The sequence below is a fragment of the Ursus arctos genome, unplaced genomic scaffold (assembly GCF_023065955.2).
Source record: "Ursus arctos isolate Adak ecotype North America unplaced genomic scaffold, UrsArc2.0 scaffold_26, whole genome shotgun sequence".
Classification (NCBI taxonomy): Eukaryota; Metazoa; Chordata; class Mammalia; order Carnivora; family Ursidae; genus Ursus; species Ursus arctos.
This window is the reverse complement of record NW_026622941.1, coordinates 21565841-21710019: the sequence shown is the minus strand read 5'-3', so window position 1 is coordinate 21710019 and position 144179 is coordinate 21565841.

Here is a 144179-nt window from a genome sequence, read left to right as displayed (position 1 = left end):
TAATGTCATAGAATTTATATGATGAATGTTTACAGACTGGCTATTACATGGCCCTCTTGTAGATACTGCAGGCTCACAGGGGAAGAAGACACGCACAAGTCCTGTTGTCAAGGAGTTTACAAGATATTGAGGGAAGAAGCTGTGGGCAAATATTAACACTATGAGTTCTGAAATAAAGCACAATTTGTTCAAATACTGTACCTTGCCCTTATATTTATTGTGGCACCTATCAGACTTTATCTCACTTGGGAAGTCACATATTTATCAACTTCCAACTACACATAGTAGATAGCAGTAAATCCTCAATACGAGTTTGTGGAAACATCTCGTTCATTTTTTGTTCACTTCACTTGTTGAATGATTAAATGGAGGCGACAACTGCACTGGCCGTCCAACTGACAACTGGCTGAATCACCTTTATGACACCGAAGACACCCATGGTCAAGTAAAACACGTACAGCTGGCTTTGATTCTATCCCATGCGCCCAGTACTTTTTGGCACAATTCCGACTTCACTTTGTCTCATTCCGACTTCACTTTGTCTCAGTGGCTCCTTAGCAAAAGCTATGGTGACCAATCACCCCAGTTTCCTGGGGATTCTCCTTCTAGCACTGAATGCCCCACCTCCTTGAAAAGCCCTGGTCCTGGAACAACCTGGATGGTGGGTCACTCCAGAAAATTATGGAACATATTTATTTCTCTCTCTCATTAAAACAAAACAAAACAAAAACAAAAACAAAAAAACCTGGAAGAATCAAGCGATTTGGCGGCTGTTAAAGACTCAGCATTGACCACATGCATCTTATTGTGGACTTCACCGTAGTGGCCCCCACAGAAGCGCTATGCCGTAAAGTACCATGATCATGTCCACTTGGTACATGATGACGGTAAGCACAGAATATGAAGATGTGCAACTGGATTTCAAACCCAGGTTTGTAAAAAGCTGGGATTAAGTTCTTGGCCACAATGTTTAAATGCAGTGAAATAGCAAGTCATGTTGTTGCTGAGTTTTTCCCCAACTCTCAGTAACTGCCGGGTCTACCCCAAGTCAACTACACTTTTTAGCCACCCCCCCACCCGTGAAAAAAAAAGTTAGCCCAGGTCAATGCTACAGATCTACAGACCTGCCTTGAGAAATCCATTTTCTCAGAATAAATATGTGTGACTTTTCTTCAGTCTAGCTATACTGAAAGCTAATCAATTTGGAGAAAAACTGGCCATTGCACTCCTGAGACAAAAATTTTTTTTGTTTATTTATTTGTGTAGCTTACAATTAGCTTGCCTCTGTGAATGATTCTGGCTGAAGTAGCTTTCTCCAAGTGTCTAATTTAAACATTTATAGTCTTTCAGATTCCATGGGTTTGGGTGAGCTTTTCCAGACAGGTTAGCGATTTCAAGTTTGGCAAGCACTTTGGCTTTTCAGTCTGTTTTGAGTGAAAACCAATTTACACTCTTTGCAAACATGTGACAGCATAAATCAGGCAATTGAGTTCACTCTTAAAACACAATAGGGGCTTGTTTCATTTTGCTGAGGAGATGGACAAAACCCTCCACTAGTTTCAAATGTATCCCTTTCATACAATGGCGATTTGACAAGCCTACTGTTCCACCACCCTTCATTCAATAGATGATAAAAGCAGAAGAGAGGTTAGATTATCTATTGAGGGCAGCATACAGGAAGGCAGGCATAGAGTCAGGTTCAGAATTCATGGGTTCTGTATATACCCAGCATTCTGGGGGGCGGAGGTAATGCCTCTCTGTAGCCCCCCTATTATTCCATGCTGAGGTTTGGCAACATCATGGTCCTCACTAACTGTTCAGAAAGTCTTCCCATTCAGATATGTTTTCATTAAAGATGGTCTGAAAAACTGGAGCTCTCAGTCAAACCTCTAAAACATTTGGGTGCTATAAAACTAATTTAAAATGGCATAAAGTGGAAAATAAAAGAGCTGGTTACAATTACACCATGTCTGCTTTAAGTGGCAAGTAATTCTAGTGATTGGTCACCTACTGACTTCGTAGTTTAAAAAAACAAAGCAATATAGGGGCGCCTGGGTGGCTCAGTCTGTTAAGCAACCGACTCTTGATTTTGGCTGAGGTCTTGATCTCAGGGCTGTGAGACGGAGTCCCACAGGGGCGGGGGGCAGGGCTCACACTCAGAGGGGTGTCTGCTTGAGGATTCTCTCTCTCCCTCTTCCTGCCCCCCCCGCCCCGTGTGCACACACTCTCTCTCTAAAAACAAACAAAATATACACACACACACACAGAGCAAAATGGAGTTGGAATTGAAAGTAGATCGTTTTTCACATTTGTCCTGGGAACACTGATAGTAAACTCAAGAGAATATCCTGCTGTAGAAAACTAATAATCACTAAAAAATATGATTTTTTGTACTCTCCAAATTTACTTGCAAATTCTAGCTTTGCTTATGTCATCTCTTTGCTAAATATATACATTCTGAAACCTTCAGCTATCAGCTTCTCAGTACTTCGAAAGGAAATTATTCTGACTTTCCTTCTGCAGTTTCTTAGCTAGATTTTATCAAAGTAGGCTTTGTTTTTCACTACAGTAGACTAAATTCTGGTAGTTTTTCATGATTTACCCCACCTCCAAACATCTGGATAATCCTGTAAGTTTTGTGTGCACTGGTTTTTTTTTTTTTTTTTTCCTTTCAGTTTTGTTTGTGTTTTAATCTGTCAGCATCCTCAGTATGGAGGATTGTGAGGTGAGCTTTTCTTTTGGGAAAACTGTTTGAGCAAAACTAGACGGCAATTTTCCCTGGAAACAGGGTCTTTAGCTGAATGAGGACCTACATAGTTTTGCTCCATACTGAATCACCGTGACCAGTTTTTCCAAAATGCCAGAGGGTTATTCTAATGCCCAGGCTACCCCAGTGACCGACTCGTGCTGACTCTCCTACCTGTCCAAATCTTTCTGAGAAACCGTGACCAAGCTTATGTTACATAAGAGTCGGTCAGTTCTGTGGCAGACATGTTGGGGCAACCCCTCGTAATTTAGTCAAAATCAAAAGCATTTTAAATTGATATTGGGAGCCTGATGACAGATGACACTTAAGAAACTGCAATGGCATTTAATTGAGAACAGTGTTTCGTTTACCAACTCTCTCCCATTCAGACCTGAGCTATTTGCATATTCATCTCCATCACCACTTCCTGATTATAAAGGGCAGAGTTACACAGACACAGTGGGATAAACTCAAAAGCATGCAAGTGCCTTTGTAATTTAATCCAAGGGTAAACCTTGACTGAGCTGATTGGGAACAGTAGAAAATATCTGCACATGTTTTCTAAACCTGAGGTCCTGTAGAATATTTCCCAGACATAGGAGACCTGTGCAAAGTTGATGTCAGCCCAGAGACTTTTGAAAACGATTTTTGTATTTTAAGATAGCTTCCTGCCCTATAATTTCCTTTTCTTCAAGTTTTATGTCACGATCTCACCTTTCTGTCTCTGTGGGTGAGGCACAGCCACGTGACAGCGATCAGCTGGAACCCAGAAAATGACTCCCCTGCAGCTGAGAGCAACATGAGGAGTTGGTCATGTCCGGCATCCACTGTGCTGACCTGTGTGGAGGAATGTGGCTCCGGGACATTGAACTATTACATGTAGCAGGGATAGAGATCCCAGCAGGGACTTCCCGAGGTTCTACGCTCACCCTCCCAGTGAAGGGCTGTGTTGTGCCTGTGGAAGTGGTATCATTCCTGCAAGCAGCCCAGAGGCATATTGGGGTTTTTTCCTGGTAGCGTAGCTTCTGAGTCTAATTTGGGGCCCTCATGGAGACTATGTGAACTGCAGAGTATGACTTCATAAATGCATTTACCGCTACAACTCACTGGAGCAGACTCGGATTCTGTTGTTGGCAATTAAGAACCTTTACAAATGCAGAATCCAGATCAGAAATGCTTGCAAGCAACACACCTTTTAGGAGATACCAATCTGTGGATTGATGGTCAGGTCCAGATTTTACACACAAAACCCCCAAATAATCCACTCATTATGATTTGGCAGCCCAGGGCAAAAAGTGCCAGAACACTTAGCAAAATGATCACTGTGGTCACCTGTCATTAACTGTTCAGGGAGGGAAAATTAACCATGTCCTAAAACATTATCAAGGCTATGAGGACCACTAAGGCTACAGAGTGAGAAGAATATTTCAAACTGCATTAGTGAATAAATGGATAGAGCATGACTATCCCAGACCACTAAATTCCAGGCTCAAGATATAATCAGATCTAGTGAAACTACAAGAAATCTTTTGACTAATCACTTAGGAAATGGCTATCTTCTTCTGACATCGGGTTTCTCTTATATGCCAGAAGACATTGATCACTAATAATATCGTAAGTAAACTAACTGATGTCCATGATACCTTTTACCCTAAGCTACATCTTTGTAGCAAGAACTATTTTTAAGGTATTTTTCTATCTCAGTCTAACAATAAAAATTGAATAAGTTCACAACGGTAGACTTCAAGGCTTGTGGTCTTCTACTTTCCTTTTTCCCTAAAACCTACTTTCACATCATCCCAATAGTCAGAATGTAGATATGCAAAGTTATTTCTTCAAGAACTCAAAACTCAATAATGTGACAAGAGAAGAAATGTCTCAATTAAATAAATGTCTGCTTTGGTAAGTGCCAAATGGTCAAGCTGACTTCTACTTAAGAAAATACGGAAATGGCCCGTTAGTCTAAATTGACAATACGGACCAAACACTGACTTTTCTTCCAAACATCAAGTTATTTTTCAACTCTTCAAATGAGTGCTTTTTTCAAGCACTAAGTATGTTTTTTTATTTTGTGTCTCTGCTCTGTGTCTGTCTATGCTTTTAAGGGGGAATACTTTCACCCCCAATAAAATAGCATAGTCATTTATTAGAGTTCAAAGGGAAAAATGCCAACAAGTGGCCATGATCTATTAATCGAAACCTGAAGCCTTGTAGAGCTCTCAAGTTTCTATACTATTTATAAAAGAAATTAATCTACATGATGTAGTTTTACATTCTATTTATATCATTATTCTTTATACAACATAAACATAGAACTCTGTGATGTTATTACATGTCATAAATGTCATCATAATTTGTCTTTACACATCATAAATATCTTAGTTTGTGACATTATTACACCTTTGGGTGTCTCTTTCCATATTTATGGTAATTACATCAAAGTATTTACTATAATTATGTCATTTGATGAAATTACAGTAATTACTTCGAAAAATGATAGCCCATGACTAATGAATTAAAATAGCATGGAAATTCACATTAAAAAATGACATTAAAATAATGTTAAGGATCTGAGATAACCCACAAGAACAAGAACATTCATTACCGAGTTTTTAACCTCCAAACTTGACTCTACAGGTTTTCCCTTGTTGAAAATTTTATCTTAATTGAGGACTGGGAAATGCTTTGTGATAGTGCAGTGAAACATCAAGATATTTTTTTAAAAAATGAAACTTGGTTGCTAGTATTATTTTTGGCAAATTGGCAAAACCAAAGTAAATCTTCAAAATATGACTTATTAACCATTATGGAAGATAATTCAAATCCTCCTCAAACTGTATTCCCACTCATCTCTATTACCTACATCCTGTCAAAAGTAGGCTTATATGATCTACATTATCTATATTAGGTAACAGGCTGGGTACATACTGAATTCATGAGTGATTGTTTTTCAAGCTGAATTTCATATTCATATATCACAAGACATGGAACTGGAAAGGACCAAGAAGTCATTTCATTCAGCCTTTACCTCCAAATAGATTAAACTTAACAATGGCTGAGAAATAGCTTTCCCTGTTTTTAGCAGTCTGCATGGGAGAAAATGCCATAGCATCCCATGAAAGCCTATTTTAAGGTTACCTTTCGTTATTCTCAAGAACACCCTTCCATCTACTGCTCTGCAGCACGAACACTCTTCCCGTTAAGCTTGGCTTACATTTATCACGTTTGCCTCCCCCACATATATCCCATGTTGCCTTGTTACCCACACCATGGGCATTTTCTGCTGCTTCTGGGTGCCATGACTGTCAGATTTTGATATAAATATTTACACATTAAACAAACATTTGACTGCCTACTGGGTGCCATTCTAGAACCTAAGAATACATACATTAGCTAACATAGCAAAAATGTCTGTCCTCATGGAGCTTACGTAGAAAGAAAATAAATAAAATTGGCACCCAGGGGAAGGAAACAACGCAAATGAAAATTATATAGTCTTTCAGTATGTGATATGTGTTCTAATATAATAATATAGACAATAAGTAGAATAGAGAATACCAGGAAACAGGGAGGAGCATAGAGTTGAAAATTTTAATAAGTTTGCAGTTTTTAAACAGGCTTGACTGAGAAAATGACATCAGAGCAAAGATTAAATAGGAAAGACCACTGGTGTATTTAGAGAGAGAGAGCACCGTAGGTGAAGAGAAGAGCTGTAAAAAGGAGTCTGTGTGGTGTGCTGGAAGGTCGAGGAATCCTGGAAGTCAGAACAGGAAGGGAGCAAGGACAATTGACTCGACCAACATGGTGGTTGGGGTGCTGACCCTCCTCCCCCACACAGTTGAAATTCCAAGTGTAATTTTGACTCCCCCAAAACTTAACTACTAATAGCCTACTGTGGACTGGAAGCCTTACTGATAACATAATAGTCGGTTATTATGTATTTTCTATGTTCTATGTATTACATAGAATACATGCTGTATTCTTACAATGAAGTAAGCTACAGAAAAGAAAATATTACTAAGAAAATCATAAGGAAGAGCAAACGCATTTACAATACTGTACTGTACTTATTGACAAAAATCCATGTATAAGCAGATCTAGCAGTTCTAACTGGTGCTGGTCAAGGGTCAACAGTAATAGAAGATTGATCAGAAGGCAGAAGTGGGGTTTGCTTCTAGACATAAAGTATGAAATTCTTATGGGCCATTCAGGTAGATGTGTAAAATAGGCAGCTGGTTATTCCAGTTTAGGGGTGTAAATTTGGGATTCATTAGCATATGAATTCTTTTTAAGGACTTGAGGTGGGATGAGTTTGCTTAGGGAGTAGTGGAGATGGAGTAGTGAGTGGGACGAGGCCTGGGTCCTGGGGGAACTCCAATGATAATTGCTCGGAGAGGAGAAGAGGAACCAGCAAAGATGACCAGAGAGTGGCTAGATAAGAAGACAGAGAGCAATGTCCTGATGATGAAGAAAGTATTTAAAGGAAAAGAGACTGATAACCAGTGTGAAACATTTCAGTAGGGCAAGTGCAAGGAAGACTAAAGTGAATCATTGGATATTAGCACTAAATTGGAACATTTTCATTCTCTCTGATCTAGACATCCACATGCTAATTATCCACCCTTTGAATCTCAATTCAGGGTCCTACTAAACAAAAATAATAGCAGGTATAAAAAGCTTTATATTTTACAGTCTTTATAGATATATATATCGGTCCATTACATTCTCATAGCAACCTTGGACAGTGCAGACAATGAAATTGAAATACAGAAAGGTTTAAGTGACTCATGAAGTCTCAAATCCAAGTCTTTAAACTTTCACTTTTTCCCAGGATAGATACTTCAAGAAATGTCTCATTAAAGTTTCTCCTACTCTTCCAGGCTTATCACTCTTTTTCCTGCCTCAGACTCCCTAGGTGAGAGATTCCTAAGGGGTCGATCAGTGACCTTGGGGTCTCAATGAATTTATTATTATTTTTAAAATGAATTAATGGGGCTCCTGGATAGCTCAGTCGGTTAAGCATCTGCCTTTGGCTCAGGTCATGATCCCCGAGCCCCAGGATTGAGCCCCACATAGGGCTCCCTGCTCCGCGGGGACTCTGCTTCTCCCTCTGCCTCTACTCCTCCCCCGACTTATGCTTTCTCTCTTGCTCATTCTCTCAAATAAATAAAATCTTAAAATAAAATGAATTAATGAATTCTTTAAATTTTTTAACTTTTAATATGGCAAATATCAATAGGCATACTTAAATTTAAAAAAAAAAAAAGCTCTTTGGCAGTCATTGCAATAAATGTTGCAGGGAAAACTGGACAGCTACATGCAAACCAATGAAACTGGACCACTTTCTTACACCATACACAAAAAAATAAACTCAAAATGGATTAAAGACCTAAATGTCAGACCTCAAACCATAAAATTCCTAATAGAAAACATAGGCAGTTTTCTTGGACATCAGCCTTAGCAACATATTTATGGATAAGTCTCTTTAGACAAAGGAAACAAAAGCAAAATAAACTATTGGACTATGCCAGAATAGAAAGCTTTTGCACAGACAAGAAAACCATCAATAAAATGAAAACGCAACCTACTGAATGGGAGAAGATATTTGCAAATGATATATCTGATAAGAGGTTAATATCTAAAATATGTAAAGAATTTATACAACTCAACACCAAAAAACCAAACAATCTGATTAAAAAATGGTCAGATAACCTGAATAGACATTTTCAAATTTAAAAAAAGTTTTTATTATTATGTTCAATTATCCAGTTTATAGTACATTTTTCTAAAGAAGATATTTGGATAGCCAACAGACATGTAAAAGGATGATCAACATCACTAATGAGGGAAGTGCAAATCAAAAGCACAATGAGATATTGCCTCACACTGGTCAGAATGACTAGTTTCCCAAACTGAGGGCTACAGAGGGGAGGGGGGTGGGGGAATGGGATAGACCGGTGATGGGTAGTAAGGAGGGCACATATTGCATGGTGCACTGGGTGTTATACACAACTAATGAATCATCGAGCCTTACATCGAAAACCGGGGATGTACTGTATGGTGACTAACATAATATAATAAAAAATCATTATTAATAAAAAAAAAAAAAAAAAAAAAAAAAAAAAAAAAAAGAATGACTAGTTTCCAAAAGATGAGAAGGAACAAAGATTGGCAAGGATCTAGAGAAAAGGGTATGCTCATGTTGGTGGGAATATAAACTGGTGCAACCACTGTGGAAAACAGTATGGGGGTTCCTCAAAAAATTAAAAATAGAAATACTATACAATCCAGTAATTCCACTACCAAGCATTTACCCAAAGAAAATGAAAATATTAATTCAAAAAGATTCATGCACCCCTATGTTTATTGCAGCATTATTTACAATAGTCAAGATATGGAAGCAACCCAAGTGTCCTTCAATAGATGAATGGATAAAGATGTGCTGAACACACACACACACACACACACACACAGGAATATTACTCAGCCATGAAAAAGAAATGATGCCATTTCTGACAACATAGTTGGACCTAGAGAGCATTACACTAAGTAAAATAAGTCAGACAAAGACAAATACCATATGATTCCTCTTGTATGTGGAACCTAAAAAACAAAACAAATGAACAAACAAACAAAAACAAGCAAACGGGGTGCCTGGGTGGCTCAGTCATTAAGTGTCTGCCTTCGGCACAGGGCATGATCCCGGCGTTCTGGGATCGAGCCCCACATCAGGCTCCTCTGCTGGGAGCCCGCTTCTTCCTCTCCCACTTCCCCTGCTTGTGTTCCCTCTCTCGCTGGCTGTCTCTATCTCTGTCGAATAAATAAATAAAATCTTTAAAAAAAAAAAAAAAAAGAAATACAAACTTCCAGTTATAAAACAAATAATGGAGATGAAAAGTGGAGATGAAAAGTGCCGCATGGGAATGTAGTCAATATTATATTGTCTGATAACAGATGGTAACCACACTTATCTTGATGAGCATTGAATAATGCATAGAATTATTAAATTAATAGGTTGTACACCTGAAATTAATATGACATTGTATGTCAATTATATTTCCAATAAATTTGTAAAATACAAAAAAGAAAGATTTGTGGGCCCCCAATAATTTTGATAAGCACTTCTATAGCGATCTTGAGTCCATGACCCTCCACCTCGCATTCTCTTGAATAATGGTTTGTATTTATTTTAGTTTCTTTTATACAATCCTTATTTATCCTCCCAGATTATTAGCTCTTCAGGTTTTAGGGACTATCCTTCTCCCCCACCCCCAGGATTAATATGATTTATTTCACTGTCAGTCTTGTAAGTTGCTGAAATTGGGCAAAGCCTGGATAGTAACTTAAATCCCAAGCACTTTTATTGAGTGACAACCTGATTAGCAAGGCCCTGTTACTGAGCAGAAGGCAGGGTAGGACACCTCTAGGGACTCTCCTTTTAATTTTTTGGGGGGTGGTTTCCCCAAGAATATTCCAACTTGTGAGTAGTTAAGCAATTTCCAATTAATACTTAATGATTTTTCATAGATTGGTTGATTTCCTACATCTCTTTCCTACTTAGTTAAAAAAAAATAAGCTTCTGGTTATAAGTTTACTGTTTTTGAAGATAACTTGCATAGGGATTTATTTACTTAACAAATATTTATTGAACATATGTTGCATAGAAGACCCATGGAAAATACAAAGATAGACGAGACACAGTTCTTTCCTTCTAGGCCTTTATAATTCAGTAGGAAAGGTAAGATGGGGTATCTCATCATAAGACATATTATATCCTTGATTCAAAGAATGTATCCAGGTAATTGTGCAACTATGTTTTCTAAGCTATTTTTCCCCAGATTTCCATGTATTTTAGACTTGATTATCATTTTGTTTATCTTCCTTCTTTTTATTACTTCTAAAAATATGGAGGCTCCAAAAAATGTTTCAGGCTGAGCCTTCATTAAAATTTCTGATGGCTGAACACTGAGAAAGGAGTGCTTACCATAGGCCCTCCATAATTTATCAGGAAAGAGATTTTCCTTTATGCCCTAATTCAATGTGTGGAAGAAGGGATATAGGGTCCTTATATTTGTACAGTATGTTAAAGAGAGTGCCTAGAAAGTGGGTCTTTTTATACTTTGCCTACCATATCTTTTCTGCACAGTTCCTACTAAGAGCCTGTGTAATTTGCCATATGGATTTATATACAGAATATGTGTTCAGAGATCAAAAAGTTACCATTACAGTAACATTCAACTCACCAACTAATTAGCTAAAACTAATTAGTTGGACACCAGCTAATCATGACCATAAGTGAGTTAGTATTTTTCTCTTCTCATTTTTGGGAGAAAGAGCAAAAAATACAGAAATTCGATCACGTACTAGAATGAAAAAATAAGCCCAAGTATAAACCCTGTCTAATCTCTTCTACCATCCTAATTAAGATTCATTATTATGATCATAAGACCCTGTAAAAAATTCAATAGTCATTTCCATTTACTATATTATTGAGGTAATTGCTTATACACATGAGAAAGTTAGTAAGACTTGAAACTAAAGCAAAAATTAAAACAAAAACAAAACAAATATAAAATGCCCTGTTTGTTAGAAAATTAAATTTGTCAGCAAAAACACTATACTTTGGCTATAATCTTGGTTTAAAAAAAGTGTCTTTTTATTATACATTATTCTGTGAACGTTGTGAGTGAGACAATAATTCTAATAACCTTTTCTATTTGGGGGTTAACAAAACAGGAAAACAAATGTGGCAAATTTTCATTATTGACCCTTTCAGATGAAGGAAAGAAGAATAAACCCTGCAAAAAAAAAAAAAATCACTATTTGGCTCAGTATCTGTCTGAAAGTGTTTAATTTTTGCCATGTTATCCAAATTATTTACATTATTGCTACTCCATGGCTTTAAGTTTATTTCTGCATTAATGTTGCATTTGTAATCGTATCTTGGAAGGAGTGGTTAGCTTGGAAGGACTGGAAGTGAGATATGGAATCTGGTCCCCTTAGGTCATTTGTTTGCATCCAGCTGAAGTCAGCAGTGGCTAAAATTCATTACCATCTGGCAGTTTTTCCATGGCCTCTGTGATAGAACTTGTGGTCCTAGTCTAGTACATACTAGACAGATGTCCAGGTCGTAAAAATCACAACGATACTTGGCATTGTGTCACCCCCTTGTTGACAGTACCATCACACAGGCCAGAGACCGAAGTGGAATAAAGAATGAGCTGTCTTCATCCCATCCAGTGGTCCATTGGCAAACAGATACTCAGTCCTTATGTATTCTGTTTGTGGGAATAAAGCTCTTGGCTATACTCAAAGGAAATGGAAATAACGCTAATGAATACAGCATCTCACCACACAACACAATCAGGTGTTTTGATTTATCTCCTTGCACGAACACGAAATTAGATGCAATGGTTAAACTTTCAGATTGTTGCTTTTGATGATGGCAGATCATGTTTTATGTACTCATGTTGTTTTAAGGTTTCAAACTATTGGATGAAATGTGGAAGGCCAGCCACATCTGTGATCCTAAACACAGTTTGTAAACTTGTGCTAGCTATGCAAATTGCACTTCTTTACAAGCTCTGCATATGCTATTCAGACCTCAGCTCCTACTTCTCCCTCATCCCAAACATTCCCCACTACAAGTTTATGCTCTGCCCTACATTAAAAAACAAAAACAAACAAACAACAAAACCTTATATCCTCAGCCTTTTTGTTGAATATTTCCAACACCTTATCGCTCTAAATGAATCTTCTGGTTCTAACAATGATGCTTCCCCTTTCATTTTCTAAAGTGGTGGGTAGTTTTTCTTCCACTGACTATTTTGAAATCATTTTTCTTTCTGCCTTTGTGATTTCCATGTGTCAATGGATGATCCATTTAAAACAAGTTCTAATTATTGACTTACGCACCTTCTCTAATCCTGTTCTCCACGATCCCAGCCACCCACTCCCTTGGTCTCACTTTGTCCACGTCAACACTGGTAGCTTCAGTTTCTAAGCTCTCAGTTTTAAGCATGATACTCTCTGCTACCAACCGTAATTCCATTTTACATTCTCTAATTCCTTAATTCTGTACTAAACAAGCACCTCTAATCCACTGACCCTATTAACTTTTCACTCTCACTTCTCTTTGGTCATCATATCCCTCACAACTAAGTGCAGATTGCAGGGTCCATCACTATCCATCAACCTTTTCTTCCTTGTTTTTTCCTCACCTTCCCTCCTTCTTCTCTCCCCTCCCCCTTCAGTTGGGTTTTTACAACTGGTAAAAATCCAACTTCGTAAAACTCTAATGCTCTTCCTGCTATGGACTTACTTTCAAAGAGTGGAATGTGGCAATCACCATCACACAAGAATGTCCAGCCTCCAATTGAATTTATGACCCGGAAAATGGGCCTTTGGCAGTGACTGTCAATTTTATCAAGTTTTCTTAGTCATTTTCCTGTTCAGTTCACTCTTTTATTGTCCAGGAGACTATTTCACACCTAAAACTTTCAATATGACTTCCTCCTCCTTGCTCACAGCTCAGAAGAAGCAGCCTGTTTCATATTCCATTGATAAAAACAGTGTACATTCACTAACTGTAACAAATGTACCAGTCTGATGGAGGGGGTTCATAATGTGGGAGGCCATGCAAGTGTGAGAATAGGGGGTGTATCTCTGTACCTTCCTCTTGATTTTTCTGTGAATCTAAAACTGTGCCAGAAAAATAGTCTTAAAAAATCATACAAGATGGAAAACAACAACAACAACAAAAAATAGCAGCAACCAGAAGAGAACTTCTATACCCTCTCACCACCTTATACAACAATTTATCTAGCTCTCTTTGGTACCATCCCGTCTCCAATGCAATTAGATTTTTTCCATTAGTGTTTTACACACCAGAATTTCATCTGTCTTTTAAAAAAAGACAGCCTTGACCATATATTCTGCAGCATTTCTCTGCCACTCCTTATGGTAAAAGATTGGGCAGTGCTTATTATCTCAAATTTCTCTCCACACCCATCTTCTCTCTTTAATTCAGCCCGGCTATTTCACTCAAAGAATTCTGTTAAGGTCAATTTATTAAAAGATCCAATAGTCAACTTTCAATCCTAATCTTATTCAACCTCTCACCATCATTTAACAGAGTTGGTCACTCTTCATCCTCAAAATACTTTCTCCACTGGCTTCCAGTGCTCTGAATTTTCTTTATTAGCTTCTTAGTCGACTGGCTGCTCCTTCTTGAACTCCAAAGAATATTATTCAGCAATAACAAGAAATAGAATATTGATATTTACTGTAACATGGATGAACACCAAAAACAATATGTTGAATGAAAGAAGCCACTATCAGTTAATGGACATTTGGATTGTCTCTAATTTGTGACTATAATGAATATGTTGCTATGAACATTCATAAAGTTTCATGTATATATATAATTTCATTTCTTTGGAAGTAAAATGACTGGATCATATGGGTAACTCTATGTTTAAACTTTTGAGGAACTGCTGGTTTATTTTCTAAAGTGGCTGTGACATTTTACATTTTCACCAACAGCGTATGAGGGTTTGATTTCTCTACATTCTCACCAATACCTTTCATTACCTGTTGTTGTTGTTTTTTAATTATAGTCACCCTACTGAGTGTGAAGTGGTCTATCATTGTGGTTTTGACTTGCATTTCCCTGAAGGCTAATGATGTTCCTTATATATTCTGGATATGAGTCCTCTATCAGAGATATAATTGGCAAATATTTTCTCCCTTTCTGTGGATTATCTCTTTACTTTGGTGATGATATCCTTTGAAGCTCAAAATTTTTAATTTTGAAGATGATCAGATTACCCATATATTTTGTTCCTGTGCTTCTGGTGTCATATCTAAGAAGTCATTGTCTAACCCAAGGTCATGAAGATTTACCCCAGTATTTTCTTCTAAGAGTTTGATAGTTGTAGCTCTTCCATTCAGATTTTAGATCCATTCTGAGTTAATAATTGTATATGGTGAAGGTAGGGGATCCAACTTTATTCTTTTGCATGTGGATTGTCCTAGCACCTGTTGTTGATAAGACTATTCTTTTCCATTTAATTGTCTTGGCACCCTTGTCAAAAGTCAATTGACAGTAAATATGAAGGTTTGTATCTGGACTATCAATTCTGTTCCATTGATCCACATTTACCCTTATGCCAATATCACACTGTCATGATTCCTGTAGCTTTCAAGTAAATTTTAAAATTGGGAAGTTTGAGTCCTCTGACTCTTTTCTTTTTATTTCAAGATTGTTTTGACTACTTTGGGCCCTTAAGTAGCAACATAAATTTTAAGATCAGCTTGTTATTTTTTGCAAAGAATTGAGACTGAAAAGCCAGAAGAACGACAGCTGAGAGGAGTGAAGAAAAAATTGAGACAAATAAGAGGATCTGTCCTTTTAATTCATGTTATTTCCACTACCTGTAGAGCAATGAGGACCCCATCAATGTACACAAACAAAAGAAGCACAAATTGTTTATTACCTTTCTCCTGACACTTTTCAATAAGATGGGAACACCCCAATTGATATAAATTAATTAAGTTGTCAAAATCTCAAGATTTTCAATTTTATCACGAGATAATTTGTATAAAGTATGCAAAACTACAAGTAGTGCAAGAAATAAATTAATTTAAAATGGGAATACATGAGGTAATGCGGATTAAAGAGTGCACTTGTCATGATGAGCTCCGGGTGATGTATGGAATTGCTGAATCACTATATTGCATACCTGAAACTAATATAACACTGTAAAAATATAAAAATAAAGTTACACTTACAAAAAAATAAAATGGGACTACACATAGCAGGAAGAGAGATTTATTGTGCATTTTAACAATATTCTAATAGGATGAATAATAAGATAGACATGGGAATCAGACCCGTCCACCACATTTAATATCAACTATTTAGCACATCCTTATGTAATCTTGTATTTCCTTGTATTCAGTGATATAATTTTAGAAGGCAAACAACTTGTTTGACAAGTTTTTAAAATATCACGAGTAGATGAATTTTTTATCTACAAGTTTTGACAGCTATTGCTGCAGCTGGCCTATGATTTTTCTCTTCAACCTCTCATTTGCTATACAATCTCCATCCTTAATTAAGATGCTTTGCAGACAGGAGATTTGTCTTTCATCTTGGATCTACCCTGTGTCATGTGATAGCAAGTGATCGATAAATGCTTATTGAATAGGTAAATGAAACATTCCTTTGGTAAGATAAACAGAAGTGTGACTGGTTGAGCTCCATTAATTTTATTTTGAACTAGGCAAGATGAAATGAACAGCAAAATATAATCTGGGTAGCCGAGGAAGAGGATCCCAGTTTTATTTCATTCTCAGCTATCCTGCTATACATTTCAGAGTCAGAGGGTGAAATGGCAAGGAATGAGTGGCAAGGGTGACATGGAACAGTTACACTGCATTTAGTCAAATGTTTTCTATTGCAGATCTTAGCAGTTGTCACTCCTTTCACATTTCAATTTCCCAACTGTAATAAGGCTACAAATGTGCTTTCTTCCCATTCAGATGAGGCTGAGTTTCTATTCATATAATCACCACCCAAGTTATCATGAATTAAGTCATGTGCCATTCAAGAATGTGATGTTCACATTTATGAAAGAATTAATATGTGCAGCTACATTGCCTTTAACAAATTATTATTAGGCAGGGTATGAAATGCATTGGTAAGAAATACTTAACAGATGATACTGTGACAATGTGCTATTAAGCATGTTACTGTAATGTCAATATTATTAAACCTATGTACCCAGCTAATCCATGAATATAAATTACTTTTGTATCAACCACACTTTATTATTTATTAGAATCAGTGTAATAGCTGTAACTATTCCACTGAGGCAATCTAAGGGCATGTCGCCATCGAAACTGGAGCCTGGAGAACCGTTGAATTCAGAACTTATCTAACAGTGAGTCCCTCAGGCACTGTTTCTTCAGACCATTTTGTTGAATCAGATGTGACTAAAAGATGTGATTGTTTTCCAGTGCAAATCAAGATAGCCACAATAACGACTGCCATTATTTGTTGAGGCCAATGAGCTACCTGGCACTGTAGCCAAGTACTTTCCATGTACCGTTACAAATTATCTCTCAATTTCTGTAACGTTTTGTTCCCAAATACAGGAGAAACAAGCTATGACTGAAAGAGATTAGAAAGTAACCTGTCTAAAGGGTCAAAACCTCAGTGCAAATACTTGGGTCCAAATTCAATTGTCTTTGTTACCAATTGAAGATTTTTACATAGGACTGAATTATGTGGTAAGCCATTGTAATTTGGAAGAATTGGACAAATTGGAAAATTTGGAATAACTCTTATTTGAGTTCACTCCCAGCTGATGACACTGCGTTTTTGTCTCAGCTTCTCTCTGCAAAACAGAGATGGCACCTTATTATAAAAATAGTTGTGTACCATAAGTGTAAGATTATTTTAAAAGGTTTCCCACAAAATTACTGCTATTTCCAAAGCACAATGGGACATTTGGTTTTATTATCCCCACTAGAAAGAGTCCAGTAAAATGCACAAGATTATTTCCTAATTTTCAGCCCTTCTTATGCTCAGTCTAATGTTTAGTTTGTTTTGAGATTTCAGGATAATTCTTTATTTGGGCTGTCTTCCATTTCCTGAAACTACTGTTGTCTGCCATTTTTGCCCACTTTTAGGTATTTTGGTTAATTAAATAAATATGTATGTGTGTACACATAGAATGTCCCTGGTATCTGCAGCACTGTCACAGACTGAGGGAAGGTAAAATCATCCTAGGATGTAGAAGGGTTTGAGGCTGGGGAGAGAGTGCATTGGCGGGTATGCAGAAGTGGCCCCCCGAGTCTGCAGATCTCTGTACCTTTCCTATTGTACTAAATACAAGCAATAGACGTTGCAGCTCAAACTCGGACCCTTGGCTCAAAAATTTGTCATCTTCTCAAAAACAAACACTGTACCTAAGATCCGTTAGCAGTTACACATATCCCAAATACCATCACAGGCCTTTATTATTTGAATTCATTTTTATAGCTATCGAGAACAAGATGCAAACTGCAAGCTTCTCGGAAAGGATGCTAAGTCAACAGCTGGCCATTTCTTTCTTTCTCTCCCCACTTCTTTCTCATAAAAATCAGTACATTGTGTGCATTCTTCTGCTCTAAAATGAAATCTGCGGATAAACTGTGACGCTATTCCACAGATGACTGAAATCTTCTCAATGTTGTTGCCCTGCCTCATTCCATTTTAATTTTATTTTTATTTTGTAAGTCCAGCTATTTATTTATTTAAGAGTATCAACCAAGTTCTGTGGGAGCATAGAGGATAGAACCTATGTGTTGGTCTGTGCAGGTCAGTGAGGGCTCCATGGAGGAGGTGACAATTGGAGCTGAAGTTTGAATTTGATTATGTGTGTTCACTTCATCTATGGAATGGGCAGACAGCCAACTGCCTCATGCTATGCTTCTGGAAAGGAGCAAAGGACAACCTCCATTACAATCGCTTAATAGCACTTGCTAAAAACCACTGTGTTTGAGTTTCACAGTTCTCATTCATTTAGATCAGGTCCTCATTGTTAGGTTGCCTTATGTTTTTTAGACACGTAAGAGAAAAAAAATCTTGAATGTTAATACTCCTCTCACAGGGTTAAAAATTCAATCAGATTTTAATAGATCCCAAATTAACCTCAATTAGGGCATCATCATTGTCAAGATTTTAATATCCTTAATTGCTGAGCTGAATGTTTGTCACTTTCAGCAGCGAATAAATAGTGCTAAAATGAATGGAATGAAACATATCGATTTATATTTACTTGAGACATGCATAATGTTAAGAATTTGAATTCCATTTTATATTGTATAACTTCTATTACAAAGATAGAAAAAATACTCTTATAGACTTTCATTCAACATTTATTCAACATTAATTAATTTAACAAATACCTATTGAGTATCAACTCCATAAAGTTACTTCAGGTCCTGTGTGAGGTGCTAGAAAAGGAAACCTTCATAAAACCCAGTCTCACTGAAATCTGTTGGCTGTAAAATGATCTTCTGTAGCTGTGATCTATGTTTTTTCTTTTACTTAGAACTGATGGTATTTTAAAGGACACATTAGAAGTTAGAACAATATTATTTCGTGTCTCCTAGGATAGCTGAAATTTTAAGGGATGTCACATGCAAAGCACCTCACACTTTGTTTTGTATCACTAAGTACTTAACATTTAAAAAATTATTATTATTATTATTTCTGCTTCCACTACTATTACTACTGCAGCTGCTACTATTTCTAATTGCATGTCCAATACTTGAATTTTCTGTATTCTGGATGCAAAAGAATTAAAATTATCCCAGAGTATTGGCATACAAGAAAATGCAAAAGTGGAGCGTTTGCAGCAATAATAATGATAAAGTGCTACAAGTTTTGTTATAAATTTAAATGGAATTTTGAAATTCCTTCAGTAATTTGGTGGAAAATTCTCAAACTAAACAAATTTTTCATCTCGTATATGGTTTTGACCAATAAGTTAGTAGAAACTGGTCTGCTTAATTAAAATGGTTATATCTGTGGCTTGAGCAGACATAGTCTTTCTTACTCAAGCCAAATTGTAAATTTGAGGTCTTCTCTGATCACACATATTCTTCCTTGAGTTAAAGTGTTGGCTGATGTAAAATTGAATCAACTGGATTAAGTAGAGACCAGTTAAAAATCAACTTTATTCTTTCATATCACTGCATTTCCCCCATGCTCTGTTGGATCTTTTTTCTTACTCCTTGAGTATCTTGGGTTGATCCCAAATCCTTCCTCATCATTTTCAAGTGTGAACTAATTATTTCATTTTCTAGTTATAGTAAAAAGCGCAGTCCAATCTTCTACTTAAATGTTAAGTCTCTTATCCAAACCAAACTTTTTTCCTCCCACAGCTCAGAAATCTTATTCCCTCCATCTTGCTCCTTCATGTTCCCTCCTCCACTCACTATGTGGTCTTAGGACTCCTTCAGGAATGGAATGGGAAGAAGGAATAGAAGTAATGGGTACAAAGGTATAACTAGACTGGTAAATGTGGATTCTGGCACAGCATCAGCCGTCCAGATGTTGATCCTTTTTCTGATGCGCTCCTTATAGCTTCTAGCTTCCCAAGTCACTTACACCTCCCACCCAATCCTAGGTTCCCCAAGCTCACTTGTTTAAGATTTGCATAGAGTTTCAGGGCAATTCAAGGCCATGTTCCTTCAAAAGAATACACAAAGAAATAGAAAACAAACATTTACTCCACTGGGGAGAATGTTGTACATTCTTTTTAATATTCTAACAAAGATTCAGCCAAACTTTTACAATTAGACTGCTTTTCAGACATGAGGGAGGTACTGGTTTCTGAATCTGTCAAATTTGAGAAGACACAGGAATAAGTCTCATTAAGGTTCTCTAGACATCTCCTCCTCTCTTACCCCTTCGTGCTTCCAAGGTGAATGATGACTAAATGTCACCTGATATATTTTAGGTCGCCTCTTAGAAAGTTCTGAAAGAATGATCTAACACATCTTTATTATTGTGAAAGAGTACTAATATCCTTTGTTCTCAGATGTTGGGAACTTAGCCAAAATGGAGATCACAGGAATTGCTTCTTTTAACATCATGATATGCAGAATAATTTATATTATTTTCCCCTTTGCTTAAATGTTCCCTTGAGTGAAGTAAATGTCTTATGTAACATTATAGCTATTATAGAAAAGAACATGGTCCCTAGCATCTATTGTATTTTCGGTAAATACTTACTGACTGACTATATGGTTACGGGTAGTTTTGCCACTTCCCTATTCTACCAAAACGTAGCCAGAGGACATTTGATTATTAGATTCAGTCTGGTTCCTGGCACGAAAGAGGTGACATATTTAAGGTTTTAACTAAAGAGAAGTAATTGAAGGAACCAATTATAGTAGTGAGGCAGGGTTAAGGGAGCCAGAAAGGTAAAGCCCTTTGGGATCAGCAACAGTAGGGAGCCATTGCCACCCTTAAGCCTGAGGGAGTAAGAGGAGAGGATGATGTTCCTGAGGCATGAAGGAAAGTGGAGTTGTGGAAAAAAGGTGGTCTGATGGGATCCAAGGTCATAGTGGAAAGTGGTCATTGTCAGACCAGTGGTAGGAAAGGACCATAGGTATGGACCCAAGGTGAGGAATACCTGAGCTTTACCTCCTCCTATCCTCCAGCTCGACTGGGTGCCTGCCATGGGCTGAGTCTAAGGAGAAGCCACATAACAAGAGGACCAGAATGATGCTATCCTGGAGGTCAGCCTTGTGGGACGGAGAACAGGGTAGAAATGTACAGATAATGACCAGAGAAGGAGGCAGCTGGCAGAGAACAAAATCGTGCTATTGGAGTTGGAAATATCAAAGTAGTGTATATGAATAAAGCTCCATAATGAACCTGAGGTATACCACAAAACCAATATTTTAATAATATACTATATTATATTACATATAGTTAAATACTTGTTTTGTGGTGTACTTCAGGTTTATTACAGAGTAAACTCATTTGGGGGGAATAACCTGATATCTAAACCTCCCTGGATTTTTCTTTGTTTGTTTATTTATATGCTCCTTGACTCCCCCAAAAATGTTTAAAACAATTCACATTGATACACATATATATAATTTAATGAGATGAACTCAGATAATAACAAAGGAAAATAAGGGTATAAGTGTTGGAAGAACTGAAGTTAATTCACAAAATATAGGCCATATTATTAGCCATAAATTTGGTTCAAAGATTTCTTTCAGTCAGTTCCAAAAATGTGTCTCTCATATAATATTGATCGAGTCCCCATGATGGTTTTAGGTGCTGGGCATACTATAGTGAGCATGAAAACAAGGTCAAATGGAATTTATATTTTATTGGAAGGTACAAAAAGAAAAAGAGAAAACAAACATTTAAGATAATTTTAGATTGAGATAAATGCTATGAAGAAAATAAAATAGGGTAATGGAATAGAGCGCCTGGGTGACTTTAGATATTGAAATGAGAGGGAAAAAAACCTCTTTGAGGAATAGTATTTATACTGAAATTTCAATGATAAAATAGTCATGGTCAAAGGAGGTGGGAGCAGAGAATGGACTCTGAAAAGATCTGACCCAGCTGCATTTAACTAGCAAGTATCACATTATTCCTCAAGGGAAATATCTTCAAGGCTATGAACAATTAGTACATACAGAATATTTCTAGTTGAAAACTTTCTGTCTGCATGTAGCTGCAAAAGCCTGTTTTATTCATCATTGTATATGCTGCTGCTTTTTCATAACTATCCTAGATGCCTTAATCTTCTTTTTTCAACTCTCATTAGTTTGATAAAACTTTATTTAACAAGTCAAATTTGTGCAATGTACCACTGGATCAGTCTTCTAGGGCTGCCATAACCAAATACCACAGACTGGAGGGCTTAGACATCAGAAATTCATTAACTCAAGTTCTGGAGACTGGAAGTCCAAGCCCAAGGTGCCAGCAGGGTTGGTTGGTTTGGGGTGAAACCTCTCTTCTTGGCTCACAAACAGCTGCTTTCTTGTGGCCTCATGGCCTTTTCACTGTGTGTGCAGAGATGGGGTGAGAGGGGGAGAGATAGAAAGAGATTTCTGGTGTCCCCTTTTTATAAGGACACCAATCCTATTGGATAAGGACCCCATCCTTATGACCTCTTATAACCATAATTTCTTTAAAAGCCCCATCTCCAAATAGTTACATAGATGTTGAGGCTACTGTGTTACACAGAGACAATATTCCAAAGGAAAGATTTAAAAAGTTTAGGTTGTTAAAGAGACTTTTATAGAAAAAAATGCAGTATGACCTGAAATGTCTTGCATGTCTTATTCCAGAGATTTTGAATCTGAAGATCTGAATCTTCTGATTGAATGAATGAAAGTATAAAAATTATTTTCTTCATTTGGATTCTATATTTTTATTATGATGGAACAAATGTATTGGAAAATCGCAAAGAAAACATACATATACAATCCACCTTCACAAAATGTTTAAGTCACTAATGAATGAATGTAAATTAAAAGAAGGAGCAATGCTTTACTATACTGGCTTTACTATCAAAATATAACCCAAATCCAATCTCTCATCACTGTCTACACTGCATCTGACCTGGCTCACGGTCCCATCATATCTTGCTTAGACTATTGCGTTAAGTCACCAAACTGCTCTGCCCCCACCCACCTTCAGTCAGAGTGGTTCTGTTACAACATGAATCAGATCATACCACTTTTTTGTTCAAAACTCCCTAATTATATCCCATTTCACTCAAAGAAAAAGCCCATCTACTTACCAGGACTCCCAAATCCCTTTACTATCCAGCCCTCATTATTTGTTTGGCCTCATATTGAAAAAAGTGTCCCATCCCATGAGGTGTCACTCCCTCACTGACGCCATAGCTGCACTTTTCACAGGCTAGCAGTTTATCGTGGTGTGGTTTATGGCAGGACCAGTGGATTCTATGGTTGTGTGCCCATTGACACACCTCCTTCAATGTAAAATGGTTCTCTTGGTCAAAACATATGTTACGAAGGATTCCGTGATGATAAGTCAAGTATTTTGTGAGCCTTTGGATGGTGGCACTGGTGGTGGTGGTGTTAATAGTGGGCAGGAAGAGCAGGTCCATAAACAGAACTTGTGCCAATCTCAGTGGGGAGATATCACTGCCTCTTACGGGGTAGAAGCTCTAATATAATCAAGTTGCCCGCAAGTAGCTGCTTCCCTCAAGGAAAGTCAGTCTGACAGGTCAGCCATTCAGAAGCAACAATAGCTAGATCAGCCTCCTGAGGAAAGCTCATACTGTAGGACCTATGCATATCCTCCGTCGTTATCACCAAAAACCATGGCAGAAGCACTGGGGCAGCCAAGGGCAGACTCTGGATGAGTCGTCCTACCTACCTCATTGTTAAATGGCTTCTATACAGGTATGCTCTCTGGGAGGTCTTGAATGAGACACAAAAATTTATAAACATTGGATGCAGGCCAAAAAATCCACCTTCGTGTTTTGTTTTGTTTCATGTTTTGTTCCTCTTTTCTCCAGTTCTCCAATCCTGTCTTCTCTATATCCTGAATAACCAGCCAAACCATTTGACTGCCTGGAGCTGTATTATATTCTGACCTTAGACCACTTTTACCTCTGCCCCAGTTGGTGACTAGGTGTACGGTTTAAATTTCTGCCCATTGGGAGAATTTCACCTCATCACTGTTTTTTTTAAAAAATTAATTAACATATTTATTTTCAGAGAGAGAGAGAGCAGGGGAGGGGCAGAAGGACAGAGAAAGAGAGAATCTTAAGCAGAAACCAAGCATAGTATGGAGCCCAATGCGGACCCAGATCCCACGACCCTGAGATCATGACTTGAGCCAAAATCAAGAGCCGAAATCAAGACTGAGCCACCCTGAGCCCCCATCCTCATCACTCTTTATGAGGGCTACCCTTCACTGGGGCCCTTGCGGCTCGGCAGTCTAGCTTCAGCTTGCAACAATATAGTGAGCTGACTTATCAATGACCGGTGAACCGAGACTGGATGTCTTTCCTCCGCTGGCAGCTGATCACAAAGACTACCCCATGAAGCAACAGATGGGAGCTGCGGAAGAGGAATAAGTGCAACAGAGAAAAGTGACATGAGGCCTAGGTCATATAACTTTACTGTGTCCAATATTAATGTACCCTATTCTTGTGCCAAATCCAAAATTATGACTCTGTGAGTTTGACCATGCCCAGCTCGTGATGAACATCTTTAGTTGCATAATTGTTTGATGTCTGACACTCATGTTCTTAGTGTCTACTAGTGCCCAGTGGTGTCCAGAAGATGCCTTGTGAATGGTAAATAGTTCTTTGCTGCAGATCACGTGACTTTACTAGAGGATGAGTTCAGGAATCTACTAGGTATACTGTGAAATAGCCAAAAACTCCATTTATCACTTGACTTCCATAATTCCCCAGTCTGAAGGGCTAGTGGACCACAGTGGGATTTGGGAGGGTTTAACATCAATTCAGATCCAGTGGCAGAAATCCTTGAAAAATTTAGGTACTTCCTCCTTTTGTTCCAGTGCATGATTGTCCTAGTAAATGACCATAGCACCCTTTGGTGGTATGGCTTGGTGGAAGCAATGTTTACATATCAACCTTTTGCCATGTAGTAGGCTCCTTTCTCAGGGGAATGTGGCCTCCCCTTCATCCAGTCTGTGGACTAACTCTAGCTGGGACTAGAGTTAAGGGCTGTGACTCACTTACTTGCTTTTACAGATCAAGTAAGACTTCAGTAGAATGTCCATTTATACTACATATGGTGGGCCCAGCCCCAGGGCCACTATGATCAATTAATCACTGACAAAGATCTCTGCAGGTCAAACCATTCTGATTATTACTTTGGGTCTTCTGCACATTACAATAATTACCCAAACCTTGTCACCGGCAATTAACTATTCCACTCCATCTCTGCTATTCCAGTATCCCAACGTTCTAGTTGAAATCAGGGAACCCTTTTCAGTGGTACCATTACCCACTGTTATTCGGGACTTTCAGGGTTTATCAAGCATCCTGATGACACCTTCACTTATGTATTTCTGAAGGTCTTGGTGAAGAAGGAGTTCTCTACATCTTCCAGAGGAAATAGACAGGGAGGTGAGTAAGCAGATTGCACAACAAATTTCACTCCAGCCTCTCCCTAACCCTTTGGATTTTTCTTCTTAGAGCAGGGGTCAGCAAATGTTTTCACTAAAGGGTCAGATAGTTATATTTTAGGTTTTGTGGGTAATATCATCTCTGTCACAATTACTCAACTCTGTTCTGGTGTGAAAGTAGCCCTCGGGAATGTAGACAATAACAAGCACGGCGGTGTTCCAGTAAAAAAAAGCAGCCAGTCCATCCCTGGTCCTGATACTCCATTTTACTTCATCGTAATGTTTTACTGCAGGAGCTACTGGGTCTCCCAAACCCTTGAGCTCCTTAGCTTCTTGACGCTAGTGACAATGAATGACTTAAGTAACTTGGCTGGGCATGGAGCAATGTTTCATCATCCACCATCAGTGGGGCCCTTCCTGCCTTAAAATCTAATCCGGTCAATCAAATCTAATCTAATTCCAAATTCCTATCTATTAAGTTTCCTTTCCCTGGAATTACTTCTGGTACCAAAAATTGTATCTTCATGAATTTAATAAAACAAGAGGTACTTCAAATATTACAGGGAAAAAATATAAGAATATTATAGGAATTAGATGGTGGCCTTTGGAAGTTCCCTGGGAACCTACAGCAATCTTTGCATCTTTAGAAATGTTCTGTCTGCAGCTGAGCAGCTGAAACTACCGAGAAGCCAGAGAAGCAGATAAGTACTTTGCAGCTGCCCTTATGTCTGGCTACTCAAACTTCCCCAAAGTAACACTTAACCACAATTTTGCCTTCCAGACCTTGATGGTTTCTCTCATAGAGAATTCTAATCCAAAATACGGCTTCTTCTCTGCAAAGAAGACAGGTCCTTAGGAGTAGGTGTTAGTGATCCAAAGTTGGCAATAGACACTCCAGCACATGTCTGGAGGTTAGTGGTCAGCAAACATTTACAGAGCACTTTACATCTATTAACTCATTTAATCCTCATGACAACACTATGATGTAAGTGTTATTATTGTTGACATTTTATAGATAAAGAAATGGGGTGCAGAAGAGTTAAGTAACATGGTCAAGGTCACTGTGAAGTGGGGAGAGAACATGAAAACCAAGGCAGCAAAAGTCCAGACTACCTGGTTTTACCCGCTACACCATGCAGAGAGGAGGAGTGACAGCTGGTTGATACTGGTTATCAACAAGGTAATTTCTATTCTCTTGTGTGTCATTATTTACACCTTAGTACATTTTCCCATTGAACATGAATTGCTGTTGTATAAATGACTACGAAGATTATTTTTAAAAGATGTTTTCATATTGTGGAATGACGAGATTTGGCTCATGGTCCTGACTCCTGTACTATGTGGGTCTGTGATCTTTGCACCTTAACCAAGCACCATACCCACAGGGGAACACTACAAATGCTTTACAGCACATTATTTTTACATATTAACACTCTCTACCAAAAGGTATGCCCCCTGACAGCAGACACTCTGTCATGGCCATCTTTGTACCTCAGTACTCCTGATAGCACTCACATGGTGGGTATTTAGTAAATAATTACAAAATGAGTTAATTATCTTGGGGGGTCTTAGCCTTTACAGGAATCATCCTTATCATCTGTAGTGTGACAATGTAGATTCAGATACTATCTAAGACATAGATCTACAACCTCTTATCTGAAGTCCTGAAATCTGTAAAGCTGGGGAAACAGAACATTTTGTTTATAAGTCACTTGGCAGTAATATCAGACCTGGCCTAAATTCATTCGGCCACAAACCTCATCTGAAGAGACACAAGTCTACTTGTAATCTTTGTTTATCATACTTAAAGTAAATATTAATATATTTCACTTGAGAAATATTTATGTATTTTGGGTTGCTGCCCCAAACTCCATCAGGAATGTTACCAAAATGTTTCTGATTTCCATTATACATCCGGTCTGTTTTGGATAAGGGAGCATGACCTGTGCTTTCTATTGGAGACCTGTGCTTTTGTGTCTCTTTCCAGGCTTGGACTCCCTCAACTGAATCCTTCCTAATCTTTCTTCCTAAGGATGGAGGAAATAAGAATTGGACCAGGCAGAGCTTTAGATATCTATGGAGCCACATTTTAATAGTAGGGAGGATTTTTTTTTTTTTTTCCAGCTAGGTATTACTTTGGTGGTGGTAGGGTATATCATAAGTTTTTGCCTTTTTTTTTTTTTTTTCAGTGTTATCTTGATCCAGGTTTGGGCCCGGGCTAGAGGCTGATCAGATCCCCCTTTTTAGCAGCTGTGTAAGTCCACACCCCAACCAATTCTCTTATCCCTTATTGGCCCTCACACTATGGCCACTATGCACTTGCCCTAATTGTCCTAGAGCCGGTACCTGGTTGACTGGCCTTGGGGGCAGTCCTTCATGTGGCCCTGCCTGGCAGCCCCCTCCCATGTGGACCTGTAACAACACAGCACTGCCTTTTGTCAACCCAAGGCTCGGTCTGCTGTGTCCCACCATCAAGGAGTCTTCAAATCTTATAAAATCTAGGGGTAGAGCTGCCATCCTTGCTTCCTACCCTAGGCACGGTGCCATTGGAGACTGAGTCTCTCCTCCCCTCGCTTCTCTTCCTCTCCTCACAGCCATCTTCCACTGAGCAAACGTACCATGGGATTCCAGGATTCAGCCCTGAGAGGGGTATGTAGGGGAGTGAGAGGTGAGATGGAAAAGGCTTTTCAGGCTAGTGGTGCCCAGTGCCGACAGCACACAAACGTCAGCTGGTCCACTTTTAAGAAGTTATTAAATTGGAGACCCTAATCTAGACCAATTAAATTAGAATCTGTGGGGTGAGACCACGGTGGCAGAGTTTTTTTTTTTGAAGTTCCATCAGGTGATTCTAATATGCAGCCAGATGTGAGAGGTGTGACTTTAGGCCTTGATTGCACAGCCTCTTCATGTAGTCAAACGTTGGATCTGGCTCCCTCAGCCCAAACCCTGAAAGGGAAGGGGGGTAATTGATGGGACAGAGTTCACACAGACCTTGTTCTCTGGCTTTGTCCCATCGCAATACCATGAAAACCTCACCCTGACACTCAGCACCAACCAACTGCAATGATTGTATCAATGTAACATTCAATAGTAGATAATCACCTTATTGCTTTTTCTTAATCGAAACTTGATACATTGACTTTTTAAATATATAAAACATGAAAGCATGAAGCATAGTTTCAACATTGCATTCTTTTCTTCTTTGAGTGATAAAGAAAACAGGAAAATACATAGATTTTTAAAAATGTACTGATAGTACAGTCCCTTTTCCAAATTCAGTTATCACTCTTGCTTTTTAATTATTGAGATTTCTGGTAGATATTAACTGCATCATTCTTCAGTTATTTTAGTTGAGACTTTACCTTATCTTTCTCCCCACCAACATACTACAATAGATTTCTTAAACTTGATCTTCCTCCAGTCAGATAACTTGTAGTCAGTTACTTACTTGGGAACTTTTATAGATCTGTAAATGTCTTTTGTAATCTTTCCCGTTGTTAAGTATGATACTGTTTCAGGTGAAGATGGTAGTGATGATAGGTTGTATTTTTCAGGGTGAAAATCTTGGCTACAGTTGTTTACAGTAATTTAACCTGTAGATTAAATTATATCAATATTCACTTAGTATTGCAAGGTTTCAAATTAAAGGTATAGCCTTGTTTTAAAAGTTCTTTTTTTTTCTTTATTTAGCTCATTTTTTTTTTACATTTTTGACATTTTCAAATATATTGGGCCAAATAACCATTGGATCGTTTTGAAAGAATTCTTATTGTTTTTACTGTTTCACTTACTATGAAGTGATGAAAACTTCTACTTTAGGGCCCACTAGTACCCATGTCCATCATTTAAAAAATATTCTTTTCTTTGTTCTCTGATTTGTTCAATGAATAAAAGGATGATCATTTCACACAACAAAGGCATCTTGGATGAAATGTAGTTGGTAGTGGTAGTTTGTCTGATTTTATAAGGAAGTTGTTTTGCCAACATTGTACTAGAATCCAGGAGTGTGAAATTGTGGTTTCTACAGAGTATAAACAAGTCTCATAGCTTCAAAGTCAAGTAAATTAATTTTAGTTCTTGACTTAAACTACTGCTGAGAAGTACTTCATTTCCTGATTCTTCCTTCTCTGAATAGATTAAGGGTTACATGAAAGTCAAGTTGTGCTCATTTCTCCTCCCTCTAGAGAGATTTCACCTGACTGCTTATTTATTGGTTCTTCTCAACACAACTGGTTTCTGAAATTCCTCTCTCTTCTGCTCCTCTCTCTCTCTCCTTCCCTTTATTTTACCTCCTTCCCTGCCTTCTGTCATTGCCATCTTTCCTTCCTCTTTCTTTCTTTCTTTCTTTCCTTCTTTCTTTCTTTCTTTCTTTCTCCTTTCTTTCTTTCTTTCTTTCTTTCTTTCTTTCTTTCTTTCTTTCTTTCTTTCTTTCCTTCCTTCCCTCCTTTCTTACCTTTCTTCCTTTCTTTTCTTTCTTCTTTCTTTTTCTTTATCTCTGTCTCTTTCACTCTTCTTCCCTCCCTCTCTCCTTCCTTCTCTCCTTCCCTCCTTCCTTCCCTCCCTACTTCTTTCCCTCCTTCCTTCTCTTTCTTTCTTTCTTTCTTTTTTTTTCTCTTTCTTTCTTTCCTCCTATCTTCACTCTTATAATTGACCAAAATCCAAGACAAAGAGTCTTAACACATTGATCCTTTAAGAGGAAAAACAAAACAAAATCCCACAACCCTTTGGAATTAAACAATGTAATAACTCTATCTCACGGGATTAATATAAAACTTAGGACATGAGCCTTTCTTGTACTTTCTCTGATTCAATTTATGGTGCCTATGTTGCACTAAACACTCAATTTATTTGGTGCTCCAAAAGTCCTTTTGATCAATAAATTGTGTTTTGGAATGAAGCTTTGCTTTATAGTGAGAAGAAAAATCAAAAATAGAGAGCAAATACTATATTGGATGATTTTTATAGAAGATGTTTATAATCATGACCTTCACACTGGCTTTCCTAAATACCAAAAAAAAAAAAAAAAAAAAATTATCTTCAACAAGAATGCCTCAGCCGTATTGATTACCCTTGTTGTACCAGTCACTGTACATATATACAAGGATTGTTACTTACTTTTATTTAATCAAAGCAGAACCTAAGGAACAGAAACTTTAGGCATCTTTCTAAGTCACAGAGTAAGGAAGTGGTAGAGATAGTCTTCAATCGTCGGTTTTCATGATTCTAGAGTCTGCATCTTCAGTTTCCTTCCAAACTCTTCAGACCTACACAATTGAAAATAACAAAAATAGAGGTTCACTTCAAATCAAAGGAATCTCTAGTAAAATCATCCAACCACCAGTGCAGATGCGTGCATGAAGCAACTTAGCATTTTTAGCAGACACAGGAAAGATGAAAAAGGCTTATCAGAAGAACTGGTATTTCTCATGTTCCACCCAGAATTTTGAAAAAAAAATTTTTTTATCCTCAAATCTTTTGTAGGTAGCTTTAAACATTTTGACAGTGGTAACAGATATTTAGAAGGAATCTATTTGCACTGCCGTCCCTTCCAGTGGAAATAAATGTGTTATGTTCCTCCATTTCGTGGTTTTGAGAAGTAAATGTAAGACAGATATTCCAAGAATTATACAAAGGTAGAGGGCCTCAAATCCCAACCTTGCGTCAGTTCATCTCAGAAGGGAGAAAGTATGGACAAGCAATGGCTTTTCCACCTCCAACGAATCAAACACATTTGGTGAGCACTTAAAATATACCAGGCATTAGGTTAGGAAAAGTAGTTGACATAGAAGGCTGTTAAGACACCAGAACATATATTCTACTTAGAGGAGAAGATAATTACACAGTAGAAAAGTTGTCAAGGGATGGTATATAGTGTTAACCTAGTATACAGTGTTGCAAAAATGTTACAGAAAATATATGGTATAATAATTGAGAAATAAAGAGCCCTTCATGTAGAAGTGATGTGGAAAACAAAGGTATCACGGAAAAAACGAGCAAAAAACAAAAACTGGGTCTGGCACAAATAAGTCAGGCAAAGTAACTGCTCTTGAAGACCCTATCTGTAACAGAATGTGTACAATGCAAGACAACCAAATAGGCATGTGATACATTAAGCCATTGCACTCCAAAGTATGCTGCATGATAATAACAATATAGAACACTTATTCAAACCTTACTACCTGCCAGTCACTTTTATGGATCATTGCTACTCTGTGGTTCAGCATTATCTTGTTAGAAATGCAGAACTTCTGTCCCAGCCCCAGACTTACTGAAACAGAATTTCCATTTTAACAGGATTCCTAGGTGATTCACATGCACATGAAATGAGAAACACTGTGTCAGAATGCTTTACTTGGCTAATCCTCTCAGCACCGATATGAGATGACACCATAACTATCCCCATTTTATAGGTGAGAGAACTGAGGCACAGAGAGAGTCAATAAATTGAATTAACTACGTCTCTGCAGTTAGCACTGGCAGAGCAGTATTCAAGTCCATAGATTCCAGAGGCTGTGCCCTTACCAACTACATTATTCCGTTCCTTTGATCAGCTCACTGTGAGCACAAGAAACTCAGGAGCAATTGCCAGGCAGATTTGCCCAAATATTATCCTTCAATAGCATTTAAATTTCTTCTTTGGATCCAGAGCAAAGGTAAAATTTCAGTCTCTGCTGAGAACAGAAGTAGCCAGAGTTCAAAATGAGAACTAAGTTCTAGCTACTATCCAGGACATTTAAAAGGAAGTAAATATGCAGCTGATTATAACTAACAAATAGTTTTGTTCTATTTAGTTTCTTCTTCCTGGGAAGTGTGAGTGTGACTAAAGCACGTGTCTTCTGTGGCATATACAGGTTCAAGTCGCCATTGTCCTCTGGACCTCCTTTGGGTTTCCATGCCAGCTTGTGCAGCAATGATCACTTTTTTCTTACAGGAGTTAGAATTCCAATGGCAGAGAACTCTCAGTCTCTCCATCTGTAATTGCTCACAATTCAAACCCTGTTGAGATTTTATATATTTAATTACACCTGAATTTCAGTGGTGCACGTTTATTTTAAATATGCTCTGCAAAATCCCCAATCCTTCCTTAGATATTAGGTCTCCTCTTTGTGTAGGGCCAGAGTTCCTTTCCATCTCTCTAGGGGCTCACTAATTTGCTTGCTGCAGTCACGATGTTATTTACTCTAATTCTGGATCTTTGTGTAATAAAAAATGTCCGTGTTGAAATGTAACTGAAAAGACTCCCTAAGAGGGTCGAGAATCTTGGAGCAAACAATAATTTCTGAATATCTCAATTTATTGTACATCTTCTTGAAGCTTTCTAAAACTTTAAAGTTAACTATTTGCTTGCTGTCATGCAGGCTGTATATGTTAGAAATTATTCTAGCAGGGGCGCCTGGGTAGCGCAGTCGTTAGGCGTCTGCCTTCGGCTCAGGGCGTGATCCCGGCGTTGCGAGATCGAGTCCCACATCGGGCTCCTTGGCTGGGAGCCTGCTTCTTCCTCTCCCTCTCCCGGGCTGTGTTCCCTCTCTCGCTGGCTGTCTGTCTGTCACATAAATAAATAAAATCTTTAAAAAAAAAGAAAAAGAAAAGAAAAGAAATGATTCTAGCAAACAATAAGACAAGCATCTTTTAAGCAACGGACATAGATACTACTAAGATTGTCAGTCTATCAAAGCCTATTTTACTATTGATCCTGAAAATAATCTTTTGAGACCAAGATGTCAAAGGATGAGAATCTACCAAATTCACCACCAAATATTTGAAAATGGGACAATTCTAGTATGTATCCTAAAAATAAAGATTTAAATACATAACCTAAAGACAATGAGCTAAATTTTTTTGTAAGCACATTCCTTTCAACATTGGGAAATAAGGTATTGGCAAATTAACAGAAATATCTTCACTTTACTGTGGCTATAGGCATGACTATTTTGGTTCTTCACAGAAATAAGGTATCTTTTATATTGAGTACTACAGAGTGAGGTTAATTCAAGAGTTATATTCTGAGAGCCCAAGAAACATTACATATGTAAACAAAAGAAGAAAAGATAAGAAGCAAACTCTGCTTATGCTGTATTACACTGGAAATGCACAGAATTTGGGGGAAACAAACCTGGATTCTAATTATGACAATGTTCTTATTACTTGCATCTGTCACTTCTTGTGTGCTCTGAGATCATTTCCCTGCTCGGCTCTATACCTTAAGATACTGAAAATCTGCAAACTATAGCCAGGTAAGATCCATGGATGTGGTGGGAGGTTGGAGGGAAGGAGATTTCTTTCCCCTTTCTTCTGTAGACTCACCCGTTTGGTGACTTCTCTTTCCAGACCTCTCTGGACAACCCTTTCCAACAAGGTCCCTGATGGACAGAACCTGGGTTCTGTTTATGCCGTCACTTTCTTTTTGATGGTAGCAACTTTCTTCTGTTGCTACTGTTGGGGTTGTACTCTGTCTGGCTTTTTAGCATGTTGCACACTCTGTTAACTAGTTCCTTATAACAAATTTCTTCTGCTAAATTACCAGAGGTCAGTTTTCCCAATGAGATCTTAGGTATACTAAGTCTGTGTGAATCCCAGTTTCTTCATCTATAGAATAAATTAAACAATACCTTTCCTTGATGTTTGTTCTAATGACTATAGACAATGTATATAGCAGGTGTCAGCAAACTGTGGCTTGCCAGCCAAATGCATTTGTAAGGAAAATGTTACTGGAACACAGCCATGCTTATTCATTTATTTCTTTTCTAATGCTGCTTTCATGTTACAATGGCCACATTGAGTAGTTGCTACGAGACCACGGAGCTTGCAATGCCTAAAATATTTACTATTTGGCCTTTTTCAGAAAAACTTTGCTGGACCCTGGTGTATAGCATAATGCCTGTCTTGTAGTAGATGCTTCATAATTGGTAGCTTTTATTTTCCTCTTATATTGAACAGTCATATTTCTGGTTACATAGTCCTAGTTATGATACTGCCTCGGGAATTATCCTTGAGATGACATTAAATAATCACTGTAAATTAAAACTGATAGGGGACATTAGAGACTCTCTGTGTCTTTCCTCCCATTTTCAATCCATTCCTGTGACATAGATCAAACCCAATAAACAGGAGAGTAGCCTAAAACGGGTGACTGATGCAATAGGTAAAGAAACTTACATTATCAAGATTATACCTCAACTGCATATTGAAGAGAAGTTACATAAAGAAGTACTTTTCAAGTCCTTGCTTGTGTATGTGATTCAGGACTCACAGATTATATGACATGGTAATAACTACAGTCAACAAAAAATCAGTGGAAGAAAGATTGCTTAATCTACTCTCATTTATAAAGCAAAAGTGAACTCTATTTTTGAAAGAATTGGCAGGTTAATTAAGAAGTCTGTTAGTGATTATGCTGAGAACACTGATACATTTTTAATTTAGCTTGATGTTACTTGACATATAGATGTAACTGATGTTTGTGTGAGAAGTTTAAAATCAGCTGTATGGCAAATTCATTATAGACTTTGTAAGAGACTTTTACCCAATGATTGAGTGTGATGAACACATGAATTCAAGGAATTCAATAAGGAAGCATTGAAAAGGGGGGGGGGTGCCTGGCTGGCTCATTAGGTCAAGTTTCTGCCTTGGGTTCAGGTCATGATCCCAGCGCCCTCTGATCAAGCCCCAGGTCAGGTTCTCTGCTCAGCAGAGAGCCTGCTTCTCCCTCCTCCTGCCACTCCCCCTGCTTGCACACTCTCTCTCTCTTTCTGTCAAATAAATAAATAAAATCAAAAAAAAAAAAAAGAAAGAAAAGAAAGAAAAGACATAGAAAAGTTGCTCACTCTAATGTTTATTTTCTTTCATTATAAAAGGAGAATGTGATTTTTTTTAAAAAATAGGAATTATAGGGTCTTTCATAAGGAGTAAAAAGTAAAAAGATGTAAGATACTTAGCTTAATCCATAGACAATAGTAATCACTCAAAAAAAATTATCATTGCCTTCTCCATTTATTCAGGACACAAATTAGAGCCAGTTGATTCTCATTTAAACCATACTTATCATGTTCTAATTGATTTATATCACACATTGTGTTCCAAATATGAAAGAATCACTCTACCTATTTCTCAGAATATTTCATTGGTGGAGATCCAAACATCAAAGTATAGGACAATGGGTTGGCATTATGACAGAATAGCAATCTAATCAAGGTTTTTGTATATTTATACATTATAACATCTTTTGAATGAAGAAGTAGTCACATTATAAAAGATGTGACCTTCATAAAATTTTTGTAAGTTTTAATTTTTAAAAGAAATAAAATCAAGAGCACATCTTTTGCATTCATATTATCCTTACCTTTATCAGAGAAACATCATTGTTCTGATATATAAAAGAGGTTATAAGAAAGTTATTTGAAAAGACTTAATTCATTTCTATTATAATTAATGCCAGTTAAATATGTTTTCTACAAAGAAGTTTGATAGTCCTAGACAAGGTTATTATTAGCACACACGTACTCGATAAAGACTATAAGATTGTTGAAATATTTTCTTAAGTTTCAGGACATGAAAACCACTTAAAAATGATGGCAAAGAAATGATATGGTCTTATTACCAACTCAGTGGATGATTTCAGATCATTCAAAATATTGCATACTGAATCAAGTGGTTTTAAAGCTACTCTTGTGTGTGAAAAAGAAATCCTTACTGTATTGACAAGTTAAGAAATCAATACTATGAACACCTAAAACTCAGGGGAAAAAAATGCTTGAAGTGTTTCAATTCACATTTATCAAAAAATACTGTGGCTGATCAACAACCTCACAGACCTGTTAAAAAGATATTCACATCTTGCTACTTATGGCACATCTTGATCTAAGGACCCCCCCAGGTTCAGTCAAAATGAGCAACCAGCCAGATGAAGAACAGCTGAAAAAATATTTTTTGTTTCAGTAACTGAAGAGTCAGTATGATGATTAAGACAATGAAATCCAACCTGTATTATTTTGGCAATATTTCAGGCTACTGGGAAAACTACTACGCTACTTAAAAATATAATATTCTGAATGTTGTGAATCTAGATCTTATTTCAGAAAATAAATTGAAACATGCCTGAATTTGTAAAACCTGATAACCTAACAACCAGAACTTTTCAGCTGGAAGATCACATTTCAGAGTTTCTCAGTTCTGATCACAATGAATCTCAAATGAATGAAGTGGAAAGAAAGGCAGCAGACAGTATATTCAAAACCTTCAGTGCTGAAAAAAAATTAAGGCTATTTAATACAAATATTTAGTACCGTCAATTTAAACACCATGGATACTCCGTAACAATGTTTCTGAGTTCATTTGTTCCTACGTTGAACTTCTGTACTCCAATCTCTTAATATTTCATTTTTCTCTTACAAACAGATTTTATGTGAAAGATATTTTACTATTTTAGTTATCCCGAGCTAGTCTGAAGATGCGACTCATCGAAGAGCAATGCTCCGGAATTTTCATTCCAATAAGCTTGAAAAATTGGCATGACAATAAGTTAATTTTGTACTTCTACTTCTCCGAAGAAAAGGAATTCCACTTCTCAGAGAGAGGTATAGAAATGCTGTTCATCATAATTAGGCCTGTGTAACTAGAAATGTGAGGCATAAACATATTTAGTGCAAAATGTAAATATTGCAACAAAGTGGGTTGGGCACCTGGGTCTCATCTGGATTTCCCTAGAACCAGTTCTAGTACACAGGTAAACACAGGTGTAGATCTTTTCAAACTTGCAGTATGCTATTCTAAAATCATATGCTAAATCGTCTCGTAATGGCCACTTTAATTAACAGCTGCACACGCCTCAAAAATTAGCTAGCATGCAACAACTTTTGGCAGTAGATGAGGAAGTTTGTATATACACACACGCACGCATATACGTAAAATAAAAATATATACCTGGAGAGAAAATCTATTAAAAAAACTATGGTAGTAGAGATATGGAAGCAGATAAACCTAAAGGGAATGAAGGATAGGGGAGGGTATCTGTGGAGAGAAGTCACCTCTAGATAATGACTAAAAAAAAAAAAAAAAAAGTAGTGAAAAAGAGAAATGCAAAGTAGCCCTCAAATTTTGTTTGCTTACTCAGAGATGATGCCTGTCTGAAATTAAGATGCCTCTTTATAGATAAGAGGAGCGTGAGGACTTTATGTTCTCAGGGACCCACTTCTTTCATGACCCTCTTCCCATGATTCTCTGCGGTACACTGAAGCATTGAGCTGTAAGTCACGGCCTTCCAGGGGAGGCTGAGTTCTGAGTTTCTTAGCACATACATACTTTTCATTACTGCTTTTCATGGAGCCGGCTGCATATAAGAAGGCTTAAAGATTAGAAAAACCATGGTGCGGTAGGACTGGTGCTTTTCTGAGTGAGGCTTCATGATTACCTAATTTACCTCTCAGGACATGACCTAGCAAAATCAGGGGTAGGCTAACATTTCAGTAGAGACCACTGCAAATCTGTGGCTGATCAATGTTGAAATTCCACAGGAAACACTGAAAGATGGAAACAAAACTTAGTACAACTGTTTGCATAGTAGATCTAACTCCCCTTATGCAAACAATGGGAAGGCCTTGGAGGAGAGAGGCTGAGGAGAGTCGCAGGTGAAAATTCCAACAGTGTGTTCTGTGTGAATTAGTACTGTTTAATGATGCTGCAGCCCCAGGCCAGCCTCCTATCATGTCCTGCTGCAGTGGTCATACATCCTTTATGCTAAGTAGCAAGAGTCGGCAATTTTAATGGGCTGGCCCTTCCTTGTGACCATTGACAGGATGCAGGGTGTGGGAAGATGACAGCCCTAAGAAGGTTGCATGTATAAAACAAGTATCCTCTGGCATTTCCAGACCATGAGTTTTATATAAAGTAAACCCCAAACTTCTGTTTTTAGTATGAACTGATAACCAAGCTCTTTTTCCAACCATTGAAATGCTCCGTTGTAGCTGACAGAACTTTAGGGTGTCTCAGATATACTCAGGAATAATGTTCTAAAGTTTTGAGATGCCCTCTTGATACCTGCAGTGTAGAAGCCAACTTGGGAGTGGTACCTAAGCACTTTCTACTTGTTGCTAAGGTGAGGAATAAGGCTTCCAATACCCTCAATACCTATGGGGCCAAATAGCATTTCTGACATCATCGTTGAGCCCAAGTCACACTATCTTCCACCCAGAAGTGGGAAGAACTTTGTTCCCTAAATCCCACAGAAGTACTACTTGTGATCCAAGTATTTATAAATAGCTTCTTTGGCCTCAGCCAGCAGCCTCTTTTTCATAGGGCCCAGCAATAGCCCTAGGGAAAGACCAGGAATTGGACACCTGGCAGCCTTCTCCAGGTGTTGCTCACATACCAAGCTCTACCTTAGGGATCCTTTGGTCCCATTAATCTGCTGAAAACCATCCAACAAACAAAAAACACATCAATGAGTCCACCGTCCTATCACTTCATAAAATAGACCCAGCTATGTTAGAATTCTCTGAGCTCACTGGGATCCTGGCTTCCTGTGTTTTACTAGAGTAAATTGTTGATTGGTGGCGTAGCCCTTTTGGATTCTCACTTATACTACAGTCAGATGCCTTTCCTCCAGCCTCTACTGTTAATTGTAGGTAAACTACTAAAATGAGTTGTTCTTGTGGTTTAAAGTCTTCCTTTCCCTAACCCCATTCCTTTTCCCTACCCCCATTCCAACGCTAAGTATAATGTCCTACATTTTGCACCCCCTCATCTTACTGGAAATGTAGCAGTCTGTTTCCTAGTGAAATAAATGGTAGCAACTTTTGACTTCACAAAATGGACAGTGTCTCATAAAATAATTTCAAATGAGAAATAGAAATCTGTATCCTGGTCACTCCTCCATCAATGAGGAGTCCTATGGCCTTTGAAATGTTACTCAGTTTTCCCCTGATTTTATTTTATAAAATGCAAATATAATAGGCATTATTTCATGATATCTTAGGAAATTGTGAGAGAGGTACTACAGAAAAATCTTAATATATATGTATATTGTATATATACATATATAATATATATCTCAAATCTGTGATACTTTAAACAATTTAAATAATTTTCAAATTTAATAATTTAATTACCTTTCAAATTGAAGACTTCTCAATCTACCAAATGATTTCATCTTTTAAAAAAATGATTTTATTTTATATGAAAACATAGATTTTATTTTGTTCATCCTAAGTATGTCAAAGTTAGTTTGTGAACGGATAAGTCTTATGAGCCCCATGGACTATAATCAAAAAACAAAACATTTGCAGTAGGTTGGTATTGAAACCTGCTGTTCTCTTTCCCAGTTTTTCCTATTTAGTTCAAATGTTCAACTGTTTAGCAGGCTCAGATAACTTAATCAATGAAGCTCTTATTTTTGGCATTCTCACATTCCAAATTAAAATTACATTATATTTTTTTGGGAAAACCCCCCACCAGTACCATCTGTGAATTGAATGGTGTCATTACATCAAAGTACTGCAATTAGAACAATAGGGTAAAATTAATGCCAATGTTAAGTACAGATGTGCCAAATATGATGGGTAGTTGATACACAATTCAAATTGACAACCACGTGCAATGTGGAAAGTATCCAGGCATAACCCCAGATCCAGTTGGCCAATGGATGTCATGATTGCCACACAGAGAACATATTTAAAAGAGATTTATTTGGCAGTGAGAAAAAGTTAGTTTCAAAAGACCATAGTCTATCTCAGGTTACTCACGCACAGCTTTCGTTATCTCGGGGTTAAAATGGGCCCCAAGAAGATAATTCAAAGGGGACATAACATTCTATAGCTGCGGAACAAAAGTCCCGTTTTTTTTTTTCTTGTCAGAAATACAACATTTGGTATTTTCATTATATGGCAGATCATATGGCATTATTAGTCTAATGGTGCTGCTTTTTCATTTTCGTAGCTGTGACAAGCTATTAGCTTTAGCGTGCAATGAGGGTTTCTTAGTATAGGTTAATAGGATAATATATTTTATTATTTAGGTTCACCATCTGTAAAATCAAATGTTTAGAATGGATGATCATGGGTTAGAGTTTCTTTCAGTTTCGAATCTTCTAATGTTTGGTATGAATGTTAATGCTCAAATGATGGTTTTACTCAGACAATCATACGATATTTAATCTCTGTCATCTCATGTTGATGTGTTTGACAAAACATGGTATTAAAAGAAGAAACACAAGTGGTTCGAGGCGTAAGAGTATTGATGAGTCAGTGGCGGCTATCTCTATCAGCCCTTAAGTACAAACGGTAAATAGCGTTTTTTTATGTTGAAATCATTTTGCTACTAAACCCAGGAAATTTTAGCAACAAATTTAAAACAATCATTTTTGGTGAATAGGCATAATTAACCTATAAGCCTCATAGCAGTAGCTTTCATTCAAGCAAATAAGTTTTAAAAAACTAGGTAATATTTTTAGAGCAAGGACAGCAGTTTTTAGGTCAACAATTATTTGGAGCTATCACCTGATGTGTTCCTGTTCACAAAGGCTATCTTGAACTGATGTCACAAAGATATTTTTCCATAGAACAACAACAGCAACAACAAGAATGCAATCTAAGAATAATGGCAAATCTATGTTTTCTGAAATGTCACATTTCCACAAGGTTTAAAGTGGAAAAGAGAAGATGAAATTTTGTGAACAATGGATGCCGAGAGGTATCAGTTCTCATCTCTTTTCACCACTCATCATTATAAATCTCAAAATTTACCAAAAGTCACTTTATAAGTAGTGGTAGAGTATAGCATAACCTATATTTCTCAATATTCCCCCAGTCAAGTGTTCTTGTCTAAATAAAAAAAGATTAGGTCAATTTTTAAGAACTTAGCATAAAATGTAATTGCTAAGATCATAGTATATACAAAATGCTGCAGATAAAAAAAGCTGTTGACTAAAACTTTGATTATCATCTTATAAGAGGTCCCAAATAATTGGGGGCAAAGCAAAAATGAAACAAATGATGTAAGAGAGGTCTAAAGGTTTTAATGAGGGAGAAGTCACTTCAGGTTGAATAAATCAGGCACCCTGCATGATAGAGGGGACTTTATTGGCTGAGTAGATGGAGAACTCCAGTTGGAGTAAATAGAATGAGCAAACCTAGAAAAAAAGTTAGGAATCAAGAATCACTGGTTCATTCAACAAGGTGAGAAATGAGGGTGGCTTTGACCAGAATGGCACAGGCAAGGTCTGATTCAGGAAATACTTTGTGGAGGTTAAAGATGATTATTAAGATGAGAGGTATGAGAAATGAGGAAGAATTAAGGTTGATTACAATTACAAATAATTTAGCATGGATGAAACACAGGGAACCAATACTGTGATGGAAAAAAAACCCATAAGTATAACTTGTTTCAGTTCTGTAGGTCTTGGAATAGCTTGACTAACAAAATTCATAGTTTAGGTTACTTGGAATGACTCTGTAGAAATGATCTGAAGGACACCCGGAATCATGGACATGAATAATGTTAGGAATATATTATTCCCTGTCTCCTTTCTTTCTTTGACTTTTTATGGGTTTCATTTTCTAGAACAGCTTATCCATATGGCAGGAAGTTTCAAGTTTATAGCCTTGCAATACTGTGATCAAGGAAGAAAGAAGTACCATTCCTCAGCTCCTATTTGAAAAATTCATGGAAGGACACCGAGTAGTCACATGACTATGCCCGGACCATTTACTATAAACCACTTTGAATCATTATCTTCATCCCCTTGGTCAATGGGCAACCCACATCCCTCTCCAAAAGCACCCACCTCATATGAACAGGCATTTTCCAGAAGAATAGAATGGGAAAGGAGCAGGCAAAGCACTAACTATTCATTAAGTGAGACTAAAGCCTGAAATATTTTATATACATGTAAATAAATATATGATATATGTAAATACATTGTATATACATTATGTAATGTATAGATATGCCTATAATTGTCTTTGCTCCTTCCTATCTAAATATAATCTCTCTAGCAAATTGCATTTTCCACTCATTCACTTGAAGGAGTTTGCTCTACCAATTTCCTGTTCTCTTTCCTACATCACCAGTTTTCTCTTTATGGGGTTTTTCCCATCAGCATACATACATGTTATTATTCTTCCATCTTAAAAATAAAACTTTCTCTTGACCCCCATATTCCCCATCAGGTATTGTCCTTCTTTTCTGCTCCCCTTTAAGACAAAATTTCTTGAAACAATTATCTTTACTCTGACTTCAATTTTTCTGATTCTATTCTCTCTTAAGCCCACTCTAATCAGGCTTCTGTCCTCTGCCATTTCACCTGTTATATCAGTTAACAATGTTGCCAAAGACCTTCGCATTGACAAATTCGGTCACCAATTCTTAGACCTCATTTTATTTGACCTGTAAGCAACATTTACTGTATATAGTCTTTCTCTCCTTCTTGCTTCTTATTTTTATGTCTTATTCAATTTTCCTCTTATAGTCTTTCGTCAGTTTTCTTTGATAGTTCTTGTTTATTGCTGATTACTTACTGTTGGGAGGGCTGGTGGTCCAACCTCTGTCCTCTTTTTCTTTTCTACTTAACCTTACTCCCTTCACAATCTCATCAAGTCTCATGGCTTTAAACTCCCCTGCTGACAATGCTAAAATTTGTATCTTTAATTATTGTCTCGTCCCTGAATCCTAGACTCATATTTCATACTGCCTACTCAACATCTATATGTAGATGTCCAAAATATCCTCAATTAACAAGTACTTAATTAAACTCCTAACCTTCCATCCACAAACCTACTTATTTGTAATGGGCTCATTTATGTCCCCTCCTCACCCTTCAATTCGTGTACGGAAGTCCTAAACTCCAGTACCTCAGAATGTGACTGTATTTGGAGATAGGGACTTTAAGGAGGTACATAAGGTAAATGAGGCCATATGGGTGGGCCTCAATCCAATCCAACTGGTGTCCTTATAAGACAAGAAGAATATGACACACAGAGAGATACCAGGCATGCGTGCACAAAAAGGAAAGACCATGGGAACACACAGAAAGAACGTGGCCTTCTGTAAGCCAAGGAGAGATGCCCCAGAAGGAACCAAACCTGCTGACAGCAAGATCTCAGACTTCTAGCCACTAGAACTGTAAGAAAATAAATTTCTGTTGTTTAAGCCACTCATCGTGTGGTGTTCTGTTACGGCAGCCGTAGCAGGTGAATGCACCCATAGGCCTCCCTTAATCAGTTCATAACAGCTCCATTCTTTTAGCACATGCCAAGAACTTCGGAGTTTTCCTGAACTCTCTTCTTTTTTTTTTTTTCTTCTCACATTCTATCTCCTGTCCATCAAGAATTCCTGTTAGCTCTAAATTTGGAATAGAATCTGACTTCTTCTCATCAGCTCTTACACTACCACCAGGGGCTAGATTACCATCGTCTTTTGCCTTGATTACTACAGTGGCCTTTTAACTAGTTATCCCACCCACACAGTCTTTTCTTCACGCCTCAGCTGCACTGTGTGCTCTAGCTTGCATTATGCAGAGCAAATGCTCTTTCTACCACCTGTACTACCAAACCTTCCTATACCATTTTCACCTTTCCATCTAACTTACTATATATATTGTTTCACTTATAGTATTTTCAAATTAATATTTTGTATTCCTCCTCTAGAATTCGAGCTCCACAAAGGCAATAATTTTTCATGTTTCTTCACTGATGTACCAATTGCCTTGAATGATGCCTGCCTCATAGTAGGTCATTGACACATCTTTGCAGAGTAAGGAAATAAATTGAACATAAGATAAAAACAGATGTAATAAAACAACTCCCAGCTTGACAAATAAAACATTACTAAAATTTGAAGCCCTCCACGAATTCCTCAGACTCATCTTTCCTCTCCACTCTCATAGTTAAACACAAGCAGAGTTTTGTATTTATCATTTCTTTGAACATCTTCATAGTAAATATATTTTTGGGTTTCTGTGTATTTTAAATTGAAAACATGTATCTGTACTTGCTCTTTTGCTCAACATTATGTTTGTGAAATTTATCTGTGTTGATAATGCTACTGTAATTAATTTATTTCTAATACCATAGTTTTCTACGAAATGAGTTCATCACAATTAAAAAAATATCCTAGACATTGCTTGTACTTCTCCTGGAACATGTATGCAATACAAGCATTTTTCTAGGTTATATGGTAAGGAGTGGGATTGGCTGGCCCCAAGTTTCCTTATGAGTCCATTTTGTCACAAGATAGATTTTTTAAAATTCTACGCTTTTGTTGAGGGGATAGCATTGAGAGATCTGCTTCTTTCTGTGGTCAAAGTTATGTTTCCTGCCTTCAATGGGCCAAAGAGCCTGGCATTTTGTTCTCTGATATGGACAAATGACCCAATTTCTGTTTTCCATTGTGTTTCAATGAGTTTCAGTTTTCTCTTCATTTTGGCCTGGGTAGATTTAGCTTATTTTCTTTTAAGCCCAGCAATGCATTATCAGTGCTTTTTGTTGAATCTTATCCAGAATTTCTACATGTTTTAAATAGAGTGTTATTTCAGAATACCTTGTCTGCCATATTGCAAGAAGCAGCAGGAAACTTAAACTTTTATACTTAATTTTAAACCTGTCACATATTGGTGGTTTTAGTGTTGTTATTTAGGATAGGGTAAATGTTATATAATAACAACTGTGTTTGGGAATATTAATATGACAATAGCAGCTGGCATCAAGGAGCTCCTGATAATGAAAGATGACTTTATTTTATGTATCTAGCACTATATTAAAAATTTTCAGATCATCTGGGACAAAGTTGGATGTTTTAATAAATGGTGTTGTGACAAATGGACAGCCATTTGCCCAAAGATAAAATTTGGCTCATGCCTCACACCATACACAAAAATAAACTCTGAATGTATAGGAGATCTAATTATAAAAAATAAAACCATACAAGTAGAAAAAGTAGACAAGCTCTTGTAGAACCTGATTAGAGAGAAAAGCTTTCTAATTATGACTCAAAATCCAATTATTCTATAATTAAATATTGATAAATTTAAATTTCTAAAAATAATTTTCTTAATGGCAAAAGTCACTATAGGCAAATAAAAGACAAACGCCAAACTGGGAGAAAACATTTGCAGTGTATGCCACAAATGAAAGGCTAATATTCCTAATATATAAAGAGCTCTTTAAAAATTAAGAAAGGAAAGCAGAATATTAACAAAAAAATGATGTAAAAATAGCCTCTAAACATATGGAAAGATTTTCAACTTTAACTCACAAAAAGAGAACTGCAAATTAAAAAAATAGTAAGATGCCATTTTACCTATCACTTGTAGAAAACTTCTGAAGTTTACCATACACTTTGTTGTCAAGATTGTAGAGAAACAAGGGTGCGTGGATGGCTTAAGTGTTCAACTCTTGATTTTGGCTCAGGTCATGCTCTCAGGGTCATGAGATTGAGCCCTATGACTAGCTCCACATTGGGCATGGAGCCTGCTTGGGATTATGTCTCTCTCCCTCTCTCTAAAAAAAAAAAAAAAAAAAAAAAGATTGCAGAGAAACAGACACCCATGTATTACTTGTAGAAATGGAAAGTGATATAATGCCTACAGAATGGCCCTTGGTAATATCTAATAAAACTACAACTGCACTTACTGTTGTCCAGCCAACCCTAGGTAGTCACCACAAGGATGCATTGCCATTAATATGAAAAAATTGTGGAAGCTATTTATTATAGCATTATATCAACATTGCCTTATATATATTGCAAAATTTCAGAAACAACTTTGTGTAGGAAAAAGTAACTTGTCCTTTGTTTGCCCTTTACTCTCACATTACTACAATGCTCACACTACTTCCAACACCAGATATAAGTTTGTTGGTTTGTTTGTTTTCCCACACCAAGCAATTCTGGGACACCAGGTTGGATGTCCCACAATTTAACTCAATTCTGACACTACCTACATGCAGATAGCATCAGTTCCCACGGGTTAAGGGCTCAGTCCCACAAGACTGCCCTCAACCTCTTCAAATGCCAACACAAGTCCAGGTTCTCACCTTTTGACTAATCAGCTATGTAGCAGAGGTTCCCACAACCCTCTAGGCAGGTTCCATGAATTTGCTAGAGTGGCTCACAGAATTTAGGAAAACAGTTTACTTAATGTTTACCAGTTTATTAAAAAAAGAATATGGTAAAAGATCCAGATGAATATTCAGTTGGAAGAGCTGCATAGAGGAAGGTTTTTGGGAAGGGGCATGGAGTTTCTATTCCCTCTGCAGGCATGTCCCTCTCTCAGGACCTCCGGTGTTCACCAGCCTGGAAACTCTTCATCCAATATTTTTGGGATTTTTATGGAGACTTCATCACAGCAGGTATGATACATCATTAGCTCAGTTTCCAGCCCCTCTCTCCTCTCTGGAGAGTTGGAGGTGGAGCTGAAAATTCTAGCCTTCTGATTATGGCTTTGTCTTTCTGGTGACCAGCCCCCACCCAGGAGCCATCAAGAGTCACCTCATTAGAACATAAGACGCTGCTATCACACAGGAAATTCCAAGGGATTTAGGAACTCTGTGTCAGGAACTGGAGTCAAAAAACCAAATATTAGAACAAAAATGTTCCTAGTACTCTTACCTCTTGGGAACTACAGGGGTTTTAGGAACTCTGTGGCCAGGAACCAGGGATAGAGACTAGTATATACATGTTTTCTATTATCTCACAAACCCAGATGCTCATACATAAGAGATTGGTTGAATAAATTGTGGTACATCTACCTAATGGTATAGAATGAAAAGATTTGAAAATTGATATGGAGTGATCTCCAGAATATATTTTTAAATTAGAAATTACACATGCAAAAGAGTATTATTTATGGTATGCTACTTATAATGTAAAAGAAGGAGAAATAAGATTGTGTGCATGCAATGCTTCTCATTATAAAAAGAAACACAAGAATACAGTAAAGATAAACCAAAAACTAATGATACTGATTATCTATAAGGGTTAGATGGGGATGAGATAGAGGGGATAAAGGCAGGAACTATTCTTCTCTGGGTATACCCTCTTTTACACTTTCCACATTTGAAACCACATTTATGTTCTACAGATACAAAACATTTAAATTAACCAAGATAGATCAAACATCCTAAAAATGAATACCAACAGAAACAAATGAAACTAACTCTATATAAAGTGGATAAAGATAACCAGGATGAAGAAAAAAGCATTTATCCAAGTAACTTTGGAAGGTAGTACTTTGTCCGTCTACCTTCAGCATAAAGACACAAAGAAATACTAAAAAATAAAACCCTTTGACTTTACTTAGTAGGTTAGGTATTATTAGTGGTGATGGTATAGCAATTCTGAAATTATTTTTTGTGACTAGTGGAATTCAGGAAATGAATAAATATACTAATATTATTAAGAGCCAGGGTTCTCACTGTGGTGAATGAAGATACCAGTGAAGAACTGGGGAATGCATGGAAGAATCCTGTGGTGCTGGACTGGAATTACTGTTAGTAATAGAAACCCATGATATATATTCATGATGCATATCTTCATATTTCATGGTCTATATGTAACTCATGATATATATGCATATAGTTATGCAACTCACTATATATATTTTAGTTCTGGCCATTGAAAGTTTCTGGTAACAATTACATCCCAATAGTAATGAACTCATTTAGCACCCAAATCTTGGTTCTAATTACCCTTACTCACTAAAAGGAACAAGGGTACCTTGTAGAAATAGCTAATCACAGAGCGAAGTAAAAGAAAGGACAAATTGAGCCTGGGAGACTTTATTGGACCACTAAGCAAGAAAATACTCAAACATGAAGAGGGAGCATGTTAAAAAAGAACATAGGGGCAGCTTGATGGGACTCCCACTGGCCAAAACTGGGTTAGGTTGAATAGCAAACAAAATGAATAAAGTCAGTAATGAATAAAGTCAGTAGTGATTTTTTAAAAAAATCTACTAGAGGTAGGAAGGAGGGAGAAAGATGACTGGGAAAGCTTTTGTGATAGAAGGCCAACCAATACTTGATGAAGGAATAACAGGAAATCACTATTTAAAACCACAGAATAATCGATTCATTGGATGATTTTTGGGGGAACAGAATATTTTTAGGCAGTCTCAACTATTGGTCAACTAATATTTTAATTACAAAAGAGAAATAAATGTACCCTTATGGTGGGGAAATCTGATGGATGCGACCTTAAGGCAAGTGACAAAAGTTAACATAACAGTAATGAGGACAAAGTGACAAGCTGTGCCTCCTGAGGTGACGTCTTGAGAAGGCACAACATCAATCGCTCATGTAGCATTTCTTCCCCAAATACTTGGCCTAAATCTAATCACGAACAAATAGTCAGATGAACCCAAACTGTGTGATATTTTATGTCACTGTCATAAAAGAAAAGGAGAGGAGGAGGAGGAATTACTGTCGTACACAGAAATGCGGACATATCTTAGGGCATGTGATTAATTTGGCCTCAGGTAAAGTTTACTTCAAATGGACTCAGCTCTTCAGAAACTGCAGCAAGGAAAAGTAACATACAGTTATATCAACCAAAGCAGAAAGTTGAAACAGAAATTCTTCTTCTTTCTCATCTCCCTTCGTTTCTTCCCTTTCCTTTATTTTGGTCTGTTTGAGTGATTACAGTGCTAATGTCATCCAAATACATAAATAGTTAATAAAATTATAGGCAGTTCATGGCAAGGTTTGCATTCAAATCCCCAGGTTGTTGCAGTTCTATGTGTCTGAGTTTTCTTATCTATCAAATGGGGATAATAATAGTACCTATCTTGCAAGGGTGACAAGGATTAAATGAGTTAAACATGTCTAAGAAAATACTAATGACATAACACAAGTATTCAATAAGTTGTGGCTACCATTAAAGAATAGAATAATTTATTGTCCAAACCAGGACACTTTTGAGGGTGAAAGGGAGCAACATGAATAATTGTGCTGGGAAAACAAGTATGAATAAAGAGTCTTCTACGACAACCAGGATGTATGGTGTACTAGCCAGAGTTCTCTGAGAAACAAAACATATATATATACAAAAATCTACATATAAAAATATAACTATATATTTATAAAATACATAGAAATCTATAAATCTATTATATATATATATATGAAGATTTATTATGGGAATTGGCTCACACAATTATGGAGACCAAGGACGTCCCATGATGTCCTGTCTGCAAGTTAGAGAACCAGGAAAACTGGTGGTATAATTCAGCAAGTCCAAAGGCCTGAGAATAAGGGGAGCCAATGGGATAAGTCCCAGTCCTGGTCCAGAGGCCCAGGAATTAGGGGGCCAATGACATAAGTCCCCATCTGAATTCAAAGGCCTGAGAACCAGGAGCCCTGATGTCTTTGGGCAGGAAAAGATGGATGTCTCAACTCAAGCAGAGAGCAAATTTGCCCTTCCTCTGCCTTTTGTTCTGTTCGGGCCCTCAAGAGATTGGATGATGTCTACCCACATTGGGGAGGGTGATCTTTGCTCAGTATACAGATTCGAAATTCTAATCTCTTCTGTAAATATCCTCACAAATGCACCCATGATAATGTTTTACCAGCTCTCTGGGCATCCCTTAGCCTAGTCAAATTGATGTGTAAAATTAACAACCACATGTGGCCACCTCAGCTATTATTATTATGCTCTTCAAGGTAATCATTACTATATTTCTGGCACTGATTAAGAATATTATGATTTTATTTAATCCTATTAAAGTATATTTAGGGAACTGTTTATTATTTATATACTTTGGATAGAGAAGCCAAGGGACAGAAATTTTAATTGAGTTCCTGTGGTCATACATCTAGAAAAGGCTACACCGAGATTAAAAGAGGCCGTGTCTGAGGCCGTGTCTGATTTCAAGATCCATGCTCTTAGTGAATATTCTATATACTTGCCCCATTCACATGAGTCCATAATCTCTCATCACACCGATGCATGAAGTAGATGAAGGCCTCCAGACTCCAGACCGTCTAGCCTTAATACTTACTCTTGGTGTACAGAAACATGTGGTGTTTTCCATAAATGTTTGATCTCTGCTTCCATCTGTCCGTAGTACCCTCTCCTAAGTAATGGTATCTGATTTAGCCTGGAGTTACATGCTGTAGTCTTTTAAAAACTCTGTGATAAGTAGGCAGTGTAACATGGTGGTTCTGGGTCAGACAGCCTGGATGAGAATACTCATTCCACACTTACCGTCCAGCTGATCTCAGGCTTGGCACCATCTCAGTTCTGAAGTGCATGTGTTCAGATCTAAGGAGATAAAGGGAAGAGGGTAGGCTTCAGGCGGGTCAAGTTCAGAATATAGAGCTCTCAAACCACCATCTGAACATGTCTGCTTCCTGGAGCAAACCTGCAACTCACTACAGCAATTCTAGAAGCTGCCCTTTGCTTGCTCATCAGGTTTAGATCTTTCATAACCAAATGCCCTGTGTCCGTTATCGCTCCCTCTCACTCTTCTTCCTTCACCGTCTATTTTAAAAAACCTATTTTAAAAGTCCATTTTTACTTCTGCACCCTATTTGTTCCCACTGGATCTCTCATACTATGCTGTGCATGCTTCCAGTATGAGTAACACATCAAATACTGAAATAATGGGTGATTTAACTAATATCCTATAATGCAATACCCATTAGTGCAATACAAAATAATATTATGAGATTTTATTAGCTCATATTAGTAAACACAGATTGCATTAAAAGCTGTTCTTGTTTTATTTTTGAAATGCTTGGATATGATAGACTAATATAAAATACCCAAATTATGCTGTTCTGAAACTGTAAAGTTGAGTTTCCTGCTGAGCAGGTTATGTTAAATCTTTCCTTTTTTCTTTATTCTTATGAAAGATAAGGAAATGGTGGCTACAGGGTTTCTCTTTGTTCACCTTCCCTGCTGCATAGGAAACAGTTTAAGAGCACTTCCCAGGAAACTGTTTCTGACCTCCTGTCCCTTGCTTTCCACCAGATACTAGTAACAACATCAAATGCCACTTCTTAGCATTAAAAATTAGATATTATCTAACATTAGAGTCTACATAGCACAAGGTAAAGGGGCTTTTTGGCAGATAGCCAGGTAATTAGCTCAACGCAGACCAAACAAGACCATTCGAAGCCTCATTGGAGAGTCCTGGCTCTGCTTCTAAAGTCTCTCGCTCTCATCCTTGCTATAGGAAAACCTGTCAAAGGATGAATTTAATATTTCCACTTTAAGTATTCCTCTTTTGAATTTTTACCACCCCCTACAAGTATGCCAGCTCTTTCATTTAACAAAGCCATTATCACACCAAGGTGAAGGCTACATAGGGGGAAAAAAAAGGAAAAGTCTCACTCAAAATAATAATGCCACATCTATGTTTTCCTGTGCTAATAATTTTGAGGATAAGAATAGAGTGACACCAAATGACCATTTCTGAAGTCCATTAGTCATATGCTTTTCTTCTATTAGGCAAGGGAAAGGATTGTGTGTTGGTAATAGAATCAAATTTGGTAAATCTAACTGGAATATTACAATTTTTACTTTATGAGTAATGGATTCTTAATGTCTATAAATAGGGTATGGAGTGTTTTAAAGGTTTGTTTGCTTAAATGATCATGAGTACTTCAGTGATACTCCTAGATTATAGACCATAGAAAAAACATTTTAAAACAATGGTAGGCTACATCTTGAGCATAACCAGAGTTATTTTTATCAGAAACATTAATTAATCAATAAAGTACAAAAAAAATCCACTGAAAACACACCAGCCACATATAAAATTCTCTGGTGAGCATCTCATTATCGTGTCTGTTTGCTAAGTCCTTTGATTTGCTGCCTTACCTCTCTTTTTGACAGTACATTTCTCAGAAAAAGTCTTACAGTTACTGCCTCGATTTACTCACCTTCTAATTTCTTCTGGTTCATTGAAATCTACATTTTACCCATGGCCTTTCCAAAACTGTTCTTAAGTTTATTTATGACAGCCCAATATAGGTAAATACTGTTTGGGTTCTGGTAAGAGAGAGGGGAGGGAGGATTACAGTATTTTCCCTGGTCCATGGTTCATCCTGACGGATGTCCTTGGTGCTATGGCCTGGAATTCACCTCTGGCCTCTTTTGGGAATTCCTAGCCAAGTAGAGGAAATGCTAGTTAGACACATTCAACTAGGTGAGAGAAATGGACAAGGAAGGGGAAACAGTGGGAGATGTGTTCCCAACACAGAGACTCTCAGGAGAACAAGAAAAGTTTTCATATAGTTTTCAGTAGTTACAATTACCAAGGAAGAAAGCATAACTGACCACATTGTTGATTTCTGATTTTTTTTTAGGTTCTATCATTTTTCCAATAGATAGTTTTCCTTCCAAAAAATTGGAGGCTTGACCTCCTTCCCCTCCCCCATTATGTCTTTTCCCATTGAAATGCCATACTTTCTCTTGGCCTCTATGTTCATTAGCCACCCTTCATTTTTAAACATTGTTGACTCTCTTTTCTCTTTGGATTACTTTGTATCTTTTGCTTTGCTTTTTTCTGGCATAGTGAATCAGAATAGTTTCTTTGCGTATCTTCCTCTTCTCCACACTGTGATTTTACAATTCCTTCTGACTCCGTTATTGGAAAAACATAACTTTCAGTGTGAGTACAAGAAAACCAATCTTCATTAACTCTTGACCTTTCATATCATGCAATTGAATATCTCTCTGACAAGAGCAGCTATACATTTACTATTAACATTTCGTGTCCATATTGTTTAAGCTAAACAGAGTAAAGGCAATCCAAGAGAGGGGACAAGGCTATTAAGCAATTCAGTCCACTAAGCCTCTTTATATTCAAATAGAACAAATTGCATCATATGTCTATAATAAGCATGAGGATAGATGAACACAGCCTGATTTTCCTAAAATAGGAGTTAATGGCCCAAAGTAGGAGAACTGCATATTTTGAAAGAGAACAAAACGGTGTGCAAATAAATAATTATTGATATGCATATTGTTGATTTAATTATGTGAAATGAAAGTCCTGATTTTTAAGGATGACATCCTTGGTGGCAACCATTAGGTAGCTTTTGGTATGATAATATTAGACTAGAGCTAGAGCTGGGGCTAGAGCAGGGGTTTGATCTAAAGTGGTTTTCTTGTGCTCTATGAACTTCAATTTCCTATTTAAAGTGAATTGTAACTCTTCTTCCCTGAAGTTCTATCTGTGCATGAATAATTGAGGGAGGAATTTTTAGATTTTAAAACAATTTTCACTTATCTACATATTTCACCATAATTGAAAAAAAAAAATTCTCGCGCCAGTGTCTTACTGGAAGGCAGTGGGGGCGGGGGAGGGGGGGACCTGAGAAAGAAGATATGTGTTAACAACTGACTGAGGATTTACATGCTCCTAAAAGACATCTCAATTGAAATGTGCCGATCTCACTGCTCAGTGATCATGCCTTCCCACAGAACCATATTTCAATAGCTCATAACTGGCTCCTCTTGGCATGCTATTTTACTGGTGGTGTAAATGACAAGCCTTCCTTTTGTTGCAGTTGATCAGGCTGCCTCAAACTGTGTTTCATTTTATGGAAACATACCTGTGTGAGAGGAATGCTTTTGATTCTACAGCCTGTGGAATGGGACAGCTAGCATCCAGTCATGCAATTTATTAAAACACAGTCATTCCTAATTCTGAAGTCGTACATTTATGGGACTTAACAACATACAAGGTAATTTTTTTTCTTTGCTGGAACTTTGCTCACAAATGGATCACTTTTTTCTTTCTTTTCTTTCTTTCTCTCTTTTTTCTTTCTTTCTTTCTTTCTTTCTTTCTTTCTTTCTTTCTTTCTTTCTTCTTTTTTCTTTTTTGAAAAGGCAGAGCACTGTACTTGATAAAGCCCCTTGAGTCTTTAACAGCAAAAGTGGAAGCCAAAAGTTACATCTCTAGGGAAAAATCTACAGTGTTGAACAATGAGGCATAGACAACAGCATTATGCCTTCTTTCCTTAGGTTTTTGTGATTTTTTTTTTTTTTTGGTAATATTTTCCTTAAACTGTTCACTTGTTATTATTTTAATTGAAAGCATTATTCCTTCTCAGAGCTGAGATTGTTGCAAATGAATCAGAGCAGCTTAACCTGTCAAAACATTTAGGGATCTGGATAAAATAATTTAAAAAATTGTAAGAAAGACTACTACATAAGCAAATGCCAAACAATGTCACATAGAGATACTGTGATCAAAAAAGCAGGCAAATAAATAAAGGCTTGACATGTCAATAAAATACTGTAACTGATATTTTGATACCAGAAGAGGAAAAATGCTATATGGACAAAAAAACAAAAACAAAAACAAAACCAGACAATATTACCATGGGAATTTACAAGTAAAACAAAAGACTGTTAATGTAGTCCATAGAAACTTGTAAACAGAACATTTTCCAACTGAAGGGATGGCAAGTCTGGGAATTTAACAGAGTAGGGATTTCATGACTGACCTGAACTTAATCTTCTCCCTGATGAGCATGACTTGTCTTTTTCTCTAACCCTAAGCTCTGTCAGTTAAGGTGCAAAATAAAGACTGAAAGTATTTGACATGTAAGCTGGCCCTTTATGTAGGCCATGACATGAACAATTCCATCTCGGTGTTCTTAAAGGAATCACATGTCATCTCCCCAAAGTATCTAGGGTCATGAGCAAAAGCAAAATTAACTCTAATTTTGCTTTATTTTTAATTTGCTCTATAAACTTATTTCCAGTGGATGACTCTTTAGATTGGCTCTCATTTCATCTCATTCTACCCAATAACAGAAATAACACTTGTCCTTCCTTAACATTTTAAATACCTTCACTAGCATACAACAGAACAAAACAAAGACAAGAAAGTTCGTGAAGATAATCCTGCAGGATCATGGGAACCTGCATCTCATTGTAGGCAGATAAACCAGGTACAACTAGTCAGAAGTAGCTTGGCAAACATGAATCTTGAATCCTAACAAAGCAAAAGATGCATCATTTTGCCCCTGAGGTTGTTTTCAGTGATATTTTTCAATTACTATCACAGCTGCAGAGTTGAGAATCAAAGCAAGGATCCTGATCTTTTCACCTTCCTGCACTGCCTTAATCTTACCTATCTATGAGAGATCATTGAAAATTAATTCCCCCTTATTCAAGATGCAGACATTTTTCATTCCTACAATCTGGAAAGGACACTTTTGAAGTAGAAGCATAGGCTAACAGGTCTGCTTTCAGTTAAGATTAGAATGTCAACCTCTGAACTCTCTCTAAAACCCAGAGCATATTCCTTGAAATTATGATCCAACTTATTCATAAAACCAACATTCATACTTGAGAATGCATATCCTACACCCGGTATAATGACCTCACATATATGAGGGATTGTAAATTTTTCAGGTTGCCAACCTCTGACCTAAAAACTTAAAAATATTTATGGACTCAGACAAAGTAAAGAAATAATGAATAATATATTAAACAACTTTGCAGACATGAAGCTTGACAGCAGGTCCAGAGTGGTAGCACTTTTATGCCCTTCACCAATGTCATTCAATGCCATGCCCCAAGAAGACCACAATCCTGAATTTTGTGTTATCAATCACATAGGTTTTATTTCTTTTGTATCTATTCCTCAATAAAGTCTAAAATTATTTTGCCTGATTTAAAAATTTATATAAATGCCTCCTGTTGCATACAGTCTATCATATATCCAGTTCTTTCACTTTTCTATTTGTATGTATTTTCCAATATTTGATTTCCACAATATATTTAACCACTCTACCCTTGGTGGATCTGAGTTGTTTCCAGATTTTTCTTATTTCATGCAGTGCTATTCTTGCACATGTTTCCTGGTGTCTATTTGTAGGCGTTTCTTTAGAATACAAAAAGTGCATCTTAATTTGACTTGTTAATATTGAATTGTTGTCCAAAATTGTGCTAATTTGTATTCCTACCAACAATATATAGGTATTCCAGTAGATTCATATCTTCCCCAAAACTTGATTTTACTGGGATTTTTATTTTTTGGCCAATCTGGTAGTTGAGAAGTATTTTCTAGTGTGATTTTAAATTGTATTTCCAAGATTAGTCTTAAGTCATTTTTTGCATATTTTAATTTTGGTTTGTTTATTGAGTTATAATTTACATGCAGTAAAATATACTCTTTGTAGGTTTCTTTAATTTTAACTGTGACTTGGGTTACTTCTTTTCTGATGTGAATGATCATAAATTGGCCCTTTTATTTTCTTATTGGGTTAATCTGTTTTTCTTGACGTTTCATAGGAGTTCTTAATAAAATTGGAAATTTTTAGTAGACTGTCATGAGAGGATCTCCTATAAGTTCTTGTAAATGTTTTTAGCTTTATCTTTCACAATTAAGTCTACTCTATTTGGAATTGATGATTGTATGTGGTGTGAGGAATGGGTTCACTTTTATTTATTTTCCATTATGAAAAGCTAATTGACCAGCAACGTATATTGAAAATGCTCATCTTTCTCAACCAATTTGCAGTGTGATCAACATCATATCAAATTTTTTCATATTTGTGTGGTTCTGTTTCCTGGCTTTTTATTGTTTCTTTTGGTCAATCTGTTAATCTCTGCTCCAATACCACACAGACTTAGCTATTATAACTTGAAAATAATTAGTGATATAGGAGGAGGAAAGCTTCCGCCTTGTTCTTAATGAGTGCCACCAAAAAGATTGTTAGGATTTTTATGGAATTGCATTGAACCTATATCTTCATTCATCTTTTTAAATGTTTTTTGGGGAAAATTTAGAAATTTCTCCATGGAGATTATTTTAGTTATCTATTGTTCACGTACTACATTATCCCATAGTGCCTTAAGGACAACAAAAATCATCTTACTACCTCTTATGGTTTCTGTGATCAGGGTTTTGAGAAGGAAAGAGCTCATCTGGGCAGATCTAGTTCAAAATCTTTCCTGTGGTTGCAGAGAGTTGGTAACTGAAGCTGGAACCAGGTAGAGGCCATGAGAAGGGGGCACCTGAGCAGGTAGGAGATAAAGATAGCTCTGCATCTTCATATAGTCTCAGAGCCTCTGCATACGGTGTCTCCAAAAGGACTAGTTGATAGAGCATCTCTCAGCAAGGTGACCAAGTTCTGACAGCCAGCATTCTCAGAGACAAGAAACGGAAGTGCCAATTTCTTCAAGACTTGTGTCTGGAAACTGGCAGAGTGTCACTTCTACTAGATTCTATTGATCAAGCAGTTACAAAACCACATTCAAGGGATGGGGCATAAATCCCAATTTGTGATGGTAGAGTTGTCAAAGAATTTTGGGGTCATGTTTTAAAACTGTACAACTTTTGTTAGAGCGATTGTGAAGAATGCTCTATTTTTTAATACTATTGCAAATGGTGTCTTTTTAAAAAAGATTATATTTTCTAATGGTTGCTTGCTGATGTACAGAAATAGGTTTTAAATTTTATATTCAGCAACATTGGTAAGCTCTAAGTTCTCCTAATGTATCTTTTGATTCTTTAGGATTTCTATGTTAAAACTCTTATCATCTCTATATAATGACAATTTTAGTCCTTTTTTTTCCATCTGGTTTCTTTTATTTACTGTTCTTGCTTTACTGCAGTGCCTAGACCTCTAACAGAATTGAAGAAAGCAAGAACTCTTGTCCCTAAGTTCAAAAGAAATTTCATTCTTTTGCAATGAAATGTGATGATTGCTATATATTATTTGCAGATATTCTTTTTCAGGTTAAATAATTCCTTTCTATTTCTAGTTTGCTAAGATTAAAAACAAATAATGAATAGATGTATCTACTGAGATTTTCTTTTTTTCTGCATCTATTGAGTTGATCAAATGACTTTCCTCTTTTAGTCTGGTGAATTTCTAATGTTAAATCAATGTTGCGTTCCCAGGATATGACCGATCCGGCTATGAGATATTGTCTTTTTATATGTTGCTATATTTTATTTGCTAATTTTTTTTTTAGCACTTTGTCTTTTCATCTATAATTATTTGCCAGTTGGGGCCATACTTTTTCTTTTTCATATTGTCTTTATCTGAATTTGCTGTTAAGGTTATGTTAGGCTCCTCAAATGAAATGGGGATTGTGCACCTTTTCTATACTCTAGTATAGTTTACAGAATGGGTCAGAATAATTCATTCCTTGACTGTGTAATAGAATTCATGCTTGCAAAATATCTAACCTGACATTTTGCCTTTTCTTTTGTGGGAAAATATTTTATTTTTAATTTATTGTATTTAACATTTATAAGTCTATTCAGGTTTTTCTATCTCTTTTTGAAATAGTTTTGGTAAGCTATTTTTTTTCCCTCCTCTCCCTTTCTTTCTACTGATGTAAAAAAAAAAATGAAGGGATATAATGAAATTTCTTGATTCCTCTTAAACAATTACTAGTTTTTTTTAAGTCTTTCAGATCACATCAAACTTTCTTTTGAATAATATTTTAGTTCTAAAAAGAAAGTAATTTCAGAAGAAATTCTTCTATTCATTATCACTTTTAGTTCCTTTTTTTGAGAGAGAGAGAGAGAGAAAGAGAGAGAGTGCATGCATGTGCAGGTGCAGGGTGGGGAGGTGGAGGGACAGAGGGAGAGGGAGAGAGAGAATTCCAAGCAGGATCCAAGCTCAGTGAAAGCCTGACTCAGCCAATCTCACAATCTTGAGATGACAAGCTGAGCCAAAATAATGAATCGGGACACTTAACTGACTGAGCCACCCAGGTGCCCCACTATTAGTTTCTTTTTAATCTTATCTCCTCCTTCCCATCCACTCTCCCTTCCCTCTCTCCTTCCCTTCCTTTCTTCCTTCCTTTCCTCCCTCTCACAAGTAATTATGTCCTAGGCATTGTTCTAGAACAGGGATACAGTGCAAAAAGTTCTTGTCATTATGGTGCTTACATTCTAGTAGCAAGAGATTGACAACCACAAACAAATAATTACAGATTATGGCAGATAATAAATGCTATGCTCTTAAAACAAACCAAGGTGAAGGGAATAGGTATTTGATACGTGTATCCATTTCATATTGCTGCTGTAACAAATTACATAAATTTGGGTTCTCAAAACAACAGAAATGTACCTTCTTAGAGTTCTGGAGGCTGCAAGTTCAGAGTCAAGGTGTCAGCAGGGCAGCACTCACACCAGAAGCTTTAGGGGAAAGTCTGTTCCTTGTCTCTTCCAGCTTCTGGTAACTATTGGCATCCCTTGGCTTGAGGCCCGATGGTCCCATCTTTGCCTCCATCTTCACATTATCTTCTCCTCTATGTATGTTTTAATCTAACTCTGCCTCTCTCTTATAAGAACACCTGTGACAGTGTTTAAGGCCCACTGAGACCATCCAGGTTAATCTCCTCAAAATCAGAGGCTTAACTTAATCATACCTGCGAAGACCTCTTTACAAATAAGAGAACAAGCACAAATTCCAGGGATTGGGATGTGCTCATATCTTTGGAGGTCTATATCAGTCTACCACAGTATGCATATTTTATCCATGTTGTATCAGCATTACCAATAAAGGTGGGTTTTAAGAGAGAATGAAGAGAGGAGTTGGTTCATGAAAGCGTTTTTGGGTAGAGCAGCCTAGGCAGAAGAAACTCAATGCAAAGGCCCTGAAGTGAAGACCTGTTTACTGGGCTTGTTAGAGAAACCACAGAAAGGCTGGAAGGACTGAAGCAAAGGGAGAGCAGCGTATCAGGTGATGAATAAGACAGCGAGGTCCTCTCGCTGGCCATCGGGAGAACCTCGGCTGTTACTCTGAGTGAGAGGAAAGACACTGGAGGCTTCTAACCAGCAGAATGGAAGGTATGACTGTGCTTTAAAGAACCATTCTGGGTCTTATTTTGGGAACAGGCTGAAAGAGGCAATAGTAGAAGTGGCAAAGAAGTCCCGAGACTATTGTTATAATTTATGCGATAGGTGATGATGGCTTGAACCATCTCTGACAAGCCTTCTACTTAGAAGGTAAATGTTTCTCTTCCCTTATCACTTCTCTGCCAAACCATATTGCACACCTCTTTACCTATCTTTCTTCCCATTGAGCAAGAAGTATGACTAACTCATCTTTTAATACTTTCTTCAGTAAGAAATCGATTCATTTCACTTCAATCGAAGTGATATTTCTAAAATATAAATCTGTTTAGATCACTCCTCTCCTTATAACCCTCTGCTTCCTCACTGTACTAAAAATAAGACCTAAACTCCCAACCATGGCCTGTAAGACTGACAAATACATGGCTTTCACTTAGCTCTTCAAAATCATCTTCACTGGTGACTCTCCTGGTTCACTACACTTCCATCAGACTGACCCTCTTTCTATTCCTTTTAACATGCCCAGCTGCTTCCCCCAGCAAAACAATTGCACTAACTGCTCCTTCTGCCTGGAATGTTCACCCCAGGTCTCCGTACTACTGCCTTACTCTTGTCACTCAGATCTCAACTGAAAAGTTACCTTCCCAGACAGAGTTCTTTCTTGGCCATCTTGCATAGCCTCCCACTTATCACATCACACCACATCACCCAGTTTTATTTTTATTTTAGTCTTTATCACCACCTGATAATTTCTGGTTTAATTATTTACTGTTTATCTGTCTTCCCACATTCACTTACCAGAATGTAAACTCCTTAAATGCAGGTCCTCATATCCATAAAAATGCCCAATACATATGTATTTTTAATATATAACCGAATAATTATATATGAAGATATGCATTAATCTGCATGTAAAACTGATTAAAAGTGAAAAAATAAATTCTTAAAGATAAAAGAACATTTTTATTGAATGCTTAATATGTGCCAGATATTTTGAGAACCACTTTTCATAGATCATCTTTACTAATAACTTGAGACTCTCCTGGATCTAGCCTCTAACTCCTGCCCTTCTTCATCTTCAACTTTTGTAACTCTTCCCTCTTATAGGCTCCTCCCCTCCCCTCAGCTCACCCCCATCTGCCATTTTCAGTCATACTAGGCAAACCTTAGTTCCTAAATCTGCTGTGATTTTTCTCACCTTAGTGCCTTTGGACTGTCTGTTGGAAATGAATCCCTTTCTATCTTTACTGAACACACTTCTACTTGACCTTGGAGTTTAAATTTAGACATCATTTCCTTCAGTCTGTCAGATATTAAACACACTAGGTGCCAAGGAATAGGACCTGTATACCGTCGTATAGGGAATAGGCATGGTCCTGCTCTTATGGAGCCTCATATCACAATTGAGGAGGCTGAACAGAGAAACCTCCCAAATTTCAAATGTGAGATCTGGTCTCAAGGAAAGATAAAGAGTGCCAGGATCTGATGTACATCGGGTGGTCTGGAAAAGCTTCTCAGGGGAAGTGATCTCGTCACCAAAAATCCTTCCCTGACCCCTCAAAAGCTAATCGGGTGCCCTTCCTTATGTTCTTGTAACACGCAGTGCTTAACACCATCATAACCTTATGGCTTATGATTTACCATTGTGTTTTTTAAATTGTGTATTTGGGAACTAGAGACAATGCTTATTCAATATTATATTGCAGGAATCATCATGGGTCCTATTTCATTGCAGATGGGTATTCAATAAATGTTTCTTGAGAAATATTGAATAAGTGGCAACCCATAACTTTTCAAAAATAAAATGACTATTTCTAGGATGAATAGCCGAGCACAATACTCCACATACGGGCTCGAAGATCACGCAGAGTGGGATTCACTTACATACAGTGGACCCTCTGGCACTAATGTAACCCGAGAATATACTACCTTTTCTTAGAAGCCATGTCACACTAGAGTGGTAAAGTCATAAACAGGAAAAAAATCATGTTACCATATTGCAACACTTACATCAAAATTTATAGTAACATGGATTTATGTCATATAGGTATGAATAATCTTGTCTGCCAGTTTCAAAGCATAATTTTGATTATAGGACATGCTGAACTTCCCTTAAAATTTCTTAGATTTTTCTATTTTGTATATCAACTTTTACATTGTTTAAATTTTTTTTCATGCTTAATTTGCTTCTTCATTTGGATAATGCTAATGGACTGTTGTTGACTAGTGTCTCCAGTTCAGTTCATCGCACACTGGGCAGTATTCATAAAATGCTCCTTATATGCCAGCTGAAATTGGTAGTGGTTTGAAGGCAGAGAGCCAAATTCATCAAAAGGATAATGGCTAAATATATTTTGTTTTGTTTTCTGAATTTTAATGACTGAATGGAAGACTTATTCATTATTTATCTATTTTTGAATTTTATCAAATAGTTCTAGTGGTAATTACCCTATCTCTGTATTTATAGAAAAGTGGCACATTATCAAGATAATAGCCTGATTCCATATTTATGAAGTATCTGTTAAAATTATAAATATAGATACATGGAACTATGTGATTAATGCCAAGGAAAGCCACTTGTAGGTTAAAAATGGGGGGAAAACTACAACTAGCTAGCACCTTTGGTGAAATTAGTATTCTGTATTTGAGTTCCGTGTGGAAAAAAATCATTATTCTCCTTTTAAATGCAATTTATTTTAAAGGGGAATGTTCACTATCCTTATTAATCAACAATATAAAAGAAAAAAATAAAATAGATATTTCATTATAATCTACATTGAGATTAAATTGCGTTGGACCTCATATTTTTTTTCTTTTTGTATAAAAAACACTAAATTAAACTGTGAGTGTGGATATCAGTGACTTTATACATCTCCACTTTTAGCTATCCTTTTTCTGAATACTCATATCAATGTTTATCCCTGTAAAGAGAAACATCAAGAGTACTCCAATTTTATAGAGAAGGAATTTGAAAATGAAAAAAAAAAGGCAAATGAACTTTTAAAGAACAATTTATTATTAATACATTTCTAAGATATCTGGATATTCTGCATTAGAAATAAAATTGTATAAAATTATTATTACTTTAAATTTGTGAAATATTTGTAAATTGTAAATGAGAAATTTGCAAAATTGTCTATTTAGATTTTTTGACCAAATTTGACAGATTTGGGTAACTCAGGAGTCTCTCAACTCTTTTTCTTCTGATTATATATAGAAGTAGATATATATAGAAGTGTATATATGAGTGTGTGTATTGTGCTTTCTCCACTGCTTAAAAGGAGACTAAATTAGAAGTGAATTGCCTTTTCTCCCCAAAATGAATGGAATTGCACTTCACTTAAACTCCTAGCTAGAGTTTGCACCATAGGCTTTGTGAATAAGGCAGAAAGGGATTCCATAAAATTAATGGCCTGAGCCCCTGACAATAACTTTCCCTACTCAGAGATCATTCTGTTAAGGCATGCTACCAGTTGCTCACTAGAAAAACAAAGGCCACTAAATCCCTACCATCCGACATCTTCTAAATATAGGATTTAAAAAATTCAGCAAAAGGAATAAATTGAGAAGAATGAACCTTCACTATTAAATAAAATTTGAACAGTTTATTTAACTTACTCTTCTAGGACAAATACCAGTAAGTATAAATCCCTGTCCATTAGAGTATCAGTAGAAAAATGCTTAGTTCCGAGCACTGACTTGTGTCTGTTAGGATCCTGATTTAGGCCCTTCTCCTTTCTTTGCTATGTTTACCTTATGCACTGATCGGCTTCTGTGTTCTATGATATGCACGTCCTGAACTGGTGCTAACCCTGTGTCATAACCAACATACTAATTACAGAGGGGATTGTAATAAAAGCTTCACTTTAAAATATTTCAAAAATAAAATAAAATAATAAAATATTTCACTGAATTTTGAAAGGCTCACAAACTTACAAAAAGTTACAAATATAGTGCAAGGATTATGTCTTTTTCCAAAACCCTTTAAGAGTGCGTTGTTGATCTGAGCTCCATTATCTTTGAATATTTTAGTGTGTGCTTCGTACAAAGGCCATTCTACTATATAACTACAGTATAACCATCAAAGTCAGGAAATTAACACTGATGCCTTGATGCCATCTAATCCTCAGACCCCATTCAAGATTTGACAATCATCCAAGTAATGTCCTTTATAACAATAGGATTTAACCCAGAATCTCGTGTTGCACTTATTTGTCACGTCTCTGTACTTCCTTCATTCTGAAACAGTTCCTCAGCCTTAACTTTCATGCCCTTGATACTTTTGGATATGAAAGGCCAGACACTGTCTCTTGAATTGAGTTTGTCTGATGTTCCTCATGATTAGAAACGGATTATGTATTTTGGACAAGTGACGAAAGTAATGCTATGCTTTTCTTGTATCCTGTGGCACGTAATTTTGATGGGTCCACTATTGATGTTGCTCATTGAGTCAGTTGTTTAAGGTGGTGTCTGCCAGATTTCCCCACTTTAAAGTTACTTTTTTCCTTTTCACTTAGTAAGTATTTTTGTGGCTGGGTCCTTTGAAGCTATGATAGCTCATTCCCCATTGAATTTTAAATGTGTTCATTTATAACTGTTTGGATTCACGGTTTGCAGTTTTATTCAATGAGTTAATAATTAGTTACAACCATTACTTATTTTGATGTCAAATCGTCCAAGATTTGATCCGTAGTGGCCCCTTCAAGCTGCCCTCCATGTCTTTTGACGTGTCTCCATCATTCTTTGCATACTTACTTGATTTCTGGCACAAAATGCTCCAAACTTATCTTGTATTTCCTTTGTTAAAGCTCTGGAATAAACCATTTCTTCAAAGATCTTTGGTCACTTAGTGGATGGTATTTAGAAGCCAATATGTGGGATATAAGTGTATTCATTGCTATTGAGATATGCTGCTCCCAGATCCTCTCAGCCTACAGAGCTAGAGAATATACATGTGTATATATGTATTTGTGGGTATGTGTCTGTCTCTCCATCTATCTGTGTAGGTATCTATCATTAATTATCTGTCCATCTATCTATTCATCCCATGTATTCACACAGATCCTTCCAATTGTAATCTTAAATCACAGGGTTCATTCTATTATCTTACTTTCAATATTTATAGCACTCTTTTCCAACATTGAGAAACCAGACCCCATTATCGTTCACATATTTACTTACTTGGTCAACCCCCCATCTGTAACCAATCTCCTCTCTCTGTTGCTAGTCCTTCCTCTGCACGCATGTCCTCTTTAACATGTGCTAGGCTAGCATGTGTGGTGTGGACACCTTCCTCCCCTTACTTGATTTCTGAAACACCATGAAGGCCAGTCCCATGATACTATTTTCTTCATCCTGCTTGGTGTCCAGCATGCATTAGACCACTCCCCATTGCAAGGAAGCCCTCTTCGCTTTATCTGCGCTCAAACATCCCATTCTGGGCTACCAAGGCTCCCTTATCTTTATCGCTCCAGGACATCTACTGTGTTCTGACACGGCGAATATCTTGAGGGATGACCTGATCAGGAAGGGAAGGAAACAGGAAGGGTTAAAATAAAAAACTTTAAGGTGTAGAGATCTTCTGCCTTGTACTTTATAAACTTCTTCAACAGTATTCCAATTTTCATTATTCCAAATTGAACTAGGTCTTATTTGAGCGTGAACAAAGCAGTGTGGATAAGGTCATTGCAGAAAAATGCATTTTCTCCAATGTGAACATGGTCACAAACTGGCCTTTGTAAACTATTGGACTATCAAACATTTGCATATTCCTTCCAAGAATAGAGTAGGAGTCCTGTTGTTAAACCTTTCTTACTATATACGAGAAAGGCACAACTTATGGCCTGAAGGCTCCTTAGTAAATTGCCCTCGGTCATTCAAAGGTACTCTCTTTTACTCTGTTTCTTATCTTTGTTTGTAGAAAGGCACCCTGGTTTAGCAGCTACACTTAAAAAAAAAAGTTGCTGATTTCACTGGAGTTTAACTACTTACCTATTTGAGTAGAGGTTTGTGTTAAAGGAGTCAGCTCTGTCAGGCAGACACTTGTTTTTTGTTTTTTTTTAAGATTTTACTTTTTTATTTGACAGAGAGACAGCCAGCGAGGGAGGGAACAGAAGCAGGGGGAGTGGGAGAGGAAGAAGCAGGCTCATAGCAGGGCAGGCAGCCCGATGCGGGGCTCGATCATCAGGCCCTGAGCCTAAGGCAGATACCCAATGACTGAGCCACCCAGGCGCCCTCAGACGGACACTTGTATCCATTTCTTGTCTCCACTTCTTATTAGCTCTGTGAGCTAGCATACTTCAATCTTTCCATGGCTCAGTTTACCTATCTAGAAAATGGGGGTGCTCATCATATCCTCCTCATAGGATTAAATGAGATAATGCATGAAAACTATTTAATGCCTTAAAAATAAGTAACCAATAATGTTATTTATTAACATTAATATTATCATTGTCGCCATTCCAGTATTAATTAATCAATTTTTACCCTCAAACTAAGCAGGAACAAAAATATCAAAATGATTTCTCCTTATTTGAACAAGGCGGTTTGTATTTTAATGAACAACTAACTTCTCTTGCTCATTCTGTCACTGAGCGGGAGCTGCTCAGGGAGTTTCAAGAAGATAGTTATTTGATGTGCATTACACACAAAAGTATGGAAATAGGTAATAAAGAATGCCGCTCATAGTTAGAATAGAAATTCAGAAAAGCATTTAGATACCTTCTGGATTCCCATTGGCCTATGCTCAAGAGATTTCATCTAGATTGACCCAAACAGATACCCAAGGGGAATATCACCCTCAGCTCACTTTCGTCCACATCAGATGGTGTTACCTCAGCATTTCTTGGAAGGGAGTCCGCATTAGGCAGGACAGATATTCAGTCCTTAGGTAAAGTAAGTGACTCAAGAAAGTTAATACACATATGAGCTCATCAGTGTGGCATATTTCATTTCACATAGGCTTAAAACAACTTAAAAATTGCTCAAGTTCTCACTACTTTCTTTCACAACATACCCACTCAGTGGGCAAGCTGTAATAGTTGTATCCTAGAGAAACTTTAAAAATTTTTATTTACATAAAGCATGGAACAATTCATTACAAGAAAAGAAATCCACTTTTAACACAAAGTCCATCTTATGCCCATATGGTTTTCCTTTTCTTTAAGTTTGAGGATTCCACCCACCAGTAAGTGTATATATCATTTGTTACTTACTTTCTCTGACGCATGTAAAAGTTACAGGGTAAATTTAGAGAGCCATTTTGCCCACCTGGCAATCTGTAAGCAACTCTGATTGTGAGCAATTCCATTCAAAGCCTAGCATGCTCCTTGAGAAGACTTAGGATTGTCTTTGGCTTCCAAACATCCTGAGCACTACCTCTATGCCAAGAACAAAACTGGGAAAATAATATAGATTGCAATTTCCCTGATGACCACTCTCTCTTCAAATTCTTGACCATGGTGGACAAGGATAATATATTGGAGAATTGAAATAAATATCAGTAATTCCAGTATTATTATTTAGGTAGCATTATCAAGAAACTTTTTTCATGATTAAAAGTCAAATACCATCTCTAAGACATTAACAAAGACAAGTAAGAAAAACAGAAACTGTACTCAACAAAATAAAGAAGTATGCAGTAATAATTGCATTTATCGATCATACTTTAAGAAATAATACAACAGTAACTCATATGGCAAGGTGATAGAGCATACTTCCCCAGTATGCCTGGGAAGGAGGGATTTTCCAGGATATGTGACTTTAATAAAACTGGACTGTACTAATATGCTAGGCCAACTAGGTTGGTAAGAGAGATAACATAGGAATTTGGCTGAGCATAGGGGATGGGTGGGCAAGCTGCTGTCACATACATCACACATCCTTTACCCCAACCATGCAATCTATAAATATAGCCTATTGGACATGCCACGGTCCCTAATACACACTTGTTTGCTAGAATGAGTAGGCAAGAAGTGCAGTTAACAAACACCTACAACAGGCATTGTATTGACTATAATACTACAGCTTCTTGATATACAACTAAGAGTATTAATTAATCGTCTTTAGTCACCTGAGAGAATTGTTCCATCTTGGAATCCTGAGAGCCTGAGGCATCATCTTCAGACCATCCCAGGGTTATCTCTGCAATGGTTGCTTTGTCTTGGAGACATTTTGTTTCCTCAGACAGTCTCTGATTTCTACTGACAAGCTGGAAAACATATCTTCCTTTCCAAGTCATCCTTTGGCACTCCTGACTTTAGTAGAGCAAATCTCAGAAAGTTGTTTCTTTTAATTTACTCATTCATTCATTTTACTTAACAAATATTTATTAAGTAAGCATTTATTATTTATTATGTGCCAGACTGCACGAGGTGCTATGGATACAACCATGTACTGTCTAACATAGTCTCCACCACCACTGACTTTTCAGTCTAAAGAAGAATATAAACAATGAAAGTGCTTCACTTAAACGACCCTAGCTAGTGTTAGCCTGTGTGTATGAATGCGATCGCGTTAACACTAAATGATCAGATTTTCCATTGCCTCTGCAGACCCACTCTTCCTCCTTGTCCACCCTGCTCTCCACCCTGGAGACTGAACCCTATGGAGTAAGTCAACAGTTTCCAAGCCCCCTGCCTCTGCTTCTCCTATGCCCACACCTTTGTAAATACTACGTTTGTAAATAAACCCTCCGTGAACTCTTCTATTTGAGTGTGACATCTGTTTCTCATTGCGACATTGAGAATTCCACAAAGTAACACTTTTCTATTTCTGGGGTCCATAAGAGATCACGTCACATGCCTTCAAGAATATATTCATGCCCCTTGGGCTACTGTTCTCCTACCAGGCTCCCTTTGGCATCTCTAGTGTCCACCAGGTATTTGGAGAATCTGCTTTCTCTCATTGACATCCCAGCACTTCTGTATCCACTACTTCATCCAGGGCATCTAAGACTTGTAAAACACTGTAGTTGCCAAACTGGGATCATGTGACCTTCAGCAGGGCAGACTCCTCCAGAAGGCAGAGCACTTAGACCCACATAATTTCAGAGCCTCATGAAAATCCTTTACTTTCTTTCAAAATTAGAAGAAAAAAATGAAATTTTAGGTTGAAGAAAATACTTATATAATATTAATATATTTGTCTTTATGCCAACTCATTCCAACATATTTCTGTGTGTGTGTGTGTGTGTGTGTGTGTGTGTGTGTGTGTATGTGTGTGGGAAGGGGCCCATGGAGACAAAAGTGCCTAGAGCCCACAAGACTCATAATATGACCCTGCTTTCAGTCATCAAAACTCATACATAAACCCTGTAGGGAACAGGATGTTATAATACCCCCCCTCTTAATTTCCTACTCTTATTCAAGAATTTATACACCCTTCTATTCTCATTCTTCAGCAGAAAATCAGTTGTGCTCAACTCATACATAAATATGTCTCTCAGAACTACCAATGATACTAATTCATCTGATTTACCCGGCCAAATCAAGCCAAGACCACCTCCATTACACAGCAACTGAATATCATATGAAAGGAGCTGTATTATTGAGGACATTGACAGGTATTCTGACATAAACTAACTCGACATCTGAGGGATCAAAGTCTGGCAGAGGTGGCTTCCAAGTTAAGATTTGCAATATGGATAGGAAATAGATCAGGGAAGAGAAGGAGGAGGAGGGGCGTGTTCAAAGGCCCAATAAGTGACAGACAGCAAGGTGGGTTGGGGATCTCTGGTGGACGGAGTGGAGAGATGGGGTGGAATGAATAGGGCCAACTCATAAAAGGCCTCCTAAGTAGTTTGAACTTCAACCCGAGTATAAATTGGGGATCCAGTGAGTTTGGCATTTTACATAAGAGTAACTCTAGACACATTAGAGGAACTAGAGAATAATGAGAATAGGGCCGAGCCTGGCCATGGGGAAAGCAGATTGCAGATCGTGGCAAGAGAAGCTAAGCTGGTTGCCTAAACTCAGTAGTGACAGAAGGATTACCTGATGCTTAGTAGAGGAAATCAGTATAAGTTGTTAATGGATTAAAAGGAAAATTGAGGGAGAGGGGAGTTTTAATATCTCACAGACTTACAAGAGTTCTTAGACACTGGAGCAGAAACAGTTTTAGAGGGTGGTGAAGCTGAGAGTGGGGAAGAGGATGACTTCAGTTCATCCAGACAACAATGTTACACCCTGGAGCATGAACTTCCTCATTCAGTAGGCATTTTTGAGTACCTACTACATACTAGGTATTCAGAATATAATAAAGAATTAAGGCAGTGGAGCAGGAGAGAGAAACCTTAATCAGATGTAAATTGGGAGGGCTACAGAAGATGGGTACATGGCTCTATGATGTTGGATTTTTGATAGTGCCAAGTGGAGGATTGCATATAAAGGTCTGCTGGAAAGACAGAGCATGATGCCCGCACAAAGCTGAAAGGCATCCGGTATAGCAGCCTCATGGAGAGTAGGGCAAACAACACAGGATTAAGCATAGGCAGAATCTAGACCAGTTCGTTAGGGGATCCAAAGTCACAGTAAGGAGTTTTGTCCTTCCAAGTTTGCCTTAAACACTGTCAGTGAGGGGGAGACACCAATTTGTATTTTCAAAGCTCTCTCTGGCTGCTGGCTAAAGAATAAACTGAAAGGCTGAATAATTGACAGGGAATACCCATTAGTAGGCTGTTACAGAGGTCCGGCTAAGAGACGGTAATAACTTGAACTGTGTGGTGATAGTGGAGATGGAGGAATTTTGACAGATTTAAGAGATGGTTAGGAAGTAAAATAAGCAGGACTTGGTGATGAACTGGTTTTGGTTGGTAAGGGACAAGAAAGTGTCAGTGCTGATATCTGGGATTGATGGAGGTGTCAGGCATTGAGATAAGGAAGGCTGGGAGGGGCCGGATGGACGCAGGGGGTGATGGGAGGGGTGGGAAACTGGGACGGGTAGCTTGGGTATTAGGCAGACTGAATTTGACATGACTTTCAGAATCCAAGCGAAGGTGTCTAGTGTGCTGCTAGTTATGCACTCGTTATGAAGCACTTGTGCTCTGGTCCTTAATCGGTGCATCACTCCTTTGAGGGCACATTCCATGTTTTTCTCAGTCATAAGGGGGTGATCTCATAACTTTTCAAACAGTTGAAACTATAGCTCTTGGCGACAAATAGAGTTGGCTTGCCCTGAAGGGAACTGTCAATAATTCTACTCCGCAAGGATGAGAGACAAACTTTTCCCTCCTCGTGCTCTCCACTAGCATTAACTCAATTAATCTCTCATCCAGGATCCCTGAAGAAGAAAGCTTCTTGTTACTCCAAAGGTAATGTGCCCTATGTTCCTGGAATTTTCTTTCAGCATTCATTAACCCTTCGATGACTTTCCAATGGGCTTCCAATAAACTCTGTGATCTGGTTTTGCCTGTCTCTCAGGCCTTTCCACATTTAACTCCCCTGGCTCATTCTGTTTTGAGCTGTGCTGACCTATTTACAATTCCTTTCATGAGTTTGTTCCCGCTATGAGACCTTCATACATGCTCTTTCTCACTTTTCTTGACTACCTTCTACCCACCCTGCATATCCTGATTTCAATGCCACACTCTGGGAGATTTTTCCCCGCCCCTCCCCCATCTAAACTAGCTCTTTCAACCATTCCTTCTATTTTTTCTTGTGCTCTGTTCTTTTCTATCTATAGTGAATAGTAATTGTATATTCATCTGTGTGTTTGTCTAGTGTCTCTCTACCTTAGTAAATTATTATCTGTGATAGCAGGAACCATGTTTAATATGTTTTTCCATACTAAACCAGCAATAACAGCATGTTTACTGAATGAATGAATGAATGAATGAATGAATGAAGTGCTGTCTCTGTGCCAGGCACCAATCTAGACAGAAAGACATATGAGATACAACTTCCATGCTGGGTGCTCAGTAGGGAGGGATAAATGCAGGTTGGTGTGTGCTCTAGTTGCTATCGGTACAAGGCAGTATTGAAGCATACAGTAGCTACACACTAACTCTCCTTGTGAGTATTGGAAAAGGCTTCACGTAAAGGTAACCTTTAATTTAGGTCTTTAAAGATAAGTAGGAGTTCACTGGGAGGAGAAGATTACAGTTTGTGCAGAGCTCAAGAGGTGTGAAAGAACATGACCCTTACTGGGAGACAGTGAGACATCTGACCTGTCTGAACACAAAACAGAGTGGGAGGGATAGAGATGAGACTGGTGAGGGCTGTTGGAACAGACTGGAAAGCTCATGCTGTTTTATCTAGACTTCGTCCAATAGGGATGGCAAATAACTGGAGATTTCTAAACCAGGGCATAACTTGGTCAGGCTATGTCTCAGTAAGATTAGTCTGGCAACAGAGTTGTGTGTGTGTGTGTGTGTGTATGGGAGATGGAGTGGGCAGGCGGTGATGCCTGGAGTTAGGGAAGTGGGTCAAGAATCAGTAACCCACATGGGAGATGCTGCCACAGACAGAGGCAGTGGGTGGCAGTGGAGAGAGACAGTGCAGGATGGATCTTGAGGAATCTCTAAGAGGAAAAATTATTAGAACTTGGACTTAAAACCCTCTGAGGTTATTTTCAGCCCTAAGTTCTATGATCAATATATTAACTCCTATTTGGGCCTCAGAATTTGGGTGAAATATGTTCCTAAAGTGTGTTTTTCCAAAAATAAACTCAAGAAACTTATACCTCTTAGATGAAAACACAGCCTAACTGTGCATTCTACAGAAGTAAGATGGGTATGGTTTCCCCGTGACGAGGCCAGAGGTGTCATGAGAAAAATGCTCCGACTGGGTCACTTGGGATAGGGTAGCAGAGTGGACAATTTGTGCTGGACCTCAAACCAGAACATGGTAATAACCTTTTCCTGCTCTCCACTCATGGCATAGCCTTAGATGACTATATTGCAAGGGGGAAAAAATGCTCTGCACTTAATTAGGGGTAGTGGGAGGAGTTGATATTTCCATATCCCTCCCTTTTCATTGTTATGAACATGTATGTTGATATATACATTTATAGGAGTTTAATAGCAATCAGTAGATGAATTTAGATGTAGTAGACTTATGAATTGCCAGAAGGCTAGGACGGAGAAGGAGGTAATAGAAACCAAATGGTAGTTATATTAAGCCTGGTTGGAACTGGGAAGCACAGAAAGAAGGCAAATCTGAGGAATGTTTACTAATCAAATGAACCAGTCTTTGAGTACAATGGGCACACGTGACTCTGTGGAGACCTTTTAGATCAGCGTTCATAAGGTCTGCATGAAGTCCCTTCCTAATTGTCCCTAATGTATGTTGTCAGGAAACAACAAAGATGGAAGAAATTCCTTCCCAGTCTCAAGGGATGGTCCCTTTAGGGTCCTGTCAAACAGCATCCAGAAGACAAGAAAGGGGAGAGAGGGACCAGCGAAACTGTAACTATTCAGTGGCTTCAAAGAAAATTTCCGTATCCTTGCCAATGTGGTATTTTTCTTTTTGCAGTGAAAATTAGTGGAAAAAATATCCAAAGCCATAACAAGAAATTTGAAAGAGTTGGGGGAAGGGGATTATTCACATGCTTTAAATAGCAATTTGTTGATTTATTTCACTCTCAGGAGAAAAAACATTTCCATGAATAGTTTCCCTTATTTCCAGAAAAGCCTTTATATATACTTCAAGTATCTCAAGGACCTTATCTTGTACCCCCAATACAAACATTGTATTAAAAATAGTTTCAAAACTATGTAGTTAGTTAAAGTTTGTAGCACATGATCCTCGCCTACCATTTCTCATTTCTCTGCAGAGGTTTCAACTAAAATAGATACAAAGTAACAGATTAATCCTGTTATTGAGAGTCTGACCTCAGAATCATGGCCTTCTGAATAATTTTAACCTGTGCCATATGTCCAGTTCCTTCAGCTAATTAATTATTAGCTACTCATTGCTAGTAGTTTCTATGCTTGATTCTAGCACCAGCTCCCCTGGGCTGTCAGTCAACATGAACGTCTTAGTCGTCCTCACCCATAAAACAGAATTTATGTTACCGCTCTCCATATAATTTATGTTGTAAGTGTTCCCTAAATATAACAATGTGTTTTTCAGTGTGTGTTATATATGTGTGTGATGACAGGGCTGCGAATTATTGTTAAGGTGCCAGCTTACTCTTGCCCTAAAGCCATCCTCCTCGAGCTACCCTATTACCAAAAATTTACAAATGATCTATCACACAAACAATTCGAGGGTTTATAATTGTACTCTCAAAAAACCTCCAAGTCTTTGTAAGCATTCAGTCTAAGTTCAGATCTTTTGATACTTTTTGGAGCCAGGAATCATTGCTCCTAGTAGCATCATGATTAAGGACATTACTAGTTCTGTGATACTGGGCAGGTGATAACCTCTCTGTGTCTTATTTTTTTTCAGCTGAAAAATTATGATCTGGAGATAATAATAGTACTTTTCTCATAGTATTGTTATGACTTACTGATTAGTGGGTGTTATCGACAAGAGGGGTCAAGAATAATTTTCCAGATTTTTGCCAAGAAAAACTGGTAATATAGAATGTCATCAATGGAAATATAGAGTACAGGGATAAGAGAAGGTAAAAAGGAAGTTCATAATTAATATACTAAGTTTGAGCTGCCTGTCAATTCTATTTGACGTGAGGAATGTTCTGTACGGATTTGGAAATAAGCCTAAGATTGAGTGGGTTTTGGAGTTCTTTGTCCTGCAATATCATACTATATTGAATGGCTCTGGGAACTTTGGACTATTAAAGGTAGATTTTAATCTAGTACAACCTCTTACTTTGACAGTTGAGGAAATGATTCTTTAGATAACACTACCTGTGTTATATTAGTGACCGTCACTGAACCCACACCCTCTAGTCATACACTTTTGTGGTCCCTGACTTTGAATCGATGATTCACTGTAATGAATAGAATTCAGCAAAAGTGACACTGTCCTACTTTCAGTTCTAAGCTTTGAGATGACTTGGCAGCTTCTGCTTTGTGCTCTTAGAATCCCTAACCCCCACTAAGAAGCCTGGCTGTTCTGTAGGAGAGACTACATGAAGAGGCTACACGGAGAGGGAGACGCAATGAGAACACCATGAAGAGAGAGAGAGAGAGTCCAGCTGACTCAGGGTGCCCATCTCAGGTGACTGTTCCACCCCCACTTCCCAATGACTATAGCACATGGGTATCACCTTGAAGACTGGGCTGAGCGGAGTCCAGCCAACCTACAGAATTAAAAGAGATATATAATTTTTTAAGCCGCTAAGCTTTAGTACTAAGTTTTAGGATGCTTATGTTACACAACAATAGCTAATGAAAACAATGTCAGCATCAGGACAAAAATCTAGGTCTTCTGAGCTCTAAAACTCAGGTCTTCTAAGGCAAGGAACTCATACTGTTAGATTTTACTCTTAGCTTTCAAATGCGTAATAAAAAATGAAGAGTGAATAACTGTACTTCTTTGTTCCCACTTTGTCCAACTGCAAAATTTATATAATAATTAACTTATGGACTAAAACATACTGTATATCCTAAAATTAATGACAGTTATCTGTTATTTAGTCATGAGCTGGATCCATCCATCCATCCGTCCATCCACCCGTCCATCAGCCATCCGTCCATCTGCTATCTACCCACCTATAGCTGGTTACCAAAGAAGTACCCTGCAATCCCATGTCACACATCCATTTTACTCTGTGGCTTTTGGGCCATCAAGAAGTACAGGGGAGGTAGAACGAAAAAGCCAAAGTTTTGTCTTTTTTATCATCACAATTTTAAGTCTTTATAATTCTCATTAGGGGAATATCAATGGCAGCAGTGTTGATTTTCACTGCTAAATGCCAAAATGTTTTTTGAATTTTAACTGTGTATAAGATATAGTTGCTTGAGAAAAATCACCAGAACTTCAAGACAATAGTCACAATCTTCGGCAAATAAACTACTCGAGGAGTAAGCAGAGTTTAGGCAATGGCAACATGCCAGGAGGCAACATTCATCTGACATGTATCTTTAAGGTAAAGCATCTTTTCCATTTTATTTATTTATTTACTTTGGTGGCAGTCCTATATGTTTGTGAGTTCGATATTAGATATCACTGTAGAACAGCAGGATTCTTATTCATTTCTATATTAGAATTATATTTGTTTGGGAACTGCTCAGAAGTCTGTCTCGTGGCATCTGACAGCTTGACAAGGCTTGTTGCCATGGAAAACGTTTGTGATGTTATATAAATATATTCCTAGGTCATGAGTTGCCATGTATTTTTTGGACATTGATGCTAAGATGGAAATGACTAAACACCTTTTTTAGAAAGGAAGAATAACATAGTAAACAAACAATAATAACAAATAATAAATATATGTGTATCCAGTAAACTGGTGATCTATTTTCTTAAGAATTAGACTTATGTTCTAACAACCATTTTTTGCTATAAAAGTTCATTTATTGCAAAGGCTTTTCCCCCCTTAAAATATTCTTATTGCCAGTCATTTTGCAATATGAATGGTTCCACTATTAATAGACTGAGAGACAAGGGAGCTATTATTCTTGCTCTCTATCTGTTATTCCATTAAGTAAGACTGCCAACCTCTGACTGCTAGCAGCTCTATAATGAACCATGCGCTCAAGCCACTGGGTATATCCTCAGTCAAAATTGTCCTCACATGTTGTTTTTGGTGCACATTATGACTAGACAGGAAAAAAGTACAACAACAAGATGCGAGGGGGAAGCACTCAATTTAGGTTAGGATCTAAAATAGTCGTTTTCTTTGGAATTGATGGCAGGTGAAGAAGTGTTGGGGAAATGATGTGGAAAGTCATGGGTGAATGTCTCTGTAATTTGTCCCTTTCTTATGACTGATGCCCTTTGTGAGAGCTCCAATGGTACCTACAATCTGACATCCACAAGCCTGTTATCCATCCTGCTTTCTCTAACACACTATCATTTATTCAGCCAGTAACGAGACCTGCCAGATTCTCATGCCTGGGCAAACACTGACTACCAGAGTTGTCAGTGCTAGCCACCTTCACGATTGCCACCGTGGCCTCCCCTGCTGTTCACTCCTCGAGTCAATAATGGATTTACAAATACCACCTCCATGTGCCACAACGCAGAGGGTATGTGACCCCCTGAACCGCAGGCATGGCATCTTTTTCTAAGTGAATGCAAATGTGGCTTTCTTCCAGAATCTGGATCCCTTGATGGATTGTAACCTATTGTGAGATACGCCACAAATGTTACCACACACAGGACCACACATTTGAAAATGATTTTCTTTCGAAATTAATTTACAAGAATCTGGTTTGTTCTCTAACGATATCACTCCTGTTCACTTGAATTATGCTGGGCTTTCTTGAGGGGGAAGACAAGAATGAAATTCAGCTATCTCTCACCCTGAGTGTTGGATCTCATACTTAACATTGTGCCACACAAAGCAACAGGATCTCATGTGTCTAGAATGAAAACAAAACCAAGGTTGAGGGCTGAATGGTAGAGAAAATATAATCAGACACTTAATTTCATGTTTACCATCGCAGATTACTTTTACAAACATTATCTCCTTTGATTCTCCTCCTAAACCCGGCAAGGGATGTAGGCAAGTGATATTTTTAACCATCTTACAGATGAGGAAATGGAGATGTAGAGAGATTTGAGAATTTTCTTAAGTTGCACATCAGGTAACTGACAGAGGTAGGCTTCATGCTAAATAGCAGCACCTTGCTAGCTGTGTGTGTACAGGACTTAATATGCACAGAATTTTCTTTGGCATGCTTTCTCCATACTCGACTGAGGACATATTTTCATTAAGAAGTCCTCAACCCAGGATGGAGCCAGGAAAGGAATGACTGGGTGAAGACTAACTTCCTGGCTTCTCTGGCTTCCTTCGCCTACTGCCGAGGTTGGTCTCTGTGGGTGAGATGCCCTGCTGTTTTTCTCTCCCCATGCTTGGAACTTTCTTTGCACTGGAAACTGAAGGGACAGAAATAGGAGGAATCTGATGTCTTCCAAACTGAGGAAAGCAACTCATTTTCTTTTTAAACACTGCACCTCTGACGAATGTTTGCTGTAATTTTTCCAGGTAATTTTGTCTGCAGGAAGATGAAGCAAAAGTAACATTTGCTAGAATGATCTCCAATCTCTAATTCACTTCACAGATACTAGCACAACTCACAAGGAGATTAAAACAAAACAAAACAAATAGGTCCACATATACAAGCAAACTTGAGAAAGAAGTTTCTCAAATTTTCCCCTTCGGTTAACATTGATGTTCTGGTTTGCATTAACTGGTTTTTAATTTTGTGAATTAAAAAGGGTATCTTACTTTTAGAAATGGAAGCTGTTTTGTGCTTTTAGATAGCCTCAAGCATCCCCATAGTGTTCGTGAAGAACAACATTGTAAAATTGTAATAAAATCTGAATTTACCACGTGATTAAGCATATTAAAGTATTCTACTTCATATGATACTATCTTTACAGTATTCAGTTTCTTTCATTTAAAAATACATGAAAACAAAATATAGTCATTGATTGAACATAACGTATTTTCAAATAAACATTTTGTTTTCAAAATGTAATTCCATTTATTCCAGAGAGTAATAAAACTATTTATAAATAGTCTAGTTTTTCTCCTTTCAGGCATATAGTAAAATTGTACTCCTTTGAATTTAGATACAGTCACATGACTTGCCTTAACTGACAAAATCTGGGCAGAAGTGACATATATCACTTCCAGGCAGAAACATTTAATTGCTGGAAGCGACTTCTCTCCCAGCAATCACGAAAGCATGAAAGGAAAGCCTCCATAAACATGAGTCCTTGAGTGATTACAGTAAGAATCACTACGTTTTGGTGATTATTTGTTACTGTAGCATAGCCTAGCCTAGCCTGATCCATATAGTATTTTATAGATGAGTAAAGGAAGATGAAGAGAAAGGAAGTAACTCATTCAAAATTGACATAACCACGTTGCAAACCAACTCTCCTGCTTCCTTTATTCAAGATTTGCAACTTCAATATAAGCCCAAATAATAAGTCATCCAAAGAACCTCAAAATGTAGCAACACTTGATTTAATGCACATGCATTCTATGTCCATGTACAAAATCACTGGTTCTTCTGATTTAATTGGAAAATTAAATTAGTTAATGTACTAGTGGTGTTGGATGTTAAAATGAACAAAGACTGAATCAAATAACACAAGTCATTTTATGAATAAGCAAAACTACCAGTTGTGACTTTCTAACTATCTACAATTATGAGGTCTCTGGATTAATTAAGCCTTCTAGCTTTTTTGTTCAGACAATCAGGTGACCCCAAATACATACTTCTGCCCAAATACTTATGAGAGACTGAGGAGGAACTATCAGCCAAGAAGACAGTTCCTAGAATATTCTGTGACTTGATGAGACTCCTAACATAGTTGTAAGAAGCTTAGAAATTTTACTTGCCATTTACATTAATACCCATGAATCCCTGTCATCTGGACATGCTGATCTATGTTCAAGTGAAAATGTGCTTTGCAAACAGGCTTTCGGTTGAAATATATTTTTTGCAAGATTTCATGACTTGGCAGCCCCATCTTTTCTTTATACTAAAGACATTTCAAAAAATGAATTTAATATCTTGGCCACTTCAAAGTCACACAAATTTCACACTCAGTTTTCACTTTGTGTTCGCTCTTACTGGTGATATTTTAATATCCCTTGTTTAACTACTTTTTATGTCGTTTATTTTCTGTATTTTTGGCAGCCTGTGTCCCATTTCCTTTAAGCTTTAACCAATGCCAATTACTTTATTTCTTTACCTGATGTTTTGCTCATTTCCTCCATAAGCTAATCTTTCAGGATTTATGGGAGATATATGATTTCTTATTCAAAATAGTCTTAGGAGCAATACTACTCAAACTCCACAGGAAACAGGAAACATTTTTTATAATATTCATTCTACTTGTAAGTGGCAGAGTGGTCTTACACAACTCGCTTAAACCTTCAATTCCTTAGTTTCTTCATCCACTGAATATGAATAACTACCATCTTCCTCATTTAAAACTCAAAGAATATTTTGAGAGAAATGAAATTGTTTTTCTAAAACTCTCTCTGTCTTATAAAAAGAACTAGATATATTTAAGACATATGAATCAGACCCATATACGTTTGAGACAATGGTATTTTGAAACAATTATGCTATAACCTTTGGAATGAGCTATTCTGTTCAAAGTTCAACAGAGTTTCTAGGTATCAAAATAAATCACAAGTTGCCTTCATAAACGACTTTATCAGACCTGCGTCATTTTAGACATCTGTCCGAAAGACACAGATATTCTAGTTTTTCAGATAATCAGAGCAAAAAAAAAAAAAAAAAAAAGAACTTGATAAACTGAATTAGGTATTAGGTATCATGGTATTCACCATTTCTGGAAGTATTCTTGATATTAAAAAGAGCTGACAATTCTTACAGTGATTACTGTACTTCAGTTACTATATAGATGTTTATTACCTTATCTCATTTATAGCAATTTTCTTACAACAACCAAATGAGCAAGGTATTTTTCTTCTTATCCCCATTTAACATATTCAGAAAGAGGCTTCAGAAGTTAATCAATTAGTTCCAGGCTACAGAGCTAGTAATCGCCAGAACTCAGGTTTGAAGACAGAAGTCTAATTCCAGAGCCTGTACTTGAACCACATTTGTGATTATTGATCAAATTATTTTACAAAATGTATGGAAAGACTCCAGATTAATAGACAAAATAGAAAGCAACATGGAAGATCCTCTACCCCCGAAATTTCTCCCAGCAGCGTAGAGGAATGTGGAGGCACCCGAGTTGGATCAGGGGAAGTGAGCGACTAGACTTTCGGGAAATCTTGGAACCACATCAAAGGATGTGTGTTTTCTTAAGACTCAGTGGATTTGGTTTCATAGAGTGAAGATTAGTAGGAACCTTACAATTTAGTTAGAACATTTAAAAAGCTGTCATATGATAAAGGAAGGAGGGTGACTCTAAGCTGATCCAAAGATGTAACTAAGTTCCCTTCAATTACAGTTACAGTGTGGTGGTAGATTTGGAATTAATTTGTTAATCAACCATGATTCTATGGACATTCTATCATGCATAGCAACTCTGGTAGTTTACGAAAGAGCGCCAGAAGATAACCTCTGTCAGAAGGCTCTCTGATTTATTTTCAATGAACAATGGTGCATCTGTGGTGGTTATGTGTGGGGGGGTAAGCTTTTAAAGGGGTAAGAGCAACACTGGCAGTGGAAAGAAGCCACAACTGAAATCCATTAGAGAGACCTCCATCGAACTTTACACGCCTAGCACCCTTGGTGTGCATATGCAGATAAAACATGCAGTGAAGTGTCACTCCCTCTAATTCAAGGAACACTGAAGTGCCCTCAATTACAAATGCACAAGGAATGTTGATCAATTGTTTAAAATAAGAATGCTGATGTCTGGCTTCTATCAGACTAAAAACAAGCATACATAATTGATATAAAAATACACGTTTTAGTTGAAAGTGTATATACTGAAAATCCTATGCAGTCAGGAGGGATTCTATTCATTGTTAAATTTTCAACACCTAGCACAGAATCTCCCACCTAGCAAGTCCACAATAAATAAATAGCTGTTGATGAAACACAGTAAATGTGATAGACAGTCATGCCCAGGAATTGTATAAAAAATGATGACTAAGAATGAATGTAATTATTTCAGTTACAAGATTTCTGGAAATATTTGTTGATCATTCCTGTTGCATTATGCTTTGACTCTGAAGACTTGAGTTCAGAATTTAAGAAAATTAGAGCTAAGTGGTCGAGACAGTTTCGGTTAAGACAGTGGAGCAACTCATCTCTTCTAAGGAAAGAGTCTTTCTTTTGCAGTTAGACCTGACCTTAGTTGTGTTTCCAAAAAGCCCTATTTCCATAAAAAAGAGGTTTGTATGCACTGCAACTTCAACAGAGTATGGCAATGCCAGTGAGCAGACTTCTGGATTTAACAGCTTTCTTAAAAATTAAGAACACAGAACCAGACAGCCTGGAGAATACCACTGGGAAATTTTTCATTATATTTAAACAATTGAATGTCAATGCTAATAACTGATTCCTGCTGGGTTCTATTCTTTCCCAACAAAAAGGAAACCATTTATTCACACTATAATGTGTCCTTCATGTGAAACCTTCTATGTTGTATTAATGTCTTGCAGATGATGTTGTCAAGAAAGGGGTCTGACCCTGGAACCACTACTGGTTCTATTCCTTTCCTGGAATGCTTGATGCGTTCCTAGCCACTGAATAAAGTATGTACACAATAGAGTGAAACCAAGTGCAATAGAGCGAGGTGAAGGGCTGTAGCTGGTGGCGTAACTGCTGATGGTATGAGTGGCCTACAGTGAGAAAGTTCTCCTTATTTTCTCTCTTCCATCTGATTTTTGGACACTTTATGTTTTAGAAAATGAAACATTATACGTCTTGTTCATATGAAAGCAGGATAATTATAAATGAAAAAAATTCTTTAACTTACACTGTTTCTGCTTTGAACTTTCTAAATAAGAAAATGCTGAAAAAATCCCCAGAGCATTAAATACTGCCATGTACATAGTTATGTTGATTGCAAACTTTTTCATAGTTAATATATTTAACTGCTAAATGGTAAAAAGCAAAAGGAAAAGCTTTGAGTGAAGCAACTAGATCAGTTTAGACCCCCACAGCTTACCCCCATATTGTGAAAGGGATAGAATATCCTCATGAAACCCCAAGACTTCTCACTTCATTTCTTTGAGAATAAATAAATTAATCAGTCAACAACTAATTATTGAATTATCTACCAGACCCATAGATGCATAGTTCTATACCCAATCTGGGCAAGCCATGCCAAGATAAACACCTTCATCTGTTTTAAAATTAACCGCGCTGCTCTAATAATGTAATTTTACAGAATACATAAACCCAAATTAGTGATTGATTTTCAAGCATGGGAATTTGAAAGCTTTGATTGAAAATATTCTAAACATTTTTAATCTCTTTTTCTTTCTGCCTATAACAGTAAAAGTGAAAATAAGCACTTATACAACCTGGCCAAATATTTAGATAAAGAATGAGTTCGTAACCAGCAATATCTTAAAATGTGTTTGAGTTATTCTATATGCTACTTAAATAGTTAAACTGTCAGCCTGGGATTTTGTATATATTCCTCATTAGGTTGCCTCAAAGACCCCAGGGTAGGTATATCTGCATTTTAAAATTTTGTATTTTTCCATGGTTTATATACCCCATAAAATGCCTTGAGAACTTTATGAGGGATGTTACATTAATATGTGTTATTATAAATATGATTTAAATATCTAAAGCATTACAGAGTGATTACTGTTCAATAAGGCAGCGTGCATAAAAGGGTTATCTCCACACTGTGCTTAGGTTTCTACAATATAATATAATGAATTGTTCAATATAGTTTGCATGCTATTTGTCTCTGTTTCTTCCTAGGCTCAAGGGAAGCTGATGTGCAATCCTCTAACAAGGCGATCATAAATTGCAGAACAATAAACAGCCCTTGAGATTCTTAGATAGTATGTGGTTAGCATGCAATCCATCTTGGGAAACTTGATTTAATACCTCAAAGGAACATCTCTGACAATGCTCAACATTGTTTTAAACTGCTGCTAAATCAATTAGTGCATCTGAGAATCCTAATGTCTCTGCCTCTTTCATAGCCCATCCCAAGAACTCTGGCTGGTTATTTTGTAAAGCAAAAGATTTAGGGAGCCACTGCATGGATGCACTTGGGTCCCCTGGAAAACATTAAAGATAATCCTGCATATGAAAGGAGGGATGAGCCAGCCTCCCTAAATCATCATGATCAATGAGGGTGTCACCTGCAAAATCCATTTCAATTTTTCTGAATTACCTGTAGCCAAGAAGGATAAATTTAGATAAAAGGTAACTATTATTCTAAAGTCAAAACTATGAAGTTAGTACCCCCCACATACAAAAAAGATTTTCTTTTGCTTTAATTTACACATTTCCTTTGATGTATACAATGTCTTTTCTAACTATATTTGTATTATATTGGAAGATCTGAAGATATTCACAGATATTATCTAATCCTCACACATTTATTAACTTGTAAAGTAGAAACAAAGTTAAAAATCAACAGTAAACAAAACCCTCCCAGTGGAAAAAGAGATAATGTTGATGATTTTATAGTTCCTGATAGACTACTCAATCCCCCCCCCTTTTTTTTTAACTGCGCTGAATGTAATAATTAATATATCACCTGCTAGGCAAGGAGGAAGATCAAGACCTCCCCTTAAATTTTATGGTACTTTCTCCTTTTCTTAAATGGTGTCTTTTTATTTTTTCACATTAATTTATTGAAGACAATTTGCAGGCAATTCCTTCCTTGTCTTTCTTTCCGTCTCTTGTTATGGTGCAATAGTCTTGCTTTTTCAGTTTCTCACAGACCCAGCGCGCTCGTGTTCCCCACAGGGTGAAATCGGACCGCTGAAGGGAGGCCTTCGCCATTCCCCCGCAGCCACGCTAGCTCGTTCTTTCTTTCTAAAGCAAGTTCACTCAACTTGTGCAACGAGACACAAAGCAAAGTGAAACAAAGCAGTAAATCAGTCCAACTAAAAGAAACCTCTTTTGTTTTTCCTTAAATAATGCTAAATAACTATTTTACCTGATTTTTAAAAAAAATAAATCAGCAACCTGTTGCGGTGATGTGTAAATGCAATCAATGTTTTCCTCAGCCAAGGTTCGTTTCCTCCAGCAAAGTGAAAATTTCAACATTTTATGTGCCCTAGTATTTCCCTCGAAGATGCATAGGGTGTGATTTTCTGGAAGTCATCTAAACTTAATATTGACTCCCATATATAATGGGAATTTTTTAGCACATTAGCTCCCATATGCAATGGGAACCCAAGGGTGAAGTTTTTTTCCTTCCCTCTCCCAATAACTGAATGAGTATTTAACTAGCCTGATTCATAATTTACAGCTAGGATGAAGCTCATTTTCCTAACCCATAAGAGCTATGGACATTGTTACATTTCACTGTGTTATAATGTTATTTCTAGAGAAAGTGAGAAATGATTAAATAATTTCTAAATTACTTACATCTCTTGCTTTGCTCTATTGCTCCTTTTTGGGGTCATTAGTATCTTTGAATAATAGATGACAATATAACTGACAATAATTGTTTATGCGTTTTTAAAATTTATTACTCTCATAAGTCTATTTGCTTGGTCTCACTACAATGCTATAATGCAGTTTGGCAGATTCTATCCTCATTTTATGTAAGTAAAAATGGAGGCATAAAGTGAAAAGGCAGCCAAAGGAATGGGGAAAAGCCAATGCCAAAACCAAGCAATTTAAATATTTTAATAACTTTTGTAGTGTTTTGATTGGAAAAGAGACTTATAGTAAAAATTAAGAGACTGCTTTGGTATTAGGTGTCATTAAAAAATTATCCAAGAGTTCATTCTCACACTTTCTCTCTTTGTCCTCTTAGGTATCAATGAAACTTTACTTTATTACATATTGGAGCTTGCCAAACACAGCTGTATTTAGTTTAGTAGTCCTTAATATAAGAAGTGATTCTGATCACACAGCACCGGTTTCAGTAAGCCCTACTCTTATGCTATCTTTCATGGAACCTAAATAATATCTTCCTTGCAGTCAAACTTTTCACTGATTTCAAAATCTGACAGGATTCGCCGCACAGCAGGGGCTCGGTAGTTAGTAGCTGTTCCATTGATTATGACAGAAACCACTCCTGTTCAAAATGTGAACTCCCAAGATATAAAGGGGAATAGGACATGGTAGAGCTTTCTTCTTGTCATTTCCCTTCTGTAGTGATTCTATTCAAGTATCTTTTCTACCATTTTCTTCTTTCACCTCATTCAGATATACCTCTGTACCACAGTCGGACCACATTTTTAGGTAATCAGAGGCTTATGGCTCAGTTTGCAGGTTATTCTAGTCCACTATTATTATAATTTCCTGAAGGTTTGGGATACCACATCACCATGTTTTTTTCTTGTTAGTGTCTTTATCATAAAGTGAAGACAAAAAGGTACTGAAGTGAAATCAGATTGTGAATTCTAAAGAGCTTTCCCAAAAAGAATGTTTGAAAGATATACTCCAAGCTCCATGCACCATTAGCACTGACAGTCAATAGTTAGATTTTTATGTACCTATATTTTAAAAAATGCTTGATATCTACTCATTTCCAAGTTGCTGTAATCAACAAACATTTCTTGGCCATTTTGTATGTTAGCTGCTGCACATAGAAATAAAAAGTGGAGACAACACAGAATGCTCTAATACAAGGTAGCATACTATATTAAGTATTGTAAAAGACATATTACTTCAATAGAAGCAGTTATGCTAAGGAAGGCAGAGAAAATTAATTCTCTGGGAGAATCTAGGAAGGCTTTATAAGAGAGGGAGTTTCTGAGTTTGGTGTTGAATGATGGTATTAGATTATAGAGAGATGTAAATACTAAGCTAGACATTGATTTTGTTCTATAATAAAGTCATCAGACATTTTTTTAAAGAATTTGTTACTATCAGAGAGAGAGATAAAGAGCGTGCACAAGCATGGAAAGTGGCAGGCAGAGGGAGAAGAAGGCTCCCCACTGAGCAAGGAGCCCGAAGCAGGACTCAATCCCAGGACCCTGGGATCATGACCTGATCTGAAGGCAGGCACTTAACCTACTGAGCCACCCAGACGTCCTGACATTTTGAAAGCTAGACAACAATAGGATCCAAAAACTTGATTCATAATTTTTAGGTTATTTTTAATTGCTTTCTATTCTTTTTTTTTTTTAAGATTTTATTTATTTATTTGACAGCGACAGAGACAGCCAGCGAGAGGGGGAACACAAGTAGGGGGAGTGGGAGAGGAAGAAGCAGGCTCATAGCGGAGGAGCCTGATGTGGGGCTCGATCCCATAACGCCGGGATCACGCCCTGAGCCGAAGGCAGACGCTCAACCGCTGTGCCACCCAGGCGCCCCAATTGCTTTCTATTCTTAAACCTCCTCCTACCATTTGATATTTGGATTATGATCTTTTATTATCTTATAACAGAACTTTTCCGATTCCTTGACTTACGTCTCAAGTATATACTGGAACTTGAAAATCAAAGTAACCTCATGATGCTTTAAAAAACAATACCATCAAAAGCATTTGAAATTAGTTCCATCTATTTTAAGTAGATGGTTTTAAAAAATGGACCTTAATAAAAAATTTGAAAATAATAGATACGTTGATCCTGAAAGTCCTCGTCATCTTCATTGACCTCCATACAGAGACCTTTCACCAATTCAAACATTTTCTCAGGTACTTGACATTCTTCTCAAGGTGTTGCTATATTAATTACTTTATTCTTACCCCAAATATTTTCTGAACATATATTAAGTTCCAAGTGATGTGCCTGGTATGGAGGAGAGAAAACATAAAGTGCATGACTGGTGTTCAGTGATCACAATTTTTAAGTGGGATTTTCCTAAAATGAAGATTCTTGAAGGTAAGAAACATTTCTTTTACAACTGTATACCCCCATGAGTTCTGTGGTAGGTTACCTAAATTTTCTGGGTCTCATGTTGATTTTTCATAAGATTATTTTGGGGATTAAATGAGTTAGTATATCCAGAACTCATCATAAACAATAAAATGCTATATTTATTGCACAAAATAGGTATTCTAATGAAATTTAGTGAATGAATAACTAATTTAATTGGGGTCTTTCTCCTTCGCATCTTCCACATTGAAAATTAACTTCTTACTTATCAAACTCATTTTATAGTATAAGACAACTTGATGATCTCATATTTCATTGACCTAAAATGCAATCATGCAATCATTGCAACTGTTGCAATCATTGCAGAAGTTGACTTGGGTTAAAAACAGTTATATTGTCTTTGTGAAATTGTACTTTATGGTTTTGTCTCCCTATGTCACTTCTAAGCTCCAGCAAGAAAATAATGATGCGTAATATCACAGTAAAAGTGACTGTCTCTTCTATTCCTTATCTTATTTTCTAGAATTGCACTTGCAGCAGGATTCAATGCCATATGGAGATGTGCTTCCTTGCTGTCAGATTATGGACCTGTGGTGTTATACAAAACTCTCTTTTCCTCATTAAAGGCATACAAAAGTCTAAAAATAAATCTTCTTCTCTTTCATCCTTCACTTTTTAGCAAGCCTCTGGAGACAATTTGCCAGCCAGCCAGTTCAGGAGAGGAAAGTAAAATTGAAGTTTTCAGAGGGCAAAACAGAAAGGCAGGAAGTCATTTTTGTAGGCTTGGAGTCAGAGACAGGGAGAGTCCAAGAACTTGTTAGTAAGATTGGATCTACCTGTTTTACATTATGGGTTAGTCCTGGAGGACCTTCTACCCCCAAACTCTAAGAATGGTGAGACGGCCGGTCACAGTCTACTGGGCTGTTGCTATTATGCAAGAACTTGGAATAGCAGCAAAAACAAGAGGCAGGAAGTAGTGTGGATTGGCTAGTCTTGCACTCCTCAAAGCCTAGCATCTGTACAAAATGTGTGACTCCCTAGAAGAAGAGTCTTCTTTATAGTTTAGATTTCAGAGGCACTGAAACTCTTGCCCCCAGATACCTCCTCACTTGTCTTGCCATCATGCCTAAAATCTCCATGATACTTATTCTCTTATTATTGTAATAGACAGTCCATTGGGGAAGGACATCAGATAAAGCCATTTGGAACCACTCAAATTTTAAAATCCAGTCAATTTGTCAGTTTAGTATTGTCTTCCAGTAGAATTCTAAAAGCTTTAGACATGAAACTGACAAGTTTCAATGTGGGGCACTCTCCTTGAGGAAGATAAGAGCAATCTCTGGATCACTGAACTGCCCATGAAGAATACTCTAATAGTGATCACTGAGAGGGAAAAGTGTGTACAGAGAGTGATGGAAGGTGCTGAAGACAAATTTCACCACTTTACCAAATTGCCCAGAGGTTTCCTCTGCTCTCTAGCTTACTCACAGAAATGATGGGGAACTGTATTGTCTTAGCACTACGGCTTCAAGCTTTTAAAGGACAGTAAATGAATTCTGGGATTCTTAATTTTATGAGATGGCTCATGTCTTTTGTTGCCATCCAGATAAAAAGACTGAATTCCATAACTGAAATATTGAATATCTATCTCTTAAAATGATATCCAATTAAGATTATCTCTTGATTTTCCCCCAATTTCCTTCCATATGGCCTAAAGAATATTCTAGAAAAAAGACAGCTTTATCTTCAGCTTAAACCCACAGATCCTTGAAATTCTCAGTACTGTTTTATTCATCTTCTATTTTTTGCGTCCTTAGACGTCTTGGTTGTTTTTTTGTTTTTGTTGTTAAAAAAATTTCAGAATATTCTCTAAGTGGTGAAACTTTATTAAGGCAAACTCTGCCTCCATTCTCATTGGGTTCTCGTATATTTGATAAAAGCAAATGTTGTTACTGCACAAAAAATTCATAGCTTAACTTTGGAAGATACAACACTTACCATCCTTTTTGACCAAGTTTTATCAAATGAAGAACTGAAGTGTAGGCTGACTCAAGGATAATATTTATATCTGAGCTTGGATTTTTAGAGAGCCTACAGATATTGTGAGTTAAGTCAAATAATTTATCTGAACTCTGAATATTGTATTTGTAAGAGTTCCAGAACATTTTTCTTCCTGTACTCTTCTTTTCCCTTTAGAAATCCATATGGTCATGATCTCAAAAAATACAGATGGATAGACAGACATAGATATAGATAATTTTCCCTACACATATACATTTTTTTCCCCTAAATATCTTGATCTGGTTTAACTGGTATTTGGAGAAGGCTGAGGTCCCTGGTCAGATGTGGAATAATTTGTAATGTTTTGTTAAATCTGAAACATTTCTATGTTTTCACCCTTTCTTTCAGATTGTTTGATCTTTCAACTCTAACAAACATCTTGCTAGATTTAAGGTTTTACAAAGCGCTTTTCCTCTTCCAGTTTTAAACTAACACGAATCCATTTATTCAAGGGAATTTGATTGAATACAGAAGTTGAAAAGAATACTTACAAAGCAGCATTATGAAATGAGAGCAGGGACATTAAATTGTTAACTTTATTGACTGACTATGTAAAACATTCTAAGCTCACTCAGAGAGAAGCACTGAAGGGCTAAGTTCATCGCAGGGCAATTAAACAGAAATATCATGCAATGTGAACTTGGCTTTCAATGTAGAATTAAGGGCTTCAGGAAGTACATTGCCGCTCGCACTAAATGTATAAAAGACAGAAATACATGCATCTGCAAAAATTTAAAAAAATAAGCAATACTCCTAAACTAAGTCTGATATATCATTTAGAATTTTCAATTCCAGGTCTCAAGAAATAACTCACGAACATAAAATACAGGTATATATAATCACCATTTTATGGACTCCTACATAGAAACATATTGCAATCTCTTCTATTAATTACCAAAATGATTACTCAGTTTCCTTGTTTGTAAGAAGGAAGTTGATAACAGATTTCCAAAAACAAAAACAAATAAAACAACCCCTCAAACCAGACCCACAGAAAACAATCAACATGCCAAATTCTTACATGCTAACACATAATTATAACCACAGAAGGATTCTAACAATGCAGGATATAGAAGATATAAATATAATCAGATTCTTTGCCTTGATAAGAAGAATCTTGAAGTATTGTTGCAAAGACAAGACACAGCCACGAAACATGGAGATAACATGTCCAAGGGTTAAATTAAGGACTAAGCCCATGAATGGGCTGGAAACTATGCATTCCAACAATAAAGATCCTATTACAGATGATTTTTGTCCTCTTTTCTTCTGACTTTATAGCATGACATATACCTAGCTGTTGCATATTTTCCTGCCTTTTTTCCTCTCCCTGCAGCCATTCTCACTTGAGATATTTGGGGGTTCACACTTTCCCTCCTCCTTTCTCTCTTTTGGTTACATGTGGTATCTGCAGATGCAGCCCACACCGTTCTCTCTATGAACATCCACTGATAGACAGGTGCAGAGATTGATCACGGCTCCGGAACAGTGCTGGAAATGGCCGCCAGTTGTGAAGAAGAATAACAACTGGCAGCCATTCTGATTGGTGCTGGCACGGACTCTTTCTTCTGAGATCCAAATGCCTTGAGAACCAAATGTTCCTGGGATTCAGGCTTTCTGCAGCCAACAAAGCTTAGGTCAAAAAGCTAATTGGCTACTTGAAACTTTACTTAGATATCTTCAAGAGAAACAAAAAGGGTTGTTTCTGTTAACTCACGTATGCATATACTAAGGAGCGATGGCTAAACAGATAGATGATAAAGAGCCAATGCTTCTTTGAAAGAGCTTTTCTTTCAAGGTAGGGTGAGGAAAGGTATTTGGAATAACAATGCAAAACACATTTCCTATAGAAACCTGCACCAAACTGCTATTTCTCACATTCACCACGTAATTATGTCTTTGGTGATATAAAATCTTCTCTATTGTAATTGCTTAAAGCTGAATGGTTCTAGAAAAGGAGAAAAAAAGAAGAAAGAAAGAAAGAAAGAAAGAAAGAAAGAAAGAAAGAAAGAAAGAAAGAGAGAAAGAGCCTTTTCAGAGGAGAGTTGGTGTGATTCAAATAGAATCACAACTCCACACCAGTAAAACACTAAGTCCTAAGCCTTCTCTATCATTGCCTATGTGAATACATTGGTATTCTCTCTCCTTTGCCCCTCACTCAAATGCCAGGGCCACTATAGGGCATGGCCCAAAGAGTGAGACAGTACTGTGGCATTCTGATTACACTGTAACAAAAACATTTTCCTAAACACTCTTTCACTAGTGGACAGTTCAGTAAGAGAGGGAACTGGAAGGCAGAACCTCCTGGACACTGTCATTAACGCACATCCAGTCGACATTGACCTCTGTGTAGTGCTGCTCTGGGTACCACACAGAGCAGTTCAGATACGCTCCCTGCTGCTCTTTCAAGTTGACAATTGAAAACAGATGACAATAGACCGAGAAAACTGATAACAAGCCTCTGTAAGATTATAGGCTGAAATTAAATCGGAAAGGGAACAGAGAGGAAAAAAATTAACCATTATAATGTTCAATAGATTAAGATATCGGGTTATTCTATGCCATGCATTGAGAAGAATCTTCATTTTTATTTCACAAGAAAGAAAAGTGTTATCACGGAAGGAGAGCTTGAACAGGTCTTTATGTAAAGGAATCAGATGAATGATGTTGGCAAACTGGGGGTAGGACAGTGCACCCGATGCGGGGATCATAAACTCACGATGTCAAGCATCATATGAGGGGACAGTAGACAAACTGACATCGGCCAAATGGAGGGCATGGACTAAAGCCCAGGGGAGAAAAGAGACTATAGCTAGATACCACTTGATGCAAAATTAAAGCTCGATCTTTATTCGCTCCAGAGTTTTATTATACTGTAACATGAATGAATATGTCTATAGCATATGGTTATTTCCCACCTTGAAGCTGGGCACCTGTCTGGTGCCGATTTGCCATTCTGCCTCAGACTGGCATATGTAACGGAGAAAAGTGGGGTCTGGGGGGTACTCCAAACTGAATCTGACCACTTAGTAGTGCTTCAGTGGTGGGCCACAGACTCAGGAGAGAAATATCTGGAGTGAGAAGAGAAGCATATAAAAACCACAAAAGGAAACACGAACATGGATTCATTTTATTTCTTTTTTCCATTTTTATCCTTAGAGTTAATTGTGGTTTAATTAATGTTTTGTTTCTGTATATGAATAAAAGGAAGTATCCCATGAACTAATCTCTTTCTTTTCACTGTTACCCGATTTGAACTAATGTGCATTTTTATTTTTAAAAGGGGATCCTTTTCCCCAGGCAGCCAACCGTTATGAACACTCTCCAGCCTGTTTTTTTTTTTTAATTTTTAAAAAGATTTTATTTATTTATTTATTTGAGAGATAGAGAGAACGAGTGGGGAGGAGAGGGAGAAACAGGCTCCCTGCAAGCAAGAAGCCCCATGGGAGGCTTGATCCCGGACCCCAGTATCATGACCGAAGGCAGACGCTTAACCTACTGAGCCACCCAGGTGCCCCTATCCAGTCTATTTTAAGACAATTCAGTTTTACCAGCAACACAGCACTCCTGTATGAACCAAACCCAAAGGCATGACTGTGGGAAGCTATTTGCCTTATTCATAGTGCCTTGAGTCCTTTCCCAGTGCAGTGTAAAAGTCTGTTTCCAAATCATGAGATCCTATGGATGGTGCGGCAGTCTAGACAAGAATGATCATAGAAAGGATTCTGAGGAAAGGTGACAGGAAGTGGTACTATTTCACCTGGAAAGAGAAAATTAAAGAGAAACTGCAAAGGCCAGCCTGTGTCTAATGGAGAAATGTGGTTGGTTTGCATATATAAACATGTCAGTAAGACTAAGGGAGGACTCCCACAGTAGGAGTGCAGGACTGAGGAGTTTGAATTTGGAACAAGGGTGCTCTCTAAAACTGGAATGGAACAACTTGGTTAAGGCAGAAATTCACCAGTCCAGGGAGGCAAGGGCTTGATTCAGATGGTCTCTTCCAAGAGTATCATTTGATGGTACTTGTCTAACGCCTGCAGCAGGTGACACGAAAAGAGGAGGTGTTGCTATAAATCTTTATTAGTGAACACACATTTATTATTACAAAGAACCAGGTGGGTGAATAAATCACCTCTTTCTGACTCAAGTCTGGTATGATCTCTTATCTTCTACCACAAATTCAGATTCACTTTCCTTTCATCAGAATTTTCTGGGGAAAAGGCAAGGATAATAAAGAACTGTGTATTTGCTTCACTACTCATATATTTTCTCATTATTGTGCTTCTTTCACTTGGTTAGTGGAGGTTTTTTTTTATCAATATAAACAGGACTTTTTTAAAATTTCCATTTTCATAGTGTCATTACTGACAGTGACAGCTGCCTAACAGTCATGTGAAATATATAATTGCCTAAGGAAGAACATTCCATGACCGATTCCTTCCCTTTTTATATTAAAAAGAAGTTAGACAGGCTTGCTAAGCCCCAGGCTTCTGAACTTTATGTCAGTTCAGGAATTCTTTTTATTTTCCAGATATTGTATTCATATATTTTTCTACATATATCAATTGATTTTCTCTGGGATAAGTTTAGCAATATATTTCTTTTCTGCTTTGTCCCAGAGATTGCCTTTTGCACTTGTTCTAGATCTCTCTCTACAGCACCGCTCACAGGTCCAAAAGACAGAAATAATGTATGCCCATAATGTGTCTGCACTAATAGTGTAACCCTTTTCTCAAATTTTAAATGTTATCTAATCTACTTTCTAAATTTTGAGTTTCAACCTAATAGAGGATTTTAAATTAAAAAAATAAAAGATGAATTGCAGGATTTATACTTTTTTTCCCTGTTGATGTTTTGATTATTTTTTCACTGTTTGCTGGAAAGAACCATCCTTCAAGGCACACTCCCGACCGCATTAACATTCCTTCACTCCCCCTCTCTGTACCCTTTTTATCTTATCAAAAACTCTCACTCGGGACTAAAAAGGAAATAGCTGAACTTTTTATGAAGGCACCCTTACTTTTCTTTTCTCAAGGACACATCACTCTGATTCCTTTAACATTTTCTAATTGCTCATTTTAACAGCCCTGATCATTTTTGTTATGATCTTTTGGACCTTCTTCAAGTAATCTGTAAGTATGACATTCCTTTTTCTTTGCAAACTGGTAGGGAAAAGATATTATATCACAGCAGAGGGTGATTCCCTAAGGACTAAAATCTTAAGGAGAGTTAGAGAATCGAGGGCTGAGAAATTAATATAGGATATGCAATTTATGTCAGACTTCATCTCAATTATAGACTTCAGGCTACTGTCATTTTAAGTTATTTTCTTTATGCCTTTGTACATTTTTCCATAGCACGGCCGACTTCGAATAAAAATGGGATAGATAGGAGTGTTTCCCTTGCTCTTTCTTAGCACCCTGCAAATACCACAGGTCTTCAAGGCCCTGCTCTGCACCCTCCCCCACTTATTTCTTGGGGTCCTAGGAAGTCATGTCACACATACACATGAACAAATTCACAAGACTACTCTTCATTTGCTCCACTAAGTACCGATTTTTAAACATGCATATCGTCACTCCCACTGTTGCTGGTTCCTGTTATCAAGAGAAATGAGGTCGCTTTAGAGGAATGAAGCTGCCATCCTGTCTGGCTTTTGACATGGACACTGTGCTGCCGTGTCCTGACATGGCCATGCCTCTGTCACCACCTGTGGCTGGTGCCACTGTTTTACTGGAGCACGTGACGGCTCCAGGGTTTCTGTGTAGGAGGTATCTGGACACAGCAGTTAGGGAGGAGAGGGAGCTTGGTGGAATCTGCTCTGAGGCTTTCTTGGTATTATTTATTTAGGTTTCGTGTTTCCTGGTATCGTTTTAGAGGAGAAGGCCTTGATGGGCACGAGCTAACTCAGCATCCTTCATCTGAGCCTGACTGGGCTGCAGTTCAGGGCTGCAGTTAACTCCAGGGCACTGTATTTGGGGTTTGAGATTAGCACCTGACAGTCAGCCATTCATCAGGGCTCTTTTGCAAACATGCATGCCTCCCAATTCACTACAGTTCTAGAAACTCAAATGAAAAAAAAAAAAAAAAAAGATGGGGACATAGGAGTAAGCACTGACATTTGCAGTGGCAAATTCTTCTTGGCAATGACATGTGGCTTGTCTCCCAAGGGCCACCTTAGTAAGGACTTGCTTTTTCTGCTCCAGCCCCTCTACTTTCCTCTAAAATCTGAAGGTTGGTGGGAGCTGGTGGTGGGCCAGCTCAAAAGAGCCTCTCTTGGATGCTCAATTTTTGAACAGAAACTTTTGTTTTTTCAGTCACATCTGTGCAAGCCAGAGAGTCAATGTGACAAACCCCCTTATGCTTTCGGGCCTAAAGAGGTCCCTGGAAAGAAGGGAAGACACGTGTAATGATAACAGGAGAATACAGTGGTTTTTTACCCCACAGGATGTTGCCAATCAAGGAAAGACTTGATGACGCAGGAGAAGGGGCTCTGAGTGCTGAAAAAAACTTCTGCTTTCTAAAATGTTTTGTTACTCAACTTATTTTTTGTTTGCATTTCTTTAGTTTGTAATTTTGTGGGGTTTTTTTTTGTTGTGTTTGTTTTGCTATTATCAACTTAAAATTATTGCTAATGTGTATCTTCTTAAACTTTTTTTCCCCCCATATTTTATACATTAGTTCTGCTCTGGAATAAAATTCTGGTTTTACAATTTTGCTATTTTAGTTTGTTTTATTCCTCAACTGTTAAACATATTTGCTACTTTTCTATGATTTTACTTTACTCTGTTAAGTTACATTTATTTTCTTTTCTGGTGTCAACTTTGCTTTAATCATCTTTATTTATTTATTTTTTTAACCCAGTTTATTCCTTTTTTATTTAGATACTTCTCTTCCCGTTTACAATTCTTTTTACATCTTCTTTATAGAAATCGGGAAGGAGACATGGTCCTGGAGGAGAGAAAGCCACCCAAACCAGGGACACTTGAGAACAGCAGCACTTCTGTACTCCCTTAATAGTTCCCAAATCCCTTTTAATGTTAAAACTTTAACTTGAGTGACTCCGGAGACCACCAAGTTTCAAATTTCCTCCCAGGATAATGCTAATATTACCCGCACTAACAGCACATTCGAGCTGCCGGAATGGTGTTGTTTTCTCAGTCCCCTTATGAAGGGAAACATTATTTAAAATTCACGGCCTCTGCCATATATGACTGTAGACATTGGGCAAAGCTCCAGGTCAGAGCTGGGCAAAGTTACACAAAACAGAAGGAGGTAAGTAAGAGATTCCTTTCACGCAAAGAGCATTAACATATTCCTAGTTTGACTTTAACAAGGACTTAGACTGTCTTTACATTTACACTAAAGACTAAAGATGCTCAGAAAGGTGACATTGTAGAGGCTTCTTGATACGTACATCACAGGAAGTTAGCAAGGATAAACAAAAGCTTACATGCATTTTGGGTTTTTTTGGCTCCTCTGGACTGTTAAGGAAGAATAAAGCACCTTCTCATCCAGAAGAGACTTACAATGTTTGGTTGTAAAAGTTTGAATGTGAAAAACAAAAACAAACAACAAACAAAAAAAAAAACCCAAACTAATTCAACTTTAAAAAAAAAAAAAAAGCCCTCAAGGAGGGGCAGTTGGAAGAAGTGGAAATGCCCTGATAATGAGGACGACAGGATTCACACTCCGCCTTGGGGAAAGGCATGAGTTGAAGAGGTCTCCAAAGGTGGTGAGATCCATGCTTCCTGCCCTGACTCTGATGAGACCTGAAATGCTTGGGGAAAATAACCCTAAATGCTCATACCTTGAAAACAGCAGCTACTCATCACTTAAGCCTGTGTTCAAGCTCCAAAGAGAGAACAGGAAGCCATTTTCACAGGCATGAATACTATGAATTTGTAGAACTTGCCGCGTTGTATTTAAAAGATCATCTTGATTTGTCTCCATGGCTTCACTCATCATTATGACTTCCTAAATTTAAGGGTACTCATCTATACTTAATTCTCTTAATTTCCTTTTGTTTGAGAGAAAATTATAACTTTAGTGGTACTGGTAGCATTCATCCTTAAATTTAATCCTGCTTTAGGATACTGTTCTAAATCTTTTCCCTACTGAAGACCTACATTCCCAGGCTTTCCCTTATTAATATCTAACTCCATTTCCTCCAGAAAAAAAAAAAAAGCATTGTATCTGAAATTATTAAACCATTAACAAGAAATTAAAAACAATTTGAAGTCTAATCCCACGAGGATGATTATATAAATTATGGTACATTGGTATTTTGGAATGTTATGTGATGAAATTATGGTTACAAAACATATAATAAAAAATGATTATTTAAGTAAAAAACAACATATCAAGCTTTCAATTTTTTGAAGAAAACTCATTAATGAACCACTAAGCTTCCCATTTGGAAACTAAAAAGCACATACATACATAACTTCTGGATTAAAAAGAAAAGTTAAATAGAAATGATAGACATTTACAACTGAATGACCACTAAAACACCTTATCTCAAACTTTTTAATCAATTAGAAAGATGATAAATAAATTTGTTGCATTCAAATCAAGAAACTATCAGAAGGAAAATAAATCCAAATAAAACGGACAGAAGTAAATATAAAACAGAAATAATGAAATAAAATACTAAAAGAAATGGTGATAACCAACAAATCCAAAAGATCATTCTTTAAAAGGACTAACAGAGTAGACAAAGCCCTGGAAAATTAATCAAGAACAGAAAGTAAAAATAACATTAGGAATAGGAAAGAGAAAATAATTACACAGAGAGTAAAGATTTAAAATCTATAAGAAACTATTGCAAACAAATTTACTTAATAAAAATTTGGAAGTCTGATAAAACAAAATAATTAGGGAGATATAAATCAATAAAAAATATTTCCTATGGTACCAGCACAAAAATAGATATATAGATCAATAAAACAGAATAGAGAATCCAGAAATAAACCCATGCTTACATGGCCAATTAATGTATGACAAAGGACTTAAAGAATATGCAATGGGGAAAAGATAGTCTCTTAAATAACTGTCACAGGCAAAACTGGGTAACTACATGCAAAAGAATGAAACTGGACCATTTTCTCACACCATACACAAAAAATAAGCTCGAAATATATTAAAGGCCTAAATGTGAGACCAGAAAGTACAAAACTCCTAGAAGAAAACATAGGTAGTAATTTCTTTGACATCAGCCGTAGCAACATTTTTCTAGGTATGTCTCCTTGAGCGAGGGAAACCAAAGCAAAAATAAACTATTGAGACTACATCAAAATAAAAAGCTTTGCACAGTGAAGGAAACTATCAACAAAATGATAAGGCAACTTACTAAATAGGACAAGATATGTGCAAATGATATATCCAATAAGAGGTTAATATCCAAAATATATAAAAACTTACATAACTCAACACTAAAAGAACAAATAACCTGATTTAAAAATGGGCAGAAGACTTGAATAGACATCTTCTGAAGAAGACATAGAGATGGCCAACAGACACATGAAAAGATGCTCAACATCACTAACCAGGGAAATGCAAATCAAAAGCACAATGAGATGTATCACCTGACCCCTGTCAGAATGGCTAGAATAAAAAAGACAAGAGATAATAAATGTCTGGTAGGATATGGAGAAAAAGGAACCCTCACGCACTGTTGATGAGAAAGCAATCTGTTGTAGCCATTGTGGAAAACAGTATGGAGGTTCCTCAAAAAATTAAAAATAGAAATACCTTATGATCTGGTAATCCCCCTACTGGGTATTTACCTAAAGAAAACAAAAACACTAACTCAAACAGACATATACACTCCTGTTTATTGGAGCATTACTTACAATAACCAAGATATGGAAGCAACCCAAGTGTCCATTAATAGATGAATGGATAGAGAAGAAGGGTATATATTTATAATGGAATATTACTAAGCCATAAAAAAGAATGAGATATTGCCATTTGTGGTATCACGGATGGACCTAGAGGGAATTATGCTAAGTGAAATAAGTCAAACAGGGAAGAACAAACACCATATGATTTCACGTATGTGTGGAATCTGAGAAACAAAACAAAGAAACACACTGATAAACAGACTCTTGAACACAGGGAAAAAACCAGTGGTTACCAGAGAGAAGGTGGATGTGGGGATGGATAAAATAGATAAAGGGGATTAAGAGGTACAAATTTTCAGAAAAAAAAAAAAGAAAGAAGAAAAAAATGTTTTGAATGGACCAATTATGGTAAGAGAAAATAAAGTGGTAATAAAGATATCCTCCGGCAAATGATGTTGGACAGAGGTAGTTTTATAAGAGAGATCTACTAAACCATCAAGGAACTGTCATCCCTATTTTTTATAATTTTTTTCACAATATGAAAAATTATGGTAAATTACACAACTAAGTTTTTGAGGTTAGTAATTTTTGATACAAAACCAGGCAAAATGTCACAGAAAAGATCAAGTGGTAGATAATTTCATTATGGAGATACACATAAGATTATATGTTAAATTAATACAGCAGTCCATTCCAAGAATAATGCATCATGGCCAAATTTGTTTTATCCCTGGACTACCAAGGTAGTTCAATACCAGAAAGCCTAGCAATGTAAAACATTGTAATTAATTATTAACAGGTTTGGGGTAAAAAACATATTGGGGTATAGAATTTGTCCTGAAATCTATAAAAATTCCCCACAATCATCCTGGAGCAAAAACTGAGACGAACATTGTTTTTTGGGGCCAAAAGAGAATGGACTGGGCCTGCCCTTTGCTGTGTGGAGGCAACTAGACATCCTGATGGTGGATGGGAGGTGACTCCTGTTGGGGGAAGATCTGTCCCTGGTAACACAAAGGCTCAAAATTTTGCTTTAAATATCGAAGTCCTAAGAAGAGACACAGTGTAAAGCAGGTAGAAGCTATTTGGTGTATCTTAAGTCTTGTTTTCTCAAGCCTTCAGCAGGTCCTGTTTACTTTCTTCCTCTTGTCCGAGCTATATTATGGGAAATTGAAAGATCAGTGCTCCTTCTCAAGGCCAGAGTGGGACCATCGGCAGCAGAAGAGAGTGGGGTCTAGCAGAGCACCCATTTCATGAAGGTCAGTGGCAGTGGCCGCAGTGTGACATTGAGACAAAGAGCCTGGAGTAGTGTAAACTACGGGTACGGTTTGGGGGTAATGATTATAATAAATAGATCAGTGGGGAATTATAACAATTAATTAATGGATTAAAAAATGGGTCATCACATCGTTCAGCCACAGTCTGGAAAGTCCAGGAAATATGAATTTCTCATTTCCTCCTAAACTTTAATATAGTCTAAGAATTTTTATTTTCTAGAATTTCTCCTTTTTCCCCACTTATTGTGTATTTCTTTCAGTTTCATTTAGTAGAAATATAATCTGATAATATCTACCATTTATGGCATTTCAGAATCAAAAGATAATATTCATTTCCGCATTTAATTCTCACACTACAAGTAAGTATTATTTTCTACATATTAGAGCTGAGGACACTGAAATTTAAATAAAGAGACTTGCCAGGGTGAGTAGGAGAGCCATGATTTGAATCATTATGTACCTAGATCTGAAACCTATTCCCTTAGTCACTAAATAATATTGCCTATTCTGTCTCTTTGATCTTAAAAATTACAAATGATAGGTTTGCCATTCAACACTACTCCCAGCTCTCAGCAATGTTTGGTTATTATCAAACTTTAAAATTTTTGTCTATAGGAGGTCTATGAAATAAGCATACTTTTAATTAACATTTTTCTGTTATCCCTATTTTTTATAATTTTTTATAAAAAATATACCTGAAGAAAAACTCTCCAGGTATACTGAGAAGGAAGACTTTTAATAGAGAAATTGGAAGCTTACAAAATTATTGGAAGAGTGAGAAGGAAGCAGTTTTTAGGCCAGTCCTCCAGAGTAAAACCAAAGCAAAGCAGACCTACCCTTTTAGGGGAACTTCCAATTCTGAGGCTACCTCTGAAAATCATGACTTGAAATCAATCACCCCATTGCTGTCAATCAGTGACCAGAAAGTTATAATCAAAAGTCCCTTCTAGGCTACCTCTGGAAATCATGAGTTGAAATCATTCACACCATTGCTGCCAATCAGTGACCAGAAAGTCATAATCAAAAGTCCCTTCTACTGGCGCACCTGCTGCAAATACTTTTCACAACCCAGGCAGCTAGAGAATGGATACTGGGAGGCTGTTGTAGGCAAGATCATGTTTATTTCCACCCTGTGTGCCTGCAAAAACAGCTGAATGGGACAGAAAAAAAATGGCTCCCTCTTCTCTGCCTTGTGAAACTCCCCTCAGCACACCCAGTAGACAAGGCCTAAGTTCTGTCTGGAATCCTCACAGCTAGAGAGTCTAGAAACGTGTTTTTACTTTCTTCACCTCCAAATAGGAAGGGAAGGATGGAAGTGGAGTGAGCAAATCCATACTCCTCACTGCTAATGAATACTGTTGAGGTCCTTTCAAACACTTATTGGGTCCATGAATTTCTTCCCTTCCCAATTCAACTTCATATCCATTGCTGAGTTTTCTTTTCAACTGATTGCCTTTTCCTTATGATTTATAGACATTGATTTATTAATTTATTCTGAACACTAATCATCGTTGGTTATATGCACCACAGGTATCTTCTTTCAGTCTGGCTTTTGGGGGGGGGTCATAAAGAAACTTTCATTGTAATGTCATCAAATTTATCAGTGCTCTTCTTTATGAATTGTGTTTTTGTACCTTTTTCAAAAGTTATTCTTTATCATGAGGTCATATGCTAAGTCTGTACATTTTCTTCTAAATGTTTTAAAAGTTTTACTCTTCACATTTGAGTATTCATCCAACTGGAATGTATTTTTGAGAACCATAAGAGGTAAAAGTGCAATTTTAATCTTCTATAATGACAACCACACAATCTCACCATTATCCCCCTCTTTGCCTCACTGATATGTGATGCCCTTCCTATCAGGAATCCTGTTCTCTTGTATACTTCCGTCTCTTTTGCAGCTCTTTAATTTGGTCCAATTATCTTTTTGTCTATTTTAATTGCAATACCACACAGTTTTAATTACCATAATTTCATGATATATTTTTATGACTCCTAGAGTTAGTGCTAAGTCTTTATTCTTTTCCTTTTTAATCACTGGCTCTTCTTGACCCTTTACCACGCCATAAGAATTTTATATCTTGAAATTTCCATTAAAAAAAGTTGGGGTTTTGTTTGGAGTTGTATTACACTTACAGATTAATTTGGAGATCTATACACTGTTAAAATACTGAGTATTCCCATCCTTAGGCATACACTCTATTTATGTGGATCTTCAATGTCTTTCAACAAACTTCCCAAATTTCTCCATAAAGGCCTTACACATATTTTGCTAAACTTATTTCTAGGCACATTACTGCTTTTGAATGGAAACATTTTATTTTATTAGTTTTTATCTTTGTTGCTGGTTTATAGGAATACCATGAATGCTATAATCTTGCTAAATTTTGGATTTGTTCTTCTAGATTCATTTGATTTTTTTGTTTGTTTAGCTAATCATAGCATCTGAGAATACTGACAATTTTGTTTTCCCCTTTCCAGTCCTTACACTTCTTATTTCTTGTCTCATGTGCTAAGAAGTCCAGCACAATGTTGAATACCAAATACACTCTGAGTGAGGGACAAGCTGGATTAAGGGCCAGCTGGTTCTCACCAGGGGTGCTAATCGGTAAGGGGCACTAAAACTTCAGTGGAATAAATCAAATATATGGTGCCAAAAAACTCAGGCTTCCACAAGCAATTCCTTATATTATTGGCAAAATGAATATTGGTCCTGCTCCCACCAAAGTGGTGCTGCCCCCAATGGAAATTTATAATAAAAAAAAAAAAACAAAAAAAAAAACAAAGAAAAAAACCAAAATGCTCCTTGCCAGCCAACTCTGAAGCTAGCTAGTAGACAGTCACCTGAACTTGGCAGTCACCAGCTGCTAAGGTTCGGAAACAAAATAATGATAGCGTACTGCTATTTACTGGGAACAAGTGATTTTCCTTATTCTCTAAATTTTAATCTCTTTACTGCGATGCTTCCCAAACATACCTGGTTCAGGAAAGAAAATTGAAGGTGGAATGTAAACTTCAAGAATCAGAAAACACATTGCCTTTTTTACTTTAGTCATTGGAAGCAAATTAATAAGCAACTTTATATGTGAATAGTAGAAAATTGGCGTCTCTCCATCTTCACTAACTCAATTGGAATGAAAATTGCTTAAAGACTACTTTGAAAGGGCACCAAATAATTAGTTTGCTTGATTTAGGTCCTGAGTTAGGGCCTAACAGCTGCCCCCTGAAAAAGAAGTATGATACATCTCTGAGACTGTTTTGAGTACCTAAATTCTCTATTTTCCGGGTACTAGAAATTGTCAGAAAGTTAAGCATAATTGTGTGCACACATATACCCACACAGACAAACCTAAATATATAAACTCAGACCAAAGGTTATGGACATTTGTCCATCTGTCTTTTGGGTAGAGACAGCGCCATTGATAGCCATTTGACATATCCTTGAGTTTTCCTTCCTCCTTTAATTCACAGCCAAACATTTATATTATTTTGGTCTTTGTTTTTGGACAGTTTTTTGGATCTGTGCCAACATCTCGTACTTCAGTCCTGCCACTCACTCATTTCACTTTTTACTTAAAGTTGTTCTTTTTCCTTTTTTTCTATCTCCATTTCATACTTTCTTTTGGTCTTTGTTAGTTTGTTTTTTTTTTTTTTTTAATTTTCCTGTCACTCACTCTATAGTGGTTGAGAAGCCCTGCAGAGTGAAGAGCTACTAACCAAGGCTTTGCGTGTGTGTGTGTGTGTGTGTGTGTGAGAGAGAGAGAGAGAGAGAGAGAGAGAGAGAGAGAGAGAAGATCTGGAAAACAAAAAGGAGACTTTCCTGAGGATAAACAAAATCTTGTGTGAGATCAGCTACCATGCGGGTCTGGGATATATATAATAGGTCACAAATTGAGAGCAGGCTACTGCGCAGATTGCTAAGTATTAAGTATACTTGTTCAATTATAAACACAAGCGAGATTTAAAAACACATACAGTGTGTTTATTAAAGATGAAAGCAAAGGAATAACAATTAGAACAAGGATGAATATGAGAAGTAAACACATAGCAGAGGAAATCCCGAGTTGAGCGTAATATATACATAGAATCATTTTATTCCTAAGAGAGCAAATATTTATCATCTGACTCCACTTCCATGTTTATTTGAATACCTGACGCAGCCCCCCCCCCCCCCCCCCATGGTGTTTAAAGACATGTATTTGTTCAGAGGACCTCTTTGGACCGCTCCCAGCTGTTGTTGAATATTCACGCCCAAAGTGCGTGCTTCCAAACTGTCCTGCATTTCTCCCTTGAAATCGTCTCAAGGACGGAAACAGAAGCAGAAACAGAAGTGCTACCAACTGTGCTGCTTTTCCACAGGAGCTTGTTTTCTAGTGGAGAGATGGGGCCATAACACAAGCCAGCGCCGGACAGCGTAGGTGCCTGGCAGGAAGACTGTAAATAAAGAACGCGGGGTAGCGTGGCGCGCGGGGTAGGCGGGAGGTCTGGGAAGTCGCGAGATGTTGAAATTCCATGAGACCTCCGGGTGATTCCGCAATCAGAGGTGTGGGGCAGGTGGGCCGCACGATAGGAAATGGATGTAGACAGGTAGGCTGGGCTCACCGAGGATACTTAGGACTTGGTGAGGAATTTGGAACGTTTCCTGTATGAAATGGGTAGGCCTTGGAGGCTGGTGAAGGAGGGAGTCAGGAGGTCTAGATTCGGAATGTCTTTAAATATATTTCTTAACTTTATGGGTTTCATGTCTCACCGATGAGAAGAAAGGGAGCAGAGAGCCAGTGAAGACCTTACCAATTTTGATCCATACTATTGATAATAGCTATCATTTATGAGTGTTTATGATGTGCCATACATCTTAGTGGCTTTGTCTCATTTAATCCTTTCAATAACCCTGAGATAGATCGGACTACCCCCATTTATTACTAAGACATTGAGTAATGTTAATATATCCAATAAGTGAAGAACCTATATTTGAACCCATATATATATTTTCTGAAAGACAATGAAGTTCTAATAGGACTTTTTTTGTGTGCTTCCTAAATCCTAATTTTAAAAATTAAAATGTGAGGTATAATACAGATATTATTTGAAAGATGGTGGCCAATTAATAAATTTCTGTTTTCTATGAGGAGAGAATAAATAGAAACAGGCTGCAGATGCAGTATATCAACAGTGATTCCACTTAAGTTTAAGGAGAAATTTTGGATAGTGGAGGCTGTTAGCCATGGTTGAGGTTATAGGCATATTACTCTAGAATTTTTTCATTAATCAGAGTCTCACCAGTCTCAATCACTTAAAGTGTTGTTCTCACCAGATGTAAGCAGTTGAATAGCACAGGTACTCATGGTTCTTTTTGATTCATGGTCTAATTTGGAAGCATCTCCTAATAACCAGACATGCTCTCCCACTGGAAAGTATAGAAATTATTTGTCAAAAATATTTTTGAACGATTACAATATGATAACATATACTATAGGAAATGTTTTATGAAAAATGGAAAGGTCAGTTGTTTTAAATTAATTAAAAAATTCTCTCTCAATTAAATGATTACTGTGATGAAAATACATCTGTGCAATACATATATATCTTATGCGTACTTATGCTCGAAGGAAAACAAAAATAAATTCAAACTTACAATATTCACAAATTAAGGAACAATATATTTAAATCAGCATTTCTGTACTTTTAAAAACATTTGTTCCTTTAGATTAAACTGAGAATTCCATACACACGTCACCCAGCATTCTAATCTAAAGGTATGCCCTTGGTGAAAGCTCCTAATATCTCCTAAGTGTGTCTCCTGGTCGGTAAGGCATTGCTAAGCTTTATTCTATATAGTTTCTCTTACAAGAACAGTAGTTTTTTTCTCTTATAACATAAAATTATAACATACTATGTATTTTAAAATTATACCTCATCTGTCTATGTCTTCTAAAAATTCTGATTATGCTTTCACATAATCTCTGCCCACTATTCAGGGGAACTGGGTGAGGACAAGAAAGAAAGACATAAAGCTGAAATGTGAGAAAAAATTCCCATATAACTAGGCATGAAGATTTCTTTGAAATTGTGATGTGCTGCACAACAATTTAGTTGGGTTAACATTTCAGCTCCCAGTCTTGTTGGTGTTCCCTTTTCAATTATTAGCTGCTCTTTCAAACACACCAAACAGCTTTGTTAAATTTCATTTGAATAATACTTGCACTCTCTGGGCAAGTTAATTAAAACACAGTTGAAATTCTATTAGAAAGGTCTTCAGGATTTCTACTTAGAGGGAAGCGTCCCTATGAGGACCTTCTACTGTGTTACCCAACTGACATTTCAGATGCATCTACTGCTCTTGAAAACTGTCCTTGAGGAAACAATATACCACAAACAAATGCAAAATCCTAACTTCCCCATTATCATAAAAAACAAATTACTTAATGTCTAATTACTTTCTTAGATACAATGCACATCGGTAAATAGTCATAAATAAAAAAGAAGAATGATTGTGCCTGAGATTTGGTCACTGAAGTTACTAATAATTTGGTTGATTCCATTTTCCCTATGGCCCAGCATCATTTGCCAAATATCTCACTCATTGGGTTATTGCCAAAGCATAGAAAACCCTAAGAATGTTAGCGGAGTTACTAAGTTACTACTATTCCTATTACTCCCTCTCTTCTCGTCTCTTCTGCTTTTCCCCCCCACTACTCCCCAAATAGTCATATTGTCTGCAAATGGATTAATTATCTTGACCTGTTTTATGCTACCATTAAGACTCTTTCAAAGCCAACTGAAATAGCAAAGCACATAGAAAAGCGAACTATTAGCAATGAACAGGTAATAACAATTGCAATTATGATAAGTACAATAAAAATGTACTCAGAAGTACTGAGTAAGACATTCAAGGTTTGAAAAAATTCACTATGATGAATTAACAAAGTGAAGAAAGTAAGCTGGGTCTTTGTTTTCACGTTCTTGCCACTGTCTGATCGCTCGTATCTAATCGATATTTACAGCTACAAATTTAGTGTCTTCACTTGGGTGTTCAAGGAACCTCTACTCCAGTATTTTTAACAACTTTTCTGCAATATAATTCACATATTATACAGTTCATCCATGTGAAGAGTACAGCTCATTGTTTTTAGTAAGTTCACTGGGTTGTGCAACCATTATCACGATCTAATTTTATATTTTCTTTTTCTCCCCCCCAAACTCCATAGCCATAAACAATCACTTCCCGCCTCACCCCTCAGCTCTGGGCAACCATTAATTCACTTTCTGTCTCTATATAAATGTGCTTATTCTGGACATTTTATGTAAATGGAATCATATAATATATGGTTCTTTATGACTGGCTTCTTTCACTTTAGGATAATGTTTTTAAGGTTCATCTATGTTTTAGCATTTTATTTCTTTGATGGCTGAATAATATTGCATGTACAGATATCACAAGTTGTTTATCTGCTTAATAGTTGATAGACATTTGAGTTGCTTCCATCTCTTGGCTCTTATGAACAATGCTGCTATTAACATTCACATACAAATTTTAATGTGGACATATGTTTTCATTTACTTGGAGATTATATATATCTAATATTATATATTATAGTTATAATATTATAACTATATTATAGTTATAATATTATATAATATATATAATACATATACATAATATAATACATAATACATTATAATATATATATAACTGCCAAAAATATTATATATATATATATATATATAATATTTTTGGCAGTTGTCAAATTGTTTTCCGTTGTGGCCATGCCATTTCACATTCCCACCAGCAACATATGAGGGTTCCAATTTCTTCACATCCTAGGAACTCTTCTTATTGTGTGTTTTTGATTACAACTGTCCTAGTGGATATGAGATGGTATCTTGTTGTGGTTTTGATTTGTATTTCCCTAAATGACTAATGATGTTGAACGTCCTTTCATATGTTTATTGGCCATTTGTATATCTTCTTGGAGATATATCAATTCAAATTCTTTATTTTAAAAATATTTTAATAAAATTTTGAGGAATAGTAAGGCTCCAAGATCAGGAGATAATTGTCATTAAAAAAAAATAGTTTATTACTTACAGTCCCCAAGAGGAGGGGGCATGCCATGCTGGGAGGGGGCACATGGGGAAGAACCAAGGTTAGTCATGAGACAGAAAAAAGCCTTTATTGCAGTTTCCACAAGAAGGGATATATGAGGTAGGGCAAGCAAGTTTAGGATTGGCTAGTTTGAATAATTTCAGCAGGCTCTGGGGCATAGGGACTGTCTCTGGTTGTCAGACACTAGAGTGAATAGGGTAGGTGGATAGTGGTTCAGAGTGTGAGAATATGACAAAGGAAGTAGTTGAAGGTGTGGACTCTGGACTGATTGGTATGCATTTGAAGAGTGCATTCCTGAGAGGAAAAGTCTCTGGGGGGGGTGGTGGTGATGAGAGACACAGGTGACTTGGGCATATTTAATCAAGTTGTCTAGAATATGACACGTCCAGCATATGCATTTAGGGCAAATATTAAAGCACCAAGTTTAGAGAAGCCAGAAACATATTTGATACATTTTTAATTGGGTTATTTGCCTTTTTAAGGTGGAATTATATATTTTTTATATATTCTATATACAAGTCTTTATATATTCTTTATAAAAATCTCTTATCCAACATATAATTTGCAAATATTTTCTCTTATTTTGTGGAATTTTTTTCACTTCTTTGATGGTATAGTTCACAACAAAAAGGCCAACAATTTTTTTTTCTTTTTTTTGTCACTTGTGATTTTGGTGTCATATCTGAGGGATCATTGCCTAACTCAAGTTCACAAAGATTATTCCTCTATTTTCTTACATATAAGGTTTAGCTCTTATATTTAGGTTTATGATCTGTTTTGGTTTCATTAGGGTGTATGGTATGAGGTAGAAGTTGAAACTCATCCTTTGGCATGTGGATATCAAGTTTTCTTGCAACACTTGTTGAAAAGACTATCCTTTTGTCATTAAATGATCTTAATACCCTTGTTAGAAAATAATTGGTTAAAGATGAAAGGGGATCTCTGTTCTATCCCAGTGGTCTATTTGTCCGTCCTCATGCCAGTACCATACTGTTTTGATTACTATAAATTTGTAGTAAGTTTTGAAGTCAGAAGTGTGAGTCCTTTAACTTTGTACTTCTTTTTAAAGATTGCTTTGGCCTATTCTGGAATTTCCATATGAGTTTTAGAACCATACCATCAATTTCTGCAAAAATGTTAGCTGGGATTCTGATAGGCATTAAATTTATAGATAGATTTGAGGATGTCTTTCCATCTGTTTAGATTTTCTTTACTTTCTTTCCATCATGTTTTGTAGTTTAAAGTGCACAGGTCCTACATTTCTTTTTTTTTTTTCTTTTTAATTTATACTTAAGGACAGGCACTTAACCTTAGAGAATAAACTGATGGCTAAGAGGGGAGGTGGGGGGGATGGGTGAAATAGGTGATGGAGATTAAGGAGGGCACTTGTCGTGATGAGCACTAGGTGATGTGTGGAATTATTAAATCACTATATTGTACACCTGAAAGTAATATAACACTGTATGTTAACCACACTGGAATTAAAATAAAAACTTAATAAAAAATCTACCATCTTAAAAAATTAAAAAATTAATTTATACTTGTCTTTTACTCTTTTTGATGTGATTATAAATGACATTGTTTTCTTCAGTTTTATGTTTAGAATGTTATTTGTTAACATATAGAAATGTGATTTATTTTTGCATGTTAATCTTATATACTTGTTGAACTTATTTGCTATTTCTAATTGCTTTTTAGTGATTTGCTTAGGTTTCTCTACATATAAGATCATAACCTCTACAAAGAGAAATTATTTTACTTCTTCCTTTCCAATCTCATGCCATTTATTTATTTTTCTTCCCTAATTGCCCTGGCTAGAATGTGCAGCACAATATTGCAAAGTAGTGTCAAGAGCAAACATTGTTGTCTTGTTACTGATTTTAGGAACAAAATTTTCAGGTTTTCACCAATAAGTATGTTATTAGCTGCAGGGTTCTAACTATGCCTTTTATTAAAATGAGGAAGACTCTTTTATTCTTATTTTGTTGAGTGTTTTAATTGTGAAAGACCATTGAGTATGGTCAAATGCTTGTGCTGCATCTATTGAGATGACTAGATGGTATTGTACATTATTATATTGTTATGGTATATTACATTGCTTTTTTCATGTTGTACAAATCTTGCATTCTGGAATAAATCTCAGTTAGTCATAGTATATGTTTTTACATGTTGTTGAATTTCATTTGCTAGGCTTTTTTTTTTTTTTTTAAGGCTTTTACATCTACATTCGTAAGGAATATTGACCTGTACTTTTCTTGTGATATCTTTGCTTGTGATATCTTTGCTTTTGATCTTATTGTGTAAGTTGAGAAGTATTCTCCCTCTGTATTTCTTTAGAAGAGTTTATGGTGTTAATTCTTCTTTAAATGTTTGGTAGAACTCGCCAGTAAAACCATCTGGTCTTAAGAGTTTTCTTTGTGAGAAGTTTTTAAAAAGTTACTGAAAGTTCAATCCGTATACTTGTTATGGTATATTCAGACTTTCCATTTCTTCTTGATTTGCTTCAGTAGTCTGTGTCTTTTCAGAAATGTATCCATTGCACCTAAATTATCTAGTTTGTTAGCATACAGTTATTCATAGTATTCTCATAATCCTTTTATTTCTGTAGGGATTGTAGTGAGGTCGTCTTTGTCATCCTTGAGTTCACTAATTTGAATGTTCTCCTTTTTTCCTTGGTCAATATAGCTAAAGATTTTTCAAATTCATCAATCTTCTCAAAGAACCAACTTTTGGTTTTGATATTCACTGTTTTTCTATTCTCTATTTCATTAATTTGTACTCTATCCTTTATTATCTCTTTCCTTCTCCTTGATTTAGGTTTAATTTGTGTAGCTTTTTCTAGTTTCTTGGGATGAAATATTGTGGTATAGATCTAAATTCTTTCTTCTTTTTTTATTATAGGCATTTTCAGCTTTCAATTTCCTTCCAAGCCCTGTTTTAGCTGCATTCTGTAGATTTTGGTATATAGTGTTATTTTTATTCATATCAAAGTATTCTCTAGTTTCTCTTTGATTCTTCTTTGGCCCTTTTGTTACTTAGGATTGTGTTAATTTCCACATATTTGTGAATTTCCTAAATTTTCTTCTGTTATTGATTTCTAATTTTATCCTATTCTGGTTAGAGAGCATCCTATGTATGATTTAAATGCTTTTAAATTTATTGAGGCTTGTTTTGTAGCTTACCATATGGTCTATCTTGGAGAATATTCCATGTGCAATTAAGAATATATGGTCTGTTGTTAGGTGGAGTGTCTAATAGATGTCTGGTAGATCTAGTTCATTTATAATTGTTCAAGTCTCCAATTTCCTTGTAGATCTTCTGCTTAGTTGTTCTGTCCATTATTGAAAGTGATATTGAAGTACCCAACTGTTATTACTGAATTCTCTATTTCTCCCTTCAATTCTGTTAGTCTTGCTTCATGCATTTTGCAGCTCTGTTAAGTACATGTGTGTTTATGTAATTGCTGTATGCTCCTGGTGATTAACTCTTTTATCATTATGAATTGGCTCTCCTTATCTCTAGTAACATTTTTTAGCTTTAAATCAACAGTGGCCCTATGTCAATATAAATCACTAACATGTTGAAAGTCATGCTTAAGTTCCCTTTCCCAGTTAGATTTTAATTCCTTACTCTGAACGTATGTATGACATGAAGCTGCTAGTACAAATCAGGGAGTATACTACCTCCCCCCGCCCATGTTCAGTTAAGGACTAGTGGCTTAGAGATTTTTAGTCTGGTCCTTTTTTGAGAGGGTGCTGCCTTGGGTATTCACATAGCCTTTCAGACTGCCAGAGATGACTGTAATTTAATTCTGATTCTGGGTTTCTAGGAGTCACACTTTACTAGAGTAGTTCATTGTTCAGTGAGTGTTCGGTCAGAGATTGTGCTTAAGCCATTTGTACCGGAAAGTTCTGCCCTGTGTTGATGGGTCTGCATGTGGCTTGAGGAAAACTTGCAAGTCTGCTCCATGTCCTGCTCTGATTGATTCTGAGTGGATGCAAATGAGTGCATGTGCATAACCATCTCAACCCCCCCAGTTGATGATGATCCCAGAGGGCTCTTCTTGGTTGCTTCTTTCCCTGGTTCTCCCTATTAAACTTTTGGCTGCTTCATTGTTTTTCAGTACTATAGAGCTACCAACCTTCTCTTAATTGTTCTCTACCAAGATGTCTTTTGTTAGACAATGTCTTTAGGCATAGAGTCTCCTTGCTCTGTTCCAAATAAAGTTGGTTCTCTCAGGTGGAACTTTTGAATCTTTAGTCTTAGAGCCTACCTTTCCCACTGGGCATAATCCTTGTAGCATCAGAGCTAGAAGGAAGCATGCTTTTGCTGGAGTGATACTCCCACTCTCTGAATGGGCCCTGCAGTGGTGGCTTGCCCTTAGTCTTCTTGGTCTGCCCCTCCTGGCATTGAGCTGGAACAAGCTGAGGTGGGAGCAAATGTGGTCCTAGTATTTTCAGCCTGCCACACCTGGAGAAGTACTTTCATCCTGAGTAGGGACTGAGTTGGGAAAAAGAGATCCAATCCCCTACTATACTTGCCTAGAATAGACTTTCTGCAACACCAGGTTGGGGGTGGAAGTAGGGGATGAAAGTTGTTCTTGACCTGACCCTGCTAGGGTAAAACTGTAGCTCCATGCTGGAAGATGGGAGGACAGAGAGCTTCATCTTCTTGGTTGTGCTTGCCTGGAGTAGAATTCCTGGGGTAGCACTTCCCCAGTATGGAACTGGGAAGAGTTCTAAAGGGAAGGTCAAAAGTCACAGGCTCAAAAGCCACAGACTCTTGATTTTCTCATTGAGGTCTACTAGATTGTCCTAAGTGATTGTTTCTCTATTCATTATATGCCTTTATGACAATCTCCAGGGACTCTTAATGATTTTTTTGAAAAAAAGTTTCACCATTTAAAATTGTTGTCTTTCTGGTGAGAGGCTCTGAAGTGGTTTTTATACTGCGTTCTGGAAGTTCTGCCTCCTCCCCCTTCTGCTTCTTCAGTATTTCTTATCTCATTAAATGGCTCCATTATCCATGCCTTCAGTGGATTTAAAGGGAGACTCCAATCTCCACCATCACCCTTACCTAGTGCAGGTGATTATCAACTCCTTCCTTAAATGTTGCAATAGCTTCTTTACTAGTAATAGTAGAAGAAATCCTCAAATACAAAGCATCAAAGAATGTAATCCTGCTATCTTTTTCTCTTTTTCTTTCTTTGTCTGCATTGAGTCTACTTATGGGCTCACTGAAAGAAGCTTTCACCCCTGTTATTGTATTTTCATTTATAGCATTTTCATTTGATTTTTTAAATAATTTCTATCTCTAAGCTGATATAGCATCTCATTTAACTTGTTTTACACCTTTTCTATGAGAGCATTTAAAACATTAACTACAGTTATTTTAAATTCCCTGTCTTGCTAGTTCCAACATCTTTATTGTGCCTAAATCTGGCTTGAATGAAAGAGTTTGTTTTGTCCCTTGCCATTGTGCTGTTTCTCCTTGATTTTTTGTACACCTCACAGTTTTTTGGTGAAACTTGAACATCATATTTGAGACAGCAGAGGCTGAGATTTTATGGCTGGAATTAGGCATGCCTTCCCTTGTTCTAAGCCATTAGTATGAGATTTAGAGTCTGTTTTTCCAGAGTTGACAAGACTTGGGATTTGTTACTATTATGGTTATTATAAGCATACCACTGACTTCAAATACCTCTAATCAATACTTTGTGTTTAGGATGGAAGATGGCTTGCCAGAGAGTTTTTCTCACTATCTGTTCCAATCTGAATTGTAAGTCTCTCCTCTGTTCTATTGCTCAAACAGGATCTCTCTTCATATTCTTGTCTCTCTTATACTAGTATACTGCTGTTACTTGTTACTCTACACGTGTTAGCCTGAGAGTACTGGGGAATATGGAGTTATTCTCCATTTTTCTGATCAAGCTTTCAGTTGAGGAAGCACTCTGCTCTTGGACTTAGGTTATGTAGCCTTCCTGGTGCTCCAGTTCTCCTCCCAGCTTTACTTCTTTGCACAGCATGTATTCCTGCCACTACCCCAGGAGAAGAGGGCCTTTTTCTGTTGCCTTCTCCCAGCTGCAATGAATTGTTTTTTTTAAAGATGAATAGTCAGCTTGTATTTTTAGAGCATTTATCCACAAGTCAGAAATAGTTCATTTTAACTAGAAGTCCATTATAATCACATATCTGGTTGCTGACATTCCCACCAAGAATAAAAATACAATCTAGCCAACTCATTGTTGGAATGAATTTTTAACAGTGCCCTCTGAGGGTTATTGTTTGTTACCCTTGTCACAGCAGTTTAAGACCTTTGTTCAATAAAGAAGATGGGAAATACGATTGGGGCGGCGATGTTCATGTTTTTCTCACAGTGCCTGTTGTTTCCCCTCTCCCCCCAGTATTGCAAGTGATGCTTCCTCCAGACACTTTCATTGCCCTAGGCGTTCTGTTCTCTTGTTAGCCCACACTCAGCTTTTACCAATTTCTTATAAATTTTAGCTGAATCATTCTAACCACTGCTCTGTGACATCTGCCTCAAATAACATAGTGTTAATACCACATCTCTCTTTGCAAGCTTCTGTCTTCGTTGAATTTCAGGTTAGTTGCTTGTCCAGTGATCTTTGCTCTATAAGTATCTCAAGAAAACATGTGAATTTGCATATTGTCCAGTGTTTTTTCCCACTTCTATAAGTGGGAATGAGTTTCTTTCCAGCTTTTTCTATGGTAAGCAGAAGCAGGAAATCTGTATTGCAGTGGATAATTTTAATGTTGCAGTGTTAAGAATAAATAAGGCATTTCTTGAAAATGGATGCAAGAAAACCAGGGAGGGGTCCGTAGTAGTTCAGAGGTGAGCTGATGATTGCTTAGACTAAGGTGGTGATGGGGAAGGTGGAGATAAATGGAGATAAATCAAGAGATAGGAAAAAGTAAAATTAACACATTTGATTATAGATTATATATAATAGGGAAGAAAGATGGAGATAATTGTCCAAACGGCTCCTAATTTTTTGGTTTATAAGACAAGATAATGGAAAGAAAGAGAACACCAGAAGAGGATGATTTCCAGGGGAGATGATGAGTCTGATTTTGTACACATGGCATTTGAGGTGTCTTTGAGACAATCACTTGAAGACTTTGAGTAGTATATAATGATGTAGAGTTCAGAGATGTCTGATCTACAGAAATAAAATTGTAAACCAATTTCTTATAGATCATAATAAAATCCATGGTCCATTATAGAAACAATAAAAAATGAGAAGAAAAGAGGGCTTAGGATAGATATTTAAGGAACTCTTTTAAGGAATGCCCCCACTTGTTCTCAGTGCTCCAATCATATTAATCCTCTTTTAGTTCATGTACTGCACTATGCTCTTCCCCACCTTTAGGTTTGGACGTTTTCTCTGCTGGTATTGTTGTTCCTAATCAATCAGCTCCCCTTTCCCACCCTCAAACATTTTCACTAACTTCTATAAGGCTCCGGTGATTAGCTTAAAGTTTTCTTCTACCAGAATGACTTTCTTCACTTTCTCTAATTAGTTTGTCCTACTCCAGAGTATGTTAGGTCCCTATTACATGCTCCCATCCTGTATTTCTTCATGACATTTTTCACCTTAATTTCTTGTTTAGCATCTATCTCCTCCCAGATTATAAGCTTCATGATTACATCGATTTATATCTCTCTCTCTCACTAATAAATGTGTTTGTTGTCCTGGATTAGTGCCTGGCCCATGATGGGCATTCAATAAATACCTGAATAAGTGTATGACCAGGTTTTGTCCTGCTTATTAGACCACCTGAAGTTGTGTGCTAGGGCTTATCTGAAATTCACATGATACTGAATAATTCCTGAGCTACAGTAGTGGAGGTTGAGATGACATCTTTTAACCATTCCTTTAGTTCACTGAAATGTGGAAGAGAGAATGGAAAGTTGGGGGATGCACAGGACAATAATGGATGATATACATTATTTTTATGATCTGCTTGGGGTAAAACTAGAATTTTGATAGTAAGGGAGTTAGATGTGAAGTGAGAAATGAAGTCCTTCTCCTGATTCATCTCTCTCTCCCTTTTTCTCTGTGTCTGTCTCTCTTTCTCCTTAGCACAATGCTTTTCAACTCTTTCCTATTAAAAGTCTCTACATCCTAGTGAAGAAGAAGAAAGAAATCTAGAGAGTCTTGAATATATTACCTATATTTTCTTTCTCATTAACTTAACAAAATTATATTAATTATAATCAGTGCTTCTGTTTGGAACCAAGAATTATTAATGACCCATTCCTGTCAATACTTGCTGTTAGTCCTATGTTACATCCCATCCTCTTTTCTAATAAGGTAACAGAGAAGAGTGTACAATTCTGAAGTAATAAGGGTATAACAAGGTGTGTAATTATTGTACAATAACCTTCTCTCAAGAAGTAGAAAAAAAGATATTGAACAAAGGGCAAGATCCTTGGAAATCCTTGCTGTGCGGTTATTATAACTTAGCTGTGCAACAGTTATATCACTTTTGTGAAGATTTTTAAAAATTATAACATAAATTGTTAAAAAAAAGAAAGAAAAACATTGGGAAAAATTGTAAAGAAAATGCCAGTTTATGAAATAAGTTTTACTATTTTTAACTTCATTCTAGTTAATACTGCAGTAGATAATAATTTCCTTGCCTGTTGGAGACTAGTTTTTAAAAATGTCTTCCAAAATTAGGTGAAATGTTATAACAGGACTTACTTTTCTTGAGCAAAGAGTTGAAATGATGGTTTATGCAAAGTGCTTATTAAACAAAATAGAAATACAAAGTTAAAAGTTTCAAGCTTTTAGAGACACCAGCATTCAAACTTTTCAGAGCAGAAACTGAACAGTTCATAAGGCTGTCAGTAAGAAACATAAAGAACCCCAAATTAAGCTAAATATGACTTGATAGCTTCATATCTATATTTAACTGTATGTAGGTGGTTCAGTGCGGGAGACACCGGAGTATCTTTAGGCTGATATTGTCATTTTGCTACCCTAAAGAATATCATCCCAGTTATGGGTCTTTTAGCATTTCCCTCAGACTCAAACATGTTAGAGGTATTAGAAAAGCCTTTACTGAATGAATGATGGAACTTTCTATAATTGTTAATGCTCTAATGACAAGACTTTGTCTCATTCATCTTTCCATTTTTTTTTAGTCTTAAGGCAGTACAGTACAAATTGTGATAGCTCAAAAAGTACTTGTTGAATTAACTAACTATATTGAGATAAAATTATTTGGAGAAGTTAGTTTTCAATATATTATGTCATGACAAAAAAAATTTGGAAAGGCACTTAGATATAATTAAAATAAGGCAGACAAAATGAGATCAGATTGTGAAAGTTATTGAGAATTTAGGGCTATTGGCAGCTTCTATAAAATATGTAGACCATTGTTAGCTCTTGAATAACCATTTTCATCACAAATATGCTGTAAAAATAATGACTGACCTACAAAGGGCAGATTCTTGAATGCAATAAAGTTAAGATGTATAGGGAAAAAATTACAGGAAATTACATGGAGGTAACATAATTTTTTGAGAAACATGTCATCCTGGATATTCTGTAAGGCCGGGAATATCTTGGAGATGGCATCTGTGGTAAATCACTAAACCTGATGATTATCAGGTCTTACTTGATTTGAAGCCACATTGTGGTGTTTACCATGATAACGGAGAAAGCAATGAGTCCACTGAAGATATCAACATATATAACAAGAAAGGAGAGTAAATTAAAAATCTTGAATAAGTTTCTAATTTAATGAGTACAAGTCATTTCCTCTTTTATGATGGAAGAAATTCAACATCATTAACCTATCATCTGGCAGCTAACTGGTCCTTGCAATACAGTTCCAGAATGAAGTCAGATTGCTCCTTGCTCTTGGGAAAATGGGCAATCAGTATTGGCAGTGGCTAGGTTAGTCTTGGTTAATGCTACAGACTGAATGTTTGTGACCCACAAATTCATATCTTGAAGCCTTAATCCGCATTTGGTGGTGTTTGGAGGTGGGACTTTGGGAGATAATTTGATTTGGTTGAGGTCATGGGCGTGGAGCCCCTGGGATGGGATTGTGCTCATATGTGAGGATGAAGAAGAGAAAAGAACTCTCTCTCAGCTATGTGAAGATACAGTGAGAAGGAGGCTGTCTACAAGCCAGGAAGCCATCTCTCACCATGCTGGCATCCTGGTCTCAGACTTCCAGCTTCCACAACTGTGAGAAATAAATGTTGTATAAGCTACTGGTCTATGATATTTTGTTATAGTAGCCTGAGAAAACTAAAACAGTAGAAGAGGTGCAGGTTGCTTGCTCAGTAATATCCTCTATCCCTCTCACCATGGTCCCCTTGTTCATTAACCCGTTGATCAAATCCGGAACTAACTAGAAAAGTACTTCCCCAAAAGTAGTACAATCATTCACAGAGTAGACCGTCTGTCTGCCTGATTGTTAAGGATCTCTTCCACAATAAAGGTCTTTTGTTGAGCAATTATATGAGTTATGACTATTCTCATGCTCTGGTTCTATTTTTAGAACATCTTCTACATATGGACTAAAGAGTCAGCCAGACTATTAGTCATTAGGCAGGAATCACTGGTGAACCTGACCTTGGTTTACCCTTCCTTCCTTTCAAAGCAAAGAAGTCTTCCCCACTGGGAAGATTTCAGGGTCATGCTGAATGGGGCTGTATACCACAGCAGTCCACTTTAGCTTGTGTTAATATATTAAGAAAAGCTAATAAACTAGGCTTGAGTTTTCTTTACACCCAGCCAACTAATCATAGGAAACTCTCCAGAAAGCCATACCAATTAAAAAAGAAGCAAGGTAGCACTAGAAAAGCTGAGGGTATGAGTAATTGGCTCATGTAACTAACTTTTACCTTCTGGGTCAGCTTATTACTTTTCCATAGATACTATTTTCACTTGACTGCTGTTGTACACATTCAACTTCATAGTCAGAATAAGTAGTACCCAGAATGGTAATACCTGGCTCATGATGGTAGCTTGTTAATAACTTTGAAGAATCTAAGGTTTTACCCTGCTTGTGTCTAGCCTGGGGTTACTATTAGGGAGAAGAAAGACACATCATCTCCAATAATGTTCAAAGTGGAACCCTGAATTTTTAAAATAAATCTGCTTGACCCCCAACCACTTTCCCCCAACCATCCAGAAAGCAGGTGAAAGAGAATTATTCCTTTCTGGGTATCCCAGAGGCTGCATTAATGACCAAATTGCCTTGGGGAAGTGTATGGACTAAGTGAAGAGGAGCAAAGGGAGGCAGTTTTTGTGATAAAAGGTACATCACTGTCAAATAGCAAATGGTCTAAAAAGCCAAAGAGGGCTCCTCTGGTGTGTCTTGAGTTGGCTGATCAGTAGCCTCAGAAAGTGCCAGTATTGGTGAATCAGGCCCAGGCATTTAGGAGAATCTTTGAGAATCACAGTCCCCAATTGAGCCAGTGGCTTAGTTTCATGTGGAGGAGGTGGGAATAAATTTTCCCCTGAAAGTATAACTGCCATTTTTCATGTAAAACTGGGATGTCATGGGGGCCAGGAAGGATGCATTCTTGCATATGACATTCCCATTTAACAATGCTTTTTGAGCCCTTCTCACTTTGTTAGTAATTGCGTCTGCATTAACCCATACAAAAAAGGGATGTTAAGTCAGAGAGTCACAAGACCTCCATGGGCCAGATACTAAGTTTTGACAAGAACTTAGTAGACAGCTAATAGCTGCTTTTCCAAAGATGTGCATTTGGTAGACAAGTCAAGGAGGCCATAATTTTAAAACCCCAAGGGCTGCCTCCACATGGAGGCTACCTCCCTTTGCTAGAGGTTCCAACTGGTAAAAGCATAAGTTCCAGGGGACTGTACCATCTCCAATACCCAATAGGTCCAATAAGGTGCTGCTCTTTGTTTTTGGTGATGAAGGCCAAAGAAACAGCAGTGTTCTTTGGCTGCTGGATGGACCGAGGATTGTGAATCCATCCTTATGGTCCTAAGATTTATCTGGCAAACCTGAGTTTTTTCAGTGTTTATCAGAACCCCTGTTGGCAGACGTGCAATGGGGCTATTGAGACTGACACTGCTGTCTTGCTGAACAAAAAGACATCTCTATAGTAGAAGCTCTGGATATCAGAGGGAAGAGTAATACTCCTACTCAATCCTAAAACCCCTCTAGTGGCAAGTGGCAGTGGGATTTGTCCCACTATCTTCTCTCCTGAGCTCTTCGCAGATTGAGATAACCTCCTTGGGCATTTATATGAGAAGGAAGTACCAGCATATAACACATCAATTTATAGAAGCAACAAAAACAATACTTTGCATTGGCCAAAGGACCCCACTCAATAGATCTTGTTAGCTTATCTCCTCCATTGTGGCCCCTGCCCAAAATAGATCAGTGGGATCTTGGCACTCCTTCTTTCCTGGATCTGTGTAGGTTGGAGACTGGGCTCTCATCTGTCACAGAGTCACAGCCATAGAAGATGGAGTCCTTCCCCTCTCTGATGTCCCCCGGCATACTCAGGAAGTAGCCGAGGTTGGGGTCTAGTGAGAGTGAAAGAGTGAGGGAATAGGGCTGAAGAGAGATGGAGAGAGACAGAAAGAGAGAGAGAGGCTCCATGCCAGTAAGCAAGGCACATTTATTTTCAGTGCCAGTAGGCAAGGCACTTCTGTTTTGAGTGACTGTATCATGGCTCAATCAAATGAATTTCTAATGCTTTTCTTCCACCCAAAGCTCTAAATTAGATTTAAAGACATCTATTCCTCCTCCTGCCTGGGGGAGAATGAAGAACAACGAGTGGACCTTTGGGGCAGTTTGTTTCTTTTCTACATCTTGGCCATCAGGCTCCTGGAAAGGCAAGACAGTAGGAGACCCTCACTATCCCATATCTCCCACCATTTGGGTGAAAGCATTTGCTTCTAGACCCTGAGAAGGCTTTTCGGATATGCTAACTCAGCCCACAAACAGCCCTTTCCTCTTCCAGAAAGCCATGTCTCTGTCAGCCTCCTATCCTTGTCACCAAAACTGTCACAGACAGTTTGAGATTTTATTCTTCAGACAAGCTAACAAGTTAGCCTGCTACAGCTCCACAGACACTGGCAGAAGGCACAATTCCTGAGGTAGAGACAAAGGACTTCATTACTCATGGCAGAGTAGACAGACAAGGCGTCATGTCTACATTGGTTCCTTTGTCCCCAAAGTCCCACAGGGCCCAGGTGGATGCTGCACACACAGCAGGTTTGTGTTGCAGCTGGGGAGCCCTGCATTTAGGAAAGCTCAATCTTTTACCGGGGCTGTTAGCAAACCGGCCTGACCTTTGCACTCAAAGGACACATAATCTCTATCTTCCCAGGCTGTTTTCTATGCAAATGTCCTTAAAAAGATAGTGCAGAACACAGACTTGAAAACTAGATGTGCAGAAATATGATACTCCCACGGAGAACTGTCTTCCAACATATTTTAACCTGATGTTCCATGGTTAAGAAATCAGTCTCCACCACAGTCCAGTACTAAATCAATCCATTAGCTATTTCCCAAGAGGAGAACAAACACTTGACAAAGATGAAATGGTTTTGTTCCACAACCCTAAAGAATTCTGCTGTGATTCTTCTGCATGGGCTCGTTGCAAACCCCATCTAATCTGCCTTAGACGCTGAGGTAGGCAGAATAATCCCCCCAAAAGATGCTTATATCCTAATCCCTAGAACCGATGAATATTAATCTTACGTGGCAAATGGGCATTAAGGTTGCAGATGGCATCAAGGTTGCTTATCAGCTGACTTCTGTACTCACGTCTCCTTCTGCTTCAGTGTCTGCTGTTTGCAGGGCACTGTGGCATAAAAGAAAAAACAGGGGCTTTGGATCAGACAAAGTGGAATTCTGATTCTATAGTTTGAACAGGTTATTTAGCCTAGGTCTCAATTTACTTATGTGTATAATAGGGATGACAAGAACTATATTACAGAAATGTGATGTTTAAATGCGATAGTATTACCAGAGAAGATGCTCAAGAGATGTTAGTTTTCAACTTCTTACTCTTATTAGTTTCAGGAGGACTAGGTAATCAATGTACATCTTAACTTAAATAACATACTACTTGCATTAGTTTGGTAGGTCCGACATAACAGAGTACCACAAACTGAGTGGCTTAAACAACAGAAACTGTATTGTCTCACAGTGTTAGAGGCTAAAAGTTCAACACCAAGGGATCCGCAGAGTTGGTTCCTTCTGAGGCTGTGTGGAGAATCTGTCCCATGCCTCCTGCCTACCTTCTAATGATTTGCTGGCAATCTATGACATTCCTTGGCTTGGAAAGCATCATCCTGACCTCTGCCCTCACCTTCAACTGGTCCTCTCCCTATGCACATGTCTGTATCTAATGTTCCCTTTTTGATAACAACATCAGTCACATTGGAGTGGGGGCCCACCCTGCTTCCGCATGACTTCATCTTCATAATTATATCTACAATCATCTTATTTCCAAATAAGGTCACATTCAGACTTACTAGGGGTTAGAACTCCAAGGTATGAATTTCGAAGGGACACTTTTCAATTCACAATAGTATTCTAAGACATCTCCACTAGTGACAGCTTTTTGTAAAACTAGAAATTTAATGTTAATAATTGTGAATCCCAATATCATTTTCTTCTACTAAAGAGTGCAGGTTTGTCAGATTGTCAGGTAATAATGTCTACTATAATAATCTACACATAATGTTTAATGAAAGCAATTACTGAAACATTTCTTTAGTTAAACATCATATAATTGTCTTCCCACAACATGGCAGTATAACCAGAGAAGGTCAAATCATTGTCAATGACAGAACCTGTGTAATTCAGGGGCTTTAGTACTTATCGTACTGGGTCAAACTAGATTGTTTGAGTTTCATATTATAATACCGTACTTTTCATGGGCTCTGATTAACAGTGATAAATAGTACATGCATTATGTATTGATTACCACTTTTAAAGCTGCTTTGTAGGCAGCCTCCCTTTAAGATTAGTACTGGACAGAGTGCAGCCTTGGGTTTGAATAGAACTCTGGCATTAACAGTGCTCTGAGCATCCCCATAACGGTGGAGGATCCATGTGATTCTGTCTCTCTCGTCCTCACTTTTCTTCTGCCATAGTCATTTGATTGAAAAGTGTATTGAAAAACTACTATGTGTAAAACACAACACTGTACTAGGTACTAGAAAGCTTTACTATTAAAGGCCCCACAGTTTAGTAAGAGGAAACAGTCAGACATCAATAATTGTAATATAACGTGGTACTTCTAATTCTGATCGAGATGAAGTAACAGAAATTAAGCATCCTGCTGAAACAACTCTAAAAAGCACAAAATCTGTCAATCAATTATTCTGAAGACATGAGACATCAAGCAACAAAGGACAGTGGTTTCTGAGAGATGAGAAATAAACTAGGTAAGCTGTAAGATTGGCCCCAGCTTACCGCCTGGAGAGTTTCCCGGCCAAGGTGCAGGGAGGAGGAATCCAACTGGAGCTCAGTGGATCTTTTTTTTTTTTTATTTTAAGATTTTATTTATTTTTTTGACAGAGAGACAGCCAGCAAGAGAGGGAACACAAGCAGGGGGAGTGGGAGAGGAAGAAGCAGGCTCCCAGCAGAGGAGCCCGATGTGGGGCTCGATCCCAGAACTCCGGGATCACGCCCTGAACGGAAGGCAGACGCTTAACGACTGAGCCACCCAGGCGCCCCTCAGTGGATCTTTTGAGGTGAGGAGTTGGGGCTGAGAGTTCTCGGGGCAGATTACAGGAAAGAAGTACTCTGTACAGAGAGAGCCCTGGAAACCCCAAAACGGTCCCGTTCCACTCTTCAGCGGAGGACTGATCATCGGTGTAGATGAGGGAACTATCCAAGGCCAAGGAAAGAACCACCTGAAAGATCAGAAAGAATAATACTTGGTGCTCATGTAAGGCAGAGAATAATATGTTTTCTTGCCAGCCAGAGTAGAAAACCTCATCATTCACAGAACATCAGGCTGACTATTCAGTAGTGGACCAAAATGAGCCCTAGACTAAAGGCTGCTCTGGTCTACTTTAACAAAGCTTAAAATGAAGTCCCAAAAGGGTCAGACTCTTTCCAAGGAACTTAAGTGTGTCTCAGAACAAAGTTCAAGAATATTTATAGCAATACAAAAATGCTCCAACCTAACAAGGTTAAATTCACAATGTCTGGCATCTAGTCGAATATTATCAGGCATGAAAGAAGCCAGAAAGTCTGACCCATATGAGAAAAATAATATGATGTGGGTTGTGATATTGGGGATATTTGTAAGAAATTATGGGAGCACAGAGGAAGGGACAGTGAACTCTGCTTGGTTAATATGAGTGAGGTAGGTATTCAAAGGGCTTCCCAGAGGAGGAGTGAGTGAATGTGAAAATTAAAGAGTGAGCACCGGTCATCCAGGTGAAGACAAAAAGCATTTGTGACAGACACCACTGATGTGTCAGAGGCCCGCAAGTACAGATTTGCTATGACCAAACAACATATATGTGTGTCAGTGTGGCTGAAGGTAGGGAGAAGCAAGAGAAGATTCAGGAGAGCCGGGTGCCCATCAGGACTTAGGGTGCATCCTGTTTGCAAACTTTTTCTGTAAAGGTCCAGATAGTAAACATTTGGGCTTTACCGACCACATATAGGGTCTTACTGCACACTCTTTCTTGTGGCCCTTAGGCCATAAATTGTAGATCCCTGCTGTAGATGATGGGACAGGATTGAATGTTTGTCAAAAGAGAAAGATCTCTGAGGTTTGTATTTTAGATAGATAATTTTGCCAAAAATGTGAAACATGCATTTGAGGGGATGAGGCAGGGGTACAGTTTAGAGAACAGTTGTGTTAGCTCAGCTCAGAGATAACAGGGCAAGGAGGGGAGCTGGCTTTAAGAGTCTGGAGCACTGAAGAAAAGTCTGGGTTCTATTATAGATTTGGGAGTTACCAGCATATACCTCGGTTTAAACGTCAAGCGTGAATAAGATCACGCAAGAAGAGTAGGTTGAGGGAGAAGACGTTTTATTGCAAGACTAATACGTGCTAGACACATTTACTTGTTAGTGCATTCATCCTTAATATTACCCTGTGTAGAGAGATCTCACTACTCCCATTTTACAGATGATGAACCTGAAAGCTCAGAGGGGTTAGGCAGCCCATTCAGAGCTACCAAGTAGAAAGAAAGAATAGAAAACCAGTCCATTTGGTTCCACAGCTTTACTCCGTTCTCCGTTACACACTACTCCTGGCTCTCCCAAAGACATCATGCTGGTGGCCTTCAGCTGCTACTGTGACTTCTGGTCACACTGTGCCCCTCCTCACAGCATGTGTCTCGCAGCACTTTGTCTTCAACCATTCACCAGCGGTCCGGGGATCCAAGAAGTGGCCAAGCTGCTCACAAAGGAAGGAGACCATGCTGTTGCTGCCGAACGCCTATTACGTTAGCCTTTCCAGAGACCACACCTTCTCTCGCTGCAAAGACTTTGGCCTCCACGTCCTCGAATTTAAACCAACCCCACTGCCCTACCACTAATCCTTTAAAACTTAAAAATTCAGATAGTTCAGACACACAAAATTCACATGATCCTTGAGACACTCTCCTGTAGTGAGGAATTTCTAAAAGTCAGTGCTAGCACTGCAACTGTTCACAAAGAGAAACTGGCCAATATTCATAATTCTTCAAACATATGGTAAGGCAGAGCATATTTTAAATATCAAGAACATTTACTCGAGACCTTCCCAAATGGTTTCAGATTTTATTTGGGGTTTGGACATGGATCAAAACATGTATTTACCTGACAGAGCATGGCCTGCCTAAGCCTTCAGGGTGCGTATGTTTTTCATGCCACGATATTAAATATACGTATTAATTAAATTTTACATCCAGTCTTGCACCAGAACTGGGAACGGCTTTGATAGATAGGCAGGACTTCACTAAAGTAACTCTAACATACTTCTTTTCACACGAGTTTCCCCTTTTTATTTGTTCAGCATGAAAAACAAACACTGAACATATGGAAGGATAACAGGGAGTGCTGAAAACTTTGAAAAATATTTTGTGCAGGTTTAATTTTGGTTACACAGGACTTAATGTTTTGAAGGATTTAGTGCAATTTTTTCTTCATTCCTAGGGAATTTGCCGATCTGAAAAACATAGAATTGTGCTTGTCCTTGAACAAGCAGGAGCCTTGGGAAGAAGGAGGCAGCACATCAGAGGAGGGCATATTTCACAGAATTACTCCAGTACGCTAAGAAAACTTGAAAAGACCCCACGTCTTTCACTTCCCCAATATTTTACTTTAATTCTCTACTCTACCCTAGCAGATCTGTTCTTTTAAAACTAGAAGTTGCATAAAAGTACTGAAGAGAAACGCTTTTTTAATTTATTGGATTGAATCTGGATACCAGAAATCTTCAGTAACCTGAATCATGACACAATGAGAGCATATCAATGTGATAGGAATAGGATATCAGCCGAACAACAGATTATTTGTAATGTCTTGGTTGCTTTAAAAGTACTTAGGTCTAATTTCCCGAACTTCTGGCTTCTCCCCATCCCTCTATCCCCCGTATGTCCCGCACAATTTCTTTCATATCATCCCTTTGTTTCCAGTATCTAAAATTCCACTTTTCTTGAGAAATCTACTTTGATTACAGGGCAGGAGGGGGTATACAGAGATGGGAAAACGAAAATATTCTCTCCCTTTTCTAGCAGAGTCACAAACATCTGACCATTCTTTGGCTTTAATTTCAAATGAAATGAAATGTAAAGCATCCCTAGACAAACACCTTATTATGCCTTGTTACACCCCTTCATACTTTTCTAGGAATGCGGCTTATTGATAAATATTTCTATGATATTATCAGTGGACAAATTTATTCCTTTTCATTAAAGGATCCCAAAAAGAGTGATGTTTTCTTCTATATGAAATGAAATTACGTTTGTTACATGTGGATGCATATATTTGTGTGTATATATGTATATATGTGTGTGTGTGTATACATATATATATATATTATTTTCCTGTTTTTAAATGCAGCACTTTAAAAAGTTCCTTTTTTAACAACAAACATAATAGCATATTTTGTCTTTAGAACTGTATTGTTTCTGTGAAACATGAGATCTCTTGTGGATTTATAAGCTTTGAGAAATATGAATATAATAAAAGAGGCCAGTGTCACTGACATATCGTGAACACCCACCACTTGTTTTTTAAATAGTAAATGCAAAACACATTCTAATTAGTAGCTATAATCCTGTTACTTGAGAGATTTATCATGTTGACTCTATTGCAAGTGTACCACCTTATAGATCAGAAATTTCTAGCGAAGTGAAGATTTGCTTTACAAATAAAAGAAGATATGGCTGAATATAAATCTGGGTGTGTGCATAATTGAAAGAGCTATAGAAACGAAAATGGGGAGGGAACGAGCGATTCCTGGAATTGATGCCCATTGAATCTCTGCCCATTTCTAAAAAAGAACCTTGAAAAAAACATATCCTGGCAAAATATTGGTTTCCATTACTTTTCATTTTCTCTTGCCAGGATCAGAACCAGATGTTCTGTAATATAGCAAAGTCTGTTCTATTGGCATTTTTGGTTGTATTAACTTCAGGAACTACTGGAAATTTTATGTGAGAAGATTCACAGGTGATTAGCATCCAAATTTTCTGAGACTTCAGAGGTTTTGATGGGGTTGGAGAAGAGATGGCACACAGTGAAAGTGTCCAAATATCCTGTGTTCTCTTCTTGATATGTTCATATTCATAATGAAATACATATGCTCATGTAACTTATCTTACAACATATGGTACAATATAATTGAAGAAAGTCTATGCAATTATTTCACCCCTCCAAAAAAAGAAAACAGTTCTACATTACTAATAAAAACTAGTCAGGGCTTAGAGTGTGTGCTAGAGATGCAGATTTTAAATATAGCCTACCCAAATATCCCACAAGTTTAAGTGAAAATAAGAATGGAACATGGTACGACTAGGGTGCAACTTGGGGTAGTGTCATTTCCTCTTTTTTTTTTCCCCTCTCACTTCTAACCTACTACAAACTAACCTAAGTGATTTCCAAACTGACAACTAAAACATGTAGAACTTGAAGTTATGTGGGCGATCATACTTAAAATAAGATCCGTGACTTTCATCCTCTGCAAATTTTGTGAGATCAGTTAATGGGGGAAATGTCTCTTAAAATGCAACACCATATTTAAAAGCACCCCCCCCACACACACACACTACATTTGAAGAGCTGGTCAAAGTGCTTGCATTTAACAGCATCTCTAGTATTAAATTTCAGCAATAATGTCATAGGCTGGCTGTCATGAGAAGCTTGCCACCCCTGGAAGCTCTGTCTCTGGCATAGCACTGACCCTGTGAGTGAGTTTCAATTGGTTATGCTTACATTTTTAATTTTATAATGGCGATTAGGTAAGGCAGTGAAACACACGTGCTCTCGTAAAGAGAAAAAAAGATAATGTAGATAATAACATCTTGCTTTAGTGAAATAACCTTTCTGAAGAGGCTCCCAATTCTTCGTTTTATTTACCACCTCAGTGGTGGCGTGGAAACAAACGTGATGAGACAGAGCAGGTCTCTACAAGAGTGGGAGGGAAAGGTGGTCACTACAGCTTCAAACTTCCTCTCTCCACCTCACCCCCCCCACACACAAAAGGCTCTATGAGTGAATTTCCAGCATAATATTTCATATCGTGTGGGAAGAATGAGGATCAGAAAGGTTATCGATGAAGCCAGGCAGACTATGACCAGATGTTCAGAGAGTCCTTAATCACAATGCTGCTGGGCTGAGCTGGCAACCTGACATTTTCCAAAAGCGCCTTTAGTAGGGCTTCTGTGGACAGGTCAACTAGAAGTATTAGGCAACACTTTCTCCAAAAAACTACAACCCTGATCTATCAAAAGACTAAGCAATGCAAATTCTCCTTGTATAGATTTTTTCCATAATATATGCCAATGAGCAATACCTCAGTTACTAGTTGAAGCTTTAGCAGGAATTACTTGATAAACCACTGAGAGAAAGAAGGAAGCATACACATGTGAGGCTCTGGGGGCTGGAGCACTGGAATTTAGGGAACAGGATGATAGAATGGAAAAAAGAGCCGATGCGGGTCAGGGCAAATTGTTAATGGTAAGTCTCTATCTGTTTCAGAATTTTCCCTCAAATTGGCTTTGACAATGAGATTCAAAATTACATTCAGACATGTTCTAGCTTGCTAATGCTGTGGACAATACTTTTTTTTTCTCTGTCCACACTGCCCAGCGATGGATTTAACTATGTATTACTATTCTAATTCCTAAATGGTAAATCAGCTTTGGAAGAAAGCTGGCTCATTTCCAAAAGGTGGGTTTTGGAATCTCTGGAAGCATCAAGAGATATTTTTCTTAGAAGGTTGGCAGAGTGCCCCATTGCCTGGGGAAAGGGTTTGTTATCATATTTGCCAGAGTATAAAATATAATTACCCCCTCTGAACCAATATGCTTCGAGCTGCTCCCAGATAGCTGATCAGAGTTGATCTCACTATCCCCTTCTTCCCAGATAAAAGTAACCATAAGGCCTTGATAGCAAGAGACTTCTAGGTAGCCTCCTGGACCATCTGACATACCCGTAGGCCAATGAAAGAGTGTATAAAAAGACCTAGCCCAGAGGAAGGTAGGAGGGCAATACTTAAATGTATTAAAATTTAAACTGAGATAAGTCAAATGCAAGTGTGTCTTATAGTTGACAGATATGATGATCAGACAATTTGTGTTCTGAAGTTCTGAAGGAAAACGAGTCCATCGTCTGTAAGTGTGAGCCCTACAAAGGAAAGAGAGTGGTGGTTCTGGTTCAGAAAAATGGTAAACACTGTAACAAATCACATCCCCATGCTAGCCGGACACCCTGGGAGACTGTTGGGTTTAGGATTTAAAGAGTTCAAAACTAATTGTTACAACCTAACAGCTGCCCAAGCTGACTCAAGTGATTGTATTATCCTCCCCCCTATGGAACCACTGCAGAGGGGCCAGCTATGTGGATTAGGGGAGCATCATCCCCGGGTGGACTGGTATCGGCTGTCAAAGGTGACCCCACGTGGCAGCACAAAGCAAGAGCAGCAGCAGACCAGTGAGACTAATGTTCTCCCTGCTTTAGACTGCATTTGCCCTGAGGTTAACAGATCTACTGGGAGAGAGAGATTTTCTGGCTAATGTGACACATCAGGTTTTAGAGTAAATAACTGGAAAAATAAGGTTCCTATAACTCTATTTGTTACTTGAGTTTGTGGAGAAATTTACATTGACTATATTCATGAGCCATCCTCTCAACCCTCAAATTACAAAAGAGAAAATTTAGGTTAGGAGGAACAACAGTTGGGGCTAGAGGTGTTGATCTAAATATTACACAGTAAGTTAGTCCCATGCAAGGAAGGAGAATCCATTTCTGATGTCTTTTGCAGGGCTCTATTCATTAGACCAGGCATCATTTTTCTGAAGTCCCACAGCCTTGATACTGCCCTTTGTTGATTGCTAACTTCATTCACTTATTGTTCCTTTATCCACTTTTTCAATCAACAAATATTTACTGAACAACTATTATGTGCCGAACACTCTCCTAAATGCCAGGAATACAGAAGGGAAAAATATGAATTCCTTGTTTTTGTAGAGCTTTGTTTTTAGTAAGTTTTTTTTTTTTTTCATTTGCACACTCAGGTTCAGAGAAATAAAAGCCATGTTGAAACCTGTGACAAACAGAACATTTCAAAACCTCAAAATAACCCTCAACAACTGGACATGGTCAATGAATTCTACCTCCTGGACATTGTTTGATCAAACACTCCACTCCCATGTATCAACAGACTCAGCATGACTTATGGTGGATAAGAGATCGTTTGTGGACTAACAGATAGTCAGGTAAGGGTTAACTAATGTGGGCAAAGCTTCTTTTGTACTCATCCTTTGTCTTCTCATGCTCTGATTTTTTTTCCCCATTGGTGGCATCTTTTCACCCTGGTGATAGAGCGTCACTGCTCAATCTTTCCCTTTCTCCTTTTTCTCATATCTACATTCCCTTCAGAGCAAGATATATATACATGGTGAGGCTTTTAAGTGCTTTAACCCAGGTGCTTTAGCAGAAATCAGAGCATTAGGATGGACAAATCCCTACCAGAATTTAAATCCAACTAGTACTAAACCTAAAAGGTCAAGCACTGATCTGCAGGGGGTAGAGCATAGGGAAACATTTCAACAGTATTTGATTCTTGTAGGCATCTCTGAGTATCTAAGTTTGGAATCACTGTTGCCACTTTGGATATCATTATAATGATTTTTATTATGTTGATATTAAGTTATGAGATATAAATTTACATTAAGAAGTTAGAGATATTTTAAGATATTAATTCTTATAATTTTTGCTATTGCATACTAGCAAATCATTAGTTAATACTTGTTCACAGATTTAGAAATTGCCAGCAACATAGTCATGGAATTTTACTATTCATGTAATTTTGCACGGCTCAAATACAGAACTCAGAGGCACTACATTTTTCTAAAAAATCAAAACATGGACATATTTAGATTGATCTTAGATTTAATCCTATATGTAGATCCCCACAAATTCCAACTTAAAAAAACCTATAGGGATAATAAAAAAAAGGAACACTGACAAACAATACTAAAGAAAGGAAGACAAACATATGCCAGAAGAAAGGAATCCCACCAAGTGTAAGGCAAATGAGATCCGATTTGGAAAATGCTTCTCCAGGCTTTGACTCTGAGTGAATACTGCCTGAAAAAAAATTAAGAAGATATATTGTACTTCTCCTTAACTCAGACTCCCACAGCCTATGCCAACTCAAGCCTGCTGACAAAGTGTTGCTTTTGGGAGATAGCTAAAGACTGTCCCTTTCCTGTTTCTTCAATCCCAGCTATTTACATGCACTCAGATTCAGAAAATTACAAAAGCCAAGAGAGCAGTAAATTGACAATAAGCTTGCCTTGTAGTTTGAGAGGTATAGTCTCTATGGCTAAAGTCCATTAGGTCAAAGAGAGATATAAGGGAGCCCCAGAGCAGTCAGTGCCAGCTTAGCAGTGTAGCATTTCATATGCTCCACTGCTTATGAAATAATATATTAATGCCTGCCAAAAGTAGAGAATCAGGTAGGTGCTGTGCAACTCAAATCCCACAGCTAAGAAAAATGATAGAAGAAAATCAATCATCCCTCAGCTTCAGGTAACCCACACTCATGTCATTAGTAAATATTAAGTCTGAAAATATCTTGCCTCATTTGAACAAAATCAAAGTAAAAAAAAAAGTATATCTTTCAAAAAAGGTATTTATTTATAAACAATGGACTAATAAACTGTGAAAAGAAATCTCAAAAAATAGATTTGCATTGAAAATTAGAAAAAAGTTTCAGAAAACAAATTGGCACACTCAATAAAACTTAAGAAGATATGGCCACTATATAATGCTATTAAACTGTGAAGAGACAAAATCTAAAACAAAAAAAGCAAGAGGATGGACTATAAATGGATATAAACAGGAAACACTTCCAGGAAAAAATATGTAATAACTGGGGGTAGTAAAAGATAGAAATGATAAGTAAGAAAATGTAATTAGTCATTTGATGTCTGGACTTGCAAACTACCTTACATCTCAGAGCAGAAAGAGGAAGATGTTAACAGCAAGTACTGAGAAAGTGAGAGGCTTGGACGACAGAGAAAAACAAATGCAGGTGTAAGTAACGCGCCTGAAGAAGCAGCAAGAACTTTTGGTCATAATCAAAGACATATCTAGAGAAAATACTCTCAACTAAAAAGCATTCGTGTTAACAAACGTGTAGGTTTCCCATCGTTTATTTTAAATAGCTGGGAGAAAGGCCTTTCACTTCCAGAACTTTTCCAGAAGAAATATTTGAAATACAAGGTTTTTGAAAATCTCCTCGAGCATTATGAATATATCTCAGTGGCATGTGGTTTTCCTTCACAGTATTAATAAGGGTGATATATATGCAGAGAAACTTTTGCAGAACAAGATGATAAATTTCTTTTTATATGTGAATAAAATATATTGTCAGATATGCAAGAATATGGAAGATACACTGCCGTCTATATAATTTGTAATTGAAGACCTAAAAAACAGACATAGGTAAAATAAAAAATGAAAAATTTAAGGCATGAGATAAGTAATGAAACAAGTTAGATTCATTTTTAAAATTATTTTATACATGACTTTAAAATTAAATGTCATAATGTCAAAATTATTCAGAAAGCAATACATATAATATATAAATTTTAATAAATGACAATCTTATTCTAATATTGGTATACATACACAAAGAGAAGTGCATGACTCTAAGTTCAGATGAAGGCAAAATTATGTATCTTAAAGAGAAAATAAAGAGAAACTAAGAGTTATTTCAACTTATATTAGGCTGAATAGAGAATTACAGTTAATTTGTTTGTTGAGAAACATATGATAACCACTAACAACCATATGATTTATACCTCTTAAAATAACAGTTTTAAATAAATGCAGAAAAAAAATCTATTTACTAAGATAAAAATAATCAGCAAAAAATTAAAAATATAGTGTATAAGATGACAAAGCCCGATAAATGTCAATAATGATGAATACAGATCAACCATATTTTTTATGAAAGAAAAAATTCTTAGATTGGTTTGATAAATAAGATGGCAATGCATCTCAATGCAATGTTTTTAAGAGAGTCACCTATTTCTAATGAAATAAAAAGATTAAAAGTTAAAATATCAGCAAGACATCATACAAATATAAAATAAAAGGGGGTCATAAATAATCATTCAAAGAAAATACTGAAACAAAGGCCATTTCATTAAAGTGCACAGTTAAGACAGACTGCTAAATATATGAGCAAGCTCAACAAAAAAATATATAGGTATATGAAGAACAGTATTAAATTACCAGTCATGAAAGAAAATTTTATTAGAAATTTCTGCCATAGTCCTAGTAGGAAGGCTCAGTAATGTATGAAATATCCAACTCTCAAAATTAATTTTTATTTAATAAAAGTATCAATTAAATTCCCAATTTTCAAAACTTAAAATTGTTTCATCATTCATCAATAAGCAGGAGAATATATAAATATTTTTTAGAAAAGATAACTAACAAAGCAAGACTTATTTAACTAAATATGAAAATACACTAAAAACAATTATATTGAAAATAGAATAAAAATAAAATAGGACAGATCAGTTAAAAGGAAGAGAAATTTTGTAAAAAAAAAAAAAAATCCCATCAAAAGTCCATACTATCTACTAAATATATATAAAATAAGTCAGCAGATAATAAATGGATTATTTGACAAACGAATCTAAGATAATTGGTTAAGTATATTAAGTAAATCCAGATTAATTATAGTTAAATAACACAGGAGGTGAAATGGACTTCCAGGGAAGATGGCATCTGCCTAAGATCCTAAGAAGATCCCAAGCTCACCTCATCTCACGGATACATCACGATAACACCCACATCAATGTAAATAACCCAGAAAATGATTTGAAGCCTGGCAGAACAGATGCCACAGCTGAATGTAAAGAATATGCCATATCAAAGAGGGTAGGAAGGGCAGAGATGTGGTCCTGAGCTTAACAGGCCCTTGGTACTGTCCTTGGGTGGGAGGAAGGCCTTGGGTGTGGAAAGGGGAGAGAAACAGACCCTCATGCCAAGTACCCCAGGTACAGGGAATACACACAGAGAAAACAAATCCCCATAACATTTAGCTTTGAAAGCCAGAGGGGCCTAATTTCGTGAGTTCTTACAATCAGCGGGGCTTAACACCTGGAACTTTAAAAATCAGCAGGCTCAGCTCTGGGAGAGCCAGGAGGGCAAGAGGAAACTGAGTGCCCACCCTTAAAGGGACAGTACAACAAACAGCCCTGCCTAGATACAGCGTAGAAGCAGCAGTTTGAAAATCACCTGGGGTATGTGGGAAAGAGACTTATTTACTAATCTCACAGCATATGCTGAAGTGAGAGGGATCATTAGGAGGCTTCTCCAGGAACAAAGGAGCTGGAGGATGCTATTTACCTCCTCCAGCCCCCGGCGTAGACACACAGACACCTGTGGGAACCAGCACAGTGCTGACACTTTCCAACGAACTTGCTAACAACAATGCCATACTCCCATTCTCCTATGAACACACCCCCTCCAGCCCTGTGACAGGAGTTTTCTAAAGTGCCTCCAAGTCCTCTCCTACAACAGACCTGTGAAAACCTTGTTAATACCACATGCCCCAACCCCACATTCTCCTGTGGACCTCCCCCTCCAATACACCATTGGTGGAAGTCCATCCGAAGTGGTGCCCCAAACGTGGCAGTACACAAACAGCCCTGACAGGAGACAGCACCACTCCAAAGTCACTCTTGTCCCGGGAAGAAGGGAAGACAAACACACACACCAGTCCAACTGTGGCCCTAGCAGTGGGCTGGAGGCAGACTGCTGGTCTGACTGCAGACCTCGCCTACCAAAGAAAGCTTCTCAGGGCACAACACAAGGAAAGCACCCTGCAGTTCAGTGTTACTGCATCTCTGGGAAGTACCTGGTCTGACTCAGCTCAAGCCCAAGGCAACCCCAGACTTGTCCACTAGCAACATAGGGATGAAACACTGCCCACAACAGGCAAAGAGAGCCATTAAAGATGACTGGACTAAAGGAAACAGTGGCTCAGCCACAACAGCAGGGGCACATGACACACATAGGAGACAACCATAAAGCACCAAGTTCTGGTGAACAAAGGACACTATACTTCAGGGCACGTTAGGATCTCTTCTTCATAAAGCCACTAATTTCAGGAGCAGGAGACACAGCTGACTTTCCTAACACAGAGAAACAAGCACAGGGAGGCAGACAAAATGAGGAGACAGGAATTCGTCCCAAGTCAAAGAACAGGACAAAATCACAGCAAGAGACCTTAGCCAAACAAAGACAAGTAATACGTCTGATAGAGAATTTAAGGTAATAATCATAAAGATACTCACTGGACTTGAGAAGAAAGTGGAGAACCTCAGTGAGACTCTCAACAAAAGATAGAAAGCATTAAAAAAAAATCAGAGATGAAGAACTCAATAACTGAAATTTAAAATACCCTAGATGGAATAAATAGTAGACTAGAGGAAGCAGAAGAATGGATCAATGATGTGGAGGACAGAAAATTGGAAAGCAATCAAGTTGAACAGGAGAGAGAGAAAAAATATTTAAAAATGAAAATAAACGTAGGGAAATCAGCGGCACCGTCAAGCATCATAACTTTTGCATTATAGGGATCTCAGAAGGAGAAGAGAGAGAAAGGGGGCAGAAAATTTATTTGAAGAAATAAAAGCTTAAAATTTCCTGAATCTGGAGAGGGGAATAGAAATCCACATCTAGGAGGCACACAGAGAAATCAACGCAAGGAGGTCCACACCAAGACATATAACAATTAAAATGACAAAACATAGTGATAAAGAGAGAATTTTAAAAGAACCAAGAGAAAAGAAAACAGTTACATACAAGGGAAGCCACATACGTTTCTCAGTGGATTTTTCAGCAGAAACTTTGCAGGCCAGAAGAGAGTAGCATGATATATTTAAAGTGCTGAAAGGAAAAAAAAAACAACCTGTAGCCAAGGATAATCTACCCAGCAAGGCTACCATTCAGAATAAAAGGAGAGATAAAGAGTTTTACAGACAACAAAAGTTAAAGGAAAAAATCACCACTAAACCAGACTTACAAGAAATGCTAAAGGGGATTCTTTGAGTGGAAAGGAAAGTTCACAAACAGAAGTAAAAAAAGTAGGAAGAGCAAAAGCTGTAAAATTAAGTATATCTATAAAAAATCAGACAGAGATTCACAAAATAAAATGATGTAAAGTATGACACTATATACCTGAAACATAGGCTTCAAACTCAGTGGCTATCAACTTAATAAAGACTGCTATATGCATGTTATATATAAACATAATGGTAACCAAAAATCAAAACCAGTAACAGCTGTGAAAAAAATAGAGAAAGGAATCTAAGTATAACACTAAAGAAAAACAGCAAGTCACAAGATAAAAGAGCAAGAGAAGAAAGGAACAGAGAAGAACTACAAAAGCAACCATAAAATAAGTAACAAATGGCAATAAGCACATATTTATTAATAATTACTTTGAATTAATAATTACTATGTAAATAGACTAAATGCTCCAATAAAAGTAATAGGGTGATGGAATGGTTAAAAAAGCAAAAACCAGGGGTGCCTGGGTGGCTCAGACGTTAAGTGTCTGCCTTTGGCTCAGGGTGTGATCCCAGAGTCCTGGGATTGAGCCCCACGTCAGGCTCCCTGCTCTGCTGGGAGCCTGCTTCTTCCTCTCTCACTCTCTCTGCTTGTGTTCCCTCTCTCACTGGCTGTCTCTTTCTGTCAAATAAATAAATAAAATCTTAAAAAAAAAAAAAAGCAAAAACCATATATATATATATGCTGCCTACAAGAAGTTCAGACCTAAAGACACATGAAGTTTGAAGTGAAAGAACATGGGATGCCTGTGTGGCTCAGTCAGTTAAGCATCTGCCTTCAGCTCAGGTCACGATCTCAGGGGCCTGAGATCGAGTCCCACATTGGGCTTCTTGCTCAGCAGGGAGCCTGCTTCTCCCTCTGCCTGCTACTTCCCCTGCTTGTGCTCTCTCCCTCTCTCTGACAAATAAATGAATAAAATCTTAAAAAAAAATAATAATAATACAGGTTTTTTTTAAATGAAAATGAAGGAACAGAAAAGCATTTATCACACAAATGGAAATGAAAAGAAAGCTGGGGTAGCAATACTTATATCTGACAAAACATACTTTAAAACAAAGACTATAACTAGAGACAAAGGATACTGTATAATCATAAGGGGAATAATCCAACAATAAGATATAACAATTGTAAATATTTCTGCACTGAACATGGGAGCACCCAAATAAATAAATAAAGCAGCTAATAACAAACATAAAGGAATTGATCAATAGTAATGCAGCAATAGTAGACGACTTTAACATCCCACTTACATCAAATCAATGGATAGATAATCTATACAGAAAATCAGCAAGGAAACAGTGGCTTTGAATTACACATTAGACCAGATGGATCTAACAGATCTATTCAGAACATATCATCCTAAACAAGAGAATACATGTTCTTTTTAAGTGCACAGGAAACATTCTCCAGAATAGAGCACATATTAGGCCACAAAATAAGTCTCAACAAATTAAAAAGGACTGAAATTATACCATGTATCTTTTCTGACCACAACACTATGAAACTAAAAATCAACTACAAGAAAAAATCTGGAAATAACATAAATACATGGAGGTCAAATAATATGCTATTAAACAATGAATGGGTCAACCAAAAAGTCAAAGAACAATTCAAAAAAAATACAAGGAGACAAACGAAAATGAAAACACAACTGTCAAAAACTGAGTTGTAGCAAAAGCTTTCCTAAGAGGGAAGTTTGTGGCAATACATGACTACCAAGTAAACAACCTAACCTTACACCTAAAGGTTACACCTTACACCTAAAAGAAGAAAAAAAAAAAAAAAAAAACCCCGAAAACCAGAGGAATGAAACAAAAAAATAAAGATTAGAGCAAAAATAAACAAAATAGAAACTAAAAGACCCCAATGGAACAGATCAATGAAAACAGGAGCTGGTTCTTTAAGATCAACAAAATTGATAAATCTTTAGTCAGACTCATAAAAAGAGAGAGAGAGAGAGAGACAGAGAGAGGACTCAAATAAACAAATTTAGAAAAGAAAGAAAAGTAAAAACCAACACCACAAAAATACAAAGGATTATGAGAGAATATTATGAGAAATTATATGCTAACAAATTGACAACCTAGGAGAAATACATAAATTCCTAGAAACATAAAACCCCCAAAAACTGAATCAGGAAGTAATTAAAGATTGGAACAGACTGATTTTCAGCAATGAAATTGTATCAGTAATAAAACAAAAACAAAAACAAAACAAAGCAAAACAACACTACCAACAAACAGAAGTCCAGGAACAGACTGCTTCACTGGTGAATTCTACCAAACATTTATTTTATTTTTTTAATTTAAATTTTAGCTAGTGAAGATACAGTGCAATATTTGTTTCTGGAGTAGAATTCAGTGATGCATCCCTTACATTCAACACCCAGTGCTCATCACCCATTACCTATCTAGCCCATCCCCCACCCACCTTTCTCCATTAACCCTCAGTCTGTTCTCTATTGTTAAGAGTCTCTCAAGGTTTGTTTCCTTTTCTCCTTTTTTTCCTTTCCCCCATTCCATATGTTTATCTTCCCATATGTTCATCTTAAATTCCACATACGAATGAGATCATATGGTATTTGTCTTTCTCTGTCTTATTTCACTTAGCATAATACACTAGCTCTATCCACATCATTGCAAATGGCAAGATTTCACTTTTTGATGACTGAGTAATATTTCATTATATATATATACCACATCTTCTTTATCCATTCATTAGTCAATGGACATTTGGGCTCTCTTTATAGTTTGGCTACTGTTGGAAATGCTGGTATAAACATTGGGGTGCATGTACCCCTTTGAATCTATTTTTTTGTATCCTTTGGGTAAATACCTACTAGTACAATTGCTGGATCATAGAGTAGTTCTATTTTTAACTTTCTGAGGAACAGCCACACTGTTCTCAAAATGCCTACGCTGGTTTGCATTCCCACCAACAGTGCAAGAAGGTTCCCTTTTTCTACATCCTTGCCAAAACCTGTTGTTTCCTGTGTTGTTAATTTTAGTCATTCTGAAAACCTATTCTTCTCAAACTATTCCAAAAAATGGAAGAGGAAAGAAAGCTTCCAAATTCATTCTATGAAGTCAGCATTACCCTGATACCAAAATGAGATAAAAGACACTACAAAAAAGTAAAACTATAGCCAAGATCTCTGATAAACTTAAATGCAAAAATCCTCAATAAAATGTTAGCAAACCAAATCCAACAATACATTTAAAAAGTCATTCACCACAATCAAGTGGAATTTATTCCTGGAATGCAAGGGTGGTTCAATATTCACAAACAAATCAATGTGATACATCACATCTCAAGAGATAGAATAAAAACCATATGATCATTTCAATAGATGAAGGAAGAGCATTTGACAAAGTATAACATCCATTCATGATAAAAACCCTTGATAAAGTAGGTTTAAAGGAAACATACCTCAACATAATAAAGGCCAGTTATGAAAAACCCAGAAGTAAACATTATACTTAATGGTGAAAAACTGAGAGACTTTCCCCTAAAATCAGGAACAAGACAAGATATTCATTCTCACCATTTTTATTCAACGTAGTACTGGAAGTCCTTGACATAGCAATCAGACAAGAAAAAGAAATAAAAGGCATCCAACTTGGTAAGGAAGAAGTAAAATTTTCACTATTTGCAGATGACATAATACTGTATATAGAAAATCCTAAAGACTCCACCAAAAAACTACTAAAACTGATAAGTGAATTCAGTAAGATCACAGGATACAAAATCAATATATGGAAATCCATTGCATTTCTATACACTAATAATGAAGCAGCAGAAAGAAATTAAGAAACCAATCCCATTTATAATTGCACCAAAATTATAAAATATCTAAAAATAAATTTAACTAAAGAAGTGAAAGACCTACACTCTGAAAACTATAAAACATCAATGAAAGAAACTGAAGACAACACAAACAAATGGAAAGATATTCCATGCTCATGGATTAGGAGAATAAATAGTATTTAAATGTCCATCGTATCCAAAGCAATCTATAGATTAATACAATCACTACCAAATACCAACAGCATTCTTCACAGAACTAGATAGAACAAATAATCCTAAAATTTGTATAGAAGGAATCACCAAAGACCCAGAAGAGCCAAAGCAATCCTGAAAAAGAAGAGCAAACCTGGAGGTATCAAAATCCCAGATTTCAATATATACTATAAATCTGTAATAATCAAAACAGTGTGCTACTGGCACAAAAATAGACACACTGGACAGTCTCTTCAACAAATGGTGGTGGGAAAACTGGGCAGCTACATTCAAAAGAATGCAATGGATCACTCTCTTAGACCATACACAAAAATAAACTCAAAATGGATTAAAGACCTAAACGTGAGACCTGAAACCATAAACATTCTAGAAAAGAACACAAGTGGAATTTCTCTGACATTGGCTATAGCAACATTTTTCTAGATATGTCTCCTCTGGCAAGGAAAACAAAAGCAAAAATAAACTATTAGGACTACATAAAAATAAAAAGCTTCTGCACAACAAAGGAAATAATCAACAAAATTAAGAGATAATGTAACTGAATAGAAGATATTTACAAATGACATTTTGGATAAAGGATGAGTATCCAAAATATATAAAGAACTTCTACAGCTCAACACAAAATAAAACCCCATAATAATCCAATTAAAAATGGGAAGAAGACATGAACAGACAGTTCTCCAAAGAAGATACACAGATGGTCAACAAACACATGAAAAGATGCTCAAAATCACTCATCATCAGGGAAATGCAATTACAAAAAACCACAATAAGATATCACCTCACACCTGTCAGAGTGGCTAAAATCAAAAACACAAGCAACAACAGGTGTAGGTGACAATGTGGAGAAAAAGGAGCACTGATGCACTGTTGGTTGGAGTGCAAACTGGTGCAACCATTGTGAAAAACAGTATGGAAGTTCCTTAAAAAGTTAAAAATAGAATTACCATATGATCTAGTAATTCCACTATTGGGTATTTGCCCAAAGAATATGAAAACACTAATTTAAAAAGATATATATGCATCCCTGTGTTTATTGCAGCACTATTTACAATAGTCAAGATATGGAAGCAGCTCAAGTGTCTACTGAGAGATGAATGGATAAAGAAGAGGTGAGATACACACACACACACACACACACACACACACACACACACACACAATGGAATACTACTCAGTTATAAAAAAGAATGAAATTTTGCCATTTACGACAACATGGATGGATCTAGAGAATATAATGCTAAGTCAGTCAGAGAAAGACAAGTGCTTATATGATTTTACCCATATGCAGAATTGAAGAAACAAAACAAACGACACAGTAAAAAAGTGACAAATCAAATAATAGACTGTTAACTACAAAGAGCAAGCTGATGGTTGCCAGAGGGGAGGTGGGTGGGGGGATGAGTGAAATAGCTGAAGGGGATTAAGAGTACACTTTATCATGATAAGCACTGAGTAACATACAGAACTCTTGAATCACTGTGTTGTATACCTGAAACTAATATAATGTCATATGTTAGCTATAGTAACATCTTTTTAAAAAAGTAAATGAATGGATCTAAGTATAGCAAAAATTTTATTAAGCATAAAAGCAAAGAAACAAAATTAAAAGAAGTGTTGGTAGGAAATGAAAAGATTGCTAGATGTTAAATCAAATATGAAAATGTATTTACACTAAAATAATAAATAAAACAAAAAGACAATTTAAAAAATGAAGAGCAGGGGCACCTGGGTGGTGAAGTTGTTTAAGCATCTGACTATTGGTTTCTGTTCAGGTAGCGATCTCAGGGTCGTGAAATTGAGCCCAGTGTGGAGTTCCACACTCAGTGCAGAGTCTGCTTAAGACTGTCTCCCTCTGCCCCTCCCCTACACACACTCACTTTCTCTCTCAAATAAATAAATAAATCTTCAAAAAAATGAAAAGCAAGGGGTGCCTGGATGGTTCAGTCTGTTAAGCATCTGCCGTCAGCTCAGGTGGTGCTCTCAGGGTCCTGGGATCAAGCCTTGCATCAGGCTCCCTGTTCAGCAAGGAGTCTGTTTCTCCCTCTCCCTCTCCCTCTTCCCCTACCCCCCACTTGTGCTCCTCTCTGTCTCAAATAAATAAATAAATAAAATCTTAAAAAAAAAAGATATATGAAAATATTCACATCCATTGTCTAACATTCCACTTCTAAAGCTAACTCCCAAGGAAATGATGAAAAATTTTCCTAAGCAAACTTTATTATACACGCATAATATGAATCTAATGCAGCCATTAAAAATATTTACTAGCAGATGACTTACTATCAAATGAAAAAATGAAGATACAAGGTGATCCATGTGCAATGTTAAGTTACATATATCACGTTTTATTTTAATTATATAATTATGAGCA